Here is a 144,179-nt window from a genome sequence, read left to right as displayed (position 1 = left end):
TACAGAGAATTAGCGGAATATAATAAATTAAGTGTTGTGTATTTATCAGACTTACAGAGTTGAAGAAGCCTGCTAGCTTTAGCTTGCTATCGTAGCTAACACAATGCCATTTCTAATTGCGGTAGGTTTAACCGAGAACTGGGATAAAACTCCCCTATAGGCAATCTCCAGCACTGTCATACAAGGAAATACTTTAACCGAGTTTTTCTGAACAAGTAAAAAGGCATAATTCTGACCGTAACGATGACACAAAAACCGTTAGATTGATTATAGCTAGAGAATGCTAACCCATTTTACTAAATTAGCACCGACTGCATTCCACAAACTGTCAGAAATAATAGATGCTATGCATATAATGCAACACTACGGTATGAAAACACGTGTACCTAACACATCATATTCAATAAAAATATCCAAAGTCTTTACTTACAGCTGTTCCTCGTTGCTGTTCTGTGCTATGCTATGCTAACAGCTGAAAGTCTACAACACGGCGTCACGACCTGTCATGTGACAGTCACTCAGCTAGTCACATGCACCTCAGTCTGCATTTTTTATTATTTTATTTTTTTTGCAAACCCTATCTGGTATACTTATGTTTTTCTAATAAGACTGTACTATTTTTTTGTTTTTTTAACATTTAACAAGGTTGAAGCACCCAGGAAGCATTTTGAGCATTTCTCCTTTCAAAATCCCTCCAGATTGTCAAGACTTACCTCGTCTGCTCAGTATAGTGGTTTTCTAGGAAAGAAAACTGAACAGTGATACACTGTTTGTGTGTGTGTGTGTGTGTGTGTGTGTGCTTTGTGTGAGATGTTAACAGTTTTATTTCGGTTGTTCTGTTGTTTCACATTTGTGATACTGAGTAGGTTCCCAGGGCCATTAAAAGAGAAACAGGTCTTCAACATCCCAGGTCATCCAGTGTGCCCAACTGCTTCATATATATTCTTTAGAGATTTTACACCAGTCCAAGGTTGTCTAAGTACTTTCAATGAAATGTCATGTGGGTCAAAAACCAATTAACTTGAGGAGGCTGAAAGAAAATATATGTCACACTTTTCAGTCTTGTGTTTATTACTACCACTTTACAGTTATGTACTACTTTGTGTTGAATCCAATTCAATCTTAATTCACTGCATTTAGTTAGTTGTTGTAATGTGACAAATTGTTATCTTTAGCATTCCAGAATCAAATTGTATTTATATATTTTAAAATCATTTGGCTGCACCACACGCAGATTTATTCAGTGATTTTCTGATGTAAAACAAATTTATTTATAAATATTAAGTAAACATAAGTCATAAATGACTCCGTGCCTGTCACTGGTCTTCCTCTCTGTCCATCTAGCTCAGACATTAAGACCTCCAGGCTTAATCTGGCCTAAGCTGGTGAGACGCAGAAAAGCACAGAGGAAACAGGATCGTATCCAGAGGGAACATTGTCCTAATCCCCATCTGCCCTCTCCTTTGTAAACACTCTTTGCGGCATTGGGGTCGTCGATGTTTTTCACCCCCTCTTCGCCTCTGTTGTCACGATGGGTTTCACGTCAGACTGTGGGAAAGCATAGAGGAGATGACCGGGAAGCGTGGATTTCCTACGATTTCAAGCAGACCTGGGCATAACACTGCGAGTAAGGCCTCGAAGTCAAAGCATGCCATGTGGTAGCGTGGTGAGGCAGTGGGAGATCAGGCCCACGGCCGTGCTGTGTGGAATCAAACGCACCAAGTTCCTGATGTGGCAGTGGATTCAGGGGCTGACCAGGGCCTGTAGGCAGAGCGTGGGCTACCAAGTTAACTACAATGGCCCGGACCAGGCAGAACAGGAGATGGAGTGCCTTGAGGTATGATTGTGTTCTCATGTTCACATCAGCCACCATTATTTTGGGTGTTATCACTTTACTAAAGTAACACACAGAACCTTGGGAACAAACTTTTGTAGTGATCTCAGTGACAATTTTGTGCATTTTCCACATTCATCTTCACAACATAATTTGATTCTAAACAGATTCTGAGTGAATTTCCAATTTGACACAACTCTGATAATAAGATGCAGTAAACGACACAAAACAGATGAGAGACTAATCTCAATTTTAAAAACCAGTGAAGCAACATGTCACCACATCATTCATTTAATATTCCTGTCACCTCAAAGAAACAAGCGTCATAATGTATTTTGCTGCTGATAGACTGGCATAGTGAAGCCTCTTTGATTCACACAAAACTTCTATTTAGGGAAGCACTTCCAGTCTAAACAAGGATTTAAAAGAAGATTAAAAGAAGGCGACAGCATGACCTAAAATAGTATGAGCCAAGTCATTTGAATTCTAAAAAAAGGCGTTAAAACATTAAGCAAAATTCTTCACAACAATCGACAAGGTCTAATGAAAAACAGCGAGTTGAACATTCTTAGATAGCTAAGTTTATAAATTATTCTCGGTAAATAATAACTAAAAGTTTCCAGCAGTTCTCTGTTGTGAGGAGGCATGTGTTGCTATTTCTAGAAAGGAAGGGATTTTAGAGTCATTAGGACAAGGGAGACACAGCCAGATCAGATTGGTAGGTCACAACTAGACAGAAAATAGTCCAAGTCATTAAAATATATGACTCTAATTTACAAGATATGTTGAAAGGAAAATGATGATACCCTGAGACACTTAATAATATACAAAAAGAGATTGTTTTTAGAAGTTTACATTTGTTTCCTTGGTTTTCTTTTACCTTTCAATCTGAATCACTTTTTGATTATTCTTTCATAAGCTTCTCTGATCACAAATCAAAGTTTTGTGACAATCGCAACAAAATATTGACTTTGTCACTGTTAAAACAATTAATGCTTTGTTTTGTCTATTTAGAACCTATTTGGGCCAAACCCTTGGCTTCCTGACGGATGTTTTGCTCAATATTTCTTTATCATGGCTTTTTTCTCATGATGCCATCCATTTTGTACCTCAAACAAAACACCAACAAATAACACAATGCTTCTCCCCTGATACTTCACTGCTGTGATGCTGTTCTTATTTGAAAACTCCCTCCTTTTTTCTCCAAATGTAACATTGCTCTTAAAAATCACTCTTTAAAAACCAGTGAAGGAGTTTTGCTTAGTTTTGCTTTTGTTGAACTGTATTCTTCCTCTCTGAGTGACCTTTCGAACCAACGTGAGCACAGAATTAGTTTCAATGTAGATAATGACATTCTTTTTCCAACTTCTTTCCAGCATCTTCACAAGGTTGTTACTTGTGTTGTGGGATGGACGCGCACAATTTTCAACAAAACTAGTTCCTCTCTGGGGCACAAAACCTATTTCGTACGATGGTTGAGATTCCCAAGGTGTTCGCATAGAATTTCTTGAACAGATGAATGTGGCACCTTTTGGAATCTCAAAATTATACCCAAGCTTATAGGAGTTCATAATTCTCTTGCTGAGATCTTGTCTTATTTTGTGTTTTAAACAATGTGACATATGGAAGCAGTGTTGGCTTACAATACATCCACTTTTGGGTCTATATAAACTTAAATATGTGTTAAACATTTAGAAGCTTATAAAGCTATGAAATCAACTGCTGGGCTTCTCCATGTTGTTTAAATTACAATGCTATGCTATGCTATGCTATGCTATACTATACTATACTATACTATACTACACTATACTATACTACACTATACTATACTATACTAAACAATACTATACTATATTAAACTATACTATACTATACTATACTATACTATACTATACTATACTATACTATACTATACTATACTATACTATACTATACTATACTATACTACACTACACTACACTACACTACACTATACTACACTACACTATACTATACTATACTATACTATACTATACTATACTATACTATACTATACTATACTATACTATACTATACTATACTATACTATACCAGACATCTTAATCAGATTACTTGATACTTCAAGATAAATAACCCATCAAAGACTTCACAAAAACAGCCCTGGAGTGGAAATGTTCTGCACCTCATAATTCTTTGCTCTTAATCAGTAACAACTCTTTTCACAGCAGCTTGCAACAGAAACAGTGGCACAAGAGTCCTTAATAACTAACAAATTCTCTTCACTTCTTCGCAGGTGTTTCCATTTGCCCTGTTTGATTCATTTAAACTGATTTCAAGAGCCACTTTGCATCAGGCTCTGTGAACAATGTCAATGACTGTTTTGTTAGTTTTCTCATTCAGTTCATGTGATTACTCTTTAGTAAACTTTATTTTTTACACGAGTGGAACAAGTATATTCTTTAAATAGACCATTCACCGAATAGATACAATAGAATAAGAGGTAAAACTTGCTCTAAATTTTTCATCTCTCTTTTCACATTATTAAACCATCCAGTTTTTAAGCTCTCGCAGGTAATATTATTAGTCATGCAGTGGGTTCATGGTTGCAAACAAATGCACTGACTTTCATTTAGATGAGTCTGGACATGATTTCTGAAAATCAGAACCTGTACTGAAAAGATTACTTCTCTCTTCAGATTTAATACAAATAATTTTTTTCTCAAGCTGCAAAAATGTTCCTTAAACTCTGATAAGTAAAATACTATTTCAAGTTTTGAAACCAGGTATTAGCATATGTTGTAAAATAGACATATAACACTTTTTAACTCTGTTATTAAATCAGAATGGATACATGCCAAAATAATTTCTTCAGAACAATGAGATTTATATTTTTTATATTTATTACAGTGGTTTACATATACTAAGGTCACTAATGTTTTGCAGATGTGTTCTGTTTTGGAGTGAAATTTTCATATTAACCCTGGAAAAGAAGCTAAAGACTAAATATGCTGGTTGAAGAGGCACACGAATGAAACTGACATCTATGTCTAATCAAAGATAATTCAAAAACAAAATTAGAACCAAAAATATATATATTTTTTTATTCACTCAAGGAGAGAGACTTTAATATTTGAAGATATGTCCAGTGGTCTGGTGAAATTATAATAAAACTTTTGATCAAAAGTGTTTGATCAAAATGACTATTTCTACATTTGGAGACAGAAGAAGGATGCTTGCAAGCCTCAGGACCCCATCCCAACTCTGAAGTGCAGGGGTGGCAGCATCATGTTGTGTGAGTGTTTTTCTTCAGAGCAAACTTATGTTCTTCACAAAATTGATGGCATCATGGGGAAAGAGTATTGGGCAGAAAAATTTAAGTACTAAGCAGAGGCAGTCCTAGCCTGTTTGGCACCCTGGGCCAAACAGGCCTAGGGTTTTTTCTTTTTTTTTCTCCCCCACTGGGTTAGGATTAGGGTTAATTTCACACTCCCTACTCAGTGTGAAATTGTTTTTTTTTTTGCATTGACATTCGGATTCAGATCCACTGGTTCAGCGGTGGTGGGGGGAATAGACAGGACAAACAGGTGGAGGGGGAAGCCCCCACAAGATGCCGCCCAGGGTGGTTGCCCATGTCGTCGCCCATGTCGTTCGCATCAGAAACCATACCTGGTACTAGATGAAAACTTGGGTGTTAACATGTCTTCAATGTCTCCATTAATTGATCCATAGGCATACTGTTTTTAAGTCTTAATAATTGTGTTTAGTTGTAACACACATTGATCTTAAACTATTAATTCTCACTGTGAATTCTGAGTAAAGCAGGTTCATTAAATGAAATGAAACGAGTGGAGCTGATAACACACTGTTAAAATAAGCCTGACATTTATTTACCAAAGAGCATCTTGATCAGCACAGATCAGGAAAATACCGAAATTCATTCAGAGCAAAATGGGCTAAGAGAAAATCCTTTTATTTACAGTGTGCTTCCACATTTTCTACTGTGACAGCACAATTTTCACCTTCAGAGTACTCACCAATATCATGCATGATGTGTTGTTATATTAATCAGGCAACCTAACACTCCCTACTCAGTAACTCTCTGCATGTTGGTGATGGAATATGTGCATCACTCTGTCTTCATTTCTAGCTATTCTGAGTTGTATTAATCACACACCAAAAAGACTTTGTTCACCTTGTCAGACGCCTTGTCATCTATCTTGTCCTCATGGCCCTGTGTGCTGAGATGGGCTCACACCTTCACTTGACATTGTGCCCTCACAGGGAAAAGTGTGAGCTTCTCATGTCACAATGACTAAAGTATCATTCATTGCATTCGTGAATCAGTCTTGCAGAACTATTTGTAGGGCTTCTTTGTAAAAGTGTGCAACGGGATGTCACATCCGTACATCACAAAGGAATAAAAAAGGTTTAAATGCTCAAGTTTAAAAGTTATTAATGTGAATAAGACATTATTTGTTTGTCTTTTTTCAGGAAGATGATAATCAAGATTATGGATTATTTTGAATTCACTCTATTTATGCTGGAAGATTCAAAAGTAGAAACAGTGCAATAAGAAGATTGAGTTGAGTCCCTCTCTTTTGTGGTTCTTCTTACTCCGATGAGGATCTGGAAAGATTGATTTTCACACCATCAGGAGGCACCTCTAAAAGATAGTCTGTCCCCGAAAGGGAACAGCATGAATGCGATGGTGTAAATTAAGCATATAGAAAGCTTTGTCACGCTGGAGTTTGGCTGAATGGCCAGGTGCTGAGTGCATAGTGCCATCTTGTGATTGTACATTGCAAAAAACACTTTGAGCTTTAAAAGCAGAAGCATTCGTATTTGTCTGGATTGGGGAATATTGAAGTGTTTATTTAAAAATACACCTCAAAGCTGATATGGATCTCCATCAAATGACCAACATTCATAGACTTTAAACAATAGATGTAAGATGAAAAGTGGTTGTGATAAATAAAACAATTAAAATAGTTGAAACATATAAAAATGTCATCATCAGTCAGTATAGGATGTCTTTGCATCGTCTACAGAGATCATCATGTCAGTGCTTTAATGACAGTTGCCTGAAGATGGCAGTGTTGTTCTCTACATTATCAGTCTTCACAGCTATGTGCAGGGGATTAAACAGCTGTCTGAAAATAATCGGTAACAACAGGAAGAGTAAAGTGAAACATTAGAACAGAACAAACATCTGACGTGTCAGTTATAAGGTGTCTATGTATATGAGACTTTCCTCACAGGCTGAGAGCGCAACAAATGCTATATGAAGAGTCCCCACACCCTCAAACCTACATTGTGGTTGCAGAAAACAGTGAAAAGAATTTTGTAAATCAAATAAATAAATAAATAAATGTGTTAATTCATTATATAACTACTTGTACAACAAAATGAGACAGCATTTTTGGAATGTTGCACAGATTTTTTTAAATCATTGAGTGATTTAAAAAATATTAAAGAAAATGCCAGATGTATATTGAAGAAAAGGTAGAATCTTTTATTCCCAAATGCAAAAAAAAAATTATTTGTGCAACTTTACACTACTAGAACATGACGGAAGCTAGCAGTAGATTTTTAAAATGTGTCATTGGTAAAGCAAAAATGAAAAGATCAATTCTGTTCATGAACGATTTTGCCCAGTTTTATTCAAAAGTATGGCTTCTTTTAGCCATTCCTATTTAAAAGGGCACTTCACTCATTCCCAAGGTAATAAAATAATAGACCTAGGCATTAAAGATAAGAGGGTAATGATATCCTTTTGTGTGAGACTTAGTGTGTAATCTTAGTAGCAGTTTGGCATTGTAACAGCTTAAAGCAGAAAGTTGTGTAGTGGTTTTTTGACAGTTAAAAATGTGGCATGGAGATACGTGTGTGGTCTCTATAATGAGGTTCAAACTGTTGCTCTGAATCCAACCTGTACAGAGGGTAGGGTCACAGCAATGACCCTTTCAGCTAGACCTGCACAGTATATTGAATTGCAGTTGTCATTGCAAAATAAATGTGTGCAATATTCGATTTTTTATTGCTTGGAAGCAATATATGGTAGTTTTATATTTCAAGTACAATGCATTTGTGGTCTAGATGCTGATTATCCAGCCAGTTTGTTGCCAGCTAATGACAGAGAAATGTAGGGACATCCTAGTGACAAATATGAAGGAGAAAATTGAGGAGTGTGGTATAGTCATAACGAAAGATATTTAACAGTAACTGTGTGATTTTCTAATATTTTTTCTTCTGCAGAGCTCTTTTCTTTTTCATGCTGCAGCTGAGATGACATCAATAGATGCAACGAATCAACACGCTCTCAAACACAGTTCTGCAGTGTTGTTTTCCTTCATTCATTTGAAGCATGCACATATAATTGTTTCTCCCTAACAGCGGAGAAACAACTTACAGGAAACCAGTTTATCTGCCATCATTAGCGACCATGAGCATTCATGGCAGGCTCTGTTGTGGGGAAGAAGCTCAGCCTAACAGAGAGCAATAGGAAGGGTGTAGGTGGTGTGTACACAAGAATGATTGACAGTAATAAAATCTTTCTCCTGACCCAGATTGGTTGTTTCTGACCAGGAGCTGCATATTTTTGCAAATTTTTATTTTTTTACAGATTATCTGTCTCATACTAAACTGTCACAAGTGACAGTTTTAACAAATATGTGAAAATGTTTTTTTTTTTACTTGCATTTGTGTTTATCATTCTGATTTGTACCAAAGGTTTGTACAAATCAGACAATGTTTAAAAAGCATCATTCAATATTCTATCCATGGTGCCAGAGAGGCTAAGAGGAGGGATATTTAGATTTCCCCACCTGCACCAGACAATCGCTGGTCCTGAACTCTGATAAGAGAAAGACAATAGACATCTTTCTTCCACCAAACTTTCCATAAGTATTCATGGATACACTACTGTGGGAATAGTCAGATTCTCTACCAGTGACTCTTGATTGGCTGCTTTCCCATGAATAACTCGGCCAGCATGGCTAAAACGACCCATTGCTACATTACAAAATCCCTTTCTTATTACTTTTATGTAACATTCTTATGTTCTGGGGGGGAAACAACAATTTGGAGTTTTCATCACCTGTAAATCACATCTTATTGAAATGGACAGAAATCAAAACTTCAGACATATCAGCCCTTGTGTGATGATTTATTTGAGTTTCACATTTTGAGGTTAATTGCTGAAACAAATATACGTTTCTGATTATATTCTAATTCATGGTGATGCGCCTGTATTACCTGCTATAATTTGACTCCATCGGACAATGCTTGAAACGTTCGTTCATGTTAAACGACCCGCACTGTAAACCTGTGCCATGTCGTCGGGGTCTACGCTCTTCACTGGGCTACTACGAGTTAGAGAGGAGACGCATGCGTACTGACGAGAAGCAGCCGGTCGGAGGAGAGGTGGTGGTGTGGGGGGGGAAGCCTTATGTTCCATCGGATGTAATCAAAGCAGAGAATTCCCTCTTCTCGTGGTGCATACATGGTGAAATTGTAAGTACTGGGAGGAAGCAGTTGTGTCTTTGCAGGTGGCATTTGAGCGGTCGGAGCGTTTAAGGCCGTCTTTTTTCTTTTTTTTTAACGGCATGTCATTAACAGATCGAGGCAGTGTCTTTTCGGTGGTTGTCCAGGGCGATGAAGCGCTATGGTTCTTCATGATGGCACGTTCAAATGATGTGATGCGCGACTCACCAGTGGAGTGTTGTCATTATTATTATTATTATTATTATTATTATTATTATTATTATTATTATTATTATTATTATTATTATTATTATTTCTGCTGTTGAGTCAGTAAGGGGGACACATAATCTCTTGTGGAGAACAGTGATTTAGATAAGAGTTTTCATGATTTATGCGTTCAGAGGATACGGCCACCCCCGCCCCCTCCGTTCCATTCTCTATATCGCTTTTGAGTCAAACCCCAGCGTATGCTGCCAGTGCCAGCTTTGAAGTACACCCAATGCCTAATGCGTAAAAATGTACCATTTGGCAAGACGCACGACGTCTTGAGGGCTGATGCCTGCTCGGGTATCTGAGAGAAGAAAAAAAAAAGAACTGAACGACACACCAAGCAAATGATAGTAATAATAAAAAAAAAAAAAAAAACAAAACGCGGGTCCATTTTAGAAATGGTGTATTTATTGAAAAGGATGCGACAGAGCGATGCTGAGATATAGATTTGCAAGCTGCGCTTTCAGCACCCCCGCCCCCACTCTTCTCCCTCACATCAAAATCTTTAGACATATTTTAAGGCTTCGTGTCTTGTGCCAGGTAATGTCCGGACGATGCCGTGTGTCGGAAGAGTCCGTTTTAGTCTGACGGGATTTGGCAGGGTCTGACCCGGGTGATGACACGTTTGTTAGAATCAGCTCACATTCCGTGAGCATAACTCCGTCTGTCTATAGGCCTGCAAACCAATGGGATTCTTGTGCATAGGCCGGATAACCATACTCACAATTAGAACAGCAATTCCTCATATGGCCTGCATATTGACAGTAGCCGACACGGCCAGAGCCAGCCCCAGGCACAAGCGAAGTAAGCGTCAGGTTAGGGTACCCAGGCCAGCAGGGGGCTCCCAAGAGGAGACATTTGAAGCTCAGATCAATTCTCTGCAAAAATAGTACACGACACACACATACACCAATCATTATGTGATCAAAAAAATTGTATATGATGCCATAAGATCATGAGTATAATTTCAAACCATGTAGCTGAGATCATATAAACCAAAGTGGCGTGGTCTACATCTTAACTGGCTTTATAAGAGCAGTATGTACAAGATAGGAGTGGAATTGACCCTTTATTGGCCAAAAAGAAATGATGATGATGAAAGTAACCCGTAATGGTTACTGATTTGAGACAGACCAGAGGCAAAATATTCAACCCCACATTCCATCAGTGGAGAGTTTGATCCGAAACTCTCAACTTTTGCGTCGATTTATTCTCTAAAGATTTTAGACTTGACTTAGAATAAAGGTTTGGAACTTGAACTTATAGGTGAACACAAGCCTGTAAATGAAGGTGATTTTGGTAAATGATTAATATTGTCCCCTCTGAGTTACCATAGTGTATACAAATGGCTAGTTGTCATGGTAACATTACACACAGAATATCATGGGTCTCATTCTCAACAGTGTTTTCCAGCCAAATGCAAATATTGTAAAACAAAAAAAAAAAGAAAGAGAAAAAAAAGGGGGAGTTAACAACAGCTTCCATGCTATGTTACCATTTATGAATCATAAAGAGAACAGAGAACCAGTCAGAGATTTCAAGAAGCATCATGAAGCTCAGATAACTATTTAAAGAAGAAAATAACAAAAGTCCTTTCTACATTCTGATACTTTCAGGTGAATCGAATTGTCTTGCTTCAGAGTGTCTCGCAGTGCATGCCAGCACACGCCTGAGTCAAACAACATCTCGTCTGCTGCATTTAGCAGCTTCAGATTTGGACATTATTTGTGTGCATCTATTATTTTAATGATGTTGTGATTCTGTTTCTGTTTAATAGTTCAGATGCTTCCTTACATCTTTCGGTCTTTGCTTCTGAATGCTTTTTGTCACATGTTTCTTTACACTTTTAAAAACACTTTAGTTAGTTTAAACATTTTGCCTCATTAACATAATCCCTCAGCTTTTCTGCAAGAGGCCCCATTCTAACTTTGAACAGGACATCGTACCCTTTTCAATTTCATCTGTTTTGGATCACATGAATCATAAGTTTTAGGAAACATTTGTTTCATAAATCACTCCGTGAGCATAAATAACCCAGTGTGTTGTTTTATGAAACAGAGGTTTCATAAAACAACACACTGATTTTAACCGTTGTTAAGGGAAGTTCTAACAGTAAGGTTTCATCATCACGAAACTCTTCCTATTCCTACAGATTTCACTCTTCATAAACAATTAGAAGGGTGTTTATGAAGAGTGTCTCTTTCTACTTTAGTTTTCTGTTCAACGTGTTGGCAAAAAAATGGATTGAATGTCATAATTTCACACTATCATCTTCTCTACTGTCACATGACAGCATTACACCCAGTGCTGCCCTTGCTACACTTGTTACACTGGAACTGATTTCCATCACACTAATGCATTGCAGGCCAAGAGCTTTTCTTGTGAGATAAAATCTCAGTTACATACTATTCCTGACATCAACACTCCAAACCCTTCACCCTCTCTCTCCCCCCACTCTCCGCTGTCTGTAGCCCATGGGATCAGAGCGGATGGAGATGCGAAAGAGGCAGATGTCGGTGCAGCAGGAGTCGGCAGCGGGGGGAACCGCACCGGCCCAGCAGGACCAGCCGAGCCAGGCCAACCCGCGGGGCTCCAACGCGTGCTGCCTCTGCTGGTGCTGCTGCTGTAGCTGCTCCTGGTAGGTCTTCCACAAACCGAGAACTCGATTGCTGAGGCGCAGCATGGCCGACATCGTCGCACGCAAGACGCCACCGCCTGAGCTTGAGTGTCTCAAAAGCAGGCGTCAGCTTCTGTCTTACACTCTTGACAGATTTGCATGCGATCCGTGGATGTCGGTTTAGCAGCAGCCGGATCATTACATTCAGGAAAGCCTGAACATCATTGTCAGATGCATGTCTGTGTAAGCTCTTCACTTGTTGGCAACGCTGCATTCAAAGTGATACATTTGAATCAGTCAAAATTAGAAGGAATATAAATGATTTACGAATGCTCATGTTTTATTCAATTACTTGAACTACTTTTACAATTTTAACATTTAGCCTACAGTGAATAATAAAGCTGTACTAGTTTCTAATGTTTCAAACATCTAATTGCATGAACAAGACATCAGTTCTGATGAAAGTAATAATTTTTTACTTGATACAATAACAAGATGTCAATTTTGGGCGTATAACATTTGATATAATTATTAATATATGCTGCTAAATTACAAAAAAATAATTATGTCATGCTATTTTGTTGGTGAAAAAGCTAGCTGTTGGCAGGATTGTTATTGATTTGGCCATTTAATTGTGCATTCTGGTTTAGTGCTGCTCGTTTTGGGTGTTGGCTTATGTATTGCAAAAGTTACAACTTACTATAGATTTTCTCAAATACCCAGATGGTCAAAATGATCTATACAGTCTTTAGTACTGACATGCTCACAAACAATTTGTGAAATTGCCTTTCTGCATCAAGGTTCTGACTAGATGTTAAACCGTTTATCTTATTAGAAATGACACAGTTCATTTTTATTGGCTGGTTTTCTGGCTCAAACCCAGCTTCCAAGCATAGTTCATACATTTTTAATATGTTTGAGGTCAGACCCATTACAGAAGCTTAACAACAGCCTGTTTTATATGTTTTAGTTTTAATGGGTATTCAAACACTCATGTAAATTGATTGTTCAAACACCCAATTGTTTTCAAGTTTCAAGTACCCCCTCAAAAATTAGGATGATCAGGATCAACAACAGAAGCCACCAAAACTTTGGCCTATCATAAACTAAAAGCTGATAGAAAAGTAGTGAACAGTGAACTTTACATCCCCTTGAACTGAGAGGATAAGAGAAAAAAGAAAATAGTTGAGCCAAGTTAATTGATCTGCTTCAATTGGTAACAAGTAATTAAGTTAAGTTTATCCAAATCAATTTATTAAGTTTGTTTAATTTGACAAATTGAAGTCAGTCATTTAGTTTACTTCAAATATAGAAGTACACAAATAAAAGATCCTTTGGGTTCAGGCCGCCTTCATTTGACAGTAGTTAGACAGGGAAGTGGGTTATCAAAGACACATGGCAAAGTCATCAGGCCGGGAATTGAACCTGTGACCCTTATGTGGGTTGTGCACTACTTCTGCTCCACCACAGCACCGTGGTTGGTACAAGATCTGTCCACGGTGAAGCTTGCATTATGACATCAGGTGTAAGAGACGACTGTGGCACTGAACTTAATTGTTTTACTCTTGACTATTAAAGTCAAAGTAAAAAGTTCCTTTAAGTTAAAATTTTAAACTTTTAAGTTAATTCAACACAAAAAAGTGATGAGAACTTTCCGGCTAGTTCTCATCACTAAACCAAAAGAATTAATTGAGATTAATATAAATAAGTCCATTACATGATTTTTAGAGTGATGTTGACCAAGAAGGAAGCATCTGCTTTGAAACCGTTTTATTTGAACTTGAAATAAAAATGCAGCTACTCGCATGGACAAGCCAGAAAGGTTTTATCTTTAGATGTTTATTGTAGTGATTAATGAATACATTGACTTATGTAATTATGGTCATTCATACCACTTAATTACAAAGTTGGTTCCATGACCACATTTGTGAAATGTGGTCACAGGTTTTTGTCTGTTTTCAACAGGAATGAAGACAGGGATGAACGGAATCAAAAGGCATCATATGATGTCAAGGAAGGGACCTCAGACTGTGAAGACTGGTGAGCTAAAATCTCTACACAACAATGCCTGACAAATAAAACAGACTTCTGCTCCATCTGATGTTAAAGAGACTTACTCCAATGTTCTCATGCTCTCTGCAGCCCAAAGCCCACGCTGGAGGAGGTGCATACGTGGGGGCAGTCGTTTGATAAGCTGATGTGCTGTCCAGCTGGGAGGAACTCTTTCCGGCAATTTCTCCGCACCGAGTTCAGCGAGGAGAACATGCTGTTCTGGCTCGCGTGTGAGGAGTTCAGCAAAGAGACCAATAAAAGTGTGATCGAGGAGAAGGCCCGGCTCATCTACGAGGACTACATCTCCATTCTCTCACCGAAAGAGGTGTGGAACATTTATTGATTTATGTTTTGGTAAAATAGAGTTTTCTTGATGGGTGAAACCTGGTGATGTCTGAGTTCAATGAGAATATCAATGCCACTTTCATGTTCTTGTGGTGAAGCCTCCTATACTTAGCTTTGCACAAAGTTTAGCTCTACACAGGGGGTAATAAAGTCCATCATGTCTGTATTCAAGAGAGTGTTTCATTGAACTCTTACTTTCACTTTAATTCAACAGATAATCTAAAGTTTTTGTCAGACCTAGCAGAACATGCCATACTAAAAATGACAACTTCTGAAAATGGAAATGAGAGCTGCATGTGGGGGGCCGACTGCACAGTGCCGCAGTTGGTAGCACTGTTGCCTTGCAGCAAGAAGGTCCTGGGTGTGAATCCCGGCCTGGGGTCTTTCTGCACGGAGTTTGCATGTTCTCCCTGTGCATGCGTGGCTTCTCTCCGGGTACTCCGGCTTCCTCCCCCAGTCCAAAAACATGTCTGTCAAGTAAACTGGTCTCTCCAAATTCTCCCTAGGTGTGAGCGTGTGTGTGCATGGTTGTTTGTCCCGTCTGTCTCTGTGTTGTCCTGTGACAGACTGGCGACCTGTCCAGGGTGAACCCCGCCAAGAGACTACATGTTTATTGCACATGTGCTCCACTGCTGCACAAATGCAATAACCAGTTATTAGAAAGAAATAATATCGTGGTATCCAAGGACCCTATGTTTTTAAGTCTTAAGAAGAATGCTAAAAATTCAATTTTCACATCCCTGTTACAGAAACAGAAAACTTTCTGTTCTTCCTAATGTTGTGTTTTCTTAACTTCCAGGTGAGTCTTGACTCCCGAGTGCGTGAGGCGATTAACAGGAACATGCCGGAGCCCAACTTGCACACGTTTGATGATGCCCAGTTGCAGATCTACACGCTAATGCAAAGAGACTCGTATCCCCGCTACTTGAACTCCCTAGCATACAAAAACCTGCTCAAACCTCTGTCAGAGCAGACCCCCGAATCTTAGGGTGGCAACGACAACCTGTGATCTTTTAATCCTCTTTGCCCTTTCTTAGTCCTTCAATCCTCCACAACCCACCCGACCCAAACCCCAAGTTTATGAAAAACAAGTTTCCATCTTTGTATGTTCAGTGTAGGATTACATGAGCCAGGCCTCGGGCCCCGGTCCCTCCCAGGGACCTCAGCGACATTGTGATCTGCACCTGACCGAAAACAACTCAGGTCTGAAAAACCTCCCGAGGGCTCGACATCACATGTACTGCTACCGATCAACATAGCAAAACACTCCAAAGGAATATGAATAAGACTTTAATTCTGTTTCTTTATCCTTTTTTTTTTGATAGAAATATTCTATTTTATTTGTGTTCAGAGTTTTTTATGGTCTGTTGTTTTTTGTATGATTGTTTTTGGGGAAAATGATTCCTATTGTAGACTATACATATATACATATATATTTATGAGTTTGTAAATAATTCAAATGAAATTGTGGGTATTTTATGTGAAGACGCCTGGTTCTATTTACTGCGTATGAAAATCAAAGCTCAAGTCAAAGCTACACATTAGCTTGACTTGCTGGCAGCTTTGTGGGGTACTGTTTAATTTTCTATTCTTATTTATTTCACTTTGTTTTGTTACCTAACCTCACACTTCAGTATCTGTGGCAGCGACTTGGCAACTCCAGTTCATGCACAACCTGTGTGTGGTTTAAAGTATGGTTACCAGAGTAGTAACAGGGTGCAATCAATGAAAATCAGTAATGGTGAAGAGTGTTTTAATCTTCATCAATTTCCAGTATAAGACAATATTGTTGTTTCTAATACCAGTGGGGCACTTTGCACAAATCATAGGTTTATCAAAGATTTATGGGTGTAGAATTCCAAGCCGAATAGATTTTACCAGAGAAAGTATTTTATTTAATATTGCACCATGTCAAAAAAACAAAAAAAAATTATATTTAATTATTTTGATGGAGTAAATAACCAAAAAAATGAAGACATTTTATTCAAGATATTTAATTTTATGGGTCTGTAATTTTTCAACAGCTTTCTAAAGCTTTTCTGATAATACCTAGAGTCTTTCCATTAATAAAAGGTAATTTGCCTTAGTTGTGTTAGTTGCGCTCCATTTCTGACCAGCATTGTTACCCTGATGCCCGTTCCTCTAAACATCTTTCACCAGAATATTTCATATCAGGGAGCCATGCAGCATTATGTATAGACAGCTCATATTTTACTGATGAACACTTAACCGCACCACAGTGATGTAGCTATCAATATTATGAGGATGCAGTCACAGCATTAATACTCTTTAGTTCATCAACGTAGTTTACTCCCTGTTTCTGTTTACTACCACAGAACTCATTTATGTTTGACGCATAGAATAAATCCATTTTCTGCCTCACCCATAAACAGCCACACATCCATCAGACATGTTTTTGTTTAAAGCTTTGTTGCTGTTTTTATGTCCAGAATCTGTCGACAGCCATATCGAGTGACAACTTCAAAACTAGTGCCATTTCAGATGCAACGTCATCATTTATACAAACCCATTGCAGTGTGTGGTCATGAGTGCCAACGTTGACACGTTTTCCCTCTCGTTGGCAGAAGAATTTAATAAGCAGAGCATAAAACTCGAAGGCATTCTGAGATTCCGAGATATAAAAAGTTAAAGTTATAAAGAAACCTGTTTGTCAGTTTTCATTTGATGTGTCAACCGAAAAGATGCACCAGTGCACTCCAAATGCGCATTGCTCTTGAGTCAAGCAAGCAAGGTACATCCACAATTTGTGAAATTTGTTTGGGAACTTTTGCTACCATTTTCACAAACAAGAGATTCCTCTAACAGGCTTCAGCATAACACTTAAACATGTCCTAAACGCAGTTTGTTAATACTATCTATTAACTGGTTGAGTAAAAGCAATGAAATCACTTTTATTAGCAATAACTAACATTAAACTTTAACGTTTGTCCAAAAAACATGCAGGAAAGTCATGAGAAATTGCAGACCTATTGATACAGCATCACATATGAGATTCATCATAAAAAAATCATATATTTAAAAATGGATAAGAAATATTATAGTCTGAAGGTCTTGCCAGGTTAGCAGAAACACCAAAGCTATGATGTAAGCTGTGTTCACATGTTTAAAGAGAGTGTTGAGTAAAATTGGAGTTGCCAAGTGTTTAATACTGAGAATATCTAGTTTTATTTGAATTACTTTGTTGCCTCACATTGTGTCACTCGAAGACAAGATCCTCTCATGGGGAAGTGCCTTGACATTAAGTTTTCTGACATCTTTCTCATGGGCAGTTGTTTGCTGACTTGCGCTGAAAGGTCGTTCACTGGAGCACGACTCCAGTTTTTACCGGAAATTGTCCCTCTCATTGGCCAAAATATCTCGCGTGTTTGGTCTCGATTCCTCAATTGTGAGTACATCGGTGAAAGGTGGTGGGAAGCAGCCGCTCTGTGTCGGCTGAAGACAGAGATCGCTGTGACCGGGCGTGAGGAGTCGGAGCTTCTCGCCAACCTGTGTGCTTCATGGTGGCTCTTGTCTTTAGAGGTAACTCAAACTCACTGCATGGGATGTGCAATTTGAGCTGATGGGTTACACTGCGCAGATCAACCGCAAAACACAATCTAAGCCAGTGGTTTGGAGTGATGCCTATAAATGTTGTTTCTTCTGTTTACTATATGAAATGTGTTATTTTGCGCTGAGTTTACTTATGAAGACATTTTTCAAAAAACAAATAATGTGAATGTTTACAGTATGGTTTAGGTTTTTTTTGTTTGTTTTTCTGCTACTCTCCAAGAAAAAAAAAATTGACTTGTGGGCATTTCGACTGAGATAAAATAAAGCACAATAATTTTACTCATTCTTGAGTGACTTCATCAATAAATCTTGAGTTAAATATTAATTATGAAACTTATTAACCCCATTCCTAAGAGTTAGGAATCAAATATTTCTATATTCTTGTTTTCACAAAATAATTATTTAGCACCTAATCAAAATTTCTGCACAGTACATATTTTACGGTCTGCACAAAGGCCTTCAAAGACTTCTTGTATTAAATTCTAATTATTTTGTATTATGCACTTAAAAATACCAAAACATCTGACTTCAATTCTTCTGAGTCATATCACACAGTTGCACATATTATATAAAGATTTCAACATCACTCATCACCTCGTAATTTTAACACTTTTTCTAGAAGCTAATTTCATCTTGTCAAAGTAAACAAAGACATTCACCTTCTTTTGCTGCAGTGACCAACAGTGGAAGTTTGTTTAGATTTTCTTGAAGGAACAAATATGTGTTTAGATGTCAAAAAATGTTATTTAAACCTTTAATGCTTTTCTTTAGGGGAAGAGGTTGGAGGTGAATAGAGGGTGATGATGTAAGCACAGGCGGTCCAAGCCTGTTTGGCGCCCTGGGCGAACCACCTTTTTGACGTGTGCAGCTGTGCATCTAAAGGCTGCAGGACAGTAGCTTTCGAAAACTAAAATTGGGCACTCCTCCTTTAAATCAAAACAATAGCCTTGTCAAAGTTCAATCAAAAATCAATGTACGATGGTGTTTGAAAGAAATGAAATACAAATTTCAGTTTCTAAAGTCCTCGTCAGTTATGCACTCATAAGTTTTTCTAATCTTGAATTTCAAAAAGGAAAAGTACAAGGTGCATAAACACTTTTAAAAGATGTGTTATGTGTAACTCCAACCATAAATGCTCTTTATTGTAACAAATTACTGGTCTGGTTTCAGCATGGTCTGTGGAAAGGCAGCAAAGCAGCTCATCAGCACAGAGTGTTTGCACCTGGCAATTACAAAAGCTCCATGAAAGGGGGAACAATTGTGTTTTTCCTGATCCAACCAATGACATTATCCTGTCTCTGCACAGATTAATAATACGCATACATCTGCATTCACTTTGAAGTGATGAATATTCTACCAATCACAAAAATATACTCCCACACACTCATACAGGATGTGTGTCCGTTCAGATATTCAGGCATTATAGCGATAGTAAAGGTTCGCATAGACTGTGGAGCATAATAAAAGACAAGTGATTAAAATAACTCCTTTTTAATCAAATGGATTACACTTTATTGGGGAATTAAATAAAACAATTCAATGCTGTGCCGGGAAAGCAAAAACAATATTATCCAAAGTGTTAAAACTACATATAAAAACGCAGATAAAAGAGAATGACACAAGATTCATGGCATATATCTGACAGCGAGAAACAACTAATAACAACAGTAAGAGATTTGGAGAGAAGGGCCTTAAGGGAAGTGACAATAAGCTTAATCTATGACCATGATATTCACTCAAACAGTAACCGTAGTGGCATCTTGGATGTTGAGTACAACGCAACCACAGAATACAAAGCTCTGCTCTGCTGCAGGCGGACAGAACCTGGTCCGGGAATTTTGCTACTTGTCGGGAGTGCCGTGGATGACGCCAGCAGATTCAGCAGAACTAGAAAACGAGAAGAAGACTCATGGAAAAACATCACAGATTTGACCAATAACTGCTATTAATAGCAGGTTTCACAAAAGCAACTTGTTTAATGTGCTTTAAGGAAGTCACTTGGAAATACAAGATTTTGGAAATACAATCAAGTCATTTTAATAAATGTACAAAAAGTTAAGCTTGGATTATTCTTCAAATTCTTAGTTGTAAGGTTCTGTTTGCAGTCTTTCATGATTCTTTAATGTGTCCTTATTATGGCCTTTCCACCTTATTTGTTATATGGAACATGACAAGGTATTTCAGATATTATCAAGTTGTGTTTTTGTTTCAGTTGAACTACTAAGTTTTTCATAAATTTACATGATACTTTCAATACATTCAAATCTTTCACAGTGGGTGTTAATAGCTTTGGCTACAAATGATGCAGAGCTAGATAATGTTTTTGAATATACTGTACTGTGTAATTTACCAGTTTTCTGGTAAAACTGAATTTCGGTTTTCACTGTGTAAGTTGTAAGAACTATTTTCTATGTGAAATGAATGTTAAAAATATGAAAGTTTCACTTTCTAAAATGAGTGATGAAAAATATTCAACTTTTTTCACATTTTTCTGTACATTTACTTGTCAGAACAGAAAACAGCACAAGATGTAAAGCAAACCAAAATTTGTTTTTGGACTGATCATAAAGATCCCTTGACCTGCTGGAGAAATTCCCATGTTGTTCTGAGGTGAATGTGCCTGAACTAAATGTGAGTTTTCTTTCAGAATAACAAGAATAAATGAATGCAGTGCAAAAACAAAACTGCACGAGTTCAAAAGGGTAATTTAGAGTCGGGGGACAAGCAAATTCTAGTTACCTAGACCAGGAAAAACTGGTCTAGGTAACCAGTTTGCAATTAATTTGCATACCTTCCATCTATTTCCACACTGCTGGCAGAAGACAAACGTGGTCATCGGTTCATCAGCACTTCGAGTTTGAACCTAGAAATCATTCAAGGAAATTGACACAACTTACAACCAAATATACTTTTTACATCCTCCTGATTATTCATTCAGAGTAATAAAACAAATAAACACACTAAAGTATATTTGAAGTATCCAAGTACCGTGCTAAAATTTACAATTCTGCAAGTGGGTGCATTGTAAGTGGAAATTTTAAATTAAATTTGTCTGCTATTTCATCACAACATAAATAAAGGTCTTTTCAGAGTTCATCTCTACCTGTGTGTAAGTGCAGTTCTTCCCCTTGCATTTGCCACAGGTGAATAAATCAGTCTGAGTGCCGCCGGTGGTGGCCATCTGGTGGTCCCTGACAGCTTCTTTGGTCAAATTCTTTCTCATTTCCTTCAGCTCATCGCTGGCCATTTCCTAAACAATGACAGCAGAAAAAAACACTTTAAACATATGTTATGATTTTTGGTCATTCTATGCGCTGGAGTATTAACAACATAGCTAGCACCATCAACAGACACCATACCTCTGCGGTCATCTTGGCCATCCGCTCCGGGGTTACACTCCCGCAGAGCACGGTCCTCCTTAAATTGGGATTTTTCATATCTTTTAGATTCGAGATCCGGCTCCGCACACGGTTCTTATATTTCATGTCTGTGTTCTTAAACTCTTGGAAGATATGTGGGAGCAGGTCAAGGATTTTTTTTTTTTTATCTCAGAACAAAACAAAAAGGCCAAAAATGAAAAACGCAATTGAAAATTCTTGAACTTGGAGTATTTTTTTTTTTAAATCAGAATAAATATGAAGTGGTTTATCGAGTTTGCCGCTGAAATGTGTGTCTAAAAAAATGCCAGGACACTATTCCCAAATATAGACAAATACATAACAAAAGAATCCCTGAAACTGAGCTTCAAATAAAGTGAAAATGTAAAGGATATATTCTTCAATCTGTGCACCAAGCTCCTCACAATCAGCACCAATAGCAATATGATCCTCTGAAAAAGATCAAACATAGTTAGCATACATTAACCAGCAAAAAGTAACCAAACAATATGAGTTGGTGTGCAGTGTTGGGTTATACCTCCAGTCTGCAGAGCACTGGCCAGCATCTCTCGGCACTTGAGCCGGATGGAGTCGGAGGTGGTTGGGGCGCGAGGAAAGGTGGTGGTAAACGTGTTGGAAGCAACTTCAGAAGTTTCACTTTTACTACTGGAATTACTGCTGGAGCTGCTGCAGAATTTAGGAGGAAAAATGAAACTCAATGGAGAGAAAGTAAAAGTAAATAAAATTATTCAAAAAATTTTTTCCTGACCTCTCTTCCTTAGGCTCCGGGCTTCCCTGTGATGGAGAGACGACAGGTGTTGTTTGTTCTTTTCGCTTCTCATCTGGAGCTTTTTCTCCACCTCCAGGCTCATCTGAAGAGTAATTATCCGAGTTTGGTAAATATAAATCTCAAGTATATTTCATAAACAAAATATAGAATTCATTTCACTAAACAAGGAGTTGACAGCTTCTACATTTAGATCCTGGAAATTCCACAAATAACCTAAAAATATAGTAATAATTTATTACTTAGATGTAACAATAATAAATTAACATAGAAAACAAATACATTAATCAGGTCTTACATACTGAACAAGTGAGCTTAAATATGTATATTTATAAAGATTAAATACAATTTCAAAGGTACCTTTAAACATACCTACAAATTTTTACTGATCTATTTAATAACTATGCAATTAATAAATTGCATAGTTTAAATTCTGGATACATCTGAATACATTTATCTGTGCCTTTCAACAATTAATTATGACTTGTATAAGTAATTTATTTATCCATGTCATGTTGTACTACGCCAAGTTATTTGCTAAATTTGATGATGAATTCATTTTCTGCAGTGAAAAATGTGAACATCACAATTGTCATGTGTGGAGCTCATTGGTAATGATGTCATACTGGACATTCTCAATTTTTTTAACAATGATTCTTATCAGATCAGCAGAAAACATCAACAATAAAAATTACCCAAAAGCTTCTTCCAAGACTTGATCAAGGACTTGGCGAGAGATGTCACCTCCTCATCTGTGCTTTGCTTGCGGATCGCATTAACAGACATTCCGATTCTGGTGGACTGTTGGGAAAAATAAATAAATAAAAAATGATCAGTAATTTAGACAAGAAAAAAAAACACTGCCTGAATCCACAGAAACAAAAAAATACACATCAAAGACAAAAAAGGCATACCTGGAGCAGCTCCAGAGTCATGGGTACACTCCGCAGCTCTTTCAAGAGATCCAATGCCCCAGCCTGCAGAGAAAAGGAGACGAGACGTTTGAGTGAAACTTCAATGCATCTAACATTGTTACTTTCTAGTGACTCCATTTAAGTAATACAGACTCTAAACTATGGGCTATGAAAGTTAGATTTTCTGAATTATCTGCATCTACTTTAAGTAATTTTGAGACAAACATATATTACTTTTAATCCTATATTGTGGCAACTATTTTGACAAGGTGTGACTCTGTGTAGAGTTTGGCATAAAGCACTTGGAGGTTAGTTGGTTGTTTCATTGAAAATACTGTTGTTAGTTTACAAATCACTGAACGGTTTAGCGCCACAATACATTAAAGATCTACGGTTGTTGCATCGACCTTCCAGAACCATCAGGTCTTCCGGTTCTGGTCTGCTTTGCATCCCCAGAACCAGAACCAAATAAAGAGCATGGCATTCAGCATCTATGCACCAAAAATTTGGAGCAAACTTCCAGAAAACAGCTAAAACACTGACTTCCTTTAAATCTCGACTAAAAACGCACCTGTTTAGAGTTGTATTTGAAACGCAATCAATTAAAAATGTAATGATGTAACTTGACTTAATGTATTGTTTATTCTATGTTGCATGACTTTGTGTTTTTGTGTTTGTTATGATGTCAAGCACTTTGAAATGCCTTGCTGCTGAAATGTGCTATACAAATGAAATTTGATTAATTGATTTATGTTAAGCACATTGAACTTAACTGTTAATATGTCATAACAAAGATTTATGAAACTGACTCTTTTAGAGTAGACCGATGTCTCATAACAACTGGTATTATTCAAAATGTTAGAAGCATTTATTTACTATAAGTAACTGCTACATTAATACTGGTAAAAATGACTCAAAGTTGTAAACAAAAAAGATAATTGAATGTAATTAGAAAAGTGGAAATATCACATTTATAATTTATAACTTGTTGATATTAAAGTGAGAAACTTAGTGTGTGATTTTCTTAAACATAACAGGGTTAAATACATGATTGCTTTTGAAGGTGTCAGTACTTTTAATTAAAAGTTATTTTTCTTATGTTTTTAATGTGTGTGCAAAATTTTATTAAAAATCTAAATATTTGAAATAAAAACTTCAAACAGTGATATTATCATAATACAAATAAATATAATTGAAAGAAATCACACTTTAGCAACTGTACTGATGGCAGGGTAAAGTTTACATTTTATTTTCAAGTCTCTCTGACGGATGCGTTATTGTGTAGAAAATCTTAGATTAATGTCAATACAAAAATGTATTTGTGAAGGTCCCCTTTGGCTTGAAAGATAAAGCTGGAGCTGCTCAACATAAAATAATGTAAAAATCAGAAAAAATGACATCCAGTTAAGTTTACAACATACAAAAAACATAAACAAACTTATGGATACTGTGTTTTTTTAGTAGCAAGAGCTATAAACTGAATGCTGCTATATTTCTAACTAAAGCTGCAAAAACAGAACAAAAGACTAAAGTTTTCTCATCCTTAACTTTAGTTTCAGGACTAATGTTTTGATATTCCCTGTAAATTACAATTTGGGCTCAACTCGAGGACTCATTTTAAGCATTGTTCTCATACTTTAGAGTAATCTGAGTAGTAAATGTTTACATATTCATCGGTAATTGAATTAAGTTTGTTACAGCTTTATCAATGCTCATAACACACAGTAGTAATATTGCATGGGTAGTTGCTTGGCGGCTACATATTGAGTGACGAACTGGGGAAGCTAATTCACACCGTGTCAAATGCGTATGACTTCTACATGAATAACATTATATTATGCTGTACTGTCAAATGAACACTAAGTTTTGAATATCACATGGATCATTTATTGATTTTTTTCACGCTCGTGAACCTTGCAATGCTCCTTACGCTGCTATATGCTAACTTTTTAGCAGCACAAATAAACACACTGACAACAAACAACAACTTGTTTTTTGTCAGCCAACCGGTTAGTTCCAAACTTCATGAATATTAGCTGTGAGCCTTTATGCTGGAGACATGTGTGAGTAAATTCGCGAAAATAAATAACTAATATGTGCTTCAGAAATGTTCTTATTGAGTGAATTTGCTAGAAGCTAAATTAGCCGCTGCTGAGCTCCATCGTATCCCATTAGCGTCCATGCTAGCACGGTCGGCTAACAGCGTTCATCTCTCTGAGAACATCTCACCCCGTTTTTCTTCTGCGCCATTTTATCCATCTTTTTAGCGATTCTGATAATGTCCTCTTCCTCCTTCTTCCCCATCTTGATTTATCTGTCAGAACGGGACAAAAAAAGGCGCAAGCGAAAAAGAAAATACGGGACAAAAAGACCACGCCAGTGAGGAAAAAGCGGTAGCTGCGGAGGCGGCAGCGTCAACTTGGCGGACCGGGACCACACAGCGAATGCCCCCGTTGTGTAGCAGACCTGACTAGCAGAGTTCCCAAGTGGAGTTAATCGAGCCAGAACAGAAAAATGGATCATGTCGCCGGTTGTTATAATAATCACACTGAACCAGAAAATTTTCTTTTCTTTTCTTTTTTTTTTTTACCACATTACTTGACTTTTCATAAAAAACTTTAAAAAATGTGTTTCTTTCTACAACCAACAATTGCAGTATTTTTTTTCAGCAGTGTTACGGAATGCCTTCAGATGGCGCCAAAGCGTAACTTTTTGACACTTGATGAGTTGAGACGCGACTCAGGATGTTTATTTAAATTTTGCTCTCTTTTAAAACGTATTCTTTAAGCCATTTCTCCTTATCAAAAAAACAGCAACTGTACACACAAACTAAATTCACCTATTGACACATTAGCACAAACTTCTGGAAAAAAACAAATATTTTGGAACATTTTGACTAAATAAATGAAGTAGTTGGACTTGAATCAGTTTGGTAACTGATCAAAGATTGTAAGGGTCCTTTGGTAGAATTTGATTTTTAAGCATATGAACCACAACTACACCAATGACATCCCTTAAATTGTCCAGAATTGTTTATTATTATTTAAATTTAAACTGTTTTACAGTGATGTTTGTGCCATCAGTTTAAAATTAGTTTAAAATTGTTGTGATCACTAATTAATTGAGGGATTTTTAACAAATAAGCTTCCTAATGCCATTAAAAAGGATCACCCTTTCAGATCCTGCTTTCAGATTATGCTCATTATGTTATTTTTATTTTTTCTCCCTTTAATGATTCTAATAATCATGAGAATACATTTTTAAAAAATCCAGTCAAATAAATGATTATGTAATTAGGAGTGGGAGAACCTTTCCAAATCAACCAAGTTTGTAAAACAAACGGTTGTGAAGTATTTGCTATGACAAGCAATGAGTCATTTGCATCACTGTGGAAAGAATTTGGCCTACTCTTTTCAGCATTGGCTTAAATTCAACCATATTGTGGGATTTTCAAAAATGAACTGATCGTTTACAGACATATCGCAGCATGTCACTTATATCTTAGTGCAGACTTTGACTAGATTATTCCAAAACTTTGTTGTTTTTTGAGCCATTCAGAAGTGGATCTATTGGTGTGCTTTGGATCAGTGTTTTGTTGCATACCTCAATAATTATTGATTTCACAAGGCCTTTTTCAAAGTTACATGACTATTTGGACACCTATTTGTTGTTTGTCAATGAAATCCTCGTTTGCTAATAAAATCGCAACTTACTTTTTTTTAGCTCACACATTTTTGTGCACAACAAGGCAAAAGTACAAACACATATCAGTTGTGTTTTGATTGTATAGTGTGCTAATACTCTGATGCATTTTGTGGCTTGCGTTGGCTACTAGCTTGGACCACTCTCACGAGCAGCTCCCACCTTTCAGGACGCTGCACATGTTGGTGGGATTTACCAGCAGATTATGCTCAGTTAGGAATAGATGGGAATTGGCACAAGGCCTGTTACCTGAAAAACAGTGACACAGTGCTCATTTTATCGCGCAAATACAACACTGGACCATTCAATTCAAAGGCAAAGTCTAAAAATGCAAAACTGTTAAAACAGTATATAATTTACTGAGGGGGTAGGGCACAGATTATGTATTTTATAATCTGTAAATATACATAATTTTCTGATTATATTTCAGTATCAACATACTTCCACGATCACAGGTATTAATTCAGATATGTTGTTTGTCCTGAGGTCTGATTGTGGAATTGCCAGGTAAAACTACTGCTTAAAGACTTTATTCTGCCTCCTGCTGTCAGCAGGTGCGCAAAATCTTCAAACTAATCCCTATTAGGCCTAGACCTCACAAATCTGATTATGGTGGCCGCCTACAAATTCAGACTAGTTCGAGCCACCTGTGATATCTGTTGACAACACTATTGCCATCATTTAACCCAGAAAATGTAATTTGTTTCAAGAACGATCAGTTTTTCTCAATTTTCTCAATACTTGTGAACGTGAAAGTATGTTGAAACATTATAAAATATATAATCTGTGCCCTACCCCCACAGTAAATTATATACTGTTTTAGCACATTTGCACTTTTAGACTTTGCCTTTAGATTGAATGGACCAATGTTATATTTACACAATGAAATGAGCAGTGTCACTGTTTTTCAGGTAACAGGCCTTGTGCCAATTCCCATTTATCACATTTTGGCTTTAAAAACACGTAAATTCCGTATTTACTTTCGTGTTGGCATTGATCACAAATAATAAATCATCAATGAATTGTTTACAGGTAAAATTGCAATTAGAAAGTGTTTTCTCTACAAGATTTTAAACTGATTTCTCGGACAACTATAATAATGTGTTTAAATATTAATAATAACACATTACATTATTCCAAACTTGTAGTTAATGTTATAAAATTGAATATGAGTAATAGGTGTTGTTCATTTTTTTTACATATATATATATATATATATATATATATATATATATATATATATATATATATATATATATATATATATATATATTTCCTCAACCTTAGATGCTGATTAAGTGTTAGCAAAGATTACACAAATTGGCCATGATGTTGCATGTCCCAAAATAGCCCTCCAACGTAGCTGAGAGGCTTTGACCAGCCGTGAGGAACACAACGGAGGCAGGTCTTGAATTGGTTTTGCCGTTAAAAAAACTAGAAGAAATGCATCTTTTGAGGTAAGTTTTGCTGATTGCATCAGTTGATTTGTCAGTTTTCTTCACTGAAATTTATTTTATAACTTTTAGATTGCAATATGGCAATGATGGATGGTAGGTCTGTGTCAATGTTTGCTTAAAGCTAATGTTGGCAGTATCCGGAGGAGAATTACTGGTTTGGAAAGACATTGAGTTTCATACTAATATGCTATAATGTACAAAATGATACATTCTCTTTATATGTATGCATATAAAGTCGGATATGTTTACTGTAGTCACATTGACTGTCATTATACAGCTTCAGTCCAGAACTACACTATATTATGTTTTGTCTATGATAACATAGATACAAAATAAATTGAAATAATTAAGGAATTAGTAAGTTTAACATGTTTTGCTTAACATTATGCTAAGGGAACCTCCATAAAAAGTTATTAATTTCCAGTTCATAATATAACATTATTTATATTCACAATATAAATAATTTTCTTCTTTTATATTGAGATTATATTATCAGAAATTGAACCCAACACAAGAAAGTAATATTTGAAAAAACAACAACAATAAAAAGACATTTGTCTATGTTTTTCATCAACTTGATCTTGTTATGATCTTAAAGAATTTGAGTTTTATTGTCCTTTTGGTTTTTGTTTCTGTCAATTTGTCTTTGGTCATTTAGTAATTACTTATTTTGCCACTATTATTGTTTTAGCCTGTCAATGTTTCCCCTGTGTGCCCCGTTGTATTTTTGTTAAGTGTTCTGTATTCAATAAGCAACCAGTTCATGATAACTCCTGTTTTATGCCTTAATTTGGGTCTCATAATCAAATTCAGACAAAAAACACATTTCACTCAGACACTTGAAAGTAGATTACAAGACAAAATAATCAAGCAATACACATTTTAAACAAAAATACTTAACAAAAAAATACATACCAAATAAATACTAATATATTCAATACAAGTTTGAAAGAAAAATGAAACCATTTTAAAACTCTTAAGGCATAACATTACCCTCTCTTAAAACTTAGCTTTACAAAACCTAAGTTTTAGGAAAACTTAATTTTTAAGAAAGCTGGTTTAGTAAATGAAAAAAATCTGTGCTCTCCTTTCAAGAGAATGACTGAGATCTGTTTCCACAAAACAGTTTATGAAATTCTGGAAATGAGTAAGATTTTTGCACCATGTAAGCAGAGATTTGACATGGAGTTGTTACTAGACAATCAGATCTTTAAATTACATGGATTACTCCCATTAATGGTTTTATACGTGATGAAAAGCATTTAAAAGTATGTCCTTACTTATACATGAGGGCATTGTAAAGTTTTTTGAAGATATGGAAAAGTAGTGTTTTGAACTAAAGTACTTATTAACATTTTGTAAGACATAGCTTAAGAAATGGCAAAAAAAATTATATGTATGTGTGGAATTTTTGTGTGACAGTTTGCATGTTTTTTAAACAGTTTTTCAAAGGTGTTCAAAAAACAAACAAACAAAATAAAAACAACTCCCAAAAACAAGTTTATTAAAAGATTGAAAAAGTTTATTTTGTAATTCAAACACAAAGCCTAGCTTAAAAAACCTGAACTCAACTCTGGTTTAATGTGAGTATAAGGAAAGAATAAAGCAGATTTACACTTTATGAGCAGATGAAAATTACTAGGGAAATTACCAAGCCAAAAAGTTACATTTCTTCTTTTTTTTTTCAAGACATTTTCTCACAATATGAGCAACACAGCTATCCAGGATCCTCCAGCTAAGGAGATGTCGTCTAGCAGTGGGCAGATGTTGCCCTCTCGGCCTGTGCAATCCACCTCGGAGCCCTCGGCTTCTAAACGGGTATGTTTCTACAAAAGCGGTGACTATCAGTTCAGTGGGCATCGGATGATAGTCACTGCCCGCACCTTTAAGACATTCGATGCTCTGCTGGATGCTCTTTCCAAAAAAGTGCCTCTGCCGTTTGGAGTACGAACCATAACCACACCTCGTGGAACTCACTTTGTCAAAGCTTTGGAAGACTTACAGGACGGGGGAGCTTACGTGTGTTCGGATCAGAAACGGGTGAAGCCATTAAACCTGGAAGAGGTGAACCGCAGGCAGGTGCCTTGGAACGCAACAAGGCCTCTCAATGCAAGACGGCGTAAGAGGCAGGAGCTCAAGTTTCATCAGTTTGGCAGAGGGACTGATCCAAGCAATAGACCAGCGAAGGTCACTGAGAAAGTTGCGGTACGGACACCAAAGAAGCTCACAGTTATCAAAAACAGGGATCCTACAGTTAGACGAACCATTGTGTTGCAGAGAAGAACAGCACCAACTTTTGATGCGTTGCTGGATTACCTCTCCCAGATTCTCCAGTTTCCAGTGCTGAAACTCTACTCCACAGATGGCAGACGGGTAAGTCGTTGGTAAAACCAGAAATATAATTAAAAGGATATGTGCATGAAGAAAAGTTATCTAAGCAGGTAGAAACAATTACCCACTTTGCTTTGCATTTAAACCTTTGAATCATTTGAAGTTGCAAGTTATTATTATTTTTTTAATTTATGGTTATGTTAAGGGGAGTGAGTCATTTGCCACAAAGTTTTGCATTTGACCCCAGACCTCTGATGACACGAAACAGGACAATACTTGGTGATATAGAATCATATATAACTATGAACCTAAAATAACAAAACAAAATGTGGCAGAAAAAAAAAAAAAAACATTTAGCATGATTGTTTTCCAAAGCAGTTTAGTTTAAAATGTGTTAGTTGTAGAAAATTTCACAGTTACATTTTACACAACTCTTCTGTCTCTAATGTTGGTGATGAGATAATTGTTCTTTATATATTTCTGAAATTTTAGTTTTATTAGAAAAAATAATATGGAATTTCAGCAATCCTTGTAACTTCAAGAAGTACTGTCACAATAATGGCTCCTGAAGCACAATTTAAAATAGAAATTAGAATATTTGGAACAAGTTGGTTTTATAAACACATCTCTCAAATGCTTTGTCTAATGAAGAGGGCAATCATTTTACAGTCAGCAAAGGCCAAAACAATAAAAAGACTTCAGATTACACTTCAAGTGTTGGGTCTACTTTGGTTCCCAACCTGCAAAGAATGAACCAAAGACACAAATTACTTTTCTGCAGAAAAGGGGAGCAGAACCAGACGCGGAGAACCGCCGTCAAACACTGTCTGGGGTCTACTCCGCCAGCTCTCAGTCCCCAACTGCCTATTATTATGATTACAAGGAAAGAGGTTGGGCTTTTTCATACAGTCACACAAACAATTGATCAATAACCTCAACCACAAGATGTTCTGGGACCTTCTGTGGGCATGCCCTTACCAGGACACAAGACTGACTGTTATAAATCAGTTTCACAGTCAGCTGATAACACAGACAGCTAATGATCAAAGCAGCTGGTAACACAAGCATGTGTAACATTTCTAACCCCTGCAAACGTCAGCAAACGTCTGAAAAAACAGTTAATAGTGCACCAAAAAAGAAAGAAGTCAAGTAAACAACACACAGAATCATAATCTGAAAACATAACCTTTCAAATAAACTCATAAGTAAATGAACTTAGATAATTTTTCTAACATTAACAGCAGACGGAACTTTTGAGTAAATTTTAGAGAAAACAAGAGATATCTTGTTTTAAACATAATGAAAACATATTTTATTCTATAGTGTTTAACAAACAACACATAAGTGATAACTTGTTATCCAGGTGCTGATTGGAGCTTCAGAAGTATTTTTTTCTATACAATAATACTTTTTCCAATATTTGAATGATTCTGACTTTACAGTTGGAAACATGCTGTGGACAGTCGGTTCTGCAACCTCTTTAGGCATTGCTAATCTGCCGTGATTCTTAATTCTTAATCTAATGACACCCTGTACTATATTTGGCAGAGATTTCTAGGGGAAACACTATCAGGATCAACTTGAATGTGTACATTTTTCCCAGTGTCTGTCGCTTATCTCATAATTAAGTTCAGTATTTTTCCTGAGACCATTTAATCTAATCTAATCTAAGTTTCTGATTCTTGAACTTTATATCACCCGGTCTGAAAAGAACAAAATGTTTGGCTGAGAAACCTGTGAAAAGCAACCATCTATCCCGAAAGAGAGTACGTAGAATACATCTTTTATTGTTGTTCCATAAAAAGGATTCCAAGAAGTACTTTAGAAGTGCTGTCTAAACATCCCCCGCAGTGAGAAAATGCCTTAATCCGGAGTGTCCTTCAGTGACAAAGTAAAGATCAAGAGCACCACATGCAGATTTCAGCACGTGTTCTGGTGAAGGTTTGACAGTGTGAATCAGTGTCTTACAGACTGTGAGCAAAATTTTTAATAGTCTGAATGTTAAAGAAGCAAAGATTTATTGTCAAATTCATACAATCACAAAGTAACAATTATACCCTTTGGATTTCAAAAACTGACATTGACAATTCCTGTCGAGTTTAACTTGCCTCCAATGTCTTCCTCCAGGTTGATGGTCTGGCTGCACTCATCTTATGCTCTGGAATCATTGTGGCAGCTGGCAACGAGCCTTTCAGATTAGGAAACCAGCGTTTTCACAGAGCAGGCCAGACGGCCCAGATTATGTACGTGGAACACGTGGAACCATCAACTTTAAACCCCAGAATGCGTAAGTGTTTATTACTATTATTGCAAAAAAAGAGAGAAAAACCTCAAAGAATAATACAAACAATAAAAAATATATGAGAAAAGTCATTTATCCTCTTAAAACTCATCTCTTTGCTCCTGCCTTTGACATAGCTTGAGATGCTGATTTTTAGTTAGTCTTTTGTTGATTTTATTAATTGATAGTTCTTATTGCTGCTTTGTAAGAGCTATCAAATACTGGAATTGTGGCATGTATCCTGTCAAATTTTAGAATTTTCTTCTAATTGATTTTGAGGTCTTTTTAAGTGTATGGCACTTTGATCTTGTATTGTGTTTGATAAATAAAGTTGAACTGGACTGGGAAAAATCCTTTTGAATAGTGCTGTACATGACAAAAACTAAATTCTTCAGGACAAATTACTGCAGTTAACTCAGTTAAATCAGTATAATAATATTTTTGTAGGAACACATTCAAGAAAGTAAATTTAGGCTATTTTATCATAAATGACAATGAAATTGGAGAATGATGTAATGTCAGTAAGTGAAATATGGGCCCACATTCTGCTCTTTCACCCAAGTTTAGCTACTTTTTTCTATCTTCAAACACAGGGCCAAAACATTTTACCTTTATTCTACATATGTACATTGATCCATTTGAATTTAATGTAATAAATAACTGCAAATATTTTTCAAATGTATGTATCTGTATATTATTCTTGCTCTGGCTTCCTTTGTGGAAAATGCTACACTTATATCATTATTTAAACTTTAAGACAGTGATTGTGCTTGTTCGGTATAAACTTTGTAAACCCTTCGTTGAACTAAACAAGACGAGGAAATATTTGGAGTCTGTCCTCCTCAGGTCTTGATCCAACTCCTCGAAAACCAGTGATACATATAAAATGCAAAATATTATTTCATCACTTTGTTTGTGAAATGTCTAAGTTATTTGGTTTCCTTTATATTACAGATTTTATTTCTTTGTAAATGCTGCCTAAATATTGCTATTTTTATTTCTTAGTATATTTGTATTTGATTTTAATGTAATTTTCCCCTTGGATTACCTTTTTTTAATAGGATGTATGCCATAGCTTACCTAGACGAATCCAACATAATATTTATCCAAAATAATTTTTTTTTTCTTTTTTCCTCACATGCCCTTCACAAACTTCTGGATGTTATTCATCAACCGACTCTAGAGAAAGATAAATCTTTATCCAGTGGAAGAGGCTCAAGAAACTTCTCCGTGTCATCAGAGCGATTCATTGTCAACCAGATAAACAAGTCTCAGAAAGGCAGCTTGAACGGCTACCTGGACCATCCCAGTGGGCTGTCTGAAACAGAAGCTCATCAGCGTCATGCAGCCATGGAGACATCTGGTCCTGAGAGGGAAGATAATGAGCACATTAGCTATGTCGTACCTCATGATGATGACATTGAAAAGTCATTCCGCATAAACCAAGACGGCAGCATGACAGTAGAGATGAAAGTTCATCTGACGATCAAGGAAGAGGAGATGCTTCACTGGACAACCACACTCAGCCGCTCCGGCCTTAACAAGAAGACAGTTTGTGCCTCCCTCTCTGGGTCAGACAACAGCTCACCTGACTCAAACAATGCCGCTGCCAAAGACTCCCCAGGTATTGAAGAAGATGAAGGAAAAGAAGAAAACTACCATGACGGAGCTGCAAGGGGTGTTGCCTTTAATGAAGAACACATCTATAAAGGTTATAGTTCCACAAAAACACGATTTAAACGGACTCCTACACCAGGCCCACAGCAGGTGAATGAAAGGGCTTCGGTAGAGAGTGTGAAAATGGTTACAGAGACAGGATTACAACAGAGCACCCTGGGACATTATTCGTACATGGAGAGAACTGCTGATGGTGAGACTACCGAGGGCTATTGCGTTGTCAGACACAGCAGCAGCAATAAGCCAGTTCCTAAACCTCGTAGGACGACGTCATCAGAAACGAGCAGCAAACGCTCCTCTGTCAAATCATCAGGGGTCGCTGAGGTCCTTCAGAAACAGAATGATGGAATGGAGGTCACGGAGACCGTAATGCATATTTATGAGAGTCAAGGTTGCTACGACAACTATGTTGCAAATGAGGAGCTTAGCGCAGATGGCACGTCTTTGCATGGCTCCCCTCCCGTTGCAGAAAGCAAACTGTCCACTTCCTCTGGGCCTAAATCGTCGAGCAATGATTGTGATATAGATTGTAACTGGCAGCCGCCCACCGCCAACTCAGTAGAGAGGCAGAAAGAGGAGATGCTATCACTTTCATCAGAGGCAGAATCTCTAACACATCAGGCTACAAACAATCTGTCCTCGGTAACTGAGAATGAGGCTGCCGGCTTACAAAAGGTGGAAGCAGTAAATAAACATAATGCTGCCAAAAGTACAAAGAAGAAAAAGATTGCTAGGCCGCTTGTCAATGAGAAGAGTTCAGTTTCAACCAACAGCTCAGATAAAAAACATCAAGAAAGCATAAAAGGCTCCTCAAAACATAGCAAATATTCATCTACTGACAAACTAAGCAGCAATGCCAGTGTTGGAAAAAAGAGCCTGAGTTCATTGGAGAGATCTAAAAGTTCACTGAAGAGTAAAGGAACAGATAATTCTCAGTCAAAGAAGTCAGTCAAAGATGAAAAATTCAAAAAGGGTTCAGCCATATTACTTAACCCTGGAAATACTAAACCAAGCCCACAGCAGAAAAAAAGTCCAAACAAAATAGCATCAAACAACGGACACAATATTAACACTCCGACCGGGAGGCCTCAGATGAAGAAGAACATGTCAGACATTTTACAAGCCAAAAAGCCACTTTCACCCAGTCAAAAGACAATCAGCAGGCCAAAATCTATGATTGAATGTGGACTATCATTACCCAAAGCACCTCAGGAACTGAGTGAGACTGGGTCTTTACCATCTCCTAATCCTTCTCCTTCAGAAATTCACCAGTATGTTGAGAACTGGTTGGAAAATGCCAACCCAGACTCTGTGCCGTATGCAGACGAGGTGATTACAGATGGAGCAGAAACTCAGGCAAAGGTTGTATTTAAGATAGGTGATGACTCAGAATCAGATGAAATAAATCAATGCCAGACTAGCTTAAACAATGCCATGAAGAAGTCCTCCTCTTGTTTATCAGTCCCTCTTTACCATGAGGGATTGGCATCAGGTGCACAGCAGGGTGAACAGAGAGCCCGAGGGCTTTGTGTTTCAATGCCAAGTGTCAGGTGTGACCCAGAAAACAATGAGAATAAGCTCAGGTTGCACAAATCTGTTGAAGCCATTGGTACAAATGACAGTGAAATTTCTTCGTCTCACTTGTTGAGCCCAAAGGCAAAGCTAAGGCCAGTCCTTCGCCAGGTTTGTTCATCAATTCAATGCATCAGAAGAACATCTGCCAGCAGCACTGCTCCCACTCTCCAAAATTCAAGCAGCCTTCCTAATTTCTCAACACAAGTTGCCTCAGTGTTCGGCTCATCGTGTAAAGCCTTCCTCTCATTCTTGTCGGTGATGACACTGAGAGACAATATTAAAGGCTCCCAACTTGGGGAAGGTAGCCAATCAAGAACCCCATCAGAGGCCATGGTAATGATGGAGTCCCTCCAGATGATTTCTGCTATGGAAGATGAAGAAGAGCAGAGGGCAAGTCTTACAGACTTGCAAAGCAGAGCGTCTTCTCAGATAAGAGAGCGCTGGAAGGATTTCCAGATTTTGAGGGAGAGACTTGAAAGCGAACCACTTTCCCCCAGAGTTTCAGAGACTGAGTTTGCTCTGGATGTTGTCTCTGATGGAGGCGATGCATTCGAGGATCAGCAAATGGTCCTAGACGAACTCATGGAGGAGCTGAACATGCCACAAGACCTCAGAGAAGAGATCGTTTCCACAATCCAACAAACCAAAAGTTTCTACCCTGCTGAGGAAAGCACTTTTGTTGAGACTGTTAGAAACCAGTCAGATTCAGAGGAAGATTTAGAGCGATTTGTAGGTGACTGTGAAGAGGAAACAAAAGATTCACCAGAGCCTAGAAGTACAACTGGGGACAATGAAAATGACAATGAAGTGAATCCAGAGTTAGCCACAGAAAGTCTGAAAATGTCAGAAAGACACAAGGAATTAAAACATGAAAAGCAGGAGACAGAAACTGTCAATAATTTAGGAAATAATGAAAATGTAAATGCTGAGGAAGAGGATGACAGGGAAGAATTGGAAAGGGAAAAGGAAATAGAGATGGAAGTGAAAACAGAGATGCAGGGAAATTCAGAGGATGAGAAGACAAGTGAAGGGGAATTTGTTCAAAAATTAGAGGAAGTAGAGAACGCAATGACAGAGGATGAAGAGGTTACAGAAAAGAGACTAGAGGAGGAGAAAGAAGCAGTTGAGGAAACAGAAAATGCTGATACAATTGAAGATACAGATGAGAGGGAGGGGGCAGGAGAGACAGAGGAGGAAGGAAACAATCAGAATGTCCAGACTGAAGAGAGTGAGGAAGAAGATGATGATGATGAAGTAGAGAGTGTAATTAATGAGGAGGAAGTAGAGGAGGTTATTATGGAGGGAGAGGAAGATGAGGAGGAGGGTGAAGGGAAAGGAGAAAAAGAAGATGGGGAGGAAAGTAAAGACTCTCTCCCTAGTGAAACAGAGGAGGAAGTCGAAGAGGAAGAGGAAACTGAGAGAAAAGGGGAAGTAATTGAGATACTTGAACATAAAAACATGGATCCTGACATGATGTCAAATGCATCTACTTGTACAGATGAAGGCAAGATTGATGAGGAGGAAAGTGAGCATATTGAGAAAGATGAAGAAGAGGAGGATGAGAAAGGGCAGTTAACAGATGAGGCTACTGAAGAAAAAGGAGAAGAGGAACTAGAAAATGAAAAAGAAGAAAAAAGAGAACATCAAGAAGATGAGGAAAGTGAGAAAGAAATAAATGGAGAAAAGTGTGATGAGGTTGAAGGGGTGGGAAAAAGTCCGGAGAATACAGAAACTGATTTGGAGAAAGAAACACCAGAAGAAGAAGAAGTTATGAATGATTCAGACAATGAGCAAAATACGGTGGAAGGAAAAACTATGGTTGAAGAAGGGAGGAATGTTAGTGAAGAGAGTGAATCAAATCAGAAATTAGAGCAGATGGAAGTGGTACAAAAAGATGAGGCGCAAGAAGGAGCTATTTTGGATGAAGAGGACAGTTTTCCCGATGATCAGGATTGTGAAACAATGCCGGAAGAAGTTTCTTCTGTGCAGCACAGTAATAGCTGTGAGGAAACAATTGACACTTTATCTAAATATTCCTCAGAAGGCCAGTGTGAGGATAAATGTACAGACACCATTCATGAGACAGATGAGGGAGGAGAAGAGGATAGAAGAAATAGTTTAACTCATCCAGTTGAAATTTCTCAGGAGCTACTTGACTTTGTGAACGATGCTCTCCAGTCTTACACGCTTATATTTACATATGACACTCAGGGAAATATTAGAATTGTGCCTGATAATGCGAAAGTTGTGCAAACTAAGCAAAGTTTGATACCAAAACTGAGAAAGGATAGTTCTTATGGTCTAAAATGCCTACCAAGCCCCGTCACTTCTGATTTATCAGATTACAGACCAGAGACATCAGGCAGTGGAGGGTATAAAACTCAAGAGTCTGTAGATATTTTCTCAGAAAGTGGAGAAGAGCCTTTAGAGAAAGCAAACAGCGCAGAGAGAAGGATGTTAGAACAAAGGCACTCCAGATTGTCACCTTCAAGTTGCTCGTTAAAAAGTGGAAACAGCTCTCCTTCCAGTGTTGAAGATGCTAAAGATTCAAGGGAGGATCTCTCTTATTTTAGTGCTGCAAGCTCATTAAAAGGTGAAACCGAAGCTGAAACACAAAATCCACAAGATGCACCTTTAAGCTTTGATAAAGACTCAGCTGATGGGGTTTTGATTGATCGGGGGAGATGGCTTCTAAAAGAGAACCATCTCATAAGGAAATCCCCCCCTGTCTCTCTGGGAATGTACGGTAATCTGGACAGTACATCCACAGACACAGGCCAGGAAAACACAAGCGTCGATTCCCCGTCTTACACTAAAACTCAGCACAGCCCCCTTGCTGCCATATCCTCCTCTGAGCTTGAGGAGATGGCAAAACCTCTGACTCCAAAGTGCACCTACTACAACATGCCACATGGAAGCGACTCTGACCCCTTTATGGAAGACGTCAGCATCAGGAGTCAGAAACATGACGCAAGCAGCATAAAAGCAAGAGGCTTCAGGGTTTCGCCAATTGTTGACACTTCCAAAACTTGGGCTAACAGAAACGGCAGCCAGTCATCATTTGCTTCAGTTGAGTTTAAAATACCAGACAGAAAAGTTCACCCTGAGGTTGACTCCTCTGCAGCAATGCAGCCAAGAAGGTCATCTGCTGGTGAACAGGGTGCACTGCAAGCTCAAGACTCTTTGGACTCGCTGCATTTGAGATGTGGGCAGTACTGCCCGATATTATAGAAGAAGGACACTTTACTTTGCAAAAACAATATTATCCCTGTACTTTCAAGGCAATTTTGTCTTGTGTTGCTAATAGAAAATGTTCTCTCTGTTAAATTGTAATCAACAGCAACATGCTAGATGTATTTGGTGATTGACAAGAGTTGTGCCTCTCATTTATCTTGGATTCTAGTCAAAAGTTATTTTTATATTTACACTAACTTCAGTACTGTCTTCTGGGTGGTTGCTAATGAATGTATTTTGAAAATAAAAATGATATTTTTTACCAAATTGGTGCCTCACACAGTCATTGCTGAATAATGTACCTGCAAGCACCACAGAGAAATGCCTCTGACAAATTTCCTGTATCTGTGCGTTTTCTATTTTTAAGAAAACTAAGAGAAAAATTTTGATAGGAAAAAGCTGCAACATTTTATGAAGAACTTTCTTCTATGAAATATTTAGGGTTATGACTTATTTATTATCTTTGTTCACACTCTGATTTCAAATTGCAAATATGTAAAAACTTTATTTTACTTTTTAATGTGTCCTCAAATATTTTTTCAATGCTAGTGGCTCCCAAAACACATACCAAATTAAAATGCTTTTCTGCTAGGTTTTTGTGATGTCAAAAATGAGACAAGAATGAGATAAAATTAAAATAATAATAAGTAGCTTGAAGATATCTACACTTAAAAACTAGCTTTTATTTAGTTTTATTGTTGATATTCCTTCCTTGAATAATATTTTTGCTTTAAACTTGTATTGCACAGGGTTATGTCAATTATACTGTCATGTTCAATAGATTAGAATGTGTGTTCCAAATAGGGTGTTTTTTTAGATTTAAGGCGGTTTTTAAAATAACCTTGCAGATATCAAGCCTAAATAATAAAGACTGAATTATCTCCTCGAAATGTCAGCAAGTTTTGCAAAAGCCTGGTTATTTGCTGTTAATATGATTGTGCGGTGGCATAGGGATGAATCCAAAAATTGCAGGACAGGACTGGAGTTATAGGCTCTACATTAAGCCCGCAATTCGTTTTTATTTTTTTTTTAATGAGTCTGATGTAATATTACAGTTTTAAATTTCATATTTTTTTGTTAGCTGCAAGTAGTAAATCATCCTAATTTATAGAAACAAAAGCTTCAAAACATCAGTTTTTGTGTAATTAATCGATACGTGTTTCACTTAGTGGAATGAGTTTGTAAAATATATAAACTTTCAAATCATATTATAACAGTTTGAATATAAATATATGTCCACAAAGGTTTGGAATGATTTATTATGGTCTCATTTTTGCACTTTACAAAAAGCTAGCTGATCCACTGAAATGTAACACAATTTGGCATTAGAATAGCAACCTTTCTTCTTTGAAATCCTTACAAAGTCATATTTATCACATGGTCACAATCTTGTATCCAAGTCTGTGTTTTAGTTTTATTTTCATTATTTATCCAAGAAATTCATTTTACTTTGATGACATTTAACTCTTTTGAAGAAAATATCTAAGTATGGCATGTGACACCGACTTAGCCTTGGGCTCTGCTTGTTCCTGGAATCAGATTACTCAAATCCTCCCAACTGTGGATGATTTGCTTTAATACTTTGATTAACACCATCAACAACTATTTTACATTTTCCACATTTTTTGGGAATTCAAACATTTTTCACTTTGACAAAGTTCATCATTTTGAATTTGTCACCATAGTATACTCTTCAAAGTCTGTCTACAAACAGCTTGCTCTTGCATTTCGGTTGCATAAATAATTTACTGGGTGTAATGAGTTTGAATATGATTCTCATGTGTTCTTGTTGGCACAGATGTCATAGAGAGGTTTCTTCTCATCTTCCAGTCAGAATCAAGTCAATCTTATTTTTCAAATGATTCTCATATATCTGCCTATGTAAAGACAGGTATGCACCTGTATGCACCTGTCTTTACATACTTTTTAAAGTGAAAGTTAAAGTTTTTAAAGTGAACTTAATTAATTACAGAAAATCTCTTGGCAAGCTGTATATGCATCGGGATGCAACAACTCAAAGTTTGAAAAACATACAGTCTTTTAATGTTCTATTTTCATTTTCTTGACAATGACTTGGTAAACATGAGTTTTCCATTATGTAAATTAATCAACAGTCCCTCACAGGTTGATTTAAAATATGTGCAATCAGATGATATTTTCCTTGAAACTGGATAAGGACACGGAAAATGGACAGTTAAAATTCTATGTACTCAACAAGATCCACTGAGCAACTTTAGCAGTATTTTAAGGGAAAATCCCATAAAATGCTTTTCTGATGTATGAACAGGAATCGTTTCCTCACCCTGACTTTGACCCAATCACTGAAAGCAACCTGCGCACACAGTGAGACAAAGAAAGAGGGATGCAAATGGAGAGGTATCCTGAAAGTGGCCTTTCAGAATATTTCCAAATGTTAGGCCAGTTACCATAGAGATCAGTAAAAAGAGTCCTTGCTGTTTAAGACCTCTTTTGTTGCTACAGCCCAAAGGTGCCTCATTAAGTTTCATCTCCCCAAATGACTCCATGTCCCCACTCACTGACAGGAATCAGCACTTAGGCAGAAAACCAACTAAAATTCAGTCATGATAGAAATTATTAGTGTAAATGTTGTTTAAAGACACATTTTAGACTGTTAGCTGGTTAATGTGGTGGCAAAAATCTAAAATACAGCAAGAATATTTGCTAAATAACAACAGAAATCTATAAAATGATCATAACATAGCAGAGTGTTCACAGCTATGGTCAGCTATGATTGTGAGCACATCTGCTTTTATGAAAGAAGTCACACATGCAATAATTAACAAAATGACGCATTTCAAAGAAATACTAATTTATAATAAGAAGTCTTATTTTATTTATAAGTACAACTTTTTCGTTTAGTCCTGGATGCAGAATTTAGGCTCCTGATGGAAATAAACCTGAACACCCAAAAACTTTATGGTCAATTGTCTAGGTTTTCAAATATCACTTCACACACTGACTTAATAAGTCTTCTGAGAGGCTTTGGTTGAGAATTACAGGTTTTCTTTGTCCTCCTTTAATTACTTCAGTCTGCCCTTTTGTGCACTGATGGTGACCAATCACGATGCAACACTCTCACCTCTAAATCTGCACTGTCATGACAACAGAGAGATTCACCCATTCATCACAACCAAAGAAAGACAAAATGTCAAATTAGCTGAACAACCGAGGAACACAAATAAATAAGATCTGCACATGTATCCTTGAACCTGTTGTAGATTTTCGGTGTGTATGTCAACCGGGTTGCCAGAATTCCCTTATGCAGCTTAACCTGTGACAAAGTTGAAAATGATTGCTATGGCTACTGGAAGTTCCTGGTGGTGACTCACCACCATCATGAGAGACGAAACAAAGATGGGCTTTTTGCTGTTTGGTGCCCGAGGTTTTAAGATGATGACACCCAGAAACAATCTGTTACCCTCAACACACCACTGACTGACTAAATTCTCTGGGCTCATTCAGATGTTAAGCATCACTTTTTTTTATCAACTCTTGCAATTTACCAGCGTCTGCGATTCTTGGCAATACAAACTAAAGGAACCAAATAATAATTCCCAGCATTGCCAAGAATGAAAGCTATTTAGCCTGAGTTGTGTCACCAGCAAATAAAGGGCTGGAGACAATGAACATGACCTGCTGCCCACATTCTGCCGCAGCAGTTAGGTGACAGATCAGCAATACACAATCCCCGCTCTGTCTGTGACAATCCCGGCCGGTGCTGTTTCTGTGGCTGGTTGGGAAATAGGAGGCTCATAATGAGCCTGAGAGCTGGAATTTCTATTGCCCCCACCCGTGACTGTGTGAGTGTTTTTAATGTGAACTGCCCCAGCAAGTGCTGAAAATTAGCTCCACTGTTTATCACTGTGGTCAGTTTGTGTGAGCCAAAAAGTACACAACCAGCCTCCAGGCAATCAAAGCATGAAGATATAATAAGAACAATAGGTGGCAATAAAAACTCTGTAAACAGCAGAGAAAAGCAAGTCGCAGTGGAAATGTTTATTTTACAAAAAACATTGACAAGAGTGATGAGTACAGTTATAGCTGCTGTGAGGATGGATCTATAATAATTCTCCCTTTTGGACCTAGGATGCAGTAGTCTGTCACTGAAGGATTACTCCAGGTTTCCAACAACTTGGAGGGAGAAATTTCCCAACAATGTTATTTATCCATATTTCTTCTAATTTCTCTTCCACCACTTGCAATAAATAAAGGAAGTATGCTAGCTCAACATTAGCTTCCCTGAAGAGCAACATGACAAAAAAGTGAATTTTTCTACAATTTTGATCACTTTCTGAGATCTGTGTCTGTTGTTTATGTAATCTTACTTTTTATTTTACCTAGTGACAGGGATCTCATGACAATTTACATAAATAGATTTTAATGCTCCTAAAACAGTGGCTTCATAGAAATAAGACATGGATTTATGTCTTCAAGTCATTTCAAGGAAATGACATGTTCCTACATTTCTTGCATGTAGGAACCACAAATCAGTGGTTTGGAAATGACTTTGTAATTTTTGATGTGGCTAACAAGTTTCTTAGCCAGATCATTAGTTAGTTGACATTGGTTGCCATACCAATGCTTTCTCAATATTACAAAATTTCCAACTATTAAACAGACTAAAAGATCAATCCAAAAGACTGCTAACACAGACAATACTCTTGATCGAGAGCAGGACATAAAATGGATGAATGGATGTTTTCCTTTTAGCAAACTTGAATTTGAATTGTGGCATATTGGTATTTTCAGATGATCTAAGAATGTTATCTGAGACAAGAGCCAAAAGTAATTCCCAGTTCCACAGTCTGCTTTTTTAATTATATCTCTTTCCTCTGGTCTCACCTTTCCAAGCAGATCTCTGTTTATCTCTCTGCTGCCAGTCATACCTGCAGCCACCCACATCCTCAGGGTGAAGTGTCTTCAGATAAATATTTGTGCATTCAGAGTGCTTCAGAAAACAAATATCACTAATCTAAACTAAACTAAACTGAACTGAACTAAACTAAACAGGAGCTTCCATCTGATATTTTCTCCTCATGTTTTCCATGGAGAAAATTAAACCGAGTTGCATCAGGGATTTAAAAGTGTAGAGTGTCCCTGGCTCAGCTCTTCTGCTCTGTGTCTCTCAGAATCACTGAATCTCAGCGAGTCAGCAGGACTGCACTGGCAGCTCTGTTTGCTGAGACGGGAGTCAGACAGAAAAACAGGAATGAAAAGCTTCTGGGAATAACCGACTCATAGAATAAATCTTTATCACCTACTGCTGAATAAAGAGACAGCAATAAACCCAACTGTAAATGACTTTGAAACCAGCCCACCCTCTCCTAGGTTTGAAGATTACATGAAAACAAGAAAAAAATATGATTTAAACTAAGTACAGAAGCTGGCAATTTTTCCACCCTTTACAATATCTTGCTTTCTCTATCCAGACGTCCCCCACATCACAACTAAACTAATTCATAACTTCACAAAGAGAGACTTTATGCACTTACTTGCTGATAGGGACTTTTACATGGTTGCTTGGTATTTTAAGTCTTATGACACCATAAAAGTCCCCAACAACTTTTAAGAGAGTTAGCAAAAAAGCATAAAACTCAACTAATGTGCCAATGTCTTGAGTTAAGCAAATATTTAAATACCACTATCGTACTGGATCACATTATTTTTCATTTCATTTGAAATGTTTTATTTTGCAGAAATAGTTTACAGATCCAATTTGACCAGATCCATTACATATTTCCCAGTTTTCTGCTGTTCTCCAGTTGTGAATAACGGATCTCACTGTGATTCACTGAAATCCCAAAGCATTATGTCCTGTTCCTTGAGGTCTTATGTCTGATTTCATGTTATCATACAAGCAATTTCATGATTCTGAATATCTACCAATAATCAGGAACAAGTATCCAAAAATAACTTGATCACAATTTGGGGCTAATCACAGTTTTTTCTTAACCTTTGTCCTGGTCAGACTAGCCATTAGATTTAGCATCCAGGAAAAACTAGCCTAGATTTCAGATTTGCTTTATTTGTTTTTCAAGTCTGATTCCGGGAGTGATTTCACATCCTAGTTGAGCATTTTTCAGCTATAAGTTGGAGGATTAGTGAGATTTTCCAATTGTATTGCTAGCTATTAGCTGTACAAGCTAACATTATATTTATTTCATTTCATGCTTTACTAAAGAAACATAAAGAGAAATTTTAGAGTGCCCTTGATTTATGCATATGCAGTCAGAGGTCCTAGTAAATAGTTTATACCTGCAACTCCCAGGCAGAATCTCATCGTTCTTTGTGAAGCTTGCACTACTGCACTATTTTTCTTCTACACAACTTTCCATTAGTAAGCTGCTATACAGCTACCTTTGCAGTTTACTATTCTTGTTATTGACATTTATTTTCTGTAAAAGAAAATCATTTAAACTGAATTTAACTTTCTTTTTTTGTTTGTTTTAGCTACCTTACTGAAACAGACTGATTTAACTTTCAATATTAATTAATATTCACTTGTATTTAGATGAACCTGTAGAGCAATTTGGCTTATTTCTGTAAGGAAAAAAACATTTGATGCTGAATTTTGATGAGCTCTGAAGGGAAACGCGGGGGTGCTTTCTGAACTTTGATTGGACCATCATCGTGTCGCTCATGTCCCCGTTAAGTCATTTGCATAAGGAGGGGTCTATAAATAAGTAATGTGTCAGGGAACGCCCTTCCAGGCGCAGTCCGCTGATGCACCAGGGGTTGCAGCAAACTGCGACCACTCCGCTCTGTTTGCAGAGAGTTTGAAAAAGACGGCGGTGGGATGTCCTACAGAGTAGCTCCGCATTCTTCCTACAAGAAGATGTTCGGCGGGGAGCGGAACGCGAGCAGGAGCAGCTACTCCAGCCGCCAGTTCTCCAGCCCGCTGCGCTCCTCTCGGGTGTCCTTCGGGTTCTCCTCCGCTCCGACCCTTTACTCTGCCAAGACCCAGAGGCTCCGGAGCAGCGCGGCGATGCCCCGGCTGGCCTCCGAGAACCTGGACTTCTCCCTGTCTGACGCCATCAACAGCGAGTTCATCACGAACCGCACCAACGAGAAGGCGCAGATGCAGTCTCTCAACGACCGCTTCGCCAGCTACATCGAGAAGGTGCGCTTCTTGGAGCAGCAGAACAAGATCCTGCTGGCCGAGCTGGAGCAGCTGCGGGGCAAAGGCACGTCCCGGGTCGGGGATCTGTACGAGGACGAGATGCGGGAGCTGCGGCGCCAGGTGGACCAGCTCAGCAACGAGAAGGCTCGGGTGGAGGTGCACCGGGATAATCTGGCCGACGACATTGGCAGGCTGAGAGACAAGTAGGAGGCGTGGCAATTCTTCTTCTTCTTTTTGTTTCATCTTGGCCTCTATTAATAAAATGAAGATTTTGCACCTTAGGGAATTTTAACTGTTTATTACAAATTTATCTAAGGCTGTGTGTTTTTTTTTTAATCAGTTTGCTCTTTAATTCCATTTAAATGTGCATAGACATGCAAGAAATGCAAAGACATTTTGTAAGACATCAGTGACTTAAGGCAGAGGCCTCAAAATATGAAATATTGTTCCGCTGTCTGTTGTTTTGCAGGTTGCAGGATGAAATTTCCCAGCGGGAGGAAGCAGAAGCCAATATGCAGAGCTTTAGACAGGTGATCCATTGTTGAAATCATATCTTAGTATTTAAGTTTTTGCACTGAAGAGATGGGTCACTTCTCAGTCCTCAGAAGAAAAAGACGATGATTCCTGGGTTTTCCACTGCTCCACCTTTCCGACTTTTCCTTGTTAAATGAAGCTTAAAACCCTAAAAACAGATCATGACCAGATCTTTCTCCTTTTTAGTAATTTCTCATGTTTTTCATTTATCTGTAAGTATAAGCTGCAGAGACAGTAACACTCCCCACTGTTGGCACAACAGTGGATTGTAGCCAGGATTCACAGACCGAGACAAAGGGCCAAGTTTTGGCTGTTGTGCTAAGTCAGGCCTGCGATGGGAAGAGAAATCTTTTTAAGTCTGACGGGTCACGGCAAATGAGCTGCGGACACCATAGCACAAAAAACAGTGCGGATAAAATGTGGTTATCAGAGCGAGAGGACAGGCCACCATGTGACCTGGGTGCCTCGTTCCTGGGAGAGCCTCAGCTCAAAAGAATGTCTCTTGTTTTCGGTGTTGTCAGAGATCGTTCCCTGTCACTGGGTTTTGAGTCATGTGAAGAGATGGCATAAAAGGTAAAATTTGAAAAAAAATCCCTGAAGTCAATATTTTATGTTGCGATATTTTAACCTTGTGTGTATGAATGGCAGGAAGGAAGTGCCAGCAGGCTGCCTCGATGGCACACAGACAACAATGTGCGGCCTGCAGCCGGCTCCTGCTCAGTCAGGCAGACAGTCACTCCACCAGCCTTGGGCTTGTTTGGGAAACCCTGCTGAATAGTTCACTTTGTTTGTGGAATTAGCACCGGGGCAAATCTGCTTCATTCGCTTATACCCCAATTACAAGCCTGCCAACGCCCTAAGAAAGCAATGCTGCCGGACAGAATGAACATTTTTTGGACTAGGAGGGCTTCAAACATTTGATTTACACATAATAGATTGCTATATGCCGCTTTACTGGAACTAAAATTTCACCAAACCAAGAAGAAACTTAAAAAAAAAAAATCTGCATCTATCTTGATGAGATGAAAGATCTTTATACTAATGAGTTCATCAAAGCAATTCGTCCATTCAGTTAAAATCAACTGAAGGCACAGTTTATTCCTACATGCTGTGTTTGCAACATTTGTGAGTTCTCTTTGCAACTTTAGTGCATTTTTTTACATGTCAGCAAATCCATGATGCATAATTCATTTCACCTTTCCAAGTCACCTTATTAAGACTCAATGTCGTGGCACAGGATGTGGACAACGCTGCCCTTGCCAGACTGGACCTGGAGCGGAAGGTTGAGTCGCTCCAGGAGGAAATTAACTTCCTCAAGAAGCTGCATGATGAGGTAAGCATTCCTTTTTTTTTTTGCAGGCAAGGCAGAAACACACTGCTGTATAGACGTTGCACATGTAACTGCCTACTGCATTAAAGGCAGCGCTTAGGAAAACCAAATCATTGGAAATATGTGTTAATCTGCTCAAACTGGCAGAATTTAGATCCAAATAGCTTTTCCCAAATAAACAGGCGAAATTAAAAGAAGCTGTTGTTTGGCAGGAAATGCTGGAGCTGCAAAACCAAATCCAGCAGCAGCAGCAGCATGTGCAGGTGGACATGGAGGTGGCCAAGCCAGACCTGACAGCAGCTCTGAGGGACGTCCGCCTGCAGTATGAGAACCTGGCCTCTAAAAACATCCAGGAGTCAGAGGATTGGTACAAATCCAAGGTGAGTGCCAATGGAATGGAATTATTGGCCAATTCAGTTAAACTTAATTTTTTTTTTCTTTATTCAGGCCAATTTCAACGAATGTCACCTTAAGGCAATTTACAATCAAACTGTAAACACAGCTGCAGAGTTATGCATAATTAATTTTGTTCCAGATTCAATTCCAAAACATTCAGTTTATTCCAAAAAGAGTCTACTAACTTTTAATAAAATGCATCCAAATTCACTTAAGCATTTAGTGCCAGTTAGTGAAAGGTTTTCCATGCTGTGAAAACTCAACCTGTTTGTTTTAGTCCTTAACTTTTCAGCAATACTTGTTTCTGAACCAGCAGGGCAGCGAAAAGCCATTTTTCCCTTTTAATAGGAAGCTATTTCCACAATATTCCAGTTCAGTTTTATCGCCCAGCTGCCGTGACAAGTTGTTGGTTGAGAAGAAAAAAAGAAAGAAAAAACACTGAAGCATCGGGCCAAACTAATTTTTATGGAAAATAAAAACAGAGTACATCTAGACAATCACACCAATGGCTCACTCAGTGCCAAAATAACTAAGATGTTATGAACCACCTAGAGTACTTTCAATAGAAAGCCATTGTTGCCATAATTAAAGGCAACAATAGATCTGTCAGAGGAAGGAGACTAAGCTAGGAGCCGACTCTCTGTCAAAGGAGTAGAGGATGCACACAATAATTGGAGCAATAGCTTTGCTGATGACTTATTCTAACAAAAAAGAAATAGTTACACACAGAACAAACGTGTTCATTAAAACAAAATGAATACACAGAGAGTGTTAATAGTTGCTGTAATTTCAATTAATGAACTACTGGAGTGTAGAGTACAAAAAAGAGTAAGGCTGATGAAAAGTGGTCATTCTAAATGCACTGGGGAAGTTAAAGATACTCACAAACCAAAAGGAAACTATAAACCAGAGCTCTGAAACGTATGCTAAACAGACATCCAAGAGTTCGGATGTTGTCAATCCCCAATGATGGCAAACCAAGTTTGTGCCATTCTCGAACTGAAATTTAAATTGTGTCTGCAGAAAATCCTTGCAAAGGCCGTCCATGAGCCGCTTTGAACACCCTACACAACTACAGAAACTACTGAAAGATCTGGTTAGAAATAGTCTCTCTAACAATAAAATAGATCAAAAAGGAAACTTTTATACTTACCTGCAAAAGTAGACAGGGTCTCAGTGTGAGCTGAAATCCACTGCTTTCACAGGAGAGGAGTTTCCTGTGTAAACAAGACAAAAACAACTCAAATAATTGTAGTGGAATAGAGAATAGATCAGATTTTGTGTGTTTCAGATGAATTTTAATATGAAGCTTTAATGCTACTGATAGTGACAACTTTAAGGCCAAAATTGACCAAATGTGACTCTGGGAATCTTACTTTGCAACAGAAAAATTACAAAAAAAAATTTATAATATACCCCATATAAATGTGGTAGCAGTTTATATTTTGCCGCCATCTTTTATAGTCAGTATTAGTTTGATGGTTCTTCATCTGCAAGGAAGAGCAGAGAGAGACAATGAATGGGTGGGTAGATGGATTATTTACTGTAAATGTCCATTCTACATAACATAAACCAGACTTAATGGGGATTGATTCTTATTTCATAAAACAATTTTATTTCAAATCCTTTACAGTTGCTAAATTCCTCCAGCCTCTATCATCTCTGCATTTCAGAATTTACATGATCCACCCTATCTTCTATATTTTCTCTCCTTCAGTTTCTGACTCATCATTTATTGAGTAGTTGATTTGTCGGTGGAGTCCTCCAAGATATATGACTCTCCTCCTTTTTCTTTTTTTTTGTTGTGCCACTGCGATTTTTAGTTTGCTGACCTCACTGAAGCAGCAGCTCGGAATAATGACGCTCTGAGATTAGCCAAGCAGGAGGCCAACGACTACAGGCGTCAAGTTCAGGCACTGACTTGTGAGGTGGATGCCCTGAAAGGAACTGTGAGTGTTCAGTTTCAGGCTCTCATTGTAATTTGAAAGAAAACAACTATCTATTCAACACATAATTTTACTTTATCTTGTCATGTTTTTGACAGAATGAGTCCTTGGAGCGCCAGATGAGGGAAATGGAAGAGAACTTTGGCCTGGAGAACAGTGGCTACCAGGACACCATCAGCCGCCTGGAGGTGGACATTCACAACATGAAGGACGAGATGGCCCGTCACCTCCGAGAGTACCAGGACCTTCTCAATGTGAAGATGGCCTTGGACATTGAGATCGCTACCTATAGAAAACTGCTCGAGGGAGAGGAGAGCCGGTAACAACATGTCTTAGAAATGTTTAGTGCTCGCTGGGTGTATGATAGAAGTATGAGCCTTCATTTTATTGATGAAAGATGTTACGTTATATTTTTTTTCAAATGGTGGTTTTTTTTTCTTTCTTGGCAGGATCTCCACCCCTTTACCAAACTTCACTTCTCTTAATCTCAGAGGTAAGGTTGCTGTTTACATTAATTTCACCAGTATTAGCTTTTTTTTTTTTTTTTTTTTTAACAGATATTGCTATTTATTTTCTTAGACGGATTGGCTGATTCAAAATCTCATTTTGAAACATCAACAACAAAGAAAGTTCTCATCAAGACCATTGAGACCAGGGATGGTCAGGTATGGCATCCTCTAATTGATCTACGGTCAGTTTCTTGACAGATTTCTGATTTTTTATTTTTTTTTTCAGGTGATCAATGAGTCAACCCAGAATCACGAGGACATGGACTAATAGTTTCTTTGTCCTTGTCAAACAAGCAACACAAGCAATAAGAGGAAAACCATTTCACTGGAGCTACAAGCAAGAAAATAAATCTACGACACAAACAGAAAACAGCTTTGAAAAGTGCCTTTATCTGTGAAGATCCACTGAGCCTGTTCTAGCTGACAGACTGTTATGCTTTTCTGTTTGGTTGAGAGTGCTTAAGTCACATTTGTCTTGACACAATTATAAAAATCAGCACACATTTAGCATAGCAATTTTTTCCGAGGTCGACAAGAAAGTTTTCTTTGAAACCAAAGTAGTGGTTGATCAACAAAGCATGAACCACAACAAATCTGTATGCTGAAGAAGTCACAATTACCTGTTTGCAGCAATAAACTATGAAGAGTCTAACTCAAGCAGTGTGGACAAGTGTTTGAAGGTATTTTATTTTTTCGGTGGGGTCCCTTCAAATAGATTCTCAGCTGTGTTCTCATTTTAATAAAAAGTTGTGATATATCCTAGCAGAAGTTCATAAAGAAGTGGCAACACCAACTGAGCTCTTACTAAAATCACAAAGTTTGAAATAGAAAAAAATAAATTAACTTGAAATCTACAAGTTAGCTTTGCTGCCATCTGTCGGCCAAAGACGGGGCATTACATTCAGCAGGTTGACCCATCCAAAGATTCTGCCTTTTTTTCTGTCTGTTTCTTTGATACATTTTGTTGTTTTAATTGCGTCCGAATTTCGTGAACATTGACTAAGGTAGGTAAAAAGCTCGTCCAACAAAGTTTCAACATTTTCCTTGCTCATGATCTCACCTCAATAGTTTTTCCCTCTTTAATTCGGAACTGTTGGCTCCTCCCCCCCATTTTAATAATCCTGGAAACTTGTCGGAGGCTAATTAATGTCGCTTGTTTTCACCTGTTTGTCCCGGGAGGTCGGTGTGTTTGTCGACAGAGCAACTTTCTCCATGTGACGTGTCCGCCGGAGGAAAGGCAAACAGGCAGAGCAACAAACGGTTTCCACTCAAACTCCAAGGTCTTGTTGTTCACTCTGTTGCTTTTTGACACCCGAATTTTTCAACTGTGAGACATGGGTCAAATACCTGGACCGTGACTTTTTGGAGGTTTTTTGTTGTTGTTGTTTTTACGAGGAAAATGAAAGGCGAACTCAGAGGTACTGGTTGAAAGAAAGCCATCACTTAAAAAAAGCTTGTTTTGTGATGGGTTCGGTGACTTCCGCTCTGACCAGGACGAGGAACGCGTTGGTGAAAGTTGGTTCCCAGCCGGAGAACCACGACTCAGAGCGGAGCCGGTCCGCTCCGGAGTCGGACCGGCCCAGGAAGAGGAGCAAAGGCGTCAACGCGCCGGGCCAGTCGCTGTCCGAGGTGCTGAGCAGACAAGACTCCGATGGAGCCAAACAAAGTTCAAGGAAAAACCCTGCTGAGGCTCAACAGAGCGGTGAGTTGACGAGCTGGAAAACACGACGCCTCTTCCTGTTTATGCTTTAATGGTATTTATTCCACAATCTTTTCAAATAGAGATCTTCCGAGGAGGAACAAAAAGGCATTTATGTAGGCTATTTGAAGTTCAAGTTCAAGCATAAACATTAATGGCGTTCATGATTAATACAATATTTGTTGCATTACTTCTTGAACAGTACCGTAATGAAACAAGTGCGCACTGTGTCTTAAAGCTTTAATATGAACGTAAGGTATGGCTTGTTTCAATAGAAAACATGTTTTCAGTCGCATGAACTGTGCAGACTCAGAAAGAGTAGCCTATTTTAAACTGCGCCATTTCTATTTTTTGCGGAAATTAAGAATATTATATAAAGGCATCGATTCATAACGAATATTCTACTCCTTAGATTAATAAGTTTACCAGAACTGAACACGCATAGATGAAATTTGACTCTTACAATTCAACCAATAAAAAGGATAAATAATTTATATACATTCTTGTGTACGGGTTGGATAAAATTTAAGTAAAAATTATTTATCTCCTAAGACCTACTTGATTAAATTAATTGCATCTCTATTAGTTCTCAAAATTGTGTTAAATTCTAACACAATTTTTGGATTTTATTCAATTTGACTTATTCATCTTTGTTGACTGAATTTTAATTACGCCAAGTACTTGGTGGTCCTTTATGTTTAATAGCCAAATCAATTGAAGTAATGTGTGTTTAAATTTTCTTCATTCACAATCTAAAACATATTAACACATATTAACCGCAACAATCAGAGCGCATTAATTCACCTATCCTCTTTGAGTGGTCTTCAATGGTAAGAAAATCATTGCTGACATCTCAACAGATTTTCACTGTTTTGTTTTTCAACAAAAATAAGAACTATTTATAACACAAGACCACATAATAAATTTTTCTTGAAGTCATTTGTCCAAAAAGAACCAAACAACATCATCTGGGTACAGATTTAAACAAACCGGACTAGTAACAAACTTTTTAAATCTATTTAACAGAATAGCTTATGGGACTCTTTTTGTAAAACTATGAAAATATACCAATAATTTAGAAAAGATAAAGAAACTCAGTGGTTTTAAGTTTGACTTTAGCAATAGCTCTATGCCTCGCTGCTCAGAGCAGCATTGTCTATAAAATGGCATTTGGTGCATTTAAACAACTGATGGCTAATTTTCAATATCCTCAATAATCATTAATCTTCCTCATGCAAAATAATTATAAATTTTCAGGATAACAAATACAGTATATGTTGTATCCATGTATGTATTTATTTATATTTTATTATGAACAAATATTTATTTGCCCCATGTATATGTGCAAAACCAAGGAGTTTATGCTTTTGTATAAGTTGAACTACCTTTGGCTACACAATGTTTTTTTTTTTTTAAGTGTTTGTAACACTTTAACATCCATGACATTAGAAACAGGGAAAGAAAGAGACCTTGTTGTTTTATGCTGCATGCATGCTGCATTAACATATTGTAGTTTCTGTGGAGACTTTCATGCATTTTGCACATTTATATATGAACAAATCCCTTTAACTGTAGGTACGTGGACTTATGATTGTAAGAAAACAACAGGTCTAGCCACAACTACAAGTGATGACTAAACTTATTTGATATCTCATGAAATTATAACCAGGAGCCAACATTTGCTGCTCCAGAGCCATTTGTTTATCTAATTTGGAGGGTGTTGTATGAATTTACGTAGCTAACTATGCCTATTTCAACGTGGAAAGTCTCTGTGGTTTGATTATCCCTCCACAGATATCACATTTTTTTATTAAAGTAGTAGGTATTATAAATAATTCAATTCAAATCAAGAGTAGAACTTCAAAATTTGCAGAACCATATTCCAATATTAAACTTTATTTAAAACATTAATGCCAAGTAGTTCAGTTGCTGCCTAATCATTAGGGATGTTATTTCTCTAACAGATTTACTTTGGGGACTTTACTCAAACTGTGTTACACATCGTGCTATCTTAACATCAAACTAATTAAAATAAAATCTCGTGATAAGGAACAGTACATTTGGTTTATGATGGTGAATAATCTGTCTCCTTTATTTTATCCTGCGGATCTCTGTTGTTCAGTTCTCATATTACTTTACAGATGAGAGCAACTGGTCACGTTAGAAGATCAAAAGAATATGCTGCTGAAAAAGTATTAATTGAATGAATGGCGAGCTCTTTGAAGGTCGATCACAATACAGCATATCTCTACTACCAAAGCATGTCTTTGATGTTTGAGATGTCTGTGAGATTGAAATAAGCGAAACTGACAGCTCCATCTGCCTGAGCAAATTCACAACAGCTGAAATTTTAAATGTGTTAAGAGCAGGCAGGGACACTCACATTTGGAAATGATAAAATATGTAGTACATTACCAAAGTAAACCTGGAACAGGAGTTGTTATCATTTGTCCATTACAAACAGAAAAATACAGGTTTTTATTGAAGTCTGATATGATATCAAAACAAAATAGGGCATAATAGCAAAAGAAGGTACATGGCAAAAGAATGATACATGGTTTTCCACATTATTTTACAAATATTAATGTGAAAAGTGTGACTTGTTATTCTATTCAGCTGCCCTTACCTGTGATACTGCTACACAAATTAGTATAATCGTTTACATCCAAAAAGTAAAAGATACCTAAACAGTACAACAGCCAGTCTGTAAAGGTTACGGGAGCCTGATAGTGGCAAAAGCCTAATAGTCATCTATTAAGTAAAAAATAGTTCATTTTGCGTAATTTAACAGATTTTACCGTAGCTATGGAGAAAATGTGTCAAAATAAGCTTGCATGTAAGATAAGTGTCTTACATAAAAATCAAATCCTGTTGGCTGTCATATATAGAAATCCAGATGACATCATAAAAGTTTTTAGTGGTCTTCTAGTTGCTGCTGTTTATCTTCATTTCACCTTGCTCCATTACTGTCACCTCTGCTTTCAGCTCCCTGTCTGTCCGTCTCAGAGGATAAAAACCTCTCCCTGGTTGGTTCCCCAAATATCCTCTGTAGTGTGGCGTTTCCATGACCATATGACAGTGTCGACTCCTGTTGAATTTCCTCCAGGCTCCCCAGTGAGGCTGATGTGTAATAAGGAGTCTCATCATGACTCCCTGCCTGACTGTACACTCATCTGTTCCCTCCTCCTGATGAACAAACACACAGGCACCTGCCTCCCTATCAGCTTATTAGCTCATTTGGTCGGGTCCCCTCAGTGTCAGGCAGACCCAGCAGCGTAACAACCTCAACTGTGATTTAGTTATTAGGAGAGCTACTTCTCATCTGTCCTGACAGCTGCAGAACATACTATCCAAGCAATCATGAGTCTGTACAACCCAAGATTCTTAAATATAAAATCACATTTAAGGTTCAACTTTCAAGAGCATGTGACAGGTCCTCAAAGGTGTTGTAAAGTCAGTCAACCAACAAGATGTAAAAATAATCTGCTGTGATTATCAAAATTATCCCTGATCTCATTTCCAATTGTGGGTCAGGAAACAGGTCATCTTCCTGAGTGTGTTTCACATGAGGAACTAGACTTCATGTTGCTAAGATGAATTCCTTTTCAAAACGTTTGTTTTGAAAAACTAAAATGTTTTTATTCGTCTGGCTGTAGTCAGAAAGAAATTGTAGAATCATTTTATCAGAATTCCCCATAATTCTTTGTTAGTTGCACATGCTGTGACTATAAAAAGAAGTTAAAATAATTTCTCCAAGTTGTGACATGTCATAAGATGTTAATTAGAGTCTAACATACAGTTTCAGTTGGATTTTACTATTAGTTCATGGTTAATTTTAGCTCTTTATTTAACTTTAGGTCAATTTATTAACAAACCATTTGGTTAAAAGTATATCACCTAATCAAAGAGAGGTGTGACATATAACCTCCCACTTTGCTGATTTCTCGTAAGATCTTTCAAAATATTCTGCTCTTCTTTAGTGTGTTTGTTCCTTTGAGTGAACATGAGTAAGTTTTTAATGTTCTTCAAAACAAAAGTCCAACACTCCTCCTGAAGGGTTGATGTCCAGCAAATTTCAATAAGCTGCTCCAACACACCTCTTCTGAATGATTGCACGACCTCCTCAGCATGTCAACGAGTTCTGAAGAGGCTTCTTAATTATCTATTCAGTTTAATTCAAATATGTTGAAGCAGGAGAACAGGAAGGCCTGGAGAGCACCAGCCCCTGAGGACTGGAGTTAGGGACCACAAAAACAAAAAACAAAAGAACAAAAAATGTATGGTAAAACATTGTGGATGTTCTGAAGCCTCAAAACATTTGCAAAAAAGATGCAAAGTCGATGTATGATTTGGTTCTGGTACTGTTATGCATAAATTCATATAACTTTGGAAATCGTCATGCAAATCTTTTTTCACGAGCTATTCGTTTAGTAAATTGGTTAGCAACACAATAATATGATTTTATTGCCAAAGGATTTATATTTGATGTAGAATGTAAAACCAGTTTTTAAGCATTTGTTATCGGAGTGGCAGAGGCGCAGATGTAAGGAGTTTGTCCTGAACCCCCTCTCTTATCCTCTTAGTCACCTTTATGTTGTGTCGTTCTTGGGCAAAACACTGCCAGTGATGGTCATAAGCCCTGGAGGCACTGACTTAATGGCAACCTAACATCTGTCATTGTGCGGATCGGAGTACCGTGTTGCTTCCACCATCAGTGTCCGAAAGTGTGCATGAATGGATGAATGACTGAATGTTTTGTAAAGCAATTTGGAGTCCTACAACTTGATAAAGTGCTGTACAAGTACACACAATTTGTCGTTATTGTTAAAGTTTGACTTAATGCATACTTCCTCCAGCAATGCTACTTTAAGGAGCATGTGCAGTTCTGATTATGTAGAGGAAAGAATGCACAAGTATGCATGAATTGTTTAAAATACGAAGTTCATAATCAAATTGTCATGTAAAAATTAGGATAGTACCATCTGGATGTGTGGATATGTGATATAAATTTAACATTGTGGTGATATTGTATGAATGAACAATAAAGCCTGAAGAAAAAATAATTAAAATTTTGACAGAATCAGAAGAGAGTGGCTTGGATTTGTAGTCAACCCCCTTTAATCTGAAGCCTCTAAATAAAATCAAGTGCAACATAATTTCTTCAGACTTGCATTTAATTTAATTTCACAGAAAACATAAGTGAATATGTCATTTGGTGGTATTTGACATTTTTCAACACATGGTCCAGACAACACAGGTTTTCTGTTTCACTGAGTTGTTTTTAGGGAGATGTCTGGTGTTTGAGAGATGTTCAAAAGCTTCACAATTTGTTTTGATCACTCAACCAAAGACTTTTTTAGCTGACTTTGCCTGCTCTACTCTGAAACCATGCTGGTCTCGAAATCATTAGCTAAACTGGTGCAAGCTTTGGCTCGCAACATCTTTTCCTCACATTTTCCATCGTCATTTTTGCAGCAGGATCCAGATGACGATTCATGAAACTCTGTTTTGTCAGCTCATTTCCCCGTGGTTCGCAACATAGGCTAACATTATCCTTAAAGGTTCCTCTAATGAGTATTTAGCAGGGGAAAAGACAAGCTCCCTGGCACCTTATGTGTCTTAATTACATGTGTGTGTCACTGTGGTGACAGTGGTGTGGGCACTGACATAGTGTGTGCCATTTCACAGTGAAGGGAGACCTTTAATGAGCTTGTTTTACAGTTTTGTTGCGGAGTTATTTTTCATTAAATGTGATGAGCTGACAGAACAATCAGAAACCCTCAGTATGCATAAAACAACAAATAAAAACACATAATTAGAAACATTCTGAAAATATGCAATATCATTATTTGTTCAAAATTACACTTATTTAGATAATTTTATATGTTTATTATTGTTACAAGCATTGACTCGCTAAAAAAAAATTTATTTGTAATGTTTGGATCGCTTTTCTGGAAGAGGATCTCTCCATTCCAACCAGTTTATGCTCTCCTCCCTTTATCCTCGCAGATAATTAATGTCGATTGATGATTCCCTGTCTTAGTGTTTGATGACCAGATCAAAGGTTGAGCAACAGTTCTTCCTCTGTGAACACCAGCAAAAACAGGTGTGTTTTTGTGCTTGCAACCTACTGTATTACAGTTTTAAAAATGTTTATTTCTAAGAAATAACTTTTGCAACAAAAAAGAGAGGAAAAGCGATTTCAAATCACACAGGTGTGCTAAACTGCTGTCAAAATTGACTGATCTGTTGCATTTTTCAAAGGCACGCATGCAGATAATTAAAAACAGTATAATGGCTTATGTATAAAAATGGGGCTATAAAAGTGGTCCAACAGAGTGCTATTTGCTAAATTAAACTCCTTTCATCTGCTGTGCAGTGTAACCAGCTTGTCAGACTGGTTTTCCTGTTGCCTAGTGATAATCATGTTGCGATGATCCTTGAAGCAAAACGACCTCAACAAGGATTCAGTAGATATTTACTAATGCAATTATATTCAACCTTATTTCTTCATATTTCCCTTTAAATTTATGTTTAGGAAAATATCTGCGGGCTTGTAAAAGGTGTTTGGAAGTTTTATGATAGATTCCCACATTCTTTATCATTTCTGCTCAATTTTTGTGGCTGATGACTTTTTCTTTGGTTACCTCCTGAATAAAAATTAATGAATCATTTAAACGCTACAAAGACTACCAAAAAAATTAACCAATTTTGTCAAAACAGCTGGTGGAGAGCCTAAATAAACAGGAGTTTTTGGTGACTGCTAGTTTGGTGACACATCACTGCCACCACAGTAACACACACAAGTAGTTATGTATTTAATTAAATTACAATAAAAATGAAGTTTTCCTTGTGTGAAACAGAAATGGTCTTAATGAGGTGGAGGCTGGTGCTTGTATCCAGTTGTCATTGGGTGAGAGGTGGTGTGCATGTTGGGCAGGTCACCACCAGTCCATCACAGGACAACACAGAGAGACTCAGGACAAATAACCAGGCACCACATACATACACACACCTCATTTTACCTAACAGTGATGTTTTTGGACTCGTAAGATCTTTAAAATATTCTGCTCTTCTTTAGAGCAGGAGAAAACCAGAGTTCGCTATTGGCATGCTTCTTGTAAATCCAGGCAAAGAGGAGACACACCTGATTTGATTTCCATCTTGATAATAGTATTAAAATAGAAAAAAAAATATCACTGTATTATTTCCTGATCTCCACAGAGCAGGGCAGGAAATTATTTTGGCCCTCCAAGGCAAATTAATTTTTCTTTAGTATTTTTCATCCTCAAGAACTAAATCAGCATCCCCGTAATTTATTTGCTTTTTTGTAAATCTTCTTACTCATTAAATTATTTCCTTTGCAGCATAGGATACACATGTTGCTGCCTCTTCGCATGTCTTGATTAAAATGTGAAATCTGGTTTACTCCCCGGGGAAAGCTGGTATATACCAGGAACTGTCTGCTGCAGCTGTTACCTCTCTCATAGGTTACAGATGGCAGGCTTGTTGCAAAAGAGGAAATTTCACTCGGCTTCTTCTTTGGAGGTGCTGTTGGATCATTAAATAGACATTATTAGAACACCTATGAAGCTGATGTTGACATTTATAATGTGGCATAAAGACACAAGAATGAATATAAGTAGATCCAGCTAAATTCATTACTTTGGAAATTTCAAGATGCTAATTAACTATACTGTCTTCTTCTCTTTTTTTTTTACCAGTAAATCAAACTGACTTTCATATCCTAACATGAGGTATTTTTTGATCAAATTAATTACAATTGTGATTCTGATAAAGTAAATTATGTCACACAGGTATAGCTTAACTGCAAATATACTGCAAATCCAGTTTCACTTTCCTAGCAGTTTGACTTTTTTGTAATGTTTCTGAAGAGTTTTGCTTTCTACAGCCTAAATAAATGATGTTCTGATCATCATTTCTTATCTGTAATTTATGAAGTTTTAGTTATTCAAAAACCAATATACTTTTTTATGTTCCCTTTATATTAATAGACTGAATAATTTTTACATTAATCCCAAGTTCTACAAAAAAAATGTTTGTGAAAACTGGTGAAATGTTTACCACAGTGGTAAAAATAAATATTGAGATACTGCTAGGTAATGATCTTAATAATCATAATAATAATTTTTAATGCAATGTTTGTAATTTTGTTGACAGCATAACTTCAAACTTCTTGATAAATATATGATCAGTGTTGCTTACTTCTTAACTACTTGGCTTTAAAACTCCATAGGGGTCTTTGTTAGATGTCTTAGACAATGAAATAACTGAGTAAAAATAAAAGCGTTTTATGCTATGGTGTAAGACAAAAATGTAAACAGCAAATGAATGAGACAATCTAATTTCTTTACTGGTCTAGTTTTTATGCTGAATAGACACATTTTTTCCCTGCAAAATTACTTAGGTTTATGAATGGCTACATTTAAAACACATTATTCCTTGAAGCTTTGCTGGAAAAAAAAGGACATAGACAGATTCAAACACACGTAATCAAATTGTAAAGAGTAAAAAATGAAAGTTAACCTAACTTAGTTACTCCAGCTTGGTCTGGAGGAATGGGCCAAAATTACAGCAAACTAGAGTGAGAAGTTTATGGAAAGGTACCCTAAATTTTCAACCCACGTCACACAGATCGAAAGGTCGTTACAACACAATCTTATGTGTAATTATCTTGGAATTTAGAAAATATAAATAAGATGTCTGGCGTATAGAAATATCTTTATTTAGCTATTTACTGCAATTCAGGTACAACAAGAGCATCTAAGACCAGAAGGAGGCAATCTCTATTTGTCAATACAACAAACACACTCCTTGTAGCATACTCACACCTTCACTCTGACGTTAACAAAAAAAAAAAAAAAAAGCTAACTTCAGGGGGATTTAATGTTGACCTGGACATTTATTGTAATTATTTGCTTTTAGCACCACAGCAACAAAGTACTGAATCCCTCCACATACCTCAGCTTTTGTACCTCCCCAAGATTTTATCAGTGCTGCTTGAAAAGCTACTATTTAAACTTTTACTAGGCAAAATATAAAGTTATAGAAGACTACATTGTCACCTAAAACACTATAAAAATAACACCAGAAGTACTCCAGTTCTTCAGTTAAGTGAGTTACATAATCTCCACTCTAACCCTACAATGCATTATTAAGCAGGCAGGTTTGAGCATACTGCAGCACATGTAAATACTTGGTTTTGGATGGAACATTTTTATATAAAATACATCTCTTTAATTCATATTGACTCTAAAGCTACATTAATATCATTAATGACACTGTTTATTATTTTTGCAACACCATTAATAAGGCTGGCACACCTGAGGTTTTACAGACCATATATAGCCATTTAGTCAAAGTCTGCAAACAAGAGAAGATAATAAGGCAGTCACATTCCAGACATGCCCCTATTAACACAGAGAATAACCTTGAACAGGAGCCTGCTTGATGTGAACGCTTTAGACTCGAGTGAGAGAGTTCAAAATTAGGTACTCATAAATTACTCCAAAATTAACTGAAAGCTGGGGAGATGACAGAGAGTGACACAAAAAGAGAATGACAAGGACTTTATAGCTCACAGAAGAAATGAGATGCATTGTTAATAATGTTTATCATGTTGACTGAAATTTCATAGTCTCATTTCAACTCATTTTTGCTTTGATATCCTAGTAGTTATCAATTTTCTAGGAGTTATTTTGGACAATATCTCTGACGCAATTCTTACAAGTTATACATTTATCATTTTTATTGCTGTCATTCCATATGGATGTCACATGTCTAGGTTTACGGGTTGTTTCCTCCCTGTGTTTCTTAGATAAGATCATTTATCATTGTTTGAATGCAGGTTCCTCATCCTTAATGTGGTCATTTATGCTGGGAATGTTTCAGCAAAGAAGGTTTCATTTCACATAATGTCGATGTCATGTTTGAAAGCCTTAAAGTTTTCAAAAATGCACAACAGTGCATAAACATCTTGAAATATAAAAGTAATGCAAAGTGGGTTTCTTACTAGTTTTTGCATGCAAAGAAAGTAAGAAACCTATATTCAGGATCCTCTTCAAGTTTTCAACTTGAAGAGTAAATTGCTTCATCCAGGTTAGATCACAATCTTCCTCAAGTGGGAGAATACAAGTATGTCGTGTGGATGTCTTGTTTACCAGTGATGGTGGGACAGAGTGAGAGATAGATTGAAAGATTGAGACATTGTTTGCAGTAAAGTGGGCTCCATTCTGGTGAAGAAAGAGCTGAAAAGTGAAGTTGTTCATTTACTAGTTATATAGAACACCACTAAAGGACCAAAAGCTTCAGAGAACGGATAAGGATCTTTGAGTACAGATGTCCCTTCCCAAATGATGTTACACTTTCTTTCATTTGGACCAAAAACTACTTCACTTTTATTATAACTTAGCTCGAAACAATAAACATGCAGAGCCTATGAACTTGTTTCACCTTTTGTCTTGTTATAACCACAAACCACAAATGGATGTTGTGTTTGATGCACATTTTTATTTTTAAAGGTAATTAAAAATAAATAAAAGAAATCTTTCACTTCACAAAATCTGAAAAAGTTCAGGAGTTGTGAAAACTTGAACACAATTGCAGACTTCAAAAGATTAATTTTATCTTAGAAAATATAAAACCCTCTTATGTGCATGTCACAAAAACAAAACATAATGTTATAGAAAATATTTAGCTCAATTTCTACAACATGGTTATTACTCTATAAGCCTGGCAATGTGGGAGTCTGAAGTGATGTAGAGATACTACATGTGAAACTGCTGTCTAGCCTTATCACCTTGTCCTGGGTAATAAAGGGTTCATAAATTTGACACACCTAAAAGTCAAATGAAAAACAAACACATAAACCGAAGATAATTAACTAATTATGCTCTCTCTTTGTGATTAAAAAATCCATTAGGATGTGTAAATCCATTGTTTCCAGTCAACAGGATTGTTTACAAGCTCTTTATAAAATACAGGGATGTGATAATGCTTCTAAATCCCCAAGCTTTGTTGTCACATTGTGTTTGTCATGTTACACTGATTGTGGCTGTTTTTAGCCAAGCTGCTCAGTTGGAATAAACTCAGAATGAGGGCAAAATGCACAAAATGAAGGCACTTCCATAAAAGGTACGGTGACAAGCAGTCTCTTTGAAATGATTCGGGTTGCTTTACAGTCGGGTTGACAAACCTCAACAGCAAGAATAAGCTGCTTAAATCAGATGTATCGAGAAGCTGTGGACCGTGCCCAAACAAAGATTCAGATTCTGAAAACAACTTGCCATTTTGATTTGCTCATCTTATTAAAAGGGCTTGTTTTATTGGATTTGGGAGAAGGTCATGGCAGAAGCCCTCATAAAGAGCACTCGGACACCAATCAGTGGGGAGAATGAAACATGGGAAAATGACATAACTAAATGTCAGATGGTGCAAATATGCTGAGCTTATTCACTTTTGCTGTACACATCAGAACAGATGAGGAAAAAAATATATTGGTAGAATATAATAAAGCTAGAAAAAATATATTCTTTGTGGATAATATGTCCTTCCACTAGAGTTAAATGTTTATCATTCAGGTGAATACCATGTAGGCTTCTATTGACCTTCAAATTTCTGTGCCAAAAATTAAAAACTAGTGGCACTGATTTAATGATTATCTCTGACAAAACACAGATTATTACCCTTCCACAACTTTACTTACTGTATGACACCACATCAGGTTAGGTTACTTTTTCTGCACGTCTTCAACTGTTTGAGAAAAACTATAACAGACTCCTGTAACCTTTTGCCTTTTTATCTCTCTGAGCTTTTGTTCCCTTGCTATAAATTCTTGACAGTAGGTGGAGTCACGTTCACTCAAACACCTCTAGAGATGTCCTCTCTGCCTAACCACCACCCCCACCACCTCCACCACCACCCACCACACACACCTACCGAACCTCTTGGGAAAGAGTGATGAGGAGAGAGAGTGGGGAGGGAGAGAAGGAGAAAAACCGAGAGGAGAAAAAACAAATCAGAGAGCCGTAAGCTCCTTGAAATGAGCTTGTTGAGGTGTGAGGAAAACGGAGCGAAAGGGAGAGAAAAGATTAGTACAACAAAGACTCTGGGAAGGGAAGGGCTGGAGAAATTCTCCCGCTCTGCTTTTTGTAGCGAGAAGTGGAGAGAGTCTGACAGTTTCTCCTCCAGCGCTCAGCAGCAACCAGAGTCAGAGGGCTGCATTTTTCCTCTCTCATCTCCATGAGTGGAGTTACATTAACGAAGTGAAACAGCACAACGCAACTGACAAGAGGCGCTGAAACAAGGTTACAGAGAGTTGGGGGTGGGGGGGAGAGGCGACCTGAGGGTGCTAAAGTGATGGAGGCGAACTCTAAAAAGCATCGATTTAGGAAGGGTCGTAGTGCCACCTTCAGCATTGATGGCTTCAACATCACCATCGGTAAGAAGAAGCATGCAAGGCATGAGGAAACTGTTTACAGGCTATGTCAGTGTGCAGAAGTGCGTGTGCGTGCATGTGTGAGTGTGTGCATAAGGATCAAAATACATGTGCGTCTGGTATCCTGTGCATCTGGGACCAACTAAACGTGTTCAAAGAAAGATCCCATTTGTGTGTCTCTGAGAAACTGAAACATTAGTTCATCTGGCTGAAGTTAGTGCTCGCTTCTGTAATGCATCTACACCATGGAAACAAGGGGACTTAGGACTAACGCTGACGTCACCAGGAATTCATTGTATCGTCTTGACAACCACAGTTCGTGAACTTGTGTGCTACTTAGATTTTACTTTTTAATTTTTGCTCTCTCGCACGAGTAAGTGACGAAACCCTTTGTAAATAGAACAACTTGAAGATTTTTCAAGCTGTCGACAGCAGATGATTTGTGTCCTTAGCAGATTGAATTTAGTTTTGCAACTTTTTCTGTGTTTAAGGAACCATTGTTTTCACAACACATGTGCAAAATGTGAAGCTAGACAAAACATGCTGGCCAGTCATGAGGCAGTTTTGTTTGGTAATAATAAGAAAAAAGGTGCGTTCACATTTTGGCTCACCTTTGTTGACAAAAGAAACAGCATTTTAAAGCCACCAGTCATATTCTTTATTGCTCACTGTTGCAAGCTATCTGGACATTAACTTTCAAGTATAAGTAAATCAGATAAGGCTAAAAATTGTCCCTGCACTTTTGCCACACCCGTATCATTGTTGCCATGGGGGAGTTTGACTCCAGTAGATGTAAATACTGGGTGAAACTTGAAAGGCAACATGGGATGGTTTCAATATGATAGCAGCTAGAAATGTAAATTATGTTATTACGATAGTAGATTGATGCATAAATTCTACATTTATATCATCTGCCAATTTTTAGTGTGTTGAATTAACTTAGATTTAGATAAAAACTAAATTAAACAAACCAAAAGAATTTAGTATTTGTGTGGCTGAATTTGTGGTGTGGGATGTGGATGTTTTATGGAAGCATCAGGATGTGAGTGTTGCATGGTTTATATCAAAAGCAAACCTGAAAAAGTCATAACTGCTGGATCAGCGTATTATTTGAGGACCAATCAGGTTTAAGAATGCTGGGAACATTGAGCCCTGGTGATTACAAACAGGACCAGTCCCACTTCACCTCAGAGGCAGCATGTCAGATTTCAACGCAGACAAACAGAGAATTATTATTATGTCTTTAAAGAAAGTTGTCTCTTAAGTTATCAGATTTGTTTTATTCTTTATGTGTAATGGATATGGTAAGGACACAAACTGAGTTAGTGTTCGTAATAGGTCATTTCATTCATTTAATTTAGTTTTCTTGTAGTTGCACTCTTGTATCTTTTGTATCTCAGTTTATGTATAATTGAACTGGTGAGAACACAAACACTTTCTTTAGCATTGAAAGGAAAGATGTACTTTACACTCAGTGTTTGTTTAGATTGCCTCCACTGTTTTTCTTTTACACAATAGTCTCCTGTCATCTTTTGGCAATACAAAAGATGAGTTACACAACAGCGAGTGTAAAATTGTAAATGTCCTGGATATGTTGAAAATCTGTCACTTCTAACACCTTTACTTAGATTACACTATATTTCTCCACTTCTTCATGTTGTTCTGCTGAGTATTTCTCAGACACATGGGATTCGAATTAACTAGAAAATCACCTTTGCGATAAAACCTTATAAGAACTGTGGGCCACAGGTTGCTGAGATCAGTTTTCCTGGAAACAGTAGATAGCAATCTGTAATCTCAGGCAAACAGCACAAATCTTCATGATAAGCTTTTCCAGACAGGACTAAAAAAAGTTACATGCTCTGCAAATCGGAGAATATAGGCATTGAAAGCTGCTCTAAATAATTTCATAATTGCACAGACAACACATTATATTTTCCTCCTACATGATTGCATCCTCTTAAATGTAAAAAACATCTCAGTAACACGTGTTCAGTATCATGACGGTCCTCTCCGACGAGCATGGCCGTTGTCATGGTAAACCACAAGTGTCACAATCAATTGCTGACTGGTCTTAGGTTTCAGCCTGCACAGCATCACCTCCCATGATGCGTGACTCCCAACCGCTGCTGCCTCTTTGCCTGTCTTGACTTGTTGTGTTTTCTCCTCTATTAAACTCTGAACCTGAACTGTAGCCGGCAGCGTCTGTGTGGATTCCACATGAGGTGTTTTGTCATGTTTTAAGCTTATTAGTGTAGCTGATGTTACAAGACTCATATGGAGAGATGCAATTTTAGCTTTTTAGCTGCTCTCTTGGAGTGCCTAGCACAAAAGGCCCTTTTGCAGTTTATAAAAAAATCACCTCTCTTTTTGGTTTCCTCTTTGCTCTGTTTAGTTTGTATCCCAAAGAATAATTTGTGAATAGTATTTTATGTGTGCCAAATTTAAGCACTGCATTGTTCTGCTTAAACCCTGGGCTGTAATTACCAACAAGCCATTTTGTCTTTCTTTCTCAAAAGCTGATGTAAGAGCAGCAGACAAATAACATGTGATTCATTGTCACTTTCTTGATAAATGTTGGCCCAGCATGAGTTCTTCCAGCAGAGAAATGTATTCTTGCACAACAAAGTAATGATTGTTCTTTTCATCTGATTTTCAATACCCCTGTATAAAAGTTCAGCAAAAATGACTGTGGAGATGCTTTTCGAGTATGATAAACAATAAATACTAAGTAAAGACAAAGTGACTCCTTTGTAGGTGAAATGTAAATTGTTTTTATATGAACATTTGAAATCAGCGTGATTAGCAGCGATAGAACCTTAATCCTGGTTCTGATTGGCTGTTTTTGACTGGGAGCAGTGCATTTCTGCTAACTGCAATAGGAGCACAGGGAGGAGGTGGAGGAGCTCACATTTTCACCATCTCGTACAGTGCTCTCATGATATAGTGACAGTTTTGACAAACATGTAAAAATATATTTTTTGTAAAAGTTACATGCTGCAGCTTCTGTCCAATTCTTAAGTTATTATAATCACTTTACAGTTTTGCCGTAATCTAAAAAGTAAACCGTTATTGAAAGAAAGCCACAATAAATCCCATTCAAAATTTATCACAATCATTGATTAAATGTTTCCTGGTCAGATGGGACCAAATCAAAATATTAAGCTTATATTAAAAAAGTTTTGCATTGGACAAACATTTGCATGTCACCTTGAAAACATATTCCTTCTGGAGACAAATGGTGGTGGCAGTATAATCCTATGGGCATGCTTTTGATGGATCGAGCCAAGTACAGAGCAGTAGAGAAAGAAAACTTGCTTGAAGACAGCTGTCTGTTAAGAGTAAAACAATTCTCATCGTACAACCCAAACTGCAATGATGATGAGATCCAAATCAACACCTGTTTTCAATTGAAAATGTGGCACCTTTAGCTTATGCATGGATATTTTATAGTCTTTGGAAGGGAGCACTCTGTTCCATTGCATTGTACAGACATGCATTTACAGCCTAAAATTTGGAATTGAATAGACAAATTTAACAAACATAAATTAAGAATAATTTAAGCATAATTTCTCTACACACCCACTTCAATTACAAGTTTGCTGTTCCTGCTTCCTCTTTGCTTTTGCAGACGTTTATCCCTGATACTTTGTAGCTTGAATATGAGTTGTGAGATTTTTAATACGTCTTTATGACCTTCAATAGAACAACCAGCTCTAAAACTCCATCAAGAAAGACATTTGAAAGTGCGGTTCTGCCTGTTTTCCACAGAGACAGAATAATTGCTCATTAAAAATCACGCATAGTTCAGGTCTTCTGCACAATCACGATTATATTCAAGGAATGTTCTAGTTTATCCACCCAAGTTAGATAATCTTTTTAGTGGAAACTTATTGCTTTATTGTCTGTGTTTGGTGAGGAAAGAATAACAAAAAAGAAAGCTAAAAGCAGAAGGACACAGAGTCAGAGATCAGTGAGCACAGTGTTGAAGTTAGACACCATACACACACTTACTTCTGTTTCCATGGTGAGAACATAATCCTGTTTTTATCTACTTTTTTCCTCATGACATTGAAAACATTTTTCCTCGCTTGACGCTACTTGTCTCACTGTGTTTTCTGATCAATAGTTTCCAAGCTTTCTTTTTGTTTTCTCTATAGATTCAATAGTAGAACCCACAGCAATGTAATTACATGTATGACAATGGAACATTTAGAAATGTTGACAAATTTACACAGTTAGAGCTGCACAATTTTTGGCAGATATATTTTCAGAAAATTTTTGCACAAAAAGCATACAAAGATAAAGTATTTAACGCTTTGCTGATTTCTTTTTGCTTTACATCATATTACATATTTCAGATCATAAAAACAGGGATCACAATAAGATAATCTAGTTAAATTCAAAAAGATTGCTTTATATTTGAAAGTAAAAATGCTGTTCAATCCGCTCCAGTGTTGGAAAAGTAATAAGCCAATAACTGGCTCTCCTATCCTTCGAGGGAACTGCTTCCACCAAGCATTATAACTGATAATGAGTCTTTCATAACACTGAAGATAAATTTTGGCCCTCTCTTTATCCAGTCATAATTTCAACATTCTGCTTCATGTCTTTTAGTTTTCTATTCTGATTCAAAAACAGCATCAATAGCTGCTTGTCTGGCTGTTTAAGCAATCTGTTCTAGCAATGGTATGACTTTTGTTGCATTCCTAAAATTCAGGATTCGTTTCTCTACATAATCCTGGGGCAAAAAGTGCTTCTAACGGCGAGACATTTTTGGATGGCTGCTCTCTTATGTCTGCCTACACTCATCTCACTCACATACATTTCTTGCTACAAATATCTTTATAGCAAATGTGCTTGCGACATATTTTTATGTCCCCAATAAGCAACCACATGTTGTTCTGGAATATTCCTTTTAGTTAGCCAGTTTTGTTTTTTTATGGTGGGGAAATTAAAAGTTGAATTTTTGTTTGTTTATTTTTGTTGTGTTCTAAGGTCATGCGTTGAAAACCAATGTTGTGATATTTTTGGTTCAAACTTCTATTTTAGTTTTTCTGAATAAAATAAGTTACAAGTTCCTAAAAGATTAAAGCAAAATGGAAGAGACAGTGAGAAAGTCAAGATGCCAATCTTAAACGATGAAAATCCCTAAAACACAAGTATTTAAAGGGGTGTGCTTTCTTTTTACCCTTTCTGTATGTCAAATAATTTTGTTGAAAGATTATTACAAAAGATAATGTGGGTCGACTCTAGATCACACTGTGCACATTTCTACACAAAATCATCTCACTGAGTGCCTACCAACCATTACTCTAGTAATTACATCTATCTGAGTACATGCATTAACCCTCTAAAATCAACCATGTGGCCTTTCAACAGGGGTCTTCACAAATCTAATTCATGTTATGTAACTCCAGTGGGTACATTCATCTATAACACTGTAAGAAACAAAGTGTGAGATTGATGATTTGACCCTTTAGACTTTCAAGTGCAACTCATCCTGTGCAAAAACGTTGAGCTTCTCCCACATTCACTTCTGAGCCCAATTCTTCATAAAATGAATCAAATTCAGCATCTTATTTCTCCTCATGAGCTGTGCAAATTGTTTCATCCAAGTAAGACACTTTTCTGTGGTGGAAGCAATGACCTAAGTTGTTGTGAGACATGCATTGCTCATTCAAGGACAATGAGTTCTAGCTGATGTGTTTGAAACACTTTTTTGGTGTTTCTGTTTGAATCTCTTACATAATTTTCGTTATGGAAAAAATGAAACTCTGCAACAAAATACAACATTTGGTTGTTGAGATAACAAATTAATTACAGTTACAGTTATTACAATTTGTGCCATAAAGTAAGGGTGAAACAGATACCATTCTATAATGGTGCATTGTCCAGAATATCTTTCAACGTGACGCTGGTATCTACATGGTGTTTGCAATTGGATGTTATTGCTTTTCAATGATCCATACTGTGTACAGCCGTAAGAAAGACAGCTAACTTAATAAAGCATGGCCCTAAAACTCTGAGGTTATGTAACCAGACAAGCTTCTCCCACAAGAATTTGAACAATTAACCACAACAGGCAATTTTGATTAGAGGCTCTCACTTTGGAAGCTTAGGTGCATTGCGAGTTGAATTCAGTTAAGTCATGTGAAATGAAAAAGTATGCAATTACCATTTCAATGAAGCAAAAATATGAGTAAAACACCGTCACTGATTGACCCATACTGTAGTTCACTTATTCATAAGACTTAGAATATGAATAAATGAAATAAGTAGATGTTTTCTGTTTTTCTTTTTTTTTACATTCCTATAGTATATTTTGTTATCTGCAATCTGAATATCTTATTGGATGGCAGCTTTAGAAAGATTAAGTTGGAAAAACTTCTGAAACTGGAGACAGATTCAGGTTGATTTTCACAAAGGTAAGCTATAAATAGCCATACGCAACATTAAAAAACACAACTGCACCATCAGAGCTTTGTTCTGATTGCCATCATTGTGAAACACAGTTGAATAGATAAATGAAGCTTAATTGAAAATGTTAATGTTTTGATAAATTGTGTTTTTATGACAGAAGTACACTGTGTTGTCAAAAGTATTGGGTCCTTTTGCCACTACATATATAAGAGACATCCAGTTCTTAATCAACTGGGTTTTGAATGATGGTGGCACATTCTTTGCAGCTAAATCAGCTTCAATTTTTAGCTTTTTACAATGTTATAGGGTTGTTTTTGTGGGAATTTGTGAAATATGTTTTTTTTTTTTTTTTACAATATATGCTACTTCAATTTGATCTTTAGTTCAGTTTAGTTTTTTTCATTTATTTCTCTGATAAATATCACATTTGCAATATTATACATAAAAAATCTTTAAGGAGACCATTACCCAAAATGTAACACACTGCAATATTGCTACCTGTTGAATCCCTATTTTCTGTATTTGTTTAAATGAATACCTGCTGCTAAATATGAAACGATATTTCATGCATGTGAATACTTCTCGTTAATAAAAAAAAAAGATTTAGAAGACAGCTGAGCTCCATTCAGTCTCATAAATATAATTAGCTGGTGGAGAATTAAAAGTGATTCCCTCTTGATCTTCTCTTAATATCACAGAAAAACGTCCTTAATAAAAAAGAGGTTTGGGAACTATTTGTTAAAATGAGCTTAGAAGATGTGTATAGACAATTCCTCACTATAGCACTAATGAAGCTCCCACATGCTACATCTATGATGGATGATGACATTCCTCGTTGCCTTTGGGGAAATTTTGTACTAGGATTGTTTGGTATTTCTTACTATCAGCATCTAATGACTTTTATTGTTAATCTGTGATATTGCATCTTAGTATTTGGACTGGATTATTTTTATTTAATCTTAGCAACTTCTCATTTATCTTTCAGAAAAATGTGGTATACTTAGAAATTGAGCAGACTTGATGTATAGCAACACTCTTATTTGAGTTATTGTTTACTTCTGTACATATGTAACTGCTGAGAATACAATTAGATCTGGTCTCTCTCTACATTCAACTTCAACGTTGCTCTGTGTCCCATTTGTGGCAGTTTTTTTGTACAGCAGTGCACAATTTATAATACCTTAGTATATCATCAATAAAAAAAGTATTTATTCCAGGTAATTCGATGCAAAAAGTGAATTACATAACACACAGAACAGTCCACTCTGTTGTGTGTCCCTCCTGTGTCCAGGTAAGACTTATTCAACAAGGTGTTGTTAGCACTTTGCAGATCATCCTGTGGTGCCATGTGATCTTAAGTCTCACAACCAGGCAACCTGGATTGATGTTGACTCACCAATATTATGCACAATCCTCTTTAGGAGGTGTTCATAAACTCGTAGCCACCATAAAGTGAAAGACAATGGAGGACTGCGGAACAAGTAGGACATATCGATGTGATTGAACAGAAAAAAGACATAGCACAGAGAGCAGAGACACTGTATGATTGAGCAGATAGTCTGTTCATCTAATCTTGGAAATATGTCAGGACAATCTGATGCAAATGGTGAAGAGGATGGAGCACAAAAGCTTTACATTAATTTAAAACTTTGAGACAGAACTCTGCCAGATAGAAGGGGATTCACCCACATATATTGTACACATAAAACTTAGATAAATGCAGTGATTTGTAATCCACCTTCATGATTTGAAAAGGAACATGCCCGTGATCTTGATAAACAGTGACATGAACAGACAGAATAGTCCCCAAGAAAAGATTAGTGTTTATGTGTTTATTAATTTAATTAAGGCCTTGGAAAGGTTAATGAGTCATTGGTGGACATCTGCCTTCCCGATGATTATTTAGAGTAAAACCTGGACATGGTCACTTTGAATAAACCACTGTCTTTTAATTGTTTGTGTGCATATGCATGTGTGTGTGTAAAAAATACTGTTCAAGACCAGTGAGACTTTGTTCATTGGTTTTGATAGTTTCTTTCATGCAAAAAAATAAAAAAAAACATTGGAAAATGGTGATGTTTATAAAATGACCAAATTGAGAAAAATTGTAATATTATTGTGTATTTTGTTTATTTTGGTAATTCAGTATATAGATAGGGATTTTGTTTTTAAGCCCTTTTTCATTAAGTATAATGTGTATTTTATTTCAAAAATATGAATTTATTGAAAATACCATTTTTTTTTTTTTTGTCAAACCTACTCTTATTCTGAGAAACGAGTTCTATCAAACTGTATATTCCAGTTATCTCAGTAAACAGTAAACACATAGGTTTTATTTTTAATAAGAAAAAAACATTTATCCAATTACCAAGGATAAATGCTATTGGGTTTAATGACCTATGTGACATAACTTGAATTTATTATGCTTGATAAAGCTTTCAATTCATGATGCTTTGGTTTCTTTTACTCAAATAATTATTTTCAATTTCAGAAACATTTTTAAGTATAATTTTCAGCTCACTGAAAATACTTAAGTCTGACAAAGCAACAAAACTCAGACAGTAAAAAAAAGTTATTTATTTCATCTCAACACATTGAAAGTAATATTAAGAATCTGTGGTTTTATGTTTTATGCATGTATTCAGTATTGATTTTACAATTTTTTGCTTTTTTTTCAGTGGCAAATGAAGATGGAGAAAGCTCCAGCAGACCCCCAGCCAGTTTTGCACGTAAGTTTAATATGGACTGTATTAGTTTCACTTCAGTTTTAGTCAGTTTCCTGAAATAATTCATTTTGAATCAATTCACCATTCAAATAAAACCATTAAAGGGTCATTTTACCCACCACTAATGAGATATTAATGGTGCAGATTTATGGCCACCTCATTAACAGTTAGATTAGAGGTCATTAAACATGGGTTTTAAAATCTTTTTTTGCTGGCAAGACAAATTTCATATATTACCGGATACATTTACAGTCTCTGAATGACACATGCAGTTTTAGGTTTGTGATCTGACAAAAGTTGGTACAGCCTTTTTTGTGCCACTACTGGTGGGAATTGGTCCTGAAATTGTGAAACAAAAAAACTAGCAAAGGTCTTAGAAATGTAAGAACACAACTGAAATACGTAAGTAAAAGGTAACCTCATCCCTTATTGGTGCCAGCCTGAACTGTCATTATGAAAGTAACATCTGATGGTGGCTGAGAGCTAAGCACTCTCTAGCAATCTTAGAAACCTTATTTTAAAAAAAAGAAAAAGAAAGATTGATTTCATCACTTCCCATCCATATCTGTAACCCCTGACTGTTCAAGTGACAACCTTCAAAACTATCATTTTGAGTAGGAGATATTTTAATTTCACCTTAAATCAGTTTTACCTGCAATATTTCTCACAGAGGAGTTATGCATCTTCAGTACATTATTACAGTAATACTTCTCCGTGCTATCTACAATAAAAAGCACCCTTCTTAGGAGCTTTTTAGTTTGTATCAGCTTAGCAGTCATGCAACTCAACCAGGATTACTTGAATTGTTACCAACAGAAATATATTTTCTGAAAAATAAACTGTGTTTAATATTTATTCAGCTGTTCCATCTACTGTGCGGGTGAGTTCATTTCAAAGGTGTACAGTCACTGACAACATTCATCCACATGAGGGCAGCATTGGAAAGGAATTGAATTATTCTGTTTCATTTGTATGCGACTCTGAAAGTTGCATCCTTCCAGGGAGTACACCACATTTTTAATATTATTAATTTACCAGCTGGTATTGGGATGCCAGCTGGTAAACAAACATAAGCGTCATTTGTGTTGCTCTTTATGCAGCTCTCTCTCTCTCTTCTGCAGGCTCTAAATCCCAGAGTGCTTTGTGGAATGCCATCACGGCGGGAATGGGGATCAAAGGCAAAGAGCAGAAGGTCCCCCTGAATGACCCGCGGAGTCCCGAGGAGATTCTGGCCGACGACCTTCCAGCAGCAGACGAACCAGATGCCACAGAGAAAACTGCCATCAGGTTTGCTGCTGTCAACCCGTAGCATACTGAGAGATTCTTATGTGTGAATTATCTTAGAGGATTCAATGAGACTTCAACAGATATATCCAGTCTATTATAGACTAGTCGACAAATAACTTTTTCAGCAGTACTTCAATGAATGGAGAGAAGGCAGTGTCTAAAATTCATCAACATCCTGCAGTTTAAATGTTTATTTTTTGATTAGTGAAAGCTTAAACATTGTGTTTGACATTTAGCACTCTTGACTCAGTCTCACATATGCTGGTAATTGTTATGTATGGCTGGTGACCTCAGGGGACTCAGCCATGATTGATTTCACTTGGGTAACAGGGACATGAAACCAGCATTAGCATAATCACGTTGTCTTTTAAGACGTTACTCCAATTAACCTTGATTGCTAAGGAGTGTATTACAAAAGCAACAAGTAGATAAAATAGAACCTTTTTCCATAGGATACTGAAGCACACCTTATATTTCACAAGAGGCTTTTAATTACACATGATAAATTTAGTCTCACCTTCTTTTGTTTTTCCTCTTCCATGTTTCTTTGTGAAATCTTAATAAAATGCAGCATTGTTTTTTGGCCTTTGTGTTCTCATGCAGTTCAGATCCAGAGAAGAGTGATAAGATGTAGAAAGTGATTTTCCACTTGACTAGTGTCAACCTGTTCCTTTATTCAAAAGCTGTACCAACACTTCTTAGTAGAAGGAGCTGTGCAGAAAAGCAAACTCACCCTGTTCTGAGGAAATGAGTCATTTATCCATGAAGACAATAAATGTCTCTTGTCATTATAGATTACATTTAATCAGCGTAAGTTAGCACCTGCACTGCAGGAAAGCAAGCTATAAAATATTTGGATGAAGAAGAAGATGAAAGTAGGTGGAAGATGAAAACATCAGAACTAAGACACAGGAAGTTCATGAAAATGGAATCACTTACAGTGACAAAGACCACGCTCAATACAACTATGGAAAAAGACTCACAAAAAAAGGAAAGAAGCAGAAAAATTCCAACTAGAGGTAGGTGAATAAGAAGGTAGGTATATGAGGCCTATTCAGAAAACACACTTGGAGGCTTTTTTTTTGCCCATCACACAACAGCTGTTGGAAAAGGTTTCACTAATTAAGTTTGTCCTATTTTTACATGCAGGTGGTTTTATGCCTTTCTCAGTATAAGGTGGTCAAATGCTACTCCTCGCCCCCTTATATTTAATTCACTTTTTTATTTCTGCAAATAATCAGCGCAAAAATAATCCAGTTTAGCTGTGATCAGAGTATGTTAGAATTTGATCTAGAGATGATCAAATGGATTTCAGATTCCTTGGGAGAAAAACACCCACATGAAACAGCCCTTTCATTTAGTGCACAGTCAGTGCTGAGACTGAGCTCATTCTGCAGCATCATTACCCACCTATGGTGTGTGGCTATATATTCCTACAGCTTTCAAAATGCACAACTGATGAAATGTCCAATCCCCGTTGACTGAACGTATGAACAATTAACAGAAAACTTGTTCAGGGCAGAACAGATATATGATGAAAAGGCGCACACATTGTCAAACCAAATAAGTCAGATCAAAAGCTACTATTTTGTGAAGCATATTAGATACGTTGAAATGTTACAGATAATTTTGTTCACAAACTGTAGCAGCGTATTGAATTAAAAACTACCATTGAAAATAATAATTACATTTACCTTAAAATATGACTTTAAGATATAAAATGTTTATGCTGAAAAGAAACATCTAGTTTATAAAAACAAAACAAAAAACTAAAAAGGGTGATTTCTCAGTGCACAATCTTAATCTCAACCTTCAACAGTGATTCAATTCCTGTGCTGCTTTGTCACGGAAATCCCACTAAAGCCAGCTGATGACTTTGGCCCTGATAACTGTGGTTAATGGAGGAATAATCCATTGAGAGTGAGAGGGATCTGCACCTGAATGACAAATAGCAAGATTACGCTAGAAGGTGATTAAATGACTGGGAAAACAATAGTAATCCATAAAATGATGGAACACAACATTGCCTCTTTGACTGTAGCTGAATGTTATCCCCCCGTCTGTGATAATTAGATTTTGACGGTAACCAAAGGATGATCAGATAATCTGGTGCAGGCAGGAAGGACATCAATAACTGACTTGTAAATAAAATAAAAATGTTTCCAGCGAAACAGGTAAAGAAACTCCTTCACCTGATTTTGTTATTTTGTACCTCTGTTATTTATATGAATCATTTTCATTTTGGTCTTTAAAATACCAACATTTCTATTGAATTTCACAATTTGGTCCATCTCATCATGTCATTATTAAATATTAAATGATTGATGTTTTGATCAGTTACTCATTACTAGAGTAGACATTTTACCAAACACTTTTCTATTTTTACTTGAGTATTTCTTGGATGGCTACTTTTACTTCGGTATAATTTTTGGGTACTTTACCGACCTCTGGAATTAACCCAGGAATTTGACTAGGCCACTCCAAATCCTTTGTTTTTTACTTGAGGTCTACTTTTTGTCTTCACTCACATGATCTTTTTTTGATATTCAAATTGAATTGATGATGTGAAGGCATGTGAATGTTACTAAAAAGTAAAAGTTGAAGGGAACAGGTACTTTTTTCACAGCACTGTACTTTGATAGTCAAACCTAAACTAGACAGATATTCTTCAGAGTTATATTTTTGTTCTGGTTGTTAAAATATTTTTTAAAGCTTAGAAAGAGACGAGCAATAGAGATCACATTTTCTTGGTCAAAACTGTAATCTTCTGCATTGATAACATATTCTTTAAAACCTTTTCTCTATTTGTAAAATCATAAATTGGGTACTTTTAGCTTTCCTAAAATTGTGTTTTTTATGACACGTGGAATCCCGATTATCTCATCTAGTGAGCCAAATGTATTATTACACACATGCCAGACTACTATAAATATACTGTACCTGCAAGAATGGGTATTTGGTATATTTTTTGCTGCAGCAATTGTATATCTTAACAAAGAGCCTATTTGACATCATTAAATGATTTACTTTCCTACCTGCAGTTGACAAAGAAGTGGAGCTTTATATTATATTATTTATTTTTATAAATAACTCGCCCTAAGACGTCTTTTATCAAACATTTACTCTATCTTGCCAAACATCAACCCGCATTGCTTGCATCATATGCCCGTTTCTCTCTCCAAATTTTACTCATCCCTTATCTTCTCCCTTTTAAGAGTTTAGAACAAAGGATCATTTTTGTCTGCTCAGGATGGAAAATTAGCAGACAAGTTCAGACACAGACGTTCCAGTTGTAGACGCAGACAGACGGGGCACTGCAAATATTTCCTGGTAACTTGACATGATCTTTGAATCCAACAAAAGAGCCGGATTGTCTTTTTTTAAAACTAAAAACCAAGGACACAGACTTTGTCCAATGTCTCTAGAAACCTTTCGATTCTCACTTTTTGTTGTGACTTTAACCTGATACATAAATTTTAAAAAAATGTCTAAACATTTGCAAATAAGCTGCAAAAGTCAAATTTTTATGAGTATTTACTAAATATGAAATTTCTTCAAACTTTCCTGTTTAGTTGGATTATTTGTATATTTCTTCTGCTTCAGTAAAGGTCCTCCAGATAAGGTGTTTAAAAAAACTCATGCTAAAGATGTGGAAATTATATATTGAGACAATTTTTTTGTTGGATTCAAAGATCATCTCAATATTTTCCTTTTAATCCTCAATAGCACCTTCAACATTTGTAAGAAGTTGTGGAAGCTATGCATAAATTCCATTGTGCCACAAAATGAATGAAAGAAATCCTTTCATTTGAGTAGCATGACAACCCAGATCACATTTATTGACACCCCCTACTAGAACAAAATAAAAACTGAAGCTTTTTCTAATTTATGCTTTAGTTATTTTACTTAGTCTTTAATGTTTTAATCAGAAATTAAATTATCTGATGCGACTTTTGGCAACTTGGCAAGATAAAGTAACATACCTTTCAAATGAAGGTAATATGTTATCTTCATGTGAAAGGAGATGGCTACCAGAATCTGACTCCTGAACAGTTCTCAGCTCATATCTGTGGTCCAATTATGTGTCATTCTGCTGTTGGAGAATAAAGGTCCTGTGGGCTAAGCGATAAGAAAACAGACACCTTCATTATAGCAAAACATTTGAGCATACAATAAAAAAAAAAATCAACTAAAAGAAGTCATAATTATATGGTTCAGACTTGCTGTGGTTATGAAGATAATTCATTTTGGAAAAAAATAATATTACAACAATACTGTTGTATGAAGAATAATGGCAGTCCAACAACAAGCAGAAAATTCAGAATAACATAAAAGAGCAGCAAAGAGCTAAGGGGTAAAATCAGCTTTCTCATAAAATATAGAAAACATTGCACATAAACCAACATAACCAGAAACCAGCATAACCTCACATATTGCCAATTCACCGTGTTCATTTGCAGCTAAAACCCTTTTGTGGTCAGCTAGGAGATTTATCTGATGGTTAATTGGATGCTGTGTGCTGCGGTGCACTTTGCAGCTGATTAAAGCAGCTGTCTCCAACGTGGCAGCCCACTGTGTCTGTAGCTGACCCCTCATTTGGCAACAGCAGCGGGTTCACAGACCCCCACAGACAGCCCCTGTGAAGCAACAAGCTCCATCATGAGCCTCAGTGTAGCCCACTAATGAGCCTCCGCTGGTCGGAGAGACGGGAAGCCCAAATTGCAGAGCCATTGATCTAAATGATTAAGAGACAGCCTCAACATTATGATGTTACTGCTGTACCACAGTGAGTATCATAATATTACATGCTACAGACATAAAATTTAGACACAATCATCAGTACCCTACGTTTTGTTGAAATGGTAGTTAAATTTTCACGAACTGGGAACAGAATAAAGCTTTTGTTTATGGCAAGGAAAAAGAGAAACAGTACATGTCTGCCCAAATAATAAGTCCTTTTTCTTTTTTTTTCTTCTGACCTTTGATTAAGGAAAGATATGATTCAATTAAATTGAATTTAGAAATAAGTTTAATTGATGCATACAAAGATAAAATTAAGTCCAAATGCTATAATTCTATAAAATACTATGACCAATTTATGTTACACAAAAGAAATTGTCCTACACCTTAAATCACATTCCTAATTCCATATTTGCTTTGTCAACATGACTTACTTTAAATACACCACAGATACCACACAACAAATGATGGAACCATCTCTGCTTTTAAAACATGCTATAGTTAGACTAATACAGTAACAGGATCAGGATTGTAATTCTGAAGAATGGAGATAGAATGGTCAGCAGGGACTTGTCTGAAAGGCATAATTGTGCTATTGTTTTGATCAGTGGACTTTTGCTGGACTTCCCTGTTGACATCTCAAGGTGACTGATTTGGAGATTGGTGACTTTGATGGAAGATGAGAAAAAGTTGTTGCAGACAAATTAATCCACGTTTACGGTGTAGAACAAATTAAAAGTTGCACAAACAGTGCAAAATGGCAACAGTCAGTGAGACAGTTCTGTATGATTTAGGAGAGGTAAAATAGGAGATTTGTACCAAGAGTCAGACTGGAGTTTGTCCCGTAATCGGTGGGTTGCCTGTCCAAACCCTGGCTCCGTCTGCCTCTTCTGTTGTGGGAAAAACATTTCACCCACCTTGCTTGCTGGTGGGTGAAATGAAGGGCTGATGGTGCCAGTGGAAAATTTTGCTTCTACCAAGGCAGCTGTGGCTGTAGTTTGCTGCCTTCAATACATGAAGGCAGAATAGCTGATTCTCAATCACGCTCATTGTAAAGCACCCCTCAGTGCTCAGGAAAGTCCCATATAAGGCTGATGTAATTTTATTTCCATTTAAGGTCATTTCATTAAATGTAAAGGACCTTCATAGGCAAAAAGCTACTTTAATGCTTTGCACCATGACATACAAAAAGTGTTTTTCTTTTAAAGAAAAGCAAGATTTGAAAAACAGATTCATCTTTATGTTTTAAAAGTAGAACTTTTTTTAAGTGAATGCAAACCTTTGAGTGGATGGACTCATCGAGGTTACCTCAGAAAATTTATGAGTGTTTTATTACATGCAACTTTGGAGAAAATTTTGATATGCAATTTACTTTAATTTCCAACCTTAAAAGTAAGTTGAATTGCATAAGTCAGTATGCATAAAACAAGACACAGCAAATTTTGAAAGCGCTTGTAAATGGGTAATTTACCAATCTTTACTTTATAAGAGTGGTTTTTTAGAATCTTGCTGAATTTAAAATAGAATTTATTATGTCTGTGTCTCATCCAGTGCTGAGCTTGGTACCTATTTGAGGAAGTATTTACACTTGTAGTTTACATCATCTCTTTATTTGGATTACAGTGTCTATTTAGCCTCTGTGGTTACTTTTTAAATAGCTCTCAATCTTGTCCCCATTTGCTCCTTCCAGGAGCTGTGGGTGTCTAACTAATGAGATAACAGAACCTACTGCTTTACCTGTTTAGACTGAATAGACTTCACAACAGCAAGGAGCATTTAGCAAAGGAAATCAGGTTAAAAGGTGCATAAATATATTCATTGGGTACTTGGAAATTAGGCCACAATAAGCAGCTAGTAATTAAACACACATAAAAAGCACGCGGGAAGCAAATCATAACTCTAATGTCTATAAGGTGAGCTGAACTGTATTAAATTTGAGAGAACACTTTATATCTTCTAAATATAGAACAATTATCTTGTGGCATTTTTGAAGACTGAGCTATTAGTTAATTGCATTGTTTTTGCTTCATCCTTTATCCAAAAAAAGGACCTTCATCTTTCATCAAATAATAAATGTTTGTGCAGGAAAAACTCAAAAAGTTTAAGAGCTAGTCTTACCAAGTGGATCTCTTTTGTTGGTGAAAACAAGAATCCAATCCTGGGTAAAAAATTATTATTTTTTGCCCAGATTGCTTCCCCTCTCCCTGAGTCCCCACCTTTGACCTGTTTTTATCTGTCTTGGGAGGAAGCTGATGTATTTTTCCACTTCTATAACCCTGCAAATAAATAAAGCTTTATGGTTGAGTGCCCTCAGTTGCTCCCATCCAGCTTTATATCTCTACTAATTCCAAGAGAAATACAGTTTATACAGAGGAATCATATTTTTTGATAGATGATCTTCAACAAAATGTGGTCATTACTGTGAAGGCGCTTGCTATTTTGATGCATAGCTATCCTAATCGAGCGGCTTGGAAATTTAAATGAGGTTTAAATTTTTCATGTACCTGTTAATGTCTTGATTTCACTATGTGAGCTATGTACAAGTCTCAGCAGAGTTAGCACAGTGCAATTTCTATCATGTCCTTTCATATAAATGTTGCAGATGACTTGATTCTCTAGGGCCCTTCGTGAGCATCTGTGGTAGTAATTAATTATGTAATTTATCATTAGAAGAAGGTATGGAAGAGATTTAAGATCTTGTATTAATCCCTTAATTTGGAATTGAAATTAAATGTTTGCTAAGTGTATAAAGTAAATTGTCCTGCAGACAATCAGAGGTGCAAATTGTTATTGTTTAGGCCTACCCAACTATGCATCATGGTTGCTGACAAAGCTTTTAGCTGTTAATACTTTCCACTTTGTGTGCTTGAGTTGACTCATGCTTTATCTTGACTCAGTAACAAATGCAGCAAATTGTTATGAATTATCTTTGAATACCCTCTCTAGTCTAAACTCTTTAGCCAATTTATAAAATATGCAGAAAAAAAAATCTGTATTTTAGAAATGTACTCAGACATTCAACTGTGTAGTTTCTTTCTCTCTCTTTTTTGTTTCCTGAAAGTGTTTTTGTTTATGTTTCCTCATAATTTGCAGATTTATTCAGAGTATTTGTTAATTTTTTGTTTTAGAGTCTATATGTCTCTCAGTAAAGCTGCATTTTATCTTGCTGTTTAATTCACCATGGAAGATTTTGTTTTGCAAGTCAGAACTTCTATCAGTACTATCTGATTTAAATACAGTTTAGAATATTCTAAAATCCATATTATGCATCTGATTTGTTCGGCAACCAACAACAACAAACTTCTAATTTAAACAAATGCATTTGCTTGAATAAACTTTAGAAGATATAAAAGTAAAAGTAAAAACAACTACCTGCTGTGAAATCCTGTTTCCTCAAACTGTACACGTGTTGTACCATAGAAACACCTAGATGTGAAGGTTTTCCACACACCTAGTTGAATATGTTCAGGCAGGGTCAACCAGAGTGCACATATTTCTGATAGAGCAAGCAGATGATCAATGGATTCAAAAACAATTATTTCAGATACAGAACAGAAAGAGTGGCAATGGACCCAAGAGAATCACACTCACTCTGACCTAAGCTGGAAAAAGAGAACATGTTTATTTAGAGTTTCCTTTGACTTCTTTTTAAGGCTCTGGTAAATGTGTTGCAATATGCAAGCAGAAGATAATAAAGGCAATGTTTTTCAATATGCTGCTGTTAAATAAACTTTTTAACTGCCAGATATGAATAGTTATTTTGAATCTTCAGGGTGAAAACTTTGTCATATAAAAACATATCAGTTTGAATTATGAACTGCAATGGATTCTTTGTGTTCATTACTTGGAAAAACACCATTTTATTGAGTTATAGAGGAACACCTCAGTAAAAGTAAATTTTAGTAATTAATTTTAGAGGTATGTTTCAAGTGTTTATTTTTGTAAAACTGGATGACTATGGTTCAGTCTTCTCTGAATTCAGAATATTGCTGAAGACAAAACATGCAAGAGGTTTTACCACAACATTATTTGGAAGACAAAAAAGCCCATTGCTAAAGTAGTTGGGTGTTCAAAAGTGATTGATCCAATAATATTAATAGAGAGTTGAGAAGAAGGAAAAAGTTGCACATGCAATAGGGATATTGTGAAGGGCCTTCATAAGTTTGGAGCGGTTCGGGGCTGCAGTTCACATATAGTGAACTGCAGCTGTAGTCAGTAACTGCAACCTTGAGAGGCATGTTGGGAAAAATCCAGATAAGGATTTGGAGGAGCTTCACGCAGAGTGAACTGAAGCTGGAATGAGTTCATCAAGAAGCTCCTCCCCCTAAGGGACAGTACATGCAGGCCAGCAGCCAAATAAAAATCCTACACATGGACCACAAATGTCACCTTTCTCGTTTCAAGCCTCTTGAACCAGAGACTGTACTGTTGCTTAGTGAAAATAAAATCCTCTTTTCAAATAAAGAGGCTGAAGGAGCGGTGGAGAAACACATAACCCGTTGAAGGTCAGTGTGAAGTTTCCACAGTCAGTAGTGATTTAGGGTGCAATGTCATCTCCTGGTGTTGGTTTGCTGTGTTTTATGAAGTCCAAAGTCAGAGTAAGCTTGTGCCTTTAGAGAACTTGAGGCTTGCTTCTGCTAACAAGCTTTATAAAGATGGTGACCAGACCAAACACTTGGAAAATTGACTTTCATCAAACGGAAGAGATTTCTTTCACTCTGCTATTCTCTCTTTACCTGTTAATTTATAACACATTTAGTTTTTGTGCCAAAAATCTAACTGTGCTCGGTGTTATAAATTCACACACAAATGGTATGTTGCATTAGGTGTGTGAGGTGGAAATGTGTGCCGCTTGAAGGCAGATGTTAAGCTGCTGCTATGGTTTTCTTCCTTAAGAGGATATGTCATTTCTGCTCACGACTTGAAATCCCCTTGGTCTGGAATACCTCCACAAAACACAATAAACACTCTGCTATAAAGGGGATACGAAAAGAGAAAGAAACGAGGGTTAAGAAAAAGCGACGTGGATCAGTGCACCTGTGTGAACATCACTAGACTCATGGCACTTAGGCAAGCCTCTCCCCTCTGTCCTCTTACAGGACCCATCACAGCAGATAAAAGCGAGACCGTCTTTGAGGATTCCCTTGGCATTATCCCCGCATCCTACATCAAGTAATTGAAAGACCTGAGAGTAGTGTGGGGGCTTGCAGAGATATGGAAAAGATCAAGGGTGACTAATTAAGTTGTGCTCACATTTACAAGTTTTATACAAGACTAAAAAACCAACAAAAAACATGCTTGTTTATGTGGAAGGTTAGCCTGGTAAAAAGCAGTCCTCTTGTACTACATTATTTGGTTCTGGGCTCTTGGCTATAGAGAAATGACTGCTTTTCAGAGGTGTTAACTGTTGCAATTTTAAATTTTACCCAATTGCTAGCATTTGTCTGTGACGTATGTAATGCACCAATTCGACGCTATGAAGTTTACCAGAAATTGCCTGCATGTAAATCACCTCCACAGCAAAGAGAGAAACCAGTCTGAACAAAGTAGTAGACAGTGTTAATTCAATATGTGAAAGCATGACCGAGTCAGACTGAACGCTTTGTTCAACTATGATTAAAACAGCACAGAGAAACAACTTTTTCGTTCAAAACATTTCCTTCTGGTGCAGTAGAAAATATAGCAGTAGGGAATCTAAGTGAAGGGGAGGAAGCCCAGACTGTGCTGTATGTAATGATTTATTCGAGTGACATCGCACAGGAAGGCAATGGCTAGGCAAGCGGAAAGTAGTGCCACTCAGAATCTTACATACTGTACATTCTCAGCTATGAATCTTAAAGCAATTTGGGATTTTTACCCAAGTTTTAGAACCAGTTTCAGACAGTGGACTTATTGCAAAACAAACAACTCCACTGAATTTTAAACTCAAGCTCTACCTGCACATGCTTAATTTTTTAGGCATGTGCAGCTAGCATGTGTCTCGACACTAATTCTGAGCTTTAGTGTCAGAATTATATATTTTATATGAGTAAAATATATCCATCCAACCCTTAGACATATAATTAAGAATATGTATTTCAAATCAAACAATGGGATGGTAGACACTTTAACAATATTGGCATCTTAACATGGGTTAAAGTTTTTACACCTGTTGTTTTGCCTGTATTTCATAAGGGGGGGATGAGAGGACCAATCAACTGGCTTTAAAAATAACTTCAAAATAACTCACGCAATAAGCACAATTACACAAGAACAGAACTGCTGTTTTGTTCAGTTTGTCTATGGTGATGAATGTCTGTTCCTATAAATAAACCTAATAAATAAATAAAGATGTTTAATTTTATCATTATATGGAATAAAATGTACAAATTGTCTTGTACTTTACTCTCCCTTTTAGTGAATCTGCTTCCATGTCTAATACATCATCATGAATGCTTATAATCAAAAAACAACCTAAATTTAACTCAGCGCCTGACTTCCAATATTGTCTCACAAAGTGAAATATTTACATGCATGCTTTTGTAGAAAACAGCACAGTGTCTCTATGAGTGTATCAACAAAAGGAGAAAGAGGGAATTGTATTTGACATGTTCTTATGTTTGTATTTGGTGGGATTGAACATAAGATCGTCCCGCATGCACTCAATGGATCAAAGTAATCTCTGTAAAATCAGTGTCACTGCACTGTCTGCATGCTATCTAATCCCCTTTGCCATTGCTTTTAATATGTTGTAGAGCAAATGTATTATCTACATTTCAGATGAATAGGAAAAAGATAGAGAGCTAAAGATTAGAAGAAAATACTTTTATACCTTCAACATTGATCAACTCCTCCAGAAAGGTTTCTCTCTTTGCTTCATTATCATTCAAAATCTGAAAAAATATGCAATGTCAAAACATAAGGTAATATTCTAATTCTGTTTTTAAGTCTATTTCCAGAAAATGTGTTTTATTGGGTCAAAGGTCTTGCCCTTTTATTCCTTTGTATCCCCATTCATATTCCTCTCTCACCCCTGTGGTTTTCCTCTGGGTGAAACCGAACATGGGTTCTCGTTATTGGTCTGGCTCCTCCCTCTCTTAGACTCGAACTGTTTTTCCTCCCTCCCACTTATGAGGAGAGCTCGGCAGTGTGCGTTAATCCCGGATTGCACTGCCCTGCCGTCTGCATCCCGTTGTTGCTGGGAGAGCATGGCACGGCTCCAGGACCCCTGTGCTCACACCAGAGAGGACTGAACGTAAAACAGAGAGAGACAGGGAGAGAGAGTTAAAAAAAAAAAGAGCTGCAGTTGGGCTGTTTTACGACTGTCACAGCTGGTTGAGCGCTGTGCTGCACTCAGAGTTGTTGAGTTTTGGGCACATACTCTCATACTAAAGGAGAGGAAAAGGAGAAGAATGGCAGGCAGTTTGTTGCAGTGCTGGGTGAATATTTAAAACAAGGGAGCCTTGGTGACCTTCTGGCTTTCACAACACTTACTGCCTTCTTCTACGCATTGCATCTGCCTTGCTCCTCATTTTGTGAAGGGATTTAACTTTTTGTTTTTGTAATTTTTTTTAACTTCATCTCTTGCTGTCTCATCTGGAACTCTTGTCTGACATGGAGTCCCCCACCAAAGAGATCGAGGAGTTTGAAAGTACTGCTCTGAAGTACCTACAGCCGGAACAAATAGAGAAGATTTGGCTCAGGCTCCGTGGACTGTGAGTATATTCAGTTTTTAGTCTTATTTTTATCAATATAAAGTCTGAGAGCAAAAGTGCATTTGAGCTAAATTTTGATTATTTTACCACAGCTTACACTAGTTTCATATGTATTAATAAAGCATGCAGAAATTGTCCGTGTTATTGGAAAAGATCAGCTTTAATTGATTTGAATGTTTGATTCCTTGTGAAAACGAACAAAACAGAAACGTTCATCAGTTACAAATTTACGCATTGTTTTTGTAATTAGACAAGAAGGAAATAAAAGCCCTTTGAGAAAGAATAAAAGGCTGATTAAAGTAAATGTGGTCCTTTTTTTTATAAAAGAACTAGTACTTTTTGGTTAGCACTGTGTCAAGATTATGTCAATGAATATCATGCTTTTTTTGTGGCGTGCTGAACAAACCTTGGATATTTTTACAAATCAAATGTCTGTCTCTCTGTACACTTGCTTGTCAGATATTCAGTGGACATCAATGATAATGATAATGATAATTTTCCTTTGAGTTTCCACCTATATTCCAGGATGATCAGAACATAATTAATGTGATCAATGAAATAAATATGGAAGGAATTTAGAGTAAACTATAAATGGCACGAGGTCAATTCATACGAGGAATATCTAACTATGCATCAAGAAAATAATGGCAGTGAAAAGATTGGCACTGATCATAAGAAATCTTAATCTTCATTGGATATAGCAACAATTGAAAATTTTTCCTTTAATATATGCTACAACTTGTTGCTTGAGACTTTCTACAGTTATTTGTATGTTGAAAGAGATGAAAGAAGCCCTGGTGTCAGTTGCAAATTTTGCTATGAAATGCAAGTATAACTTATTTTTCATTGAATCTAATGATTTTGGTCAGACAGAATAGTTTTAAGACTTCTAAAAGATTCACAACCTTACAGACACTATTTTAATATTTAGACCAATCAACCAACCAATCAACACCTTTATGGCCTTTCCCCCTGAGAAGGGAGGCAAGAAGCACTTTTTATGTAACTTAAGTGTGAATTTCCTTATTATCCATTTCTTGTTTCATCATTTTGACTCAGCAGGGGAGAGAGAGGGCATTGTTATGAGAAAGGTTGGCTTGTGAAAGGAAATGGCTAATGTTATTATGGGAAATCTGAGAGAAATACATTTTTTCTCTTCACCACGGGTGGTGATTATGTTATTATTTAAAAACAAACAGCTGAAGCACTGAGCTCCATTAAATCAAGACTAAAGCCCCACCTGTTTAGAGTTGCCTTTGATTAAAAAAACAGCTGGAACATTGGTTAATATGTTTGATGTATATTTGATGATGATTATTCTTGATGATGTTGGTGTTGGCATTTGACAAAGTGTAATATATGTTGCTTAATGTCTTGTTTTTATCATATAAAGCACTTTGAACTGTCTTGTGCTATACAAACAAGCTTGACTTTAGAGATAGCTGTTTGGGATTTTCACGGCTAGCTCCTGTTATTTGACTTGACTGTTACTCTTATAAGGTTTAGTTTTACAGTATTTCACTCGCTCTATGACTGGTAATAGCTTCTTCCCTCATGTGAAAAGCCCAGGATGTAAGTCCCGCTGTCATCATCATCTGCCACATTAAGTTTTCCTGGATGATTTCATTGTCTCTTCAATTCGGTCCCCATCATAACCATCTGTCTTTTTGGATAATTGATGGCTAGTGAGTCAGATGAAAGCAGTGGGAGCCAACACTTTTTTTATTAATTTTTTCTCTCCATCCGATATCAATTGTAGTCTTCTTGTTGCTCAAAAGCCTCCTGTTGCATGTCAGAGACAATATTAGCCTTTAATCTCATGAAGAGAGCCAACCCCCACAAATGTTGACACTTCATGCAGCGCATGTTGTGTATAGCGGGGAGAGAGCATTATGCAGTGTGTTTGAGTGTGGAGATCGGGAAAAGTTCCGCTGCCCATGTGAATGATAGAGAGTGGATGTGGGTTTCAGAGTGTATTTGATGGCGTGCTTATGCGCTGCCAGCTTATCCGTGGAGATTTGTTTGGCAGCTGTGTGATTTATGTGTGAGTGTTGCTATCACACCACAATCTCTGGCACAGTCTCTGGCACACCAATCATCTACAGAGAGACAGGTAGAGAATTTACTTCAGAGAGTTTTATCTCGGCTCCATGTTCAGTGAAGTCATCTAAAACCCGACAATGTCTTCTTTGCATGGGATAATACACACATTGCACATTTTCCGCCATTGCATTTGCACTTAAAATTCAAATGACTTTCTGTTATTTTAAGTTAATGAAAGAAAAAAGAAATGCAGAGATTACTCTAAATGACCCTCACTGCCTGCATTTACTAAGTTACAGAAAACAATGAATTCTTTGTTTTTACTGTCTAACATGTGACTTAAACACATAAGATGTGCATTTATATAGCATTAAATTGCCATAAGTGGTAAGCATAAGGTGTGTTGTGGTCTCAGCTGAATTGAAGTGTACACAGTTGATAGATTAGAATACCCTCAATTTTCTTTTTTTTTTACATATTTAATAGGCATGCGCTGGTATGAAATTATGATTGTATAATAACTTCAGGTAAAGAGGCCTTTCTCCTTCAGCCATCATAAAACTTGCAGAGTTGGTAGCTATTCAGAGGTGTGTGTGTGTGTATAGGTGTGTGTGTGTGTGTGTGTGTGTGTGTGTGTGTGTGTGTGTGTGTGTGTGTGTGTGTGTGTGTGTGTGTGTGTGTGTGTGTGTGTGTGTGTGTGTGTGTGTGTGAGACACTTCAGCTGCACATGACCGATAGGCTTTGACCTCTACTTTGTCTCTGAACAGATATAAAAAACACTTGCATTGCAGTAATGTTATGATGGAGAATTTCACTGTATCTAGGTCACACCTTGAAATGTAAACATGTTGGATAATTACTGCATGGGCAGTTATTTTTCCAATGGCCACAAGTATAACCCCAACTGATGAAATAAGCAGCTTCTCATTTCTCAACCATGTTGAAAGACACATTCTGTGGTCGTGGGAGGGATGTTAGTCTGTTTAAGAAAGGCCAATTCATTGGAATGCATCAAGCACACAAAACATCTAAGGACAAAACAGAAACTAACAAAATTGGGTTATAAAATGTCCAACAGATTGTAATAAAACTAGAAGGTAAGTAGGAAACCATTATCTGCGAGAAAGAAATATGATTGGAAGAAAATCCTGGATGATTGTTGTTGGTATCACTTTGGTGAAATCAAATTGTTTTCTTATACCTGGTTATTCATAGCTGCATTGTTGTGTCTGGTGTCTTCACCATTGCCATCTGAACTTGGTCATATCTACAAAAGCAAATATTAAAAACATAATATTAAATGTTTGCAACAAGCTCAGATATAACAGGCAGGATTGGACAAGGACTCAATTTAAAAGAAAGAGGGAAAAAAAACTCACACCTCTTTCCCAAGAGGTTCAATCAGTTCTCAAAATAGGCATTTAATTTAACCAAAGAATATGTTCACTGTATTTTATTATTCATTTTGGTTAAAACAAAAGATCTGAACAAAAAAATTATCAAACACCATAAACAGCAGTCATTCACAGACTCCACCCTATGATGGGATTTAGTCATAAACTTCAGTTATTACAGTATATCTATTTCGCACCAATCTTACCCAATGCCCTTACTATGCAAAGACGTTGGGATAAAAGCTGATGAAAGCCCTTCTTAATGACCCACAGAGAAAACTGAGTAAAAGGGGTGACAGGTTATATTTTAATGTTGCAGTTTCCCTTCTAGATTCATATCCTTCTCATTCATATCTCAGCATAAAACTCCTTCTCTTCTCGATTCTAATTTTCTTTGAACAGTCAATGAGACACGCATCTGACTGTGACAATTAATCTGGTGTTAATTTTAATTGCTTGATGGCCCACAGAAGATTGATTTATCTTTCTTTTTCACCACAGGGGAGCTTTTACAATTTCTCTGGGGAAGGATAACCTCCTTAGCTTGCAGTTTCACTCCAAGCGCTAAAAGGTTAAGACAGAAAATGACTGGGAAACAAATCAAGTTAAGTGCTGTGAATAGTACCTGACTGGAATTTAGATCCATGTCTGCAGTCATAAGGACAGTGGTGGGTTCAACCAATATATCCCCTAGTAATAACCCCCTCCCAGTTTCCTCTTACCCATCGGTCTTTATTTTGCTGTCATGAGCAAATATGTAATTGTAAATGCATGTGAATCATCTAGAGTCATGCTGTTAACATTTTGTGGGGCTGTGGGTGGTTTTAGGCCAATGTTAGAAAAAGTGATATGAGTTTTGGTGTGTTAAGATGTGTGTGTGTCATGGTAAAGTCAGCTGGGTGTCCTGGGGGGCAGGTGTGTGTGGTAAGCATGCGTTCAGATTTTATTTGCATATCATTACGCCTCTCGTAATCCACACCTGCTTTACTGCTTGTAAGCTATTTGCAGCCTTTTGGGTGGAAGCTATGAATGCACTGCATGCTAAATTCGATAGTGGCCCATTTATAGATGTGGGCAAATTTGCTGGCATGCCTTCACAAAAGATGTAAAAAATTAAACAATCTCTTTAAGAACCTTAATCTTGCAAAAATACATCATCTCTCATCTGTAAAATCAGTCTTTGCTTCAATAAATTTTGTAGAATATTTCATGCAGTTAAACAAATGAAGATAGCATGGTGAAAGAGGTGGTCAGACTTGATACCCTCACAGATTCAAAGGTTCTAGTGCCAGATGCAACAGACCAACTCCAAACCAAAGTGTGTTATGACTTAGCTTTAATGGACAAAATGGAAAGCTAGAGATGGCTGCATGCATGACTCCCTGTTGGTGCAGTAACAATAAAAACCTGTTAGATTAAATTGTTAGGGCCCAAGCTTTCAGATCTATGCTGTTATATTTAAATTGAACAAGACGGTATTATAGTCTTGTTGAAAATAAGAGGAGGGGCATACACCATTGATAATGGGTCCCAAGACAGATAAATTGGTTAGTGTGATTAATGGTAAATATTATGACTCTAACCAGAAAGAGAAAGTTTGTGGTAAAAGCTTCTACACTTCCCTTTTTTAGTCCCTGTTATTGGAGCACCATTTATTGACATTAGGGAAAGCTTTACTAAGATCAGTTTTACATAAAAAAAAGAGTTTACAATTTGATAAAAAGTTAACTCCACTCAAAAAAAATTTTCCTCGTTTAGTAATATACAAATGTGGCAATACATTTTTATCATGGATATAAATATTATCCCAGCATCTTTGCGGCTTGTCAACATGCAATTTGGTGAATCCACTTTTACCATTATACTCCATGGTTCTATTTGGTGTTGCATCCACATCCTGGAATGTTGGCTGCAGTCTTACGAGTTTTACGATTTAATATTGTTAAAAAAGATTGTTGATCTTTTTAACAATATTGGCAACTATTGTCACAGGACCATATTCTGACTGAAAACGGTTTTGTAAAAGCTACCTTTAACTACGGAAATAGTTCTACATTATTATTCCCTTGCTCCTCAAAAAGCCCTGGCCCTCACAAGGGTTCATGCCCAGTCTGGTCCACAGAACAGTGCTGAGCTATTCATCAGCGTGTTTGTTCCCTTTAATTAGGTCCAAGAGCTCCAGAGATGAAGCAGAAATCTAACGAATTAACACCTTTATTGTAAAGTTTGTTTTGTGCATTTTTAAAATGTGGTCGATCTAGATTTGCAATTTTACTGCAATGATGGAATTCACTAAATGATCTGCAAGCCTGACACCCCCTTTGCCTTTGTGTTGATGTTTGATTATAGAAAAGATAAGTTTATTTTATTTACTCTGATGTTTATACTGAAGATTATTTCACATTAAGAATTTTTTGCTGCTTTTTTCACAAGTGAGAAAGCCAAACTTTTTATGATACACTCACATGAGATTGCAGGATACTACCAGGCAGCTTTACTTACTTTGACTATAATATCTTTCTCTTAAGTCTTTTGTGTGTTTTAAAAATAAATCAGTTGACGTTGAGTGGTTTGCATGTTTCTGATCTTCGTTTTGTCTGATGCTTCACTTTTTCCCCTATTTGTTTTCTTTGGCAGGCGCAAATACAAGAAGACGTCCCAGAGGTAAGATTTGCAACTGGGATTCTGCGTTCTCCCTCTTCGCCTCCTTCCCGCGCAGAATTTTTCTTCTTGCTCATCATCTTGGCCCAGTTATCCCCCTTTTTTTCTCTATCTTTCACAATATATCGTTCCTCTTCCCCCTTGCATCACCAGATCTCATGAACCTTCTCCCGTCATATTGCCTTCTTTATTCATTAATTATAGTTTCATTTTCTGTTGAGCACTTTTAGCCATCTTACAGAAGTGTATCTTAATAAAAGTGTTTATGATTGCGTTAGTTTTTATTCTTGCCTGTATTCATCCACATACATTCCCAGAGATGCTCACCTGCTGACAAAGTCTGGTCATCTGAATAAACTGACAACTACTCTTTCATTCACTCTGAGTGTTTCATTTTGATGGGTCAGCTTGTTGTTATTGCCAGATAACAAGCTCCTTAATGGAGGGAAATTATGGTTTCATGCTCTACTGTATAAACAATACGCACCACTTGAAAGGTTGATGAATGACAAGTGAAGATATTATCTTCCTCATTATGAAACTTTCATTTGTTGTATTCTGTTGGAGATACTCTTGGGAAATCAAGAATCATATTAAAGTGGAATATGATTTAATTTATTTACTAAGATGAAGGTAGCAATTAATTAATGATGAAGGATAAAGGAGTAATCTGGATTTAAGCATTGCTTGAGGTTTTTTCATTTATTGAAAAGTCTTTGTAGATCTTTTGTCCATCATTTTAATCAATAAAATACACTATAAAACTTTCCTATTGACACAAACACTGTTCAAATCCATAAATAAGCAATGACTGATATCCAAACACTGATACGTTGTGTTTTGCAACGACACAACGAATCTTCTTTTGTAGCTCTTAATTCTTTTTCAGTCTTTTCCTGCCATTCTGAAAACCTTCCCTGTACTCTACTGGGATTTTATGTTACAGGTCAAGACAAACTAAATAAAAAAAAAAAATCAAATCAAATCAAATCAAACAACAGCAGATCTTTGATGTCTTGTGGTGCTAAACTGTTTGGTGATTTGTAAACTAACAACAGTATTTTAAAATCTATTCTTTGAGCTACAGGGAGCCAGTGGAGGGACTTTAAAATTGGTGTTATGTGCTCTATCTTCCTAGTTTTAGTGAGAACGCGAGCAGCAGTGTTCTGGATCATCTGCAGCTGTTTGATTGATTTGTTGGACAGGCCTGTGAAGATGCTGTTACAATAATCAATGCGACTAAAAATAAACGCATGGATGAGTTTCTCTAGATCTGGCTGAGACCTTAGTCCTCTAATACTGGAGATGTTCTTCAGGTGATAGAAGGCCGACTTTTTAATCGTCTTTATGTGGCTCTGAAGGTTCAGGTCAGAGTCCATCACTACTCCCAGGTTTTGGGCCTGATCGCTAGTTTTTAGTTGTAATACCTGAAGCTGTTCATTGACTTTAGATCGTTCCTCTTTAGGTCCAAAAATAATGACTTCAGTTTTGTTTCTGTTCAGCTGAAGAAAGTTTTGGCACATCCACACATTTATCTGTTCTAAACATTTATTCAGTGACTGGATGGGGTCAAAGGTCACCTGGTGACATCGTAATGTAGAGCTGTGTGTCATCCGCATTGTTATGGTAGCTAATACTATTTCCTGTTATAACCTGGGCTAGTGGGAGAATATAAATATTGAATTAGAGGGGTCCTAGGATTGAACCTTGGGGTACCCCACATGTGACCTTTGACCTCTTTGATGAGAAGTTTCCAATTGAAACAAAGAAATCTCTGTTTTTTATGTAAAATTCAAGCCAGTCGACCACAGAATCGGAGAGTCCAACCCAACTCTCCAGTCGATTCAGTAATATGTCATGGTCGACAGTGTCAAAAGCTGCACTGAGGTCCAACAGAACCAGCACTGTGGTTCTGCCACAGTCCGTATTTATATGAATATCATTGAATACTTTTACGAGGGCAGTCTCCGTGCTGTGGTGAGCACGAAAACCAGACTGGAAAGAGTCAAAGCAGTTGGTCATCATGAGGAAACTATTTGTTTACACACAGTTTTTTCAATAACTTTGCTGATGAATGGGAGGTTTGAGATCGGCCTGTAATTCTGCAATAGTGATTTGTCCAGGTTGTTCTTTTTTAGCAGTGGTTTGATGACCGCTGTTTCACACCTGATGTGAGTGATGAGTTTACTATTTGGATGAGATGAGTAGCAATAACAGGCAGGACTTTCTCAAAGAAATGTCTGGGTAGGACATTCAGACAGCAGGAGGTTGAACTTAATTGACTTATAATTTCTTAGGGTGTAATAATTAAGTAGTGCAACATTGTGGCATAATTATCTGGATTTGTATTCAAACCCTTTTATTCTCATTTTCCTAAATGCTTTCCAGTGCAACTAACAGCTTTCAGGAACACAGCTGTTCTATAGATAATACATTGACTTGTTAGAGATCTTAAACAAATTTAAAGCACTACAAAGACCAAGCAACAAAGAAGACAGGACAGACATAAAATCATTTGAGTTTAAAGCAGCCTTAGATGATGCAACAGCATGCTAACCCTCAAAAATCTCATACAGGATTTCAGTGTCAAGTTATAATTGATGATGAATTATAACCTGAACATTAATGTAATCAATTTGAACATATCCATTGTGAGTGAAACTTGATAATTGCTGAATCATGGAATGCTCTTTTTATAAGTGATGACTAGCAAGTTGATAATAGTCCACGGGAAGATGGATGGCGTTGGGATAAATACTCAACAAAAGACTGGAATTGATTTTTTAGTTTCCAGTATGAAAATGACCCTAAACATACAGCTTTAAGATGAAACAAAGTAAGCAAATCATGATCAAGTTCAGACTTTTGAAGCAAACTGTATGCACTTAATTTTATGTGGGGGTATTTCACAAAAGTCCTGTACTTTTTTAGGACTGCAATAACACCCAAAGGAAAATTGAAACTAGTCCATAAAACAGAGCTCAGCTTAAAACCTATGTCAAGGAAGGATGTCTCTAATATGGTTTCTTGGTAATTTCCATGCTAACCGTGGGATTGCCACACAGTTGGCGTAATTGAACTGAACCCTCCTCTTCCTACTTATTGAAACAGTGTGAGTTTTTCTAGAGCACTACAGAAGCAGCTGTTGGGAACCCGTTTTCTCTTCCTGTCTCCGTCTCTCTGTGTCTCTCGCTCTCTTTTGTGGGCGGGGGAGTTCCTTCTGCAGAGGAGCTGGGTGATTGGCAGCTCCATATGTGTCTGTGTAATTACGGCTAGGCTAATTGGCAGAGAGGAACACTGAGACATTGTCATTACTGACACACCAGGACAGCCCCTCGCACTTGCAGATGGAGATGGAGGTGGCCCTTTTCACAGAAGGAGGCATGCAGCAATGGGAGAAGACTGTTTCTGTGGAGGTGTCCTTGTGTATGTGTACAGAAGGGGAACAAGGGATGGAAAAACCAAAAGCATCTGCTTTAAGTTGTTTGACCTACTCTGTTGTCAAAAAGCCAAAATATGAGTTACATTTAGAGTTTCATGTTTTCTGCTGTACTTCTGTCTCTAATATGAAGCTGGTTTTATGCAGGTTTTTAATTCTGAATCACATGCTTTTGTTGTTTCTTCTGCTTCCCCCCCCCCCAGAAATAGACAGGATTTTAAGTCCTGTCTCAGTTAGTAACTGTTGCAGGACTTCACATATATGCAGCTGGCAGTGATAGCAAAGGCAGATGGTGATTTAGACATCATTAGAAATGTTTAAAGAAGCTATCAGCAGAAGGTGGAAAGCAGGTTGAATGTTTTCATTTTCAAAGTTATTTGCTGAGGTATTCATACCACATAAACTTTCTCCCAGTTTGTCACATTGCAACCATCACAACTTGATGTGATGCCTGATCTTGTGCAAAGTTTTTTCTTTTAAGAAAAAATACTTACGTGTGACTTCTTTTTCTCTTCTTTTGCTCTTTACATCATATTCCTTGGAAACATCTGCTAATTTCTTTGATTTAGAAAATGTACTTCTTTATCCCATCAGCTATCAGATATCTTTTTACGGCAACTGCAAGAATGCACATAAATAGCACTGTCAGTGAAAAATTAAAAAAATGACACCTTGGAAGAGAAGAAGAATAGGATAAAGGAGGGTTGGAAACTGTGTAACAAAAATCTCAACTATGGGAATCTTGCATGTTACCTCATTTTTGTCTGATAACTATCCTGGATAAATCTGTTATGTCATGAATTCTGCTATGATTGTGTGGTGACATTGTCAAGCACCAATATGTTTGGTGTCAATTCATCACACTGAATTGTAAAAGCTGAATAAGATGAGCTATAACGTTTTAGTGAAACTGTTATGGAATTTTTTGTGGACAAAAAATGTGAGATTGGGAATAATCCTGTAACCTACTGATGCAATTTTGCTCTAAAATACAACACATGCAACAGGTAGTTCACAAAACTGATGGCACCAAAGCACTCCCATTGTTAAAACAGAAATACTGGAGAATTGTAAGGAAATAATGCACTGGAGCAAATAAAGATCAAGAGCAGTGGAGCGAAAGACAGACACTGTCAAACCTAGAGTCACAAGAGACAATTCAACTCTTTAGTTAATGTCAGTAATTGGGTAGAAAACTCAGTCATTGGCTTCTATTCAAGAACATCCAATTAAATGTCATTAACCCAAGCCTTTCTGTGCTTTTTCCTGTGGTTCAGAGTCATCTGTCAGGAACCAGCTATTGAGCACTCTGCTGAAGATGATTCATTCGGGAAATGCTTTCATTGGCTTTATGTTTGGATTAGTGGCTGCAACAAATACAATTATTCCTCAAAAAGTAAACCAGTAATTCCAAAGAGGCAATAACAATGATGGTGGTGTTCAGATAATGAATCATAAATAAAGGTTGACCGATGACACGTGAAAAGGATCTCATCGACTCATGTTTCAAATATACGTCATGCTAACCAGAATTAAGGTGGGGGTAGTAGTTGATAGATTGCTTTTCATAAAATCAAACTATTCTCAGACATTGCTAGTTTACTCAACTCAACTGAAAGCTATTTGTCTCGTATTCAGACATTACCAGCAATGAATTTACTCAATAATGTTTCATCAAAAATGTTTTATCTTTCAGGATGATCATTCTTTTTCTCCTCACTCCTGTCACCCAATCTCCTGTTCTTCCCAACTACCTGATGATTAGAATGACAATTACCTGACTCAAGCAATCTCCATGCTTGGGCTAATTACATTCTTCTCTACCAATCTTGTTTCTTCTTCCTCTCTTTATCCCCCACTGTGCTTCTCCACATCAGGTGCTCATTTTTTTTTTTATCTCAGGTAACCGCCAGAGTTAGCTCAGTTTGCACCCCATCACAGTTTTCCTATCATTGCAGAACTTCAAAGGCACATATCTTTCTTTAAAAAATGTTGATGCAGACAAAATTTTGGGCTTTTGATGTACAAATGTTACCTGGAAAAAAATGACCAAGCTCCCTCTCTTGTTCCATAATCCTTTCTAAGCTGAACACTGCTGCATTATTTCTGAAGGTATTTTAAAAGCAACTGATGTCAGGAAATGTAGAGTCAATGCTTCATACTGACAGTAAATACATTTCTGTAAACATTTTGTGTTTATTTAAATTCAGCTCAGAAACTGTTAGAGCAACTTATTTTTTCACTACGTGTAATACACATATACATTGCCAAATGTAGACATTTCAGTATTTCACAATAATGTGCAACATCATCAACTTTGATTATCAGAAATTTTGTTGGGATTCTGTTGGAATTTTTATTCTCACTCAATATTCCACATTTGTTAAACAAAGGTAATAAAGATGTCACATGTTAATGTAAGTGCTTCCTTCTACACTGATTATTTTTCCCTAGTTACCTTTCTCTCTAATTACATTGCAGAGCTAAGTGTATTAATTTTCTGGAGATGGATTACAAATCTTACTTGATATCCTTTTATTCTGAATTGAGTCTGTAGCAAAGATAAGCTTATATAAACATCACCCGTTTCTTGGTGCCAGCTCACCAGGTTCCCTCTTCATACTGCCTACAGCAAATACTATTGTAGATTTATGTCACAGATTGTCCCTTTCAATCTGGTTGCTTATATCCACACTTCCACTAAGCATCCCACCTCTACCCTTGTCCCTGCTGGCTGTTGGTTCATGTGCAAGACGAGCAGAGATGTGCAGCTATTTGGTAGTGTCTGTATATTTTTAGGAAGGGTGAAAAAAGGGTTACTATGTGATAATATGAATAGGGACCATGTGCTTTCTTCAGTGTTTTGTTTACCGAATGCATGTACTCATGTGTGATGCCCTGCAGTTATCTGCTGTCACCCACCCCCCATTCAGCAACAACCTTATTTATATCCAACTAGCCCAATAATTTTGAACCTTCTGGAAATTATAAACCTGATCTGTAGTATGTTTGCATAGCTGAGGTATTGTTCAGAATTATATCTTAAAAATTGCTTCTTCATGGAAAAGCAAAAAGATGGAAAAAAAAAAAAAGAATTCATGACATTCATTTCTGGCTGCTTTGAGGGAACTTTTCATTTCCAAATATTTATGGTTACATTACATTTAATTATTCAGGCCACACTTGTAGACATATGAAGTTCAGCAAATAATTGCACTAGATGTCTGCTTCAGTTCTATGTAAACAATAAATAGTAAAAGATCAGACATTGTAAAATAACATACTGTCATGTCTTTATCCTACTGTTAGATCATAAATATACATCGTACATGATCAAATTTTTTATGAATCATGAATTAGTTTTCCATTAGTGAGTTTGTGCATGAATAAACATACCAGTGTCTTCTGTGATGCTATCCGTAGAGCAAGGCAGGAAATCTTTCCAGTAAAGCACTTAGAAATCTGCTTTGTGTCATTTTTTTTTTCAATGCACCCTGGACATGCTTGACTAAACATGCTCTCCAGAAAATAAACTGAGTCCAGTAGGTCACTGTTATACAGTCACAGTCTTGGAGACAGAGGCCTAATAGCTTGAACACATAGTTTACTTCAGATAAATCTTACATATGTTGACTTTCTGAGAGAGTTTCAATTTAGTCAAAGACTGGAGATGTAAATAAATAATTTATTGCTGGGTTAAAGAGAAATTATGTTGTATTGATACCCTCACAAATAAACTCAGTGATGATATAATCTTACTTTTGGGTTTTACTATAAGTACATTGATAAGGCATAACATTATGGCCACCTGTATTATGGTGTGTTTGTTCTTTAGGTGCTAACAGCGCCCAACTATTCAAGGCATAAACTCCTCTAAACATCTTCTGGAATCAAGATATTCGTAGTAAGGTTTCCTGGAAAAGGCTTTTCTGCACAACATCACAAAGCCTTTTTAGACATCCTGGCTTTCCATAGTTCAGCCTGGTATTATATGTTCCATGACACACAAGCACCAGGTCATCCGTGGTATTTAAATCAACATGTTTCTTCAAACCGCAGCACAGTTGCTGTTTTGTCCAGTTTTGATCGTCTGATTTATCAATTTATTTTGTTTGGTGTTGGACAGGGATCACCATGATCTGCTATATTCTCGACCAATGGATCGAGAATGACTCTGTAACTATAATGTATATAACACTGCCTCAGAACCATTATTTTTTTAGCTACAGTTCCCATTGGATTAGCTCATACAGGCCAGCCTTAAACACCCATTAGCCTTGGCTGCACATGACTTAGTTGTCAAGTTACCACTTTATCTTCTTTTGACCGCTTTTTATCACTCAAGAGTTGCAGTTTTGGAAGTGCTTAGCCCATTTTCCTGCCTGTAACACATACACTTTCTTACAAAATATCTACTACATCCAAGGTTCTATTATGTATCAATAATTTTAACCACTTCACATAATGTTATGATTAGTTGGTGTAAACTGATATTCTTTAAAGTGTACTAAAAGACATATGTAGGTGAGGTGATAAACAACCAAGATAACCAACCATATCTTACATGTGTATGACATGAGTAGATCACTAGAGCAGCTATTATTAGATGCAGTGTTTGAATAAAATCTAGATGTAGTGGTTCTTGTATATATCTGTGAAATCCAGTAAATCCTGATGAAAGAGAAAAATTACATTTGCTATTTAAATCTTGTCCAGTTCTTCTTATGATGGCAATTCTGATGGGGTTTGGTATTATTTTTCCTCATTGGTAGCATTTTGTTTAAGATGAGAATAACAGTGAGTGCAGCTAAATTAACAATGGTCTCTTTTACATGACACCCAAGGACATGATTTATATAAATTTCACCTTGCCAATGTGATATTAGTGTCTGACGTGAAAGGTTAGTATAAATCTACTGTTTTTCACAGATCTAAGCCGTCAAGCAAGGTAATCACAGCACCCTACTGGCTGAGTTGACTTCCTTGCTTGTGTTGTAGTTCATTACAGTTTGTGGGATCAAGTCCTGCAGGATTCTAGGCAAAAATGAATTGTGACTGTGCTGAACATACTTCACAGATTTATTGTTATGTGTTTCAATGTTGCCAGATCCAACTATTTTAATAGCACGATGCTGCTGAGATGTAAGTTATGAATTTTGTTTTTTTTCCCCAGTAGCTGGATAGATTAAACTAGACTGGGTTTTTCTGTGTTTGGAATGACTCCACAGCAGAATGACATTTACACATATTGAGGAAGTATTTGCACTTTAGTGAGTTTTGTTTATTCATTCTCAGTGCACTTCTGTTCCAGACTTGTAACCATTTGACAACTGGGAGGTTTTTCTGAAGTCATGCAACACAAATGTCTTTCTACTTACATACCTTGGAAGGGTCGCACTGAAGTACAGAGACAGAGCAGATCGATGGACTCAGGTTGCTATACACAATTAATTTGTACTACTCTGTAGCATGTCCCGCATTAGTTTTCTGCATAAGTGCTGCGTCTATCTCTGTGCCGTTTTTAGTCACAAGAGGAGTTCTAAAAACTGACGTGTGTGCAGGATATCCCAGGTTGATCTGTGATTAATAAACAGCCAGAGAGAGCTCAGCAAGAGCATTGTTTTTGTGGGTGGACTGCTTTGTGAAAGTTGTTACTGTAAAGAGCTTTTAGGATCTCAGTTGAATTCAGCCAGATCATGTTGATCAAGTTTTTCTGAAGAAGCACCTTCTTATATGCTATGGCATGTTAAACAGTGAATTGCTGACAAGTTTGTAATTTAATAAAGTGGTTCTAACAATACAATTTGGTTATTTTAGTCTTTGCATGAATAAGTTAATAGTTGTTGCTATTTAGTTGTAAAGCATGATTACTCTTGAAATAAGACTCTGACCATAATTTATTGAATCACGTTAAATCATATTATGTTGAAGAATAACATTGATTTGCATTGTATTACAATTGGTGTAAATCAAATTGGATTCAATCACTTTTTATTTAAAAATATTTTTGCTATATTTTACCCTTCCTGTTGGAGCAAATATTTTAGTGGTCCATACAGACAGTTAAAAAGTAACACCACAGAATGAGGTAGCTGTAAGCAGATGCTAGAAAAACTGTTTATTGTTAAGTTTATCACACCATGCGCTTCATTAGCAAAGGCTCTCATTATAATGGCTGTGTCTTGCTGAGACCTCCTTTCCCAGTTCAGCAATCTCAGATAAATGAGTGAAGCTCAGGGAAACGAAAATAAGAAAAGGAAAGAGGAAGAAGTCTCCTAGGAGCTTAACAATCCTCTTCTCTCTTCTTGTTCCTGCTGAACATAATGAAGCGTAATTGAGTCAAATGGGATGCTAATTTTGGTTACCATGGTGTTTGATGGAGACATGCTGTTTCAAGAAGACTTAAAGGGATAGGTTGACTTTTGTTGAGTTTTGTGTGACGTTATTTTCAAATGTCAAACTCATAATGAAAAATATTGGTTGTTATGTTATGTATTCACCATATCAGCTATTAAATATTTGAAGTCATTTTCAAATTGCTTACTCAGAATACTTCAGATATTCACTTAAATTGCCTTTTATTGATGTTTCTTTTTTATATGTACCAAGTGAATCGATAGCAAGAGCACAATTGAAAAGCATTAAATTTTTAACTACAGCAGCACTTAAATAGGACAAGAAAAAAAAAAGAATTGAAAGTTTTCATTTGTCCAACTGGCAATATACTGTCAGTAATATGTACCACAGAAATATATCCATATTAAAGTTTTGACAAAAGTAAAGCAATTCTACTGCTTTACCTTTTGCCTGCCAAGCTTGACTACCAGAGCACAACTCAGTAACCATTTAACAATCGTTCACTTCATTTCCACCACAGCCCAACCCACTGACTGAACATGTGCTTCTGCATGTAGACTGCTGTTGATTGCCTTCAAATAAAAATAATGTAACTGAGTGTGTAATCAAGTAATCAAGAGACCACTCATTGTAGGCAATTAGATATTATTAGATTGATTTGACAGGAATTTGGATATGAATTGAACTTGTCTTCTAAAGTACCTTAAGATGGCATTTTTCTGCAGGCTCTTGAAGTAATTTTGGTGGTTTGGTCGCTCCTTGTAAGTTTTACCACTGTGTCCTCCATGTTTTAATAATGCCTCTGACTGTGGTTCTTTGGAGCCCCAAATGCTTTCTAAACTTTTTATTTCTGTATATGTGTTGTTTATTTTGTTTATTTGGTTTGCCCTACTTCATATCGCATTACTTTTGAGTGACATTGTGATTTTGCAAGTATAGTAGTAATGTAGCCAAGGTGTGACTAGGGTAATTGAACTCAGCTGTTCAGAGAATGGGGTTAGTAATAATTAATTTATGATGTGATAAGGGAGATATTAATCAAATGGGTACTAATTGTTGATAATGGGTGGAAGAAATTAATAGTGTGTTTGCCAGACTTAGCCTGTCAATTATGTTTCGGTTAGATTTACATTCAGTCAAACAGTAACACATGAGTATTTGGGGGTTTTTTTCAGCGAGGATGATGCAGTGTAAAATTAAGCAAAATTATTGATACTTAATAAAATTAGTATGACTAATACAAAATCCTACCCGCACCAAAATACATGCAAGTTCAGTATTACATAAATTTGTTGATCAAAATAAAGCACAATATGTTAAATAATAGAATATGAATTATAAAGTATAAACTACAGAAATAAAAAAAGTTTTAGTTCTTTTTTAATATCTGATAAACAATATTTTATAGGCTTCTGATGTTCGTATCATTGAACACGGTTGAAATAAAGTTAGTCACTTACACAGGAGATGACACTCAAACTGAATCTTAAAAGACAGTGCATGTACACCATCTGTTAGTATGAAGCTTTCTATCTTGTTTACTTATTGTTAGTGCAAACTCCATGCCCTTTGTACAGAGACAACAGGTGCTTGGATTCCTAAAGTAGATTATTTCTGGTAGCAAGGCAGTGTAATGTGAAGCCTCTCATATGCTGTTTATTAACCTGCAACCTGCAATAATAGTGAGTCACTAACACTCCAAGGTATCAAAAAGATAATTAAAGGTTTGGGAAATAAGTGCTGCTAGAAATAAGTGGAGAACTGCAAAAGTTGTCCACTTAACATTTCACTTTATTTAAAAAAAGAATAAATTGTTAAACTTTATCATCTTATTTCTCATGTTTTGTTTTTGTCCAAAACCAGATATGATTGTGACATCCATCATGTCACAATCATATCTAATTTACTGGAGAGTACTTTCATGACAGTTTTATGTGTGGATTCTTTTTGTTGAAACCAAGTTCTACTTCAAACCTTTCAGCTGCATCAGCAGAAACACAGATTCATTAGGTCAGACTGCTTCTTCCCAGTTTGTAATAAATTGCTTGCTGAGTCAGAGAGACTGAGCTGGTAGAAGTCCAAAAACATTTTTATGTGCTTGTTAACTGAAAAAAAAACACATAAAGGTAATCAAAAAATACTGATTTGCGTTCCCAGAACTTGACTATTGTCACTCAAAGTTGTAGGGAGAGATAATAAAATTTTCAGTATTAGTTATTGTATTATTTGTTTTATATATTTTTGTACAGGACTTTGGTGTATTATAAATGTCCTAGAAATAAAGTAGTATGTTATAAACCACACATAACATTTAAATCAATCAATCAAATTTAAGTAATGATGGAAAGTAATATTTATATTGGAAAGAGGAAAAAGAAAACATCTTCAATGTTAATCCAATAATGCGTTTGATCAACTTTTAAATTTTAAAAAGTCCAGTATGTACCTCAGTACTAAATAGTCAGAAAATCCTACAGTTCATCCTTGTTGAATTATCCCACTTTGGTTTCCATGTTTTTGATAATATGTCTGTGTGACAACGATTGGTGTAAAATGTTACAATGCCCATTTTTAAAATGCTGTTCAGCTCAAATAAAATATGCAGTAACAAGGCCTTTCCATGCCAGTCCATTGTGTGAAGAGCCACATTGCCAAGCGAAGTGCATTCTGATGTCCTTGTTTGTTTCCTAGTTGAAGGACAGACCAGTGATGGCCTCATTCACTGCAGAGCACCACTTTTCAGGCTTTATTGATCTATTTGTGTAGCTAAGTGTGTGTGTGAGTGTGATGAGGAGAATAGGAAGGGTAGTTTCGTTGTCATTACCTTTTTATATTTATTTTCTCCCTTTGTTTCAAAATGAATGTAAGTCTTATCTTTACAAGGTTGTCAGTGATATAAATATCCATCCAACTATAAAACAACTGTCAGTTCAAAAGTGCAGTGCTACAGTTTTAAGCCAATTTCTAAAGACTGAAATAATTGTTTTCTTTGTCAAAGTTACAAAGAAAATAAGTATTCTTGTTTTCTTTGTTACTTTCTTTCTTTTCTTTGTTATACCATGTGTCACATGTGTTACATGGTTATACCATACCATACCACTATATAGTGGTATATTGCTATACCACCAGTGGTGGTATATTGTTATACCACCATATAGATGGGAGAACCTATACTATATGGTGGTATAGGTTATATATTTCAATTACTCTCAGAACTCAAGGAAATATGCAATAAGCTGAATTAAAGATCTTATACTTTGACTGGATGTGTGCATAAGTTAGAGTTCCACAAGCCATGTCCACTATTCCCATTTAAACTGTTGTGCTAGCACAAACCTTCCCAACCCCTTTTCTCAAAACTTCCTGGTCCCCTATGAGATGCTGACAAACATTCCAGTCATCCGTTAAAGGACACTGAAAGTCAGTCGCACCATTTGTGCTACATTTTCCATCCTGGAACCCCCTGAGACTAAACATGTACCAAGAAACAGACAAAACCACTCCAAACTCTGGATGGAGTTACTAAATTTAAATACCTGGGAGTAACATTTTTGAAATACTTGACTTGGACCAATAACATCTCCTCAGCTGTTGGGAAAGCACAGCAATGTCTGTGTACCTGAGGATGTTGAGGAGCATTTGAATTCCAAAGAAGCTAATGGAAATATTTTATAAGTGTGCCATCTGCAACTCCAGTATACTTGGTATGGTTTTCCAGTTGCACTAAGACAGTTCAGCAGCCCATGCAGCAGGTGATAAAAGCAGAAAAGAATGTCACTGGGACTAATAGTAAATGACCTGTCCTTGTAAAGCACTTTATTTAAGGTCCAGTGAGAAAGCTCTGGTTTCAGTTGAAGTTTGGTATTTGTTCCATCTTAACACTGATTATTTTTCTTAAATGTTTTCTTAAAGGTTTTTAATATAAGCCTCTCACACATCATAGTGATACTTCTATAACCATAGAAGTCAAGCTGCATTAATACTCAGCTTAAAAATTAACTATATATCCATTAGACTTAAAGGCCTATGTAAAAGCATTAGCTGATCAGTAGATTGGCATTTTGTAGTGATGGCTAATCAGTGCTGGGCTAAAAATAGCATTTTAAACCTTTGTGAAACAAAACTGTTGCAGTGTCTTAATCTGATCCTATTATACTCTTAGGCTTTTAGGATGCTTAAAGTGTCGCAGATCATGTAGATTGTAGTCAAACGTGAATATTTTCTATTTTTGACCTGTCAGGTGCCATGGTATTTTAATCATTCAGTACCTTTTAGGCAAATCAATAAGTAATATTTTTGATTTTCAATGTTTCACAATATCTCTGGTAGTATTAGTTTTGTTAAATACAGTTTTCTGTTCAATATAATCGAAGTACCTAAACTTGGTATAATTAGTAAAATAATTATGCTAAAATAAAATTTAAAAAAGCAACTGCAAAAGAAATAAAACATTCACACTTTATTCCTACCCAAAAATTAAGTCACATTAAGTCATAAGACATATCTTTGAATTTAATTGTTGATTACGATCACTGCTGTTAGTTTTTCATTAATGTTGTCTGTATGCTTAATGTAGCAGTGTGATTGTGTGTATTTGTTGCAAACAGATAAACTGTCTTTTTAGTCTCCTGACAGCGTGACTCATCTCACATGGCATTTAAGTGAGTTTTGAAAATCTTGTTTTATTTTATTAGATTATTTGAATTGAATTACTGGCATTTAGTGAGTTTGTCTTGAACAAGGAAACACTGAATAAATAGGTAAAATACCTACAAAACTGAGAAGTTTCACCAAAATTTTCAGAGCATAAAAAAAAAATCCCTTTCCACTTGCAGAACATTTTTAATTCTTTGGTCATTCAATCCAATAACACATATCAAAAGTCTAGAGGTGTTTTAGGGAGCTTGTTTCTTCTTGCCAATTGTACTGTACATGACAAATTGAGTTCAAAGACCTTAGTCGCCAATCCAATCCAGTGACCAGGCTACTGAGAAAAAAAATATCAAAAAGACAACACTTGTAGGTTGTTCCAGGGTGACGCATAAAACACTGGTGCATGTCTTATTGACAGCCACTCCCACTCACCATGAAGCACTGAAAGGATCTTCTTGTAATGTGATAAAATCTTCCGGGAAAACCATGCAGTGTTGCTGCTACTGCAACAGATGTCTTATTGTTGTCCATTTTTGGCCAACCACGAGCTCTTCAACAGCTATGTCCATTTGCTCATAATCCATTTCCCTACTTAGAGTCTGACTGGTGAAGGAGTCAGTACTTTCACTAGTACTGACAAGTACTAGTGATTCAGTGGATTCAGTCCAATTCACTATTGGACTGAATTCTCTGTTGGATTTTACAGACATAATTCGGCTTCTGCAGGAAATCATGCAGTCTGGCATATTCCACAAGATTCATCAGGAGTTACCATTAAGGTTCCACTATGACTACTATACACATAGTTTGTACTGTATATTATTGATATATGTTGTTAAAAACGACTTCTTTTTATACTCCCACGCATAATGTTCAAGGTGATAAGCCACTGATGTAAAGTTATAACTGAGCCCATTAGATTCCTAATTATGCAAACCCGCTGTGATGTTTATGTTGCTGCAAGCTCACACATTTAGCCCAAGTTTGTTTGCTTTTGTTAAACTTCATCTCCCAGGCTACCATTTATTATAAATAATTTGCTAATTAATGGTGCAAATCATGGACTGACATTTAAATTAGCCTTGTCGCTTTTTTTTTTTTCAAATTCCATGTTGGGGTTGTTATTTATAGAAGTTGCATTCATGGAAATGAATTGTGCCCATTAGTTTCCATGGAACTCAGTGTGCAGATCAGTAGTAATAATTATTACTGATAATTATTTAAATTTTATTCCACAACAAGTGGCCATTGGACAAATTAATATAACACACTCTACTAGTAAAATTTTGTCAGTGTGCATCCTCACAATTACTATAGATCTTACATATCAAAACAAACATGACATTAGACTGATGCACATGTAAATAGGTTTGCAAATTTTGTTTCTGACATAGTACTTACTGTCAATCATGTAAAGCTGCGTGCAAGCAGAATGAAAGCACTTTGGTAAGCTGTTTGTTTTTATTTCCCTGAAGAACAAGTTATTTCACAGAATTTTCAAATTGCACACAGGGATTAAATGAAATGTAGTTTGGATTTAGAATAGCTCTTTCGTGCCTCTTGAAAACAAACACAAACTTGCATGCTCCGAACATTTGACAGTTAAATGCTTCCACGTGAAGAGCACTTTGCAAATTCAATATTAACAGCTTTTGTGTTAGCAACTTTTATATTATTTTAGTCACGAATGAAGTACTAAATGCTGGTTCATTGTCTTGGAGAACTACATGTTTTTCTTTTCAGCTGCATAGTGAGATTCATTTGGTGGCAGACATAGCAGTGGTGGGACACAATGTTCATAGACACAATGCTGTTTTTCAAGGTACTTGTAGCCCTGACAGTCCATTTCGGGTTTGGCTGGTCATTTAAATTCACAAGATTGAGACTGGTGTGTGAATGTCATGGATTAATAATCATAATTATACCAAGCTAATACCTCCAACCCAGACGTGTTGCCACCAGGAAAATGATTAGCCACAATTTGTGCATGCTTAAAGCAGTTTGGGAACTCTTCCTCCTCTTCAGATGTAATGAGGTATGTAGTTTGTTCTTGATGCACACATGAAGCCCTCTCCAAAACTGGTAAAAGTTTAACCCTGTGGTGCTGTTGCATTTGGGTTTGAAAGGACCCTTAGATAATAAGCTTCTCTGATTGCTTGTGATTTGCTTAAATAGAGCATTAGAGTTTTTCTAGTTTTTTTTTTCTTTCTGTTTCAAACAAGTTCTTCCCCAGTCCAGACTTTATTACGAGAACAATCTAAATCATATCTGCATGTCTCAGCTCGTGCATGACTTCAGGATTTATAGGCTGCACTGGGAATGTATAAAGAGATAAGAATGACAATAAAACTTGATGTGGCATATGAAAACTCAGCATTTATTATGATGACTAGGCTGTTGGTAAATCAAGGACCCTCTGTGTGTCTCTACTTAATGCTTCATCACTTTGCCTTATGCTAATTCATTTTGTGCCTGCCTGAAATGACTGAAACCCATTTTCTTAAAGCTCTATCTCCACGAGTATAGATACTTAGCACAATTGCATTTACTTTGTCACAGAGATCCCACAATGTTCAACATTCTGTGTTGAATTAATAATTCAGTATTTTTGCTCTGCCAACTCTCTTGGTTCTTCTTATATCTTCAAACATGCCTTTCAAAATCTCCTGTTCTATCGACTTGTTACATTTTATTTTTGTTTTGCAAATTATTTTACCAACAAAAAAGACAAAATGGTCCTGGAGAAATGTGAAGCTATCTTTCTTTCTTGTTATGTTTTTGTTGTAAATCAAATTTATAATAAAAAAAGTGACTTTTGTTTGGTTCTTTGTGACAAAAACTGCATCAGTACTAGTGAATATATTAAGGTATTTAGAAAACACATGTAATCTCTCTTTGCACCTACAGTACTGTTTTAAAGACATGGCATGTAAACATAGTATTTTTTTGTTTCATTTAAAAAATACCCATCCTATGATACTCCTTTTGAAATATATATTTTACCCAAAGAACTGCCTCTTTCTTTTACACACACAAATGCGCTCACTTTATTTTCATTGCTTATGGTATAACAGAGAATATTTTACTTCATCTTGCAGATTTGATTGGCAGACTTTGACATGAGTGGGCTGCATTCAGCCAGCTACTGATCTTTTTTAAGGTTTCTTCTGTCCCACGCCATTCTTGTCACATCTGTCATTTGCAAACTCCCACAGGAAAGGCTTTGTTTAGAATGATATTAGAAAATTTTTTGAAGGAGTTACCAAAATTGCTTGGGGAGTGCTGTCGTGCACTGTGGCAACACTTGTAAGTTTATTAAAAGGTTTTAGTAGAATTAAAGCATGCTTAACATACCTGCTGTGATCGTTTTCACTCTTGACAAAATAACCACCGACACTCACTGTGGATAAAGCAAATAGTGTTTACACATTTAGCCAATGTTTTCTATCAGCACACAAAAGGAGAAGGAATTTTAAAAGATCAGAACTGCTCGCTGGTTACTCTGTCAATCATGAAATTATTTATAACCAGACGTGGGTAGTTCCTACTTACATTTACTCCTTTACAATTAGCCTACTTGAGTAAGTTTTTTTGAAGCGGTGCTTTTTTACTTTTACTTGAGTTATAATATTTCAAAGTAAAGCTTGGTATACTAGAATACAATTTCTGGCTACTCTACCCACCTTTACGTTACTTCCCTAAATGGAAAAAAAAAAAAAAACTTTTGCAACAAAACATACATCTGAAACTGACACTCTTGCAACTTATGCTAAATTCAGACTTCTTGTTTGTACAAAAGCCTCACTGTTCTCATGTTTTTCGTTCTGCTCAACCTGCTGTGTGATATGGATTTCAATTTAGAATATTTATATTAATATATACTGACATGTTAGTCAGTCTTGTCTAATATGTAGCAGCATTCTCCAAAGCTGCTACATAAAGCAGTTTTGGAGAAAGTGCAATCCTAAAAATTTAAGTTTTACCTTGTGAAAGTAATGGGCAATTTAATTATCTTCTTGAAGAAAATTTAATTTTGCCAGCTAATTTACTTAAAATCAAAATATCCAAATAATATAATTAATCATAGTAATTTCTTTATCAATAACTGATAATTACTTCATTACTAGGCTTGGGTGTTGTCAAAGAACATCAATGACCTAATGAACAGAACAAATGAAAAACTGTCTTCTATTTAATTCTGAGAAAATGCTGCAGGCTACACCAGCTTTTCTCATTTGCTTGACACCAGTTCTGTTATTCACAATGTCTGTAATTTCTCTTTTACCTCTGTTTGCCTCGTAAAGCTGTATATGCAACCTGATTTTGATTTTTTATTTTTTTTTACTGATAACCCTTTTCTCTGCTGCGGTCACAAATGACAATAGATTCTCCTGAATACGTGGCGGCTGTCTTAGCTTAACTTGAGTCGTCATGTTTTAATAGGCCTTATTCTGCTTATCAGCCCAAAACCTGTGTGTGTGTTTCCTGAAAGCACCCAAATCTCCCTGGGTGATTACATTGACCCAAGGCCATTGATTACTCACCATGGAGGCTAGAATGTCATTGGAACACAGGCGGTTAGCAATTTTTGCATCCTGGCTCTGCTCTCATTCCCCCATTGCTCAATCCAGTCTCATTTATTCTCCAGTCCTTTGTTCTGAATAGAAAGCAGGCTGTGCCTGTTGCTACAGTTTCTCAAAGCAGAAATTAGCTATTTTTTTTCACCTAAGTCAAAATGGCACAGCAACCAATAAGGGACAAAGTAATTCTTGAATGAAGAAAAAAAACTGGTGCTGCTTTCCACCCTTTATTATGCCTTCATTTCATTTCATGCTCTCATCTGGTTGACAAAAATTTGAGCGTTGTCGAGATCCTCCATATCCAAGCAGCAGCGAACTGCAATCGTTTTTCTCTTTTCCATACTTCTGTGACAAGATTAGCTTGGGGAAATGACTGGAAGCTGTGTGTAGTGAGCAAAAAACACTCTTGATTTGAATTCCAACTTTAATCTCTTCTTTCTTTATCTTTTCAAAGGAACACAAATCCTGTCTTCAGGCTGACAGCTGGGGTCTAATGTTCTTTATTTGCTCTGCGCAACCTGGGCAAAAACTCAAAGTGAACATATTTGACAAGAAAATTTGAGACATGACTTTGCATATTTCTTTTCTATAAAAGTACCTACTTCTGCTTTAAACAAGCTGACCAAAGCTAGCTTAAGCTTTGCTTGAGTTGTCAGGTGAAGGGATGGGTTTGGCTGGGCTTGCTAGGTAACAGGGCACCGCCCGCCGATTGTGATTGTGTCAATCACGCAGCCAGAAAACGGATGGGTGAGATTTTAAGCAGTTGGATGGTTCTTAGAAGCAGTTGAGACCCAAATGGCATTATAAAATTGTGCAAAAAGTTCATTTTGCATTATAGGGGAGCATCTAAAAAGGTAATATGGTTTGTTTAATTAGTATCAGAGTGAATCTGCAGAAATGCAAACTATAATTTGAAAACATTTATCATGAGTTGAAGGTTGTTGAAGTTTTTGCTATTTCATTTTTCAGTGAATTTTTGTCTGTCTGTTTACTTTGGTGTTCAATCATAGTCGTCAATGACAGATGTTTGGACTCACCTGTTTCAGTTGAAGCAATCACTCCTCTCAAAGTTCTTTGGTTCTTTTCAGTGGTCATCTCCTTCCTGATATTAATGGTATTTGCTTTTTGTTTATTCACTTCAGACTCTGAATAATTCCCACTCGTTGGATTTTATTTGCTGTTTGTCTCAGAGTTCTTGTAAGTTGGGTGCAGCTCTTTATGTTCCACAAACCTTTAATTTTACAAACCTATACATCTCTTCTTTCTTGTATGCAAGAAAATGGTGTACTCGCCTTCTTCCAGCCATCTGACTGATAATGTGTTGTACCTGCTGAGAACTTATCAAATGCTACATAAAGTCACAGAAAATGAGACAAAAATATTTTAGATTTAACTTAATTTTATCTCCTTAGAGAATGTTTGACATATTTCATTGAGGAAGATTTTCAGATATTATGTACCATCTCCCTGGCTATAAGTAAAGTATTTTTCAAGACAGAATTTATGTGGTATTTTTAATAAAGAGGTTTAAAACATATCTGTAAACAATTATTTTTAAGTTTAATACTTTAAAACATCAGAAAGATTGCTACGGATTCAAGGCTACACAATGATGCAACTGCTGCATTCGGCAACAAAAATAAATAAATAAAATACCTGGTCTTAATCTGAGAGGTGAGAGAACCCCAGATATCAGGTATTAAAGAGGATGTAATTAGTGGAAATGTTTCTCCAACTTAATTTGTAAGAATCAAAAGACTTTTTCATGTATTTATTTTTTAACTATGACTGCAAAAGCTGTGCTTAAAATGTTTCATATCCATTATGTTAACTTATATTATCTTCAATTTCCTGAGGGAGTCTTCCCAAGGGATCAATAAAGTACGAGTCTAAGTCTATGTCACACTAAGCTGCTGACACAGTGAAGCAAAGTATGATTGAACACTGTCAAAACATGAATTCAGTTTTGTCCATTGAAACCCCTTTTGACATGTGTGTTGAAAGTCCCATACATTAACAACTAAATCCAATATTCTCATTTTATTACTCACTTCTGTCAACTAGTTCACATCTATATGTATAAGCAATATTCTCAGGACAGTAGTAAAAACAGTATCAATTTCCATCAAAAAGCCAATGCATAAATTGTATGTTCTTTTTGTCTTCACAAGTATTTGCTCAGATAATTCTGCCTCCACTGTTTGACTATTAAGTATCACTCCTGCATATGAAGTGACAACAATTGTGCTTAGCTCATGGTTGACATGCACAAATACTCAAATACAACTAAATTGTCAAATAGAATATTGTCAACAAGTTGAAAGTGGTTGGAATTCTCTTATTTTTAATTTTTGTGGTTTATAGCCAATGAAAAGTCAAAATTGAGTTTCTCAGAAATTTGAAACATAACAAAAGCATTTTTAATACAAAATGAGCACAGTATCAATTAAGCATTGATTTTTACTCTTTGTCACAGGATTTGGAAACTGTTGAAGAATAATTCATAATTTTACATACAAACCTTAATATAGAAAAGGGAACCAATGAAAATCTCATCAAATTCATCTCATAGTGTAACAACATAATTCCTCATTGATTCTCGGTTTCTTAAAAAAGAAAAGAAAAAACCTACATGTTTTATTTTTGAATAGTGTTTTCTAAAAGGGAAATCAAAGTTCCAAAATAACCATTAATCCACAAAGTACCAAGTTTCCCTTCTTTGAATTTAATTTCTGAAATAAATTGCATTATTAATTATATACAAATTCATTAATAATGATTGGTATATCATAAAAGTTACTAGAATTGGTAAAAATACTCTGCATGTAAGGTTACATCTGACCCTGAAGAATGATCTTCATATTTAAACCTATACTTTATGTAAAAGCTTTAAATAAAGTGAAAAAAACACGTGGCGGTCAGACACTGAGCTGTTTGGTGGATTTAATTGAAAAAAATCTAATTCAGTTCAAGTGGTTCGCCAAAGAAAAGCTGAATTCCTGCTCGCCAATCCTATTTTCTTTTCAGGCACTGAATATTTCAAATGGCTTTGTGCCCAGGAGTTACTTTAGTCCTGACCCGTAGTATTAGCACAGTCCATTGCCTCCACTGGCAAAGCCAGCAGGTGAAATGGGCCGTTTTTGATTTGTTGGCATTGTCATTTGTTGACAATCCTGGAGCTAAGCTTCTCACTGCTGCCTCTCATTTTAATCATGTTTTAACAGAGTACTTCCTTTACCAAGTTTACTTTTTTAATTATTCTGTCAAACATCACTGTTTGGCCTTCCATCTACAGTGCAAAACATTTCTTTTTCTGTTTTGTTCTCTCACAAAAAGCAATCTCTCACGGGAAAGCTTCTCTGGATGCCTAAAGTCTACTGAATAATAATTCCCTTGAACAAATAATTGGTTGGACGTCCTGTCCAGGCTGTTGTGAGAGACAATTTATTTTTTTCAATATTACCTTTCAAATAACCACTCTCTCAAGATAGAAAGTCAAAACAAATTGACAAGTCACACAACAAATTATTCATTTTGCAATTTGTTCAAGAAGATTTAATGTTGCATTTTCTCTGTTTTTCTACACAAGGAGTGAACATTGCTAAAACACATCTGTTCTTAATAGCCATCATTAGTAATAGCCATCTCTAATAAGCACAACAATAGTAGTGTTACAGTTTTGTATTCACTTGCCAATGATAAGTTAAAGCAGTCTATGCATATAGCTGCTGTTTATGAGCAAATTAACATATTTAGATATATTTTGGTCTTTCTGCAATTTAAAGATAATATAATTCAGTCATCAGTCTTTTGTTTCAATGGTAATTTGATGACAGCATTCTCTGTTTTTCAACATTTAAATAGTAAATAGTTCTTGTGATGTTCAATACATGTTATGTTTTCTTTACTTAGAATATCCTAGATAAGCAGAGATGCTATTTCCACTCAGATAAGGATTTAAGACCTCCTACTACTCAAGTTGTTGTTATTTTCTTGGTTGGTAGTGAGAGTGGCAGGTGCTTCGAGGGAATGTAAGTGATCAATGAATGCATCGGAAATCACCCGCAGCTCCTTTTAATAATTAATCATCAACAGTAACCTCTCTGGGCATTCATTCACTACCTGCAGTACAATAGGTGGCCTACAGCAAGAGGTGACAGTGTGCTAATCAAAGCAACCACTTTTAACTCTATTTTGGCATTGAATATAAGAACAAAGTTTATTACGTCAGACATATTACTATTGCACAGACAACATTATATTTGATAGTTTCAGTGATTTCTATATGATTTTGCTCTTTTACATATTTTATTTATATGGCATTTTTCACTAATAAAAAAAACAAACATGGCTGTTGACATAATGCTTTTGTGTTGCATAAAAATTTAATTGTGAATAGAACTAAAAACAACAATTAATTAAATGACACATATAATAGCAGCTGGGCAAAGCTGAAATGGATAAATATCAATGCAGCGCTTTTTTTTACACCACACTTTTTTACTGTAAAAATGTGTGTGTATGTGTGTGGGTGCGTACACCCACACACACACACACACACACACACATATATATATATATATATATATATATATATATATACCTACAGAACAATACACACACACGTTATATGTTATGTATGTGGTATGTATAGTGTGGTCTGTAACACAACATTCCAATACAGATGGAAAAAATACATTTAAGGCTTTGATTGTAACAATTGTGTAAAAATATGGTTACACTCTTCAAACTCTCTTGTACTGAATCAATTTTCACAAGGAAATGATCAGAAAATATCCTGCAGTTTAACTGAAATTTAACTGAAATTTAACTGAACGTTAACACTGAATGTTTTTTAGCTTGAATATTAAAGCTATGTTTCATAAAAAAATGGATTTTCAGATAACGAGTTCTACCCTTTAAATATGCTAATTTGGATGCAAAGCAGATGCGGGTAAAATCAGTGACACTGACCTAGTTTTGCAGGTATTTTTACAAATAGAGCTTGTCACGGTGTCAGAAGCTATTTCACAGGAGCACATGGTGCTTCAGTGTTTGGACTTATATAGGAATGTGTCACTCTCTGATGGATATTTTGATGATATTATGTTTTGTTTGACATGACGACTATAATATACACATTGCTTCAAAACTTTATTTCATACAGAGTAAAACCACCTGAAGTAGCAGCCATCATAGAAGAAACAAAATGAGGTATTCCAGACAGATGGTAGAGCCATTCCTTTTAAAAGAGAATGAGATATTCACAATTAGGCAGGTTTGGTTACAGTGAGGTGAGTTTCCATATTGTTTCATCTTATATTAATTTTATTGGGTTTGTTCACTTTTTTCAACAGAAGAAAGCTGTATTTTGACAAGGCAAAGAATTTCTTGGTGCAGAAACCCCAAACAAGATTAATTCAATATCATTTACAATTAATTTATCATGTCAGTAAAATAGAAGCATAATCCCATTTATTCAGTGACTACTGGATCTCTGTTTTAGATTACGATGTCTGGTGAAGCAACTGGAGAGAGGAGAAGCTTCCCTGGCTGACCTCAAGAAAAACCTGGAGTATGCAGCATCGGTGCTCGAATCGGTTTACATTGAGGAGACAAGGTAAGAAAATCATTAATATTGTAGAAGGGACTGAGTTTAGGTGTGCTTAATTCTTTGATAACAACAGAAATGAAGCCTAGGCGTGAATTCAAACTGGAAGACTCTTTAGCCCCACCTGCATCATCCAATCGGCGCATCCCGCTGATCAACGACGACCTATCATCGCTGGACCAAGCCATGTCACAGCCAATCACCGACCATTTGATAAGGACGTCCATCCAAGGCGTCTTCCGTTTTGCTGCTGCGCTCAACCCACCTCCACCCCTTCTCCACCTCCACTGTCCTAGCTCTCCAGGCATACTTCATTCACTGACCTCCACCACCAGTATCGGGTCCCGGTGGATGACATTCCTATCAGCATCGGGAATGCTCATCTGAGCTTATTGCAATCACAGCTCCATGTCCTTAGCCGGGGCCCGAGCGCCAAAGACTTAATTAATGCATGTCAATATATTTTTCTAATCGCTTTCTTTCTGCGTCTGAGTCTCTCCAGATTGAAATGCACTTCTCATTACCAAACCCTGCAAAACTAAATACACCAATTAAAAACTGACTAGAAATATTTTGTTTTTCACTGTGGTTAGAGTTTCTTTATTTCTTTTTCTCATAATTTTTTTTAAATCTATAATTTATTTATGTATTTCATTTTTTCTTCTTTTCTTCACATTCCTGTTCTATTTTATTATTACTACAATAAAATAAGTCAAACTAAGTGGAAACTAACACTTTGTTGTTTACCATGCATAGCATTCAGTAGTATTTGGTTATTGTGGAGCTGTGAGCATCTGTGTGTCTGTCTCTCATAGCTGCTCTTATGTTGTTAAAGTTTTTTTGGTTACTTTTTGTTTTTTTGTTTTTTTAATTCTTGCATCACCGAATGTCTGCATGGCTAACGTGGGCAGCTGGTATGTACTTTTAACAAGACCTCACATTTAAATGATTGACAGCAAAGAGAATTTTGCTGCATGTTTATATATCTTTTTTAGATATAACTGAAGTTGAAAAATAAACTTGGTCTATAAATGTCAATAGTTGAGTGACAGTTAAAAATATGAGCTTTGACCAGGCTTTGGGAATTATGTAAACCTCTCATCATCTAGATTCAAACAGATTAGGGTCAGCGATAGGCTGACTCCAGTCCAGGAGAAAGGATGAAGTGCAGGATTCATGTAGTACCATCGTTATCAAAGGGATGTGAAAACGCTTTTTCTGAACGTAAACAGGCTTTGCTTTTGATCCTGGACACGTTAGTAAAGCTATGGAGAATTATGTCACCCAATAGGATTTGTATGAAGCCTTATGGGGTTTCTGTGATGTTTTGGATTTATCAAATATATGACATAACAGGTCATGTATTTGATTGACAGGTCTAGAGCTTCTATTTTATCCACAGTGAATCTCTTACCTTTCATCTTCATATTGCTGATCTTTTTTTTCTTGTAGAAATCCTTTCTGTCTCATACTTCCATCTCTTAATCCAGGCGATTGGTGGACACAGAAGATGAGCTCAGTGACATCCAATCAGAGTCTGTGCCTTCGGAGGTGCGAGACTGGCTGGCCTCCACCTTCACCAGGCAGATGGGCCTAATGCTCCGGCGGAATGAAGAAAAGCCCCGTTTCCGGAGCATCGTCCATGCCGTGCAGGCTGGAATTTTTGTCGAGAGGTAAAGTTTGCATGATGTAATAAAGCATTTTCACAGCCTCAAATGACCATGCAATTGCAGATCATAAATAATTTACATGGGCAGTCACTTGGAGCTGCAAATCTATCACTTGTGAGGCCAGACAAAAGCTGCCTGGAGGGAGGTAAAGAAATTCTATCAACATATTTAATTTGGCTCTGCATAAAACATGAGTAAGGACATAATTCATGCACTTTGTAACTGTAGGTGAAATTTACTATTTGATTTTGAGTAGTAAAGCTTTATTGGCTTTATGCTAATCAATCAGTCTGCTCTGTATGTTAATTTTATTATGAATTTACATGCTACGATTTAAAATTTGTCTGACGTTCTGAGATATGAGCCATGTTGTTTAGAAAAAAATACCTTTATTACACCTGCATTTCTTTTTTTAAACTTATGTCACCTCATATATAACAATTGAGCAGAATCCAAATGTCAGGCAGGCAGAATAGCTGCAAAAAATAAAAAGGTCACTGGTCAAACTAATAAAAAAGGACAGCATAAATAACCAGAACAACACAAGATATTGAAAAGGATTGAGGTATGTTACAAGGGATATATTTTTTAAACTGATACAATTTTCTCCGGAGTTGACTCATTTGCATCTTCGCTAGAATTCAATTTAAAAATTCAGCCTAAATATCGGTAAGTTTAAACTGAAATAACATTCCGAGTATGGATGAAACAGAGCTGAAAAGATGCTTTTTTACTTATGTTTTAAGTTTAATGGAAACAGTCTGGACAAGGTGAGACACACAGATACACAGCAGAATATCCCATTGTAAGTGTGAGAAGATGCTGAATGAAACCAATTTACCACATGTACCAAAGAGAATATTTACTATTGGCATTGGTGCACTATTAAAACCTTGACAAACCTGGCGAATCACAGCAAGTCAGCCAGTTCTCTTTCCAAGGTGGAGCTTCATCACACAGTAACGTGCAAAACCATGCAAGCTGTATAATCATTCTTCATTTACTTTCTCAGAAGCCACTCCACTGTTTCTATAAGATAACAGTGGGAAAAGGGAGCATAAGTGTAACAAGGGGAAACTATGTGTTGAAATCTAAGTTGTTGGTATTTAATTACATTTTAATGAGATTTAACTTTTTAAGATAAAGATATTATGTCCATTGTATTGGTTTGATGGAACTGAATAATGTTTTATAGTAATAGACCAAAGTTTGACTCATTGGACTGAGTCCAGTAAGTCAATTTTTTTTCTAGTCAGCTTTTTACTGAATGTCATTACTGATTTAATGGAAAACTACACATCTTATTTTGTCATTTTTGATCATTGTAAACAATACTCCAACCTCCTTTTTTTTTTTTTCATCTGGAAAAACCTGCAGCAATATTCAATCATTTGCAAACTACAGTTTCTTGTATCACTCTTTTGGTCTGAGTTGCAATTAGTTGATGGTTTAGTCATGGTGTGGGAACATCCCAAGCTGTGGTTTAGGGGCACTGTGTTTTGTTAAGATATTACTCTCAGCAAGGCTCTGTATTTGATGTCTTTATCTCATCCAAACAGGATGTACCGACGCACCTCCAATATGGTGGGACTCAGCTACCCTGCATCTGTCATATCTGTTCTTAAGGTATTAAAATATGCATACACACAAAAGCAAAAAAAAAAAAAAAAAAAAGAAATACAGCTCAGGCAATGTAAACTATTTGAATAATTTCTTTTGTTTATCTTCACTTTTAGGTAAGTCTATTTCTAATGAATTTCAAAAGCATCCATACCACTACATGTTTGAATGCTTCTTAGTTGGTAGCTTAGTATGAAATGGATTAAAAGGGTGCATGGTTTTTACATTATATATTGTGCACAGTTCGATATGCATTCAGCTCTCATGGTATTCTGGGTGATGTCTACCAGCGTAGAGAAAGTGAACCAATTGTTCTTACACTGCATACTCCAAGCTCAGTGTGATTGGATGGAAAGCACATGTGAACAGCAGTTTTTTACACTCATAGTGAATATGCTGGCATTTCTAACCCATAGATAAGCTCTTATCCAAATTCCATGGCAGTTCTGCTTTTATTTTTAGGTTCAATAGCTGTGTTTCTATTAGCCGGATAATTGCACAATCTAAAAATAAGTTTGCCTAGTGGAAACACACCAATTTCAAAAATATTGTTGTTTTTGGATAAAATGTTTTGGTACCAGGTGCAAACCATGAAGAAGACATGAAGTAGTTGGGAGGATCATTGTGTGCCATGTTTTTAATTATTTAAAAAACATAGGCGTTTGTATGTATTTTTTTATGAGGTAAGATAAAAGAGGTATCCTTTCCACTTCACTTTACAATTATGCTTTTTTTGGCCTGTCCCATAAAGTAATAATATTTTTATGAATTACTGCTTATTGCTTGAGAATTAAAGTTTAATTCTTTCTTTATTTTTTTTTCTCTCCCTCACAGAATGTTGACAAATGGTCGTTTGATGTGTTTGCCCTAAATGAGGCCAGCGGGGATCACGCTCTTAAATTTATATTCTATGAGTTGCTCACAAGATATGATCTCATAAGCCGCTTCAAGGTGAACTTTCAAAGATGTAACCTTCTGCATCACGGGTCATTTATGTTTTCATGCCATTAAAACAAGGTTAAAGAAGCCCTCTTCAAGCCTGACAAAAACCTTCTACATTTCCAAATTGATGAAGCAGGCACACAATTTCAGTCCCTTAAGACCAAGTTTATGTTGTTTTATTCCAGCAATGATAATTTTATAGTAGGGTTTAGACACACTTCATCTGCTTTTAAGAGTTGTGCAGCTCATTTTCCACAGCGTCTAATAGCTTATGACAATCCACTGGTACTGATAGCATCTGGCAGTAAATGACACAGGCTGTAAAGCAGATATGAATATGTAATCATAAGATGCTGTCACCCAAGTGATTCTGATGGATGATTTTATGGCAACAGTTTCCGATGCTGCACCCATTAAGTCACAAGTTAGCTTTAGAATTTGTGGTTAGTGTTAGTAACTCACAGACTCTTTCAATTTTGTTCCTTTCAGATTCCGATCTCTGCGGTGGTGTCATTCGTGGAAGCCCTGGAAGTGGGATATAGCAAACATAAAAATCCCTACCACAACCTGATCCATGCTGCTGATGTAACCCAGACTGTACACTACCTGCTTCTCAAGACTGGCATGGTGGTGAGTACAAAACATGTGGCTTAGATTACATAATTTGTCTAAGCTCTGAGCATCTACAGAAACAAGTTGAGCGTTGAGCTTGAGTTCCAACAGGGAAAAAGCATTGGACTGAAGCTAAGTCTGTAAAATGAAAGGGATTTTATCCCATTGGTATTCAGAACATCTCTGTCAGCTGACGTATGCCAGCCTAATTGCAGCTTTTCCTGACATTCAGTGTCTAAGCAGATAAAAATTTCGTAGATAGATGAGAGTATGTTGTGGTCTTTTTTTTTCTCCATAAAATTGTAGTTTATTATTTATTCTGAAAATGTATGGTCACTTCAAGAAAAAAAAGAAAACTACCTTGTTTTAAGATGACTACATTTTCACATGTTTTTGATAGTTTATTTTTATTTTATTTTTTTTTGGTAACATGTTCTGACCTACATTCTTCAGCTTCTCAGAGAAGTAACTTGAGGGCACATGTGACACAACATTTATTTCAAAATGAAAAACACAACCGTGACTTCAAAGTCTATGACTTTCCAAAGAGAATGCCACCCCCACTCCCACTGTTTTTACTTAGTCACCTTAATAAGGTGGCTGTGACAGCTGCCATCACGGTGTGTTTCTCTGGGCTCTGCCTTGTGGAGTAAAGTCACATTCATTCCCCGACCACAGACTCATGGGAGAGCAGGAGAGCAGCGTTTATCATTTTTAAAAAACCCTCCAGACTCATTTAAATCAGCAATCAGCTGGTCATTCATAAAACTGGTTTATGAAGAGTTACAGAGCAGTGGATTGACCATTTTGTCCCCACCCTGACTTTAATGACCTCACCACCCACTGTTGATTAATCACCAATATCGACCTGGCTCCCTGAGCTAAATCCCCTCACTGGGTGCGTGAGTGCAATCATGAATGCTCATCTCAGAGGAATTGCCCAATCACCATTGTGTCTTTTATATTTCATACACTCATTGGATCCAACTAATCCTTCAAAATGTAAATAAACACATGCACACACTAAATGTCAGGTGGTTGCTGGTCTATTCACCCCTTTACCATTTTTAATTTAACAATTTTGCAGTTTTGTTTATTTCTCAAATTTTAAGACGTAAGAAAATTTGATATAAAGTGAAAATGTTTGTGATAGGATGTAATACACCATACATGCCTCAATGTGCACTCACCCAGAGTAATGTCTTTTTATGACTCTAATAGATACCAGAATAAGGTGGTTTAGAGTTATTTTGGCTCAATTAGGAGTGGCAACCTGTCACACTTCATGTTAAACAACTAGTCAAGATAGACATCATAATTAGAATAGAAACAGGGTAAAATACTGTGTCTTCCAAAATACGATGCAGTAATTTTAAGAAAGACAGAAGAGACAAAGTGACAGCACAAAACTATAAATTGGAGGTTTAAGTTGACAAAGACTTTCCTTCAGACTCATGAGCCTCATATTGACTGTGACTACATACTGAGAAATCAACAGATTCATGCTGCATGTATTTTGGGATTTTACTTGACAAACCTGGAATTTATGTGTTTGAGTTAAAACTAACTGATTTGCTTATGCGTAATACTTGTGATCTTCTCTTTTGATGTTTGCTGTACTCAGAAACTGCTCTTAAAAAGGTCTGAACTTGACCTATGCGATTGAAAGCATGGTGTGTTCTGTGACCTTTTGATAGCATTAACTCGTAAAAGAATAACGGAGAGCATGACCTTTTTATATATTTGTGTACGTTGTGAAAACCACAGTGACGGTGAGAGAAAGAACAGTGGGAGGGAGGCTTATAGGATGCTGTTTCCCAATAGACCTTATCTTATCTCGAGTTCTCTATTTCTGCTTTCCTAACAGTTTTGGTACCTCCTTTTCCCCATTTGTTTGCTTTTATTCCTGATGCTAATGTATTCCTCATGCCAAATTCTTCACTGAATCTTTTATGTCTTATTTCTCCATCATATCTTTATGGCCTGCTGTGCTGTTCCCTACATTCCCCATCACTGGATTCTCATTTTTCTTTCCTAATCTATGTCCATTCTTTTCTCTTGCATTCATTACTTCCTCATCTTTCTTACCTGTCAAATGCCTCAATTTTTCCATCTTTCTGACTTTCTTTCTGCATTCCTCTGCTACATGATTTTCTTAATGTTTTATCCTCGCCCTCCGTCACATCACCTTTTCTCCTCCAGCATTGGTTGACTGAACTAGAGATCTTCGCCATGATCTTTGCGGCTGCGGTGCACGACTATGAGCACACAGGGACCACAAACAACTTCCATATCCAGACAAGGTAATGGATGATAAAATCAAAAATGCATGGCGCTGACTCACCCGATCAATGATTTCATTTGCAGCAAGGGGGCTTCACATTCATACTGTGATCGCCCGCAGTGCAATAATAACAAGATGGATTTGTAGACAAACTCAGAAGTCAAAGCTTTTTGTAAATGTTCAGCTTTCACTGTAAAATTTCAGAAAGTTTAAAACTGGAAGAAATATTGGCTTGCATAGTGCTTTTTAAAAGTACCCAAATCTGTGAACTTGTTCACATTTTGTCAGATTACCAACACAACAGATTTTTGTTTTTATCAACTTTAACTTCACAATTATACACTATTTTTATTCACTTCAGTTGTATCACACACATTCCCAAGAAGACGCTCTCAGGTTTGTGGTTAGAAGACGACAAAACTTGGAAAAGGTCGAAAAGACAAAACACAACTTTAACTTCTCTTAAAAAATTTTGTAAATTCTACAACATTTTGTTGTATCATTTTTGATAATAATTTGAAAGAAAATTGCTTTGTATATTGGGTGAAAGTTTATTTAAATTTTCAAGGAAGATGAGAAAAGAATGAAAGTCATTTTACATTAAATTTATTTTAGAGGCAGTATTTTCATCATCCAGTGAGTCAAAATTATATTTTCCAAAAACTTATATAAAGGTTAGCAATGCTTAATCTGATGTTGAATGATCCTCTTGAGAGTGAATTAATATGTATTAATTTCACAGGCGTTTTTGACACCTATGCAGACCAGTCAAACACAGTTGTTTTACGTTTTCTTCATTTGTAAGGTCAGACACAGCCATCCTCTACAACGATCGCTCAGTGCTGGAGAGTCATCACGTCAGTGCAGCCTATCGCCTACTGCAGGACGACGATGAAATGAACATCCTCTACAACCTCTCCAAGGATGACTGGAGGTCCGTTTCACATAGCGCTAATGTACTTAAATGATTGTAAAGGGAATGAAAAACCCCTTTGAGAAAGATTGCAGAAATCCATCATCCACCAATCTAAAGCCCCATGTCAACTGTATTTGGCATAAATGTGGCCAGTTAGATCATCCTCAAGGTTCAATGACACTCATGACTGAATTCACCTGATTCCAGGTGTACTCAAGCCAGGACCTGTTACTATAATTAGTTCTTATTTATTTTAATAACTGTTTTTGGAACACTTCAACCTTTAGAATCTACAAGTTTAATATTGATTAATTAGCTTGTAACTAATATTTTTTTTTCTCCCATGTCTTTTGCAGAGAGCTGCGTGCTTTGGTGATCGAGATGGTGCTGGCTACTGATATGTCCTGTCACTTCCAGCAGGTTAAAGCCATGAAGAACTATCTGCAGCAACCTGAAGGGTCAGTAGGTTTAAAATCAATTCTGTTGCTGCTGTTGCTGCTGTTGCTGCTGTGTCTGCGTTTACACAGCTGGAATGTGGTCCAAAAGTAATTTCCCAAATGTAATTTTTCAACTTCTACATGTTTTCAATGACAATTAAATTTAGATTTTTAGTGAACATGTGTATGTAATTTAGGTTAATGCAGTTCTTGCCTGACACAGAAACTGACAAGCCTTATGATTTACTATAAAGTAGATGATAGTATAAACTGGCCCAAGAATTGCAATAGACTATTATATTCAAACCTAAAAGGAATATAAAAAGCTCTGAAAAAAAACAGTCTACCAAAAGCAGAGAAATCTCAGAAACAGATTAAGAAATAATCTGAGATAATCTTTAAATAATTCCTCTTTCTCTGATCCTTTTTGTTTATTTTAGTTTCTCTTTCTTGTGCATATGAGATAAAAAATACTGCCTTGATAACACATTCAGTAAACAAAGAACAAAATATTGTGTAAAGTTCACTTGAAACTTCACTTCAACTTATAATGTCAATAAACATTTTCAGGCTGACCTGAGGTCTACTGTGCTGTGTGCAACTTCCAGTACTTCCTAACAGAACTTCCTTTTTGCACACTTCAAGCACAGGGCCCTGGAGATAGCTGGTTGTTGTACAACCAGATAAAGGGTTGCAGCTGGAGAACAGAAATAAAAGAGCTATCACACCAACTATCACATAACATGATGAGTCATCACTGCAACAGCTTCTACAATAAGGCGGCAAGAGACTTGTTAACCTTCAGAATATTCTTTTCCGATTATGACAACATCCAAAACATCTCCCAATCTATCTATTACATGCATATTTAATATATAAAATATAAATGCCCTTATATGGATATATATTTAAGACAAAAAGTGCTGACTGCAGGGTAATCAGTCCAGTATACCCCTTACACACACATATACACGTTTGCAGTCTGCAGGCAGCGGTGAAGCTCAAAAGACTTTAATGTGAAGTAATTCAAACTAGTGTGCTGCAGGCCTGCTTAGAGCACACTTCAAGACTCAATCTGCCACAAATGGAACACAGCAAAATAGAAGCCAGTCACTCTCACCCCTGTTTAACCTTGTACTGTGTGTACACGTGTAGAGTGTTTTTGTGTACTTTGTGTGTCTCTTCCATTTAGTCTGCCTCTTTTTCACATTTGTCTGTGGCTGTTCGTTCATGCATCAGTCCATTAAACAAGATATTAGGATATGGTTATCAGGTGATATTTTACACACCATTTCTGATGAGGTGGGATGATGCATCTTCATGCTGTGATCCAGGCCAGAGGACCGATTAGCCTAATGGTGGCAGTATGATTAAAGAGGGGTTTTTTTTCTTATCTCTTTGGATCAGCTTCTGTTATGAGTGGCCATTTAATGGCTTACATTAGAAGAATTATTTAGCATCCACATAGTGTTAAAATATACAGCTTAAAATGTTAAAACCATATATTTACATACAGTATATGCTATATGTATTTACTGTTTTAATGTATATTAAGCTTGTCTTGTTGATCAGTAGCTCAGTGCCATAACTAAATTGTTGCTGATTTACAAGCAACAGAGTAGAGAAAGTTTTTTATTGTGACAGTAAATTATTATAGCTGCAGTATGTAAGTTTTATTTTTTTAAAAATTGCTATACTGTCACAATGTAATGACAGTATAGCGAGACAGATAACATGTGAAAAAAATGAGCTCCTCTGCCTTCTCACAGTGTTCCCAGTGTTAACTAGAAACAACCAATCAGAGCCAGGAGGAGGGTATTAGTGCTGTCAATCATAATTATATACCTGCTGCTCATAAATCCCCTCAAACCTTCACCCTTACACTACATATTCTCTCCATCAGTAGAGCCAGGCATGAATGCTAGTTAGCATGGCCACTGATGACAGATAAACAATTTTCCTGAAACAGTAAGTTGTTTCTTTGCCTCTAGCCCATTTAGCAGCATGTACATGAGATTGACAAACTGTTTTTGACTGGTAGCAATGCTTTAGACCTTGTCCCTTACTGTTATTTCTAATTCACATACTTTCTATATTTGGTCATAATGCTTAAATTTAAACATTACTTTGCAACGTTGCTTCACTTACTGTCCCAGGTTTGTTTGTGTTAGCATTATGCTGAAGTTTCCATCTCTTGATATGTTTAGGTTAAAGCTACTGCTTCTGGACTATTGGTTGAATTTGTTTATTTTGTTTAAAAAATTGTGGCTTGGTCCACTCAAGTGCAGGTGAGTTGCTAATTGGCAATGAAAACAGTGAGTTCTTGGAAGCTCAGGTCAAAAGTCAAAGTCAAAAGTAACAAATAAAAGTAATAAGAAGTACCTGGAACTGGTGGCTGGTGCTGTTTTGACCACACTATTTTACAGCCTCAAGAAATTTAAATTGGAAAAAAAAATGGTCAGAGTACACAAAAGATAGAACAAAAACACAAGAAACAGTCATGTTCTATATTTTGACTTAAAGGCATTTTCTCTGTGTTATTGGTATTGTGTGACTGGTAACCACCTATTAGCCTTTATTGCAGTAGAAATAAAGCTGTCTCTGACTCAAGTTATTCTATTGCTTTATCTGGATATTGGGTGAAAGTGGATGCACTTCTCGGCATATAATTTAGGTACTTGTGTGTCATTGTTCTAATTATGTCACCTCTTAGTGCTCCTGGAGAGTTCCAAGCATGCATTGATTTTTAGAAGCTCTATGATAAAGCAAATATTGTGTTACTAATATTATGGCATGATTTTTGTGCTGGCGCTCGTTATTGTTTGAAGATTATTGTGCGAAGTGATCAAGTCGCTGAAAAGACTTGTATTATTTTATAAAATTCACTTTGCAAACAAAAGAGAACAAAAAACAAACACGCATTTCTGCCTTTTTGCAAAACTTTTTATTAACTTCATTCACAAGCATACATAACAATAATGAAGCTTTAAATGAGTGCAGAGAAATTCCCTAGAACAAACAGGGGCAGATGTTCTTGAAATAATGATCCTTTTTTTCTGCAATGATTAACTCCAAAGAGCAGCATAATGCCATTTTTCGTGAGCATCTAATTAGCCTTGCATGCAAGGAAATTAGTGCAAACAATATTGCTATCAAATAAAGCAATATGTGATATTGCTTTATCAATATTGCACTTCTTCAGATTATAGAACTTCAAGAAGAAATATTCAGTGGCTGTAGCGAAAGCTTCAGCATATGAAAAGTTACTGTCAAGGTCTAGAAAATTGGGCTGCCTCTAGTTTATAGCTTGCTCAACTTCAATATTGTTCATCTGTAAGCATCATGATGCAAAGACTTTTTGATAGTGGTCTTTTTACAAGGGCAGCATAGAAACTTCTTTTGTTCAATAAAAGTTTTAAGTTTAGACTAAAAATATGCACAGCAGAGACAGTAGAACAGTAGAAAATTGAGGCAAGGCTATCTCCTATCACAAGTTATATTTTGGAATGTTAGAAACCTATTTAAATTATTTTCAGTCTCTATATGGTACTGATTCTGAACCGATGAGGTGGGCATGATTTTATTCGTGGCAAATTTTCTATTGCCACGAATAGAAAATTAGATAAGATTGTTTTCCACTTCTTCCAACAAAGCATCCACAAAGTGGGCCTGAAACCTGCCAGTTGTCAGAAAGTAGGCAAATAAAGACAACGAAGGAAAGTCAATACTTGAAATATTCACAATTTACATAAATTTACTGTATTTGCTGGTAAACTCCAATAGAACATATAGAATATCGAACTGACATTAGGGCTATATCAACTCTAACGTTGGCACGGGCCTATATCATTTCTAACATGTTGATATTGGTGCGATACATAAAACTGGGCTGTTATCAAACAATATTTATTCCCATCTTGTTGCCATTTGTTTCTGGGGGATGAGTGCTGGTTGGGTGTTGGTCATGTGGTATTTGTTTTGTCAAGTGACAGTGATGCAGCACATGACTGTGGGGAGTTTAACTGAAGGACAAAAGCAGTGGTGAAGTCAGTAGTGTGGTCAAAAAAGTAAAAAAATATATATATACATAACGTATAGTATATGGATGAATATCAGTAATTGGCCATACAGGTTCGAAAAAAAGTAAGAGACCACTTAAAATGATCAGTTTCTCAGATTTTACTTTTTATAGGTATATGTTTGAATAAAATAAACATTTTTCTTTTATTCTATGAATTGCTGACAACATGTCTCTGAAATTCCAAGCAAATATTTTGTATTTATTTGCAGAAAATGAGAAATGGTCAAAATAACAAAAATGATGCAGTGATGTCAGACCTCAAATAATGCAAAGAAAAGAAGTTCATACTCATTTAGAAATAATACTAATGTTTTAACTCAGGAAGAGTTCAAAAATCAATATTTGGTGGAATAATCAGGAGGTTTCCAGTAGGGTTCAGTGCAGTGGTTTCTTAATACTTTCCAGAGCTGCAATAATATTGCATATCAATATCGGCCCAAATGTTCATATCAGTGCGTTCTTACTTTTAATCATTGGTTCTAGTAATTGATTTAACTACCCAAGAAAATCCACTTTTTTGTTAGGCAACTCTACAGCATCGTTCTCTAAACCATGAAATGCTTAAATGTCCTTGACATGCTGACTTGAAGATAGCAGATTCTTTGGTGTGTGTATGTGGGAGTGGACTCCTTCCACTCCCACATACATTCGTTATTTTTGTTTCAAAAACTGAGGATTCTAAGTGCTTTTAAATTTGAGACGCTTCTTCCATGGTGATGCACACAAATTTGTCCTTGAAATACTGGAGATATCAAAGAATATAATCATCGGCGTTGAGCTTGCCTATTTGTCTGCATGAGAGTGGTTTCAGTGGTTTCATCTACAGCCCTGACTCTGTCATAGCAATAAAACTACAGCGGGTCTGGTTTTATATACAGAAGGAAAAAGAAATGTCTTTGCTTTTATGATGCGGGGTATTAGAGTGGCTGGTCTTTAGCTGTTATGGTCAGATGAAGGAGTTTTTTTTTCAGGCCCTGTCAGATGACAGGATGTCTACAACACAAACTCTGGTACTCTGAAGTCGCACATAGCGATCTTGGAGCTAAAATTATCTTTATTTAGAGCCTTTTTGTGCTCAGTCATTCCAGCTGCCTCTTCTTCTTTCTGCATGAGAGAGGACAGTGAAAACGCAAGTTTAAGTTGCTGTGTATACTGATATAAACGTTGAATGTTGCTCAGGCTGTATTAAGGGCAATGATTGAAGTCTGCAGTGACACTAAACGGTGTATTGAAAATCTTTGGTTTCAAGGAGGTTGTGAAGTCTGTGTGTCTAGAGGCATGAGAGAGCAATGGCGCACATTCTTATGAGTTTACCTTCTTTACAGAAAATTGTTAAAAAAAAAAAAATTGGCTCTGTCCAGGGGTACCTCAATCTAATCTCCCTTCACCTCGAAGCAAGAGATCTTTTTCATCTCTGACCAAACATCCCACACACTGTTCTGCCAACGATTACTCTCTAGCTTTTCACTGTCAACAACGTTGCACTATCGTTAAGCTTTCTGAGCTCACTCTTCAGTAACTCTCTGTATCTCACCCCCAGACGGCTCTTTTCCTTATGTTCAGCAGCTTTTTCAGATAATGACAATCTAGGGCTTGTTATTGTGGAAGCGCCTCATTGTACTGCTGGGGATTGTGCTCTCCACAGATAATGCAGTTTGTCACATAGTCATGGCATTGATGTCACCACAGTGTCACACACCGAGTGAGTTCCAGTCTGTGGCCTCATCATAGCGTTTTGGAGTTTCTTCAGCTTCCATGACCACCTCCTCACGATTCGTTTGATCACCGGTTGGTGCTGAACAATAGGTGTGTAGGTGGAGGTGAGAATTAGATGATGATGACTGTGGCTGTTCATATTATTCCATAAAATGAGAGATACCAGAGAATTTTGACCAACAGCTTGAGTTGTTGTACTAATTATAGTGATTTCATCCAATTTAAACGAAAATCTCACGAGAATATGTTCTGTATAGCTGTCAATTTTTTTTTTTTTTTTTTTTTTTGCCTTTTTATAATTTTGCGTTGTTAAGCAAACTTGTTATAAAATAGTTTTCAATGCATATCAGGTTTTTTTTTATTTGACAATTTTGCCATCACATAATAACTTACAAACCCTGAGCTTTGTTTTTCATTTGGGCTTTGTTTATGTTTTGTCTGCACAGACTATCGTTTAACCAACTGACCTGTGTTATAGCTTGCTTCCATACTTTTGTCTAACCTTATATTTAAGGTTGTTCTCCACCATAAATAAAACATTCAACACTTCTATATCTTAGAGAGAGAAATTAAGTATGACCTTCCTTTTTAAAAAAAAAGATTTGTGTCTGCTTTTCTTTTTCTTCTTTTACAGCATCGACAAGCCCAAGGCTCTCTCCCTACTTCTCCACACAGCCGACATCAGTCATCCAGCCAAAAGTTGGGACCTGCACCACCGATGGACCACTTCTTTGCTTGAGGAGTTCTTCAGACAGGTGAGTGAGTTCTCCTGGCATTTTCACTGGAAGATTTGGTGGCTTTTGAAATACAAAAATTATGTGTTGATGTTAGTACGACGGTGTTTCTTTTAGACAGGTAGTGTTTTAGTTATTTGTTACGAAGACTGACTCAGAAAAATCGGTTGGTTGACTGAAAGATTGTCATACCTTATGCAAAATTTGACAATTGGGTGTTAAATACCCCAATTTTATCTAAAAAAAAAAAAAGAGATTTGGGTTTATGGTGAATGTATACGCCCCAAAAAAGCCACAGGGTTTGTTGAAATTCTGACAAGTTGTTGACATTCTTGAAAAAAAACATTTAATCAGCATCACCTAAATGAAGTAGAGAAGTTTTTGAAACAAAAGAGAGAGGCTATGAAAGTGAATCTAGATTTCTTTTAATGGCAGATGAAGTAGAGGATTCTACAATACAGCTGATTTATTCTGTCCCTTCTGTTCAAGTTCGAGAATAAAATGATGTTGTTAATGAGTAACTGTTTTAATAAAGAACCTCGGCAGAATATTCCGTCAGAAAAAAAGTCTTTATATGTGGGTTATGTATTCATAAATATTATTTAAATAATGAAACAGAGACCATGGAAGATTAAGATGTGCAATATGTCCTACTCAATAAAACAGTAGTCTATGAATTATAAAATATGTATTTGTAAACATTATCGAAAGCGACATAGGTGTAAATGATGCACCAATCCATTCATCTATTTCTTTGTAAATATTTATTGTTCATTTTCATTGTCATTGTCATCGTGCCTGCTTCTACAAGGCCTTTTGTCTCTTGGGATGTGAATCGACAACAAATAGCTTCTCAAGAGAATATTGCCTCTCCGTTGCCCATCTAAGTGGTTTGTCACAAACTGGAGGAGAAAATGAAACAGAATTGTGGCATGAAAGGACATTGGGTGGGGCTCAGACAAATCGGATGTCTGATGTGTTTGTGGTTGTCTGTGGTGTATTTTTTTTTTCTTTTTTTGGTAGGATCCAATCTAATGTCCTTTTACTGTTGAAATTGATGTGTTTCTAGGGGGACAAAGAAGCCGAACTGGGCCTGCCGTTCTCTCCACTGTGTGACAGAAAGTCGACATTGGTTGCACAGTCTCAGATTGGTGAGTGGCTTCTAACGTTTTGCTTACTTTTGTTAGATCAAAAACAAGAATATAGTTAGGACTGAAACAATTAATCAAATTAATCATGCGGTTCCAATCGTATTGAAATAATTGCCAACAAATTTAGTAATTGGTTAATCATTAACTGGAGTACACAGATTAAAAACGTCCATTTGCTAAAAGAAGATCAAAACAGTCCTCAAGAGGCGTAGTCTTGATGCACCTGTTCAAGTACTGTAAAAATAATGATGAAATTTGTTTAATTAAACTAAATTAATTAAACATCAGAAAAATCAATAGAATAACCGATAACTAAAACAATCATTAGTTGCAGCCCTATTTTTTGGTAAATAAAGGAAATGTACAAGAAAACTGGTTGAAAATTAGTCAAATATTTGTGGACAATCATGTTAAAGACGCCCACATAATTCTATTTTTGCAAAGGGAATACAATGAAGGATTCTGAAAAAAATACTGTAATTAAGTTGTTTATGTCTGACATTCTGGGTGCGTGTGTGACTGAAAGAGCAGCTTTGGTTGAGACAGATGACCTCTGTCCAAACCAACATAGAAAACATAAAACAGTTTTGAAGTGCTTATTCCATTTACATTTTTTAACATCTATTTTACATATTATCATCATGCAGTTTTCAGAATTCGGTCAGAGAGGGAATGAGTGTGATGTCATGCACTAATGAATTATTATCAATCACAAAAGGACAAAATTACATTCCATGTTATATCTGAACACTAAAATTACACCCGACCTGCTCACAGCAGCTCTACTGATTCTTTTCAGAGTCCAACATTTGTTCTCTGGCCCAAGCACAAGTGGGATACGAATGGAAATTTGCAAGTGAAAACATCAAACTTGTGGGAGCTTCCAGTGTCCGCTTTCAATTTTTATTGATCAAAAACAATTATGTTGATCCCTTGTTGTTGCAGTACACAACATAGGTTTGTCTGAGCTGGCCTGCCTTGCAACAAGCTGGCCTACCATGGGTTGTTTACTAGTAAAGAACCCATGCTGAGCATTGTCTAATAAATAATTTGTGACATAAGCAGAGTTTGTCTTGGCACCAGGAGACACTCATTGCTCAGCTTGGCTCTTCGGAAAAAAAACAAAAAGTGCATCTATATATTTTACCAAGAATTCACCATAAGCTTCATCTATACTGTATGATCTGTCACCAACTGTCAGAGCGACTTCTGCAACTGAACAACACCAAGAGAACAAACATACTCATGAAACAATGCACGCTAGTAAGTTTATAACATTATTTTCAATTTAGATACACTATTGAAGGTATTTGTTGTGGTTTTAACCCTTCCCCATTAATTGTTTTGTATTTGTTATTTTGTTTTGTATTTATTTGTTATTTGACAGCAATTCTTCCTGAAATGTTTGTCACCAGGATTCATAGACTTCATCGTGGTTCCCACCTTCACTGTGCTGACTGACATGATGGAGCGCATTGTCACTCCACTCATTGACGAGGCCTCCCACTCTGGTCTTTCTACCTTTAGACGCTCAAGGTAAGTTGTGAAAGAAATTTCTGGTGAAAGTGTTTGTTAAATGCTTTCTTGGTAGCGCAGCAATCAGAGGGCGTTCTGTATAAATGTGAATAGATTTTAATCTTCCAGGCTATTTAATCAACGATAAAAAAAAAAGTTCTTGTTTTTGAGTCTTCACCTCTCAAGTCTTTCTGAGCAACAGCTCGCTAAATTGCATGACTGAACCGCTACAGCTCTTCTGCAACAACAGCATGTCTAATGGAAGTATTGAGAACAGCAGATGAGTCTCCCATGAGTAATCCATTTCTGTGCATGGAAATGTCTCCACCTTTCATCTTGCGGAGCCACACACCTTGAAATTGGCATTTTAGAGACGCTAGTCAAGCTCTGCTCATCATCCATGATCATGAATGAGCCTTCAAGCTGGCCTGGCTTACACATTTGCCTGAGGAGATACAAAAGGAAGTGATTTTCTCTCCACTGCTTTAATTTGTTGGCTCAGTACTTTTTTCCAGTCTCCTTGTATATCAGCTACATGCAAGGCTATGAGAGGTGGCACATAAGTAAGGCACAGTTCCCTTAATATTGTGTTTTTAACAAGTGAGCTGCACTGGAAAGGATTGTTTAAAGGAACTTTCCATCTTGGAAAGCACTTTTATTGGATAATAAACCAGTCCTTTAACTGTCTGGCTCTGCAGCCATGCTTACAACTGAATATAAATTTGAGCCCAGCCTTTCTCTTCTGCAGTCATCATTACCATTACTCAGTGAGGCTCCAGTTGAAGCAAACAGTGTAACTTACATAGTGCAGCTGTGCTTATAGTCACCTGGGTGTTTACAGCTTTCCTCATGCAGTTTATTGACAGTATTTAACTCTGTGCCAGTAGTCTGTAACTATATCTGCTCTTTCAGTCTTCCTTTGTTTATCTACATTGGGTCCGTCCGGAAAAGTTTTCACAGATTTTTACTCTTCCCACATTTTATGTTACCTTCTCATTCCAAATTGTATTAAATGATTCTATTTCCTCAAACTTTTGCACACAAATACCTAATTATGACAGGGTGGAAATTCTTTTTGGAGATTTTTGCAAATTTATTAAAAATACAAAACCAATAGATCACATTTATGTCACTATTGAAAGCTAGTTAGACCAGCACAGACAGGACACATGAAAAACAAAAGGGCTCATAGACATTTTACTACTTGTGCTTTATTTATTGTAATTTATCCTTTTTCATATTTATTTCCTTCAAGTTATTTGTGAAAATATTAACATCAGTATGAGTTTCATTGTACATTTAGTAGCAAGAAAAATAGGAAATATCATGTATCATTAGCAACTTCACTAAAAGGATACAAGTGGTATTCAATTAGTTTACAGTTCAAATCTGTTATAGATGCCTCTCAGTTTAAACTATTTCTGTCAATTTGTTGTCTTCTTGCAGTTTTACTGTTCATCTTTTATATATTTCTTTTCTTTTCAGTCTGAACAGTATTAGCTCAGATGAAACCAAGAGGCACAGTGTGAAGAGCATGGGATCTGACAGCAGCTCCTCTGGCCAAAGCTCCCTTCTGACGGTGGACATTAAAAACTTCAAGGCCTTGTGGAATGAGGAAGTTTATCAGAACAGGGAAAGATGGAAAGCCCAGGCTACCAAAGGTACAGTTTAACCTTCACAGTTCATTATATGCAGAAAAATGTATAAAGCTATACAGACCGTAGCATTTCTGATAGTGGGAAAAAAATGGAATATAAAGATGAACTGGTTTTAGCTTGAAGCGAAGTTTAATTGAGTTTTACTCAGATGTTTATCTCTCTCCTGGGCAAGCCATTATTTCTCACTTTGTTTTTTTTTTTGTGTAGCAGGTAGTGTAAACAGACTAAGTTGGCAGACATTCTAGCCAACGTTGTAAGGTGTTTGGCACTTTCTTGTTTGTTGGCACTAAGAACAAAGTGAAAAGTCTGTGATAATTGACTGAAAGGAATAAATCAGCAAAACATTCGGAAGTCTATCTGACGTTAATATATGGGCTCAGATGCAAAGGTTTGCTAAGCTGATCAGGCCAACTCAAATGAAATCATTGTTTGAAGCATGTTTAATGTGGAAGAACTGGACAATTTGGTTGTTGAAAATGTTGCACTTCTCATTTGCAAAGCTTTTTCTGCTGGTGAAATGTATGAGCCAAAAGAGGCCCAGTTCTCCTTTTTGAATGTTGAACAGTAACATTCTCTTGAAAGCGAGTTTTAACTGCTCTCTAGTGGTCAGAAGTGTAAATGGTTGTTTAAACGTCAGAAGATTTTAAGATCTTGCTTTGAATGGAGTCTGAACCAGAACGAACCACTTAAATTAAGTCAATATTAGCTGACCGATAGAGGCTCCACCTTGCCAAACAACCTTAATCTCTTATGTGACTCCAGAAGCGGAAGAGAGAGCTAAAAAGGAAGCAGAAGAACGGGCTCAGCAGGAGGAGGCTATGGAACCGCAGGAAGTCCAGACAGAGCCTGAACAGAAGGAGAACAAGTCAGACGGCAAGGTGCTAGACTCAGCAGAGGTCAGCAGATCACCAGATGGAAACACAGAGGAAGCAAAGCAGGCGAACCCCCCTGGGAACACGTCGCACCAGAGTCCCCTGCTGCAGAACGGTACGTCAGCTGAACTTTCTAATTCCACTGGTGACAAAACCTCAACACCGTGATCAGAGATACAAACTGGTCTTGTGTTAAAAGATGCACAGGTCTCAGATTTTATGGCAATTTTCCAAACTCCTGTTTTGGTGAAGCTTTTACCTTCTTTAAAGAACCACAATTAACAGCATTTAAAACATTTCCTTTTGACCTTTCAGGGAGTCTTGCATTTTACATATATATGTCAGTGTAATAAATAAAACTGGTATTTTGGATTTTCAGGTGAGTTGTCAGAGGGGGGTGATTCTCCTGATGGTGAAGAAAACAAGAACAAAGGAATGAGTGGTGGGTTTAAAGTGACAGTTGTGAATTATTGACAGAATGCCAAAGTGTCTGTCATAAAGATCTAATGAAACATTCAAAGAAAAACAGATGTTTATGTGCCTGAAGGAATGAACACCATACAAAATAAAACATCGAGACAGCAAAATAGGGAGTCGTCGTAATGATTGACATGTAAACGATGGCTTTGGTAAAACTTCTTTTCAAAATGTCTAAAGTATGTATCCTGTTGTATCCAAACAGAGGCAGTGATGGAATGACAGAGCAGAGGAGCATCATGGCTACACTGATTCTCCCCTGTTGCTGTTTAAAGGTTGAAGTCGGACTCTGCTGCCCTCTACAGACGACTGAAAAACTGACACCTTTGCTTCCTTTTTTGTTCATGTGTTTGCATTTCAACAGCTTGTATCACATGTATCATGTTTTCACCATTTATAAACAGTCAGGTGCATTATTCCTTCTTTCCTGCTTTTTTTTTTAAATAAAAAATTGTGAAGAGGTTTATTTCCATCTAGTGGCTATAAGAGTGTCACCACTGGAAAACTAGTTTGTTTTTGTGGTAGTTTGGGCAGCGTTCTTTTATTTACCTTTTTAATGCATTTTTTTTTTTTATTCAACTCTTGTAGCTGTTTTAAAAGTCCCACTTCCACATTCTGGATACATCTATATTAGATTGATTTGTTGGGAGATGGGAGTTAAGAGATTTGTTGCGACTTACTACCATATATGCAGAATAGATGCATATCTATAGGGAATTCTACAATGCCTATACTGCATGTAGATTATATGTCTGTACAGTAATTTGAGATTCTTGCCACAGGTCTTCAGCACTACTGTTTTATTACCAAGTACTCCTTAAATAAATTTAGACTAGCTTAGAAAACAATTTTCCTTATAGTGCTCCTTATGGTTGCTAAAGCCACAAAAAGAAAATATTTTGTGTGTTTACTTTCTTTAACTTTTTTGCAATTTAAATGCATTTGTATTCCTTACAGCCAGGTATAAATGGTTTTATTTTTTTCTGTGTTTTTCTTTTCTGTATATATTAAATGTTTATTAATGGTTGAATATGGAACATCAATCCATCAGCCATCCAGTGAGGGAAATATTTTTGAGATAAAATGTAAGATATTTGTGGAAAAAAAAAAGTCCAAAAATTAGAGACCAGCCTTTTGCAATTTCAACATATCACATGTGCAGATGCATTCAAGTTCTTTTTTTTTTTTTTTTTTGTAAATACAATGTTTTTGTTCATCTATTTGAAAATATATTTGTTTTGCATTAATTTCCTGTACAATTTATGCACTATTTGTGTCTAATATTGTCACATTGTGTGTTTACTTGATGCCTTCTGATGTGTTTTGAAGCAGTAGCAAGAGCTCAACATTGTTGCTAAAACTTTTTCAGTGTTCATTTTTGCTTTTATTCTGCAGAGCAGTTTTGTCAAAGCAGCTTCCCCTTCTCGGTCGCTGGTGTGACATTCAATCAGTGTGTTTACAGTGTGCCCATACGCCACTTAGGCTGCCGAAACTTTCACGCTTCTGCCACGCATCTGAGGCTGCAAATCCAAAGCATATCTGCTTCTCTTTGCCAGGATTTCAAGGCCTGTAATATTGTATATAAAAGATGTACTTATTGCACACTTTGCATATGTACCATACTGGACATGTGGGTCAGTTTTCACTTTATGCAGTGCCTAGCGAAGATATTTATGATTTGTATCAGGTTTCCACTTTATGTCGTGTTGGAACCACAAACTTTTATTTGTTTCATTTGGATTTTTTTTGCGACAGAGTAATGCATCGCTGTAAAGAAAACAGTTTTTCAACATTTTCTTCGTATATTTGTATCTGAAAACTGGGCACATAAATCCTGCCCTGAATCGCTATTTTCTACAGCCACCAATACAGCAACTCACTAAGAGTAAATCAAGAGCATTTTCCTTGTGTTTAGCTTTAACTCATGTTCTCATCACCTCTGATTAGCTTCCCATTGGCTCCTAAACAGAAGTCACCTCAAAGCATGATGCTGCCCTCTCCTTTTGCCATGCTGCCAATTTTTATCATGCCAATTTTTACCATGCTGTGTTCATAATAAAAATTGCATGTGGGCCAAAATCTTTTGTTTATTTTCTTCACCTTTTTTCCCAACGTGTTTTAGGCAAAGTAAAACTGCAGTTGCTATGACTTTCTTTATGATGATGGATTCTGTAAATGCTCTGTGAGATGTTACAAGCTTGCAATATTCTTTTATATCCCAGCCCTGCTTTAAATTGAGACGCTCATAGAAGAGCTGGATTTGTACTGAAAATAAAGTGCAAATATGGACTGACTCTAATTAGGCCAATTTCTGAAGCCAGTTGTTTGCACTGGGGCTTTCAGTCATTTTCTTCCCACTTCAAAAATAATGCTCTATATCATATAAAATTCCTTTATAATAAATTATAGTTTGTGGTTGTAACACAACAAAATGTGAAAAAGTTTATGTTGGTACCTTTGTAATGCACTGTGCGCATTAATTTGCAGAAAAGAAAAGACACATCTGGGCAGTATTTGCTAAGTGATGGACGTTATTTTCCTTAAACCTCAAAAAAGACTTTCTATGAAATTAACCACATTTACTGTGTGAAGTTTAAGCTTTAGAAGGTACCTGTATATATTGCACCACATAGTTATATCCAAACATTTTAGAGGCTTGAACATTTAAAGAAATTGTGAAAACATATATATGAAGTGAGGGAAAGATTGTTTTTGTATCTATGTTGTTTTTTATAACCAGCTTCTGATGGGTTACAGCAGTTTCTCATGCACTGAAACCATATGCTACTTTCCATCGAAAAGATGCAGTCAGTGGTTAGCAAGCCAGCTGGCTGAATGTGTGCCTATATCTGTTCTTTCCATGTCACACGTAACACCTTTAAACGTGTTCAGTGATGTCGTTAAAACCTGCGCTGATCCTGGTGCAGCTGAACCGCGAGTCGAGTTCTTACAATTTTTCACACTTAGGATTCAGCTGAGACTATCTTGTTTTTAAAGATTAATGTTGCAGAATATAGTATTTTTAAAGCTAGATATTGCGCTATATTTTGCTCACTTTCATTCAGAGAAGTCTATTTTACAGCTAGGCAGTGTGGCGTAATGTCCGTTTTTCAGTTTTATTCTGCTGTTTGCGCCTTTTTATCAGTCCTCTTGTTTTATCTTTTGTCTCCCCTGTGTGTTTGTCTACCTTGTTTTTCTTCACCAGCGCTGAAGTCAGAAAAAAAATAAACTGTCAATGTAACGTGCAACAATCTTTAAATATTAAAAATAAAAACATAATTGTAATAGGCTGCCTGACGCTTGGCAAAGCAGAATATATTTTCTGGACCAAGAGACCAACACATGTACAGACTTGTAGTTTTTGCTCTACGTTCTTCTAGCTACTGTGATAGCCTATAATATATAAACATTTAACAGGACACTATACCATCCACCATAGGAACATAGCTGTATTGCTGAGCTGTAAAGACTTCTTAATATGGTGTTTTGTTCTGGTTACAATCAAACCGTCTGTTTAATGCTTTGTTTCCCTGTTTTATCTCTCTGTAATGACTGATCTCAGCAACCAGTGATCTAATGACTGAGAATAGATGGATGTAACGCATTGGTGCGTACGCATGTGTATGCGTGTGTGTGTGTGTGTGTGTGTGTGTGCGTGTGTGTGTGTGTGTGTGTGCTGCACAAATACTTAACGTGCATTTCTGATCTCCTCACTGTGACCTGCTCTGTCAATGAGTGTGATTAGATGAGTGGCTGTGAGAGAAAGAGGATTAAACAAAGAGATGCAGTGGACTGTGTAAATCTGGCAAAACAACCCATTTAAGATACAACAGTGATGTGTTTTAAATAACCCAATTGGCTGACAACGTTGATTTGTTTTGGTTCATAAAACTGTAGCAACACAATATTCATTACTCAAGATCCCAGCTGGAACATGCTAGGGTACAGAAGTTTATGAATTGTTTTAAAAGCTGGTAATAATTGTCCTCTGCCTCTCTCGAGTGGACAGAATGACCAGGAGCGTGTGTGCGTGCGCGTGTGTGAGTGTGAGCGCACATGCATGTGTGTGTCACTGTCCCATGCTGGCCAGGCGGCCATGTGTGCCACCATGCTCTGTGACTGCACAGCCGTATCAATAAATCTGAACTCAAAGGGCTCAGATCATGTGTGCCTGTCTTCATTTCTGCACCTCTACCGTAGAAACTGCAAGTGTGACATTTTAAATTCTATAGATTTCAACTTCTAATCCGTCAGCAGAACAGATGCACATAACACTAAACAAAAATGCCTAAGCTGTAATAATGTAGGATTTTCCTGGTATCACTACAAGTTCACAATAATGAGAATTTCACTGAAAAGTAATCGTTTTCAGTTTATTAATTCAAAACCC

At 36.6% G+C, this 144,179-nt stretch overlaps 6 protein-coding genes across 16 annotated transcripts in view; 4 read left to right on the top strand and 2 right to left on the bottom strand.

The window, feature by feature from the left end:
* atp6v1h (ATPase H+ transporting V1 subunit H) overlaps positions 1-533 on the bottom strand; it is a 26,504-nt gene extending 25,971 nt beyond the window's left edge. Inside the window, exon 1 of one of the 2 annotated variants that reach the window (XM_055033577.1) lies at positions 431-533. The gene's annotated coding sequence lies outside the window, so the exon portion shown is untranslated. The remainder of the gene's footprint in view (positions 1-430) is intronic. The other variant, XM_055033578.1, reaches the window with a different exon arrangement.
* An 885-nt stretch (positions 534-1,418) lies between these two features.
* Positions 1,419-17,200, top strand: rgs20 (regulator of G protein signaling 20). 4 transcript variants are annotated; one of them, XM_055033763.1, is made up of 5 exons: positions 1,419-1,837; positions 12,037-12,203; positions 14,148-14,222; positions 14,325-14,559; positions 15,379-17,200. In XM_055033763.1, the coding sequence occupies exons 1-5, from the start codon at positions 1,649-1,651 to the stop codon at positions 15,565-15,567; spliced, it is 855 nt and encodes a 284-aa protein (XP_054889738.1). In that variant the 5' UTR covers positions 1,419-1,648; the 3' UTR covers positions 15,568-17,200. The 4 variants fall into 4 exon arrangements, with proteins under 4 accessions (XP_054889738.1, XP_054889740.1, XP_054889741.1 ...); XM_055033765.1 differs by lacking the exon at positions 1,419-1,837 and adding an exon at positions 9,250-9,325; XM_055033766.1 differs by lacking the exon at positions 1,419-1,837 and adding an exon at positions 11,093-11,181.
* A 2,424-nt stretch (positions 17,201-19,624) lies between these two features.
* tcea1 (transcription elongation factor A (SII), 1) lies at positions 19,625-25,680 on the bottom strand. Of its 2 annotated transcripts, none has more exons than XM_055032473.1 (10): positions 25,457-25,680; positions 23,228-23,290; positions 23,009-23,114; positions 22,296-22,398; positions 22,065-22,213; positions 21,922-21,978; positions 21,509-21,663; positions 21,253-21,399; positions 20,941-21,012; positions 19,625-20,036 (listed from the first exon to the last, which is right to left on the bottom strand). In XM_055032473.1, the coding sequence occupies exons 1-10, from the start codon at positions 25,529-25,531 to the stop codon at positions 20,028-20,030; spliced, it is 936 nt and encodes a 311-aa protein (XP_054888448.1). In that variant the 5' UTR covers positions 25,532-25,680; the 3' UTR covers positions 19,625-20,027. The 2 variants fall into 2 exon arrangements, with proteins under 2 accessions (XP_054888448.1, XP_054888449.1); XM_055032474.1 differs by having other exon boundaries at positions 22,065-22,210.
* Positions 25,681-28,314: 2,634 nt separating this feature from the next.
* LOC129361884 (oxygen-regulated protein 1) lies at positions 28,315-39,706 on the top strand. The gene is made up of 4 exons (XM_055033079.1): positions 28,315-28,386; positions 30,076-30,759; positions 32,845-33,004; positions 34,182-39,706. The coding sequence occupies exons 2-4, from the start codon at positions 30,091-30,093 to the stop codon at positions 39,479-39,481; spliced, it is 6,129 nt and encodes a 2,042-aa protein (XP_054889054.1). The 5' UTR covers positions 28,315-28,386; positions 30,076-30,090; the 3' UTR covers positions 39,482-39,706.
* A 6,470-nt stretch (positions 39,707-46,176) lies between these two features.
* On the top strand, positions 46,177-51,997 carry LOC129361888 (vimentin-like). Its single transcript, XM_055033087.1, is given in 10 exon segments — positions 46,177-46,282; positions 46,285-46,828; positions 47,095-47,155; positions 48,397-48,492; positions 48,702-48,869; positions 50,709-50,834; positions 50,930-51,150; positions 51,281-51,324; positions 51,411-51,496; positions 51,567-51,997. Coding segments are annotated over 10 exon segments (1,479 nt in total). The 5' UTR covers positions 46,177-46,191; the 3' UTR covers positions 51,609-51,997.
* A 13,034-nt stretch (positions 51,998-65,031) lies between these two features.
* On the top strand, positions 65,032-143,948 carry pde1cb (phosphodiesterase 1C, calmodulin-dependent b). 6 transcript variants are annotated; one of them, XM_055033081.1, is made up of 18 exons: positions 65,032-65,499; positions 74,598-74,648; positions 75,767-75,932; positions 119,000-119,113; positions 120,595-120,777; positions 122,334-122,400; positions 123,229-123,345; positions 123,826-123,966; positions 126,151-126,251; positions 127,038-127,166; positions 127,505-127,606; positions 134,017-134,137; positions 135,186-135,267; positions 136,683-136,803; positions 138,268-138,443; positions 139,203-139,427; positions 139,692-139,754; positions 139,995-143,948. In XM_055033081.1, the coding sequence occupies exons 1-18, from the start codon at positions 65,418-65,420 to the stop codon at positions 140,009-140,011; spliced, it is 2,058 nt and encodes a 685-aa protein (XP_054889056.1). In that variant the 5' UTR covers positions 65,032-65,417; the 3' UTR covers positions 140,012-143,948. The 6 variants fall into 6 exon arrangements, with proteins under 6 accessions (XP_054889056.1, XP_054889058.1, XP_054889057.1 ...); XM_055033083.1 differs by lacking the exon at positions 123,229-123,345; XM_055033082.1 differs by lacking the exon at positions 139,692-139,754.
* Positions 143,949-144,179: the final 231 nt, after the last annotated feature.

The sequence above is a fragment of the Poeciliopsis prolifica genome, unplaced genomic scaffold (assembly GCF_027474105.1).
Source record: "Poeciliopsis prolifica strain line A6 unplaced genomic scaffold, Auburn_PproV2 SCAFFOLD008, whole genome shotgun sequence".
NCBI lineage: Eukaryota > Metazoa > Chordata > Actinopteri > Cyprinodontiformes > Poeciliidae > Poeciliopsis > Poeciliopsis prolifica.
Note: the sequence above shows the minus strand (reverse complement) of the source record. Positions and strands in the feature narration are given on the sequence as shown.

Excerpts from the sequence above, each read along its gene's own strand:
- pde1cb (XM_055033081.1), top strand. The coding sequence starts at position 65,418 with ATGGAGGCGAACTCTAAAAAGCATCGATTTAGGAAGGGTCGTAGTGCC. Across the intron at positions 74,649-75,766 it reads ACCCCCAGCCAGTTTTGCAC|GCTCTAAATCCCAGAGTGCT; the intron begins GTAAGTTTAATA and ends TCTCTTCTGCAG. Across the intron at positions 123,346-123,825 it reads ATCTCATAAGCCGCTTCAAG|ATTCCGATCTCTGCGGTGGT; the intron begins GTGAACTTTCAA and ends TGTTCCTTTCAG.
- rgs20 (XM_055033763.1), top strand. The coding sequence starts at position 1,649 with ATGCCATGTGGTAGCGTGGTGAGGCAGTGGGAGATCAGGCCCACGGCC. Across the intron at positions 14,223-14,324 it reads ACCTCAGACTGTGAAGACTG|CCCAAAGCCCACGCTGGAGG; the intron begins GTGAGCTAAAAT and ends TGCTCTCTGCAG. Across the intron at positions 14,560-15,378 it reads CCATTCTCTCACCGAAAGAG|GTGAGTCTTGACTCCCGAGT; the intron begins GTGTGGAACATT and ends CTTAACTTCCAG.
- tcea1 (XM_055032473.1), bottom strand. The coding sequence starts at position 25,531 with ATGGGGAAGAAGGAGGAAGAGGACATTATCAGAATCGCTAAAAAGATG. Across the intron at positions 21,664-21,921 it reads TGGTGCACAGATTGAAGAAT|ATATCTTCCAAGAGTTTAAG; the intron begins ATATCCTTTACA and ends ACCTGCTCCCAC. Across the intron at positions 21,400-21,508 it reads TGGCCAAGATGACCGCAGAG|GAAATGGCCAGCGATGAGCT; the intron begins GTATGGTGTCTG and ends GTCATTGTTTAG.
- LOC129361884 (XM_055033079.1), top strand. The coding sequence starts at position 30,091 with ATGAGCAACACAGCTATCCAGGATCCTCCAGCTAAGGAGATGTCGTCT. Across the intron at positions 30,760-32,844 it reads ACTCCACAGATGGCAGACGG|GTTGATGGTCTGGCTGCACT; the intron begins GTAAGTCGTTGG and ends GTCTTCCTCCAG. Across the intron at positions 33,005-34,181 it reads AACTTTAAACCCCAGAATGC|AGAAAGATAAATCTTTATCC; the intron begins GTAAGTGTTTAT and ends AACCGACTCTAG.